The sequence below is a fragment of the Embiotoca jacksoni genome, unplaced genomic scaffold, assembly GCF_022577435.1.
Source record: "Embiotoca jacksoni isolate LCO1_2020_lvr unplaced genomic scaffold, fEmbJac1.0.p SCAF_6, whole genome shotgun sequence".
In the NCBI taxonomy this organism is placed as follows: Eukaryota; Metazoa; Chordata; class Actinopteri; family Embiotocidae; genus Embiotoca; species Embiotoca jacksoni.
In genome coordinates, this window is record NW_027185414.1 from 22,029,062 (window position 1) to 22,172,500 (window position 143,439).

The window sequence follows — 143,439 nt, forward strand, 5'->3', positions numbered from 1 at the left end:
CCATTATCAAGCACTTTCTTATTAGAAAATGTTGCTAACAGGCACAAATTGCATGATACTCGTCTGGCTGCATTCTAACGTCACCCAAACCACAAATCCCAGTTCAGTCTAGACCACACCGGAAACTCTCACAAAGAGCCGTGGCTGCGGTTTGGAGAAGGTGAAAACAAACAAACTTTGCCAAGTGACTGGCTCTTTCTCTCTCATCGGCGTAACAATCCTCTTCCAGCCTGAGGCCAAGATCCTCTTTGTTTATGTAACATCACATGGTGTTCTAGATGACCTTACCTGAAGCTCGGGACTCGGATCTATTTCACAGCTCCAGCTCCACCTCCCTCCCCCTGCCCAGGCCTCAGCTTAGCCACAGACCAGCTATCCCGTTGCTCAGACAAAGGAAGCTTCACTGGGATGTAACTCATGCCTGCACATATAGAAAGTCAGGACAAAGCCTCCTATTCTCCTCCAGCAACAACAACACCTTTTGTCTTCTAATACACTGTGAGCATTGGCCAGCAAGATGCCTCCCAAAATAATCTTCAGTTATTTTGGGTGGCATCTAAAAACAGAGATTAAACTAATTTTGTGCAGTGCGGAAGATACACTCCTCTTCTGTCAGCTGATTTGCATTTTTAATAGAGTAGCACAGAAAAAGAAGTCACTGCTAGAATTATGAAACCAGGATCTTATCTCAGACTTCAGTTTCCAGCCTGCTACTTATCTGATTGCCACGTGAGTGCTAATGTGTGTGAAATGGTATCACACTACATTAATGTTAAGGTCACAGGGAAGCTGGATGATGATAATGTTGTTTTCACAGAAAATATAAGGACTTGGGGCGAAACACAGAAAGATGTTTACAAGTGAACAAACACATTAAAAGAACGATAAGCTGGTTCTGATAAATGAATTGATTTCAGCCGGGACCATCAGTGTGTGTATCAAAAAGGGATTTAACATGAATTTGCAGGTTTTCTATACAAATTAAAACTCGTTCTACATATAGTCAAAGAAATAAAGATTGATGTAGGAAACTACATGAAATTGTAGATGTATTGCCTTGTGTCTGAATGGTGCTATATACACAAACTTGCCTTGATATGTGATGGTACAAAGAAACATCTCCATACTGTCATGACAGTTAAGTAAAATAAGAAATATTAAACACAAACCTGCAACTCACCAAAACGTAATGCCGACACGCTAACACCACTGACATCCTGGGACTGCCACCCACTAAAGATGCTGCTAGTCGACTAAAATCTAGAATTAGTTGTACCTCCACTTCGATACCGGTTCCTTTCGATACCAACTTTACCAAATCTATTTCAATGAAAAGAAAATGACAAATTATTGTACAAAACTTTAGTTTCCTTGCAGTTTAGAGCAAAAATGTATAACAATTTGTAGTTACAATTCACAGATGTCCCCTAAATGCCTGACATGCAAGTTATCGCTAGATGCAACAATTTCTTTACATGCTAATGATATTTGCTGGCTAGCCAGCTGAACACAGGGAAACCTCCATTTACTGCAGTGCACCAAACTCAAAAAGATATGTTGCCAAAAATGAGTTTGAAAAGAGTAAAATAAGGCACTTCAATGTAATACTTACTGAACTAAGTTGAAACTTGAGTGCTTTTTATCTATGTGGGTGGGCCACACAAATAGTAGATGAGATTTATTCCTGCATAATCGTAGCAAAATAAAATGCATTAGTGTATATGTAGCCAAGTGTTCCAGGCAGTGTTGGAGCCTGTCCCTTTAAGGGAGCTGGTCGTGCTGCTCAACATGTGTATGTGATGTGACCCTGTGTGTCACCAAGGGAAGTGTCAGACATGTGAGTGAAGCCAGCGAGGTAACGTTACAGCAGCATAAAGGCCGAGAAGAGTGAATGTATGCCACGGTTAACAGCCATACAGTGCCTGTGTGATCCAAATGTTGTGCACGGTGTAAACGTGGGGTGTCTCTGTATTGTCTCTCAAAGTGCAGACAAGTAGAGCTGGTTAAAAGTTAGTTCACGAGTCAGGTTAAAGGAGGCATATTTAGCTTAAAACCAGAGGTCTCTGGAAAAGTAATACAAGGAACTGAAATGTAGTGCAGAATAAACAGGCAGCTTTTGAGGTTGAGGTCAATTGGGTTGGTGCCACTAAAAGCTGTGAAGTTCAGTAGCGAGCCAGACCCCCATCACACCTGGAGTTTGTGTGATGATCCTGTGTGTCATTAAAGAAAATATCCTGTAGCGTGCAGAAAATATTTGATTTATGGTTGGTACATCAGTCTTTTTACTTCTTGTTACATATAAATTGTCCTCCTGTGCTGACTTGTCTTTTATATTCTACCAGAACTAAAGCCTCCTTTCATTCCTCCCCCATGACTGGATCATCCTCTCCCTCCTTCCCCTTTTTTTTTTATTTTTTTTATTTATTTTTTTATTTTTTATTATTATTTCACAAGGTGAAAGCATCTGCTGTAAATACAAACTTAAGCCAGCAGACATAACCCGCCCTGGCATGGTGACTTGGCATGAATATAAATGCAGAAGAATACCTGGTACTGCTGAAAGAAACACATGGCAGACGCAGCATACACAAATAGGGGGAACTGGGAAGCAGACCGGGGAGCTGCATCACACCGATGTAAGCTTTATTAGCACTGGACTGCTGCTTATGAAGTCAAACCTTTTGGAGGATATCGCTCTCACGGCTACTGGACTCTACCCAACAAGATGGATATGAAGTGGAGGCTTAAAATAGCAAAGCGTTTACAGCACACAGCTTCACCCTGAACATTGCAAACATTGGAAATTACTTGGTTGCAAATCTTTAATTAGAACATGGTGTAGTTGCTGTAATCCACCTGGTACATACATTTTCTGCCAAGTGGCTCTTTACTCGCACATGAAGAATTCCACCAGTGAGTCTAAACGGCATTTTCCAAATAGTGCAAAAGACCAAGTACTTCACATCAAACAAATGAAAAACACGAACATTTTTCCTCTAAATTATTAACTTAAAACACAAAATTAACAAATAACAACAATACATAATCTAAATACTGAGAGATCTGTTTGTTAATACTGAAGTATGACTTTAAAAGGATCATTTTTGGTCTCTTGAAAGACGTAACTGAAGCTGAGCCACGTCCTAGCGCCGACCCTCGGTTTACAAAAATTAGGACAAACCTTCGAGTGACTTTTATTGGTGAACCAAAAGGCAGCGCACAGCTTGTGGACAAACTGTGTAGGGAAGCCCAGGTCGGCCTGTGACAGATGGTCGGAGTGAACAGGTGACTGTTGACAATGTGTGCTGCGTTCGGGAAAGTACATTCAGCACAGTGACACAGAAAGAGACAGAACCTGAAGCTTCTGTTGTGTCACATGAGACACGTATAAACCCTCGCTCACAACGGATGGAGACGCTCACAGTCACACACGAGCGCGATGGGACAGAAAAATACCATGCAATCAGGAAAAGACACGAGACCACAGCAACCGTAACACCCCACACCAGGGCTGGGCAACAGTTTGTTTTCCAGAGGGCGATCCTTAGATAAAGTTGAATGTGACATTTACAGTACAATGTGTTATTTGCCAACCCAGAGGGGTCTGGGTCTTTGTCTTTTTACAGCTGTATGTGTCAATAGTGGTGTCCTCTGAGGTTACAATGAAAAGAGGACTGAAGTTAAATCGCGGTTCAGACCCATTGTAGTTGTTCGCCTCAAGCTTCATTAATGTGATGTTGCCTTTTATTGATTTTTTTTTTAAGGGGTTGTTTCGGGCCGGATCGAGATGGTCAACATACCCTCGGGCCATGTTTTGCCCGTGTGCGCCCTTGACCTTTGACTGACCTCCATTTGAGTTTTTCTACAACTAAGTCTCGCCTGCATTCCCCCTCGCGTCAAAATCCTAACACAAACATTACCCCTCCAATCCCCACGTAAAAGCTCGTTTGCTTTTCTCTTTGTCCTGCGAGCTCTCTGCAATTAAGCAAATGGGTCATTAATTAATCGCTGCAGGCAACAGGACACACGAGGAGTTAATCAGACTGGATGGATGGACTGCTGGGAAAGAGCGTGACATGCAAACACACACACACACACACACACACACACACACACACACACGTACACACGTACACAAACTCACGTACACAAACTCACATACACAAACACACGTACACAAACACACATACACAAACCACTACACATACACAAACCACTACACATACACAAACTCACGCCTGCTTTCACAAACTATTGACATTTCTGAAAAGTGAGCCTCCTGTTAAGATGTGCATGAATACAATTAGAAAAAAATGGCAGGACTTGATGAAAAGCAGCTTGATCATTGATTGGTGTTAGACTTTGCCGAGTGGCAGTTTCTTCTGGGGAGGAAACTTTGGTTGAATCCTTGCCTCTGGCCATCAACATTCAGAGTGAGACAAGAGGATATTTTTTCCAGCGTGTGATGGTACGCGGCTCAGTCGCTCAGGCTAAAGACTGCTGACAAATCATTTTCATGAAGTATATACAAATAGGGCTGTTGACAGGAAAACCACACAGGATTCATATAGGCGGGATTTATACTGAGCAAATTGGTATGATAAGTACAGGACCAGATTCAGACAGGTGCAGGCTCGGTGCTGAGACATCACTTTTGCTGTGGAGACAGCGGCTGCTTTAAATCAGATATGTTTCAGACCTTTTCTGCTTTAAAGACGGGTTTCTCAGAGGCACGTAGAGCATCTCTTTTTATCTGTCTTTCTCTTGCTTGAAACAGAAAATGTTCATTAGTTTTGGTTCAGAAATTGCTCATACAAGGAGTTTCTTGTCTAAATAGTTGCCTAACATTTTTCTCTTCATCAACAACTCAATCAACTAATAGTTTATGCCCTACACACATGATAAGCCACTAATAACTGCTCCTCCAAATCCACATACACAAAAATGCTTGCATTAAGACACCCAGAGATTAAGACTTTCCACAATTTCTCCAGAATCACATGAATGAAGAGGTTTCCCTTGATTTCTCAGTTAGAAAGCATAATTTTGCATTAATATTTCTCCAGCAGGTGGCAGACTTGTAATCTACACCACAATCAGCACCTAAAATGAATGCCAAGTCAAAACTGGTAGGACTGGAGTGATGTAAAAAACAGATCAGACGCACATGTTTTTTTTTTTTTACCTATAACAGTCAGATATGACAGCACTTCCTTCCTTTAAGTCAGAGGGTACAAGGTGTTTCTTCCACAGACGTCTTCTCTTTTTTCCTTTAACCTCATATACCTGTCTTTTTGCTGTCAGCAGGAAACAAAGAGCAAACCAACATGTCAAAGGACAAGACAGGACGGGGAAGTAACAAACAATGACACAGGATGAGATTTGTTTAGTCCAGTACACTCAGCAGTATCTGATCTGCCAGAGGGACAACAAGAGGAAGGAAGGGCTGACATCAAGCAGAAGCTAGGACGCTCACTGGGACGCTCACTGGGACAAACCTGAAATACTCCTGCTGTGCTGGAGACTTTTAGTGTACGCACATGTGAAGGAGACTTTTCCTGATTAGATCATTCTTACAGCAAAAATTGCTGCATTAAAACTACCAAGCCAGACAGGAACCACATGAGCCACCAGTAAAATAACAAAAACTTCCTGATAATGTGAGCATAAACCTGCAGAGAAGAGATGTGACTATTATTCTGTTCTATATATATACACACACACACACACACACACACACACACCATGGCTTGTGATCTAATAGTCCGTGTGAGCAGAAAATAGGAAATGTTTTATGTTGCACTTCCCGACTAAGTGGATTCATTTGTTTCTTACTGCACTTTTGTAATCAAATCTCTCCCCTTTCATTAAAATAATTACTCAGACAGTCTGGGACGAGGGAACCCGAGACAAGAGCAACTACTATAATTTAATTAGAGAGAGTTTCTTCTGCTCTGCTGAAGCTGCACAGCAGAGGGAGAGACGATAGAGACCGACAGATGGACAGACAGGTGTGTGTTCGTGCCTGCTGAAGCTCCAACGCCTCAATAAGGATTTACAAGGGATCAAAGATGAAGGAGACCAGTCGCACTCCTCAACTGGGCCATTAAAGTATAAAGCCAGTGAAGAGCTCTTATTTCATTATGGCAGAATTTATTACTCTGTACTTTGCACTCAAGCAATAAATTGCCCTGAAAACCAAATACTGAAAGGATGGAACAGGCTTACAACCATGCAGTTTTACCTTTGCTGAGATTTCATTCAAATTCATCGCAAGTTATAAACCTCTCCACTAGGTGGTGCTGCAGGACAATCATAAACATTAACATGGAGACACTGAGACACTCGGAAGGAGCGTGGGCCTGAAGACTGAACATAAAACGTAAATAAATAAATAAATTAACCACAAATGAACCCTGACTTTTAATGACTCTCATTCAGTCACAGGATAAGTTTGTTTTCTGCCATAGAAAACATGGGATATTTTCTGGGATGAGACTGTACAGGAGTAGATAAGCTCTCTGGTCACGACAGTAGTTAATTCCACTGTTTGATTCCTATCTGGAACTGAAGGTCAAGTGTGGTATTAGAGTACAGCCACCGACTACTATGCCATTAAATGAAAACCTTCTGACTCAATTTTCTCCTTAACAACTGCAATAAATCAGAGGAGCGACACTGCTGAGCAGAGCGTGCCTCTTACCCAGGGCTTGCCAGTTGTTCCCAGCCTGGCCAGTTAGTTCAGTATTGATTCGCTGTCTTGCTGTTATACCACTATAACCATCTGACCTATGAATGCTGAGCTCACAGCACCGGCCCGAAATCCAGTATACACCGACGTCAGAGGGGGAGAGGGAACACGGTGAGAGGAAAGGTTCGGCTCACGCTACGGGTTTCAGTGAAAACATCTGCCCGTGGCTCATGCCCTGTTAGTCTGGCTGCTTTAGAACCTCCATAACGTTCATAAAACAATCACGCTTTTGGCAACTTTTAGAAATTTTGAGGTTTCCTGCCATTTTATCAAAATAGTAAGATGTTAAAATGAAATGTGTTTTTTTTTAAAACACAGAAGGACCATCAGAGCATGGATTAATCACTCAGCATGCCATTTGGGCTACTGCCTCGAAGCCTCTGATGACAGGAACCTCAAAACAAAGAAAGGCCGACAGGCACAGATTTCAATATTTAAACTGAGAAATTCAAATATTGCATTTGAATTTGAGTAAATAAATGACAGTACATGTGAAGAAAGCAAGCAAAATATAACAGGACAATCTAGAGCAGAGGTTCCCCCTAAATCCATCAGAGTAGAGAAATCATTTTTTGTCTCAACTGCTCACTCAATTCCTGTCCTCACTAAAGCTGTAGTCTGTGCTGAAGGGTCACACATGTAAGCGTTACTTTAATTTAAGAGGTCACAAGCCAGAAAGGTTGAGGAACGCTGCTATACAGCTGAGTTTAGTGCATCAAATCACACATGCTTTAAGTCCTGACTGACTCGCAAAGTACGTTCAATCGCCTCACAAAAAGTCTACAGAAATTCAATTCCATTACAGACTTCACTGTTGGATGTCCTTCGAAAACACAATAGGAGGATAATAAAAAAAAAAATAACACTCCCATTCTGCCATACAGCTGCATATCTGTCTGCTCGGTCAGGCCCTTCTACTTATGTGGTATGATGATTATCCAGCTCAAGCTCAAGGTGTGTACGGATGTGCTCACACCTGTGCAGAGGTAATTACACTTTCACTCCACAGTCATTGGGAGCACGACCATAGCTCTGAAAGTTAGAGGCTTCTACTTAACCATACCGGCAGTAGGCCTGTAAATGTAAAGTAACCCACCCATTCAAATATTTTCCCTACCCGCATGCACACACACACAGACACACAGACAGACACACAGACAGACACACACACACACACACACACACACACACACACACACACACACACACACACACAGAAACACCACTCTTACAAGCAAATATGCTTGTAAAGTTAGCCTCATTTTGAGGGATTTTATTGCATTCTAATAAGCATCAATGTGATTTCATACAGAAAGTAATATTCATTTTTACAGTACAATTTAAGACTCCTGGAATCTGTAAAGTAGTCATGAAAATGATTCAAGATAGAAACAAATATATATTGAATATCATAACCGGCGTATCACCCACCAGCAAACCAAGAAATGAAACAATTCTTTAGCTTTATATCATTCACAGAGGGACACACTTCATCTTGGAAATTGGAAGAATCTTAAACACGTTCCAAAATTTACATGATAGTTCAGAGGTAGACTAAAGGGACTGAAGAAACTCCATTCCAAATAACTCAAAGCCAAAATCTGGAAGACGTATTGAACAATGTGCTTTTAAATGGAAATCAGCTGTTTAGAAATAGAAAGGGCTGCAAATGCTGTACATTATGTATTATCTTTGTATTAACAGGGAGAACTTCATGATTGATTAATCAATTTCACTATATATCATTTCAAAAACAAATGCATATAACCACAACTTCCCCCTATCCAACAGTCACGAAAACATTTCTGGAAGCATTTCATCTACTGTTCCTATGACGTTTGTTTTACTGACACATTATCACGCAACTGCTCTGAGCAACAAATAATAAAGAACTTCAACAATCTGGGTTACAACACGTTTCTGTGGCTCATGTCTCTACAGAGCCTCGGCCCCTCAGGTGATTCTTATTTGCTCATGGTAGTGTAATGCGTGTTATCCTGCATTTCCAGTCAAGGCTGCTTTCATAAGGGTGTGTTCGCCAATCCAGCCTGACAACACCTGAAACAAACATTACTCTGGTTCCAAGAGAACAGAAATACAGCCAAATTATTAAAACTAATTGAACTGAGCGAAATGAAGTGATCACAATTAAAAGGCAATGTTTCATCGTGAGGGACTGCGAGCAATACAAGCTCCCACGGTTTTTGTTAGTTAGAAATTTGGCCCCAATTTCAAACAGATTTTCAGAAGCTCACCTGCACCTCCTCCCTCAGTGTCAGGCTGCTGTGTTGAGTATGCAAAACAGACATTTGACACCGGAGTCACTCCAGGACTGCTCTGTTTTCAGAATCTATTGGAAGGTAACTTAATGAACACACCCAATAATTACAAACTTGCACCAAGACGGACACAAACAAAATGTAATGACGTCCAAGCAAATTACACGAGGCCCACTACCATCTAATTGGTAAAATGGGTAAAAATAGTAAAAAAAAATAAAAATAAAAAAAAAAATCAACAAACAAATTGGATTTGTTTTTGTTTTTTTTAAATCTATCTCAGCATGTCGGCATTGAAAAATGAACTATTGGAAAATTATCATTTGATTCCATTGTGCTGGTTCAGTGTATGCCAGAAAAAAACGTGTATTTCAAACAGGGAATTTGACTGTGTCCTGGTTTGTTGCCGTTTTGTTTCTACTGTTGATGTTCATGCCCGTACAGCCTCCGAGTCTCCCTCGAAGGCCCTGTTGTCGTAGAGATGCTGTTGTCTCTCTGGGTCAGGGCTCGCTGGGTCAGTCAGTGGGACTTCATACAGGGCTTCTCCTCCTGCCACTGTGATCACAGTGACCTCTGCTGGTGAATCAGAGGACATGCTCTCCTTTGTGTCCCCCTCAACCCCCAGGGCCTTGAGGATGTCGCACTTGCACATGGGACAGGTTCTCCTCTCCAGCAGCCACGGCTCGATGCAGGCTTTATGGAAGATGTGGTCACATGTCAGCACTGTCACCACGTCGCCCGCCTTGTAGGACTCAATACACACAGCGCACATATGGGAGTCGGACATGGTTTCCTCGTCCCCTCTTTTGAGCGTGCGTACTTGTAGACGCCTGATCGCCTTCTTGGCTTCAGATTTCAGCTTTCTCTCGGTGCGCCTGTGCATGTTCAGACTGTAGAGACGGTTTGCAGAGATAAACACAAAGTAGGTGATTGAGGCCACCGTCACAATGAAGAAGGCGATGGACAGAAAGTAGAGCCAGTAGGTGTCCATCCAGGGTCCGTGAGGGCTGCCCACTTCAATGACCATCTGAACATCTGTCCCGTTCTTCACCAGCCTCGCCACCTCCTTACCCTGAGTGTTGCCGATCATGATGGCCACAATGTCAGCAGCATCTGAGTGCGCCATGCGAGTGGTGCTGTTTCCACTGCCATCCACATTGTACACGATCACAGCAGCTGCCCCTTGGCGCTTGGCGACGTTGATCTTCTCGCTGAAGGTGCAGTTGCCCCTTTTAACCAGGGCTATCCATTTGGGCGAGGTGGCGTTGCGGGTGTAGACAGAATCTTGGCTGCAGCCTCTCGGGTCTCCCTCGGGAAGCATAACAATGCCCGAGGCTTTGTCCACCGGAGAGTTACGGCCGTACATCCCACACTCACAATATTTGTCCACGGTCTCATTGTTGCTGTTAACGTAGCCGATTTCCACCACGGCTGTCCAAAACACGAAGGCAGCTGAACAGTGAACAAGCCCTGCCACACACAGCAAACGCAGCAGACAGTGTTGTGTCTTCTTACCCATGGCAACGCTCTTCCTAAAACAACAACTGTTCGCTTCTTTAGCTTCTTTAAAAACTCCTTTCTTAGTCCCAGGCCCTGGTATGTTCGAGTCACCGCGATCTGAATCCAGCTACCGTTTCACCCAAGCTGCTGTCGTCGGTAATATGATATGAGCCTCTGGTAACACAACACGAGCTATGCGTCAGCCACTCACCTCTCGTTATCTTCCTGAACCTTGAACACTGAGCAGTCCTCGCAGAGGGCAGGGTGCTGCTATTCAACAAGTTGAAGTGCAATAAACACACACAGACCTGCGCTGTTATGAGAGCCTAGGAACAACAAACGAGAGGCCAAGACGTGATTAGCAAAGCACTATTTCATAGATCAGTAACACGAAGTGATCTCAGCGAAACTATTGAAAGCAGCTGATGTCTCCTTGATGAGTAAAGTGACTCAACCAGTTTTTCGAGTTTGATGTGTTTCCTTCCCCCTTTTAACTGTGGCTCACTGTTGTGAAAAACAAACTGACAAGTGTTACTTCTCTACCTCGTGGGTATTCAGCTTCAACCGCACATCTCAAAAAACATGACGCAAACAAACAGACACATGAATTAGCGTCTTTAAATTTGCACACAGTGATAAAAGGTTTTCCCATTGTTTGGATAACTACAGTCACTTAAAGAGCCTCATCACTCACAGCAAGCATACCAGTGAAAACTGAGATGGAACAGGGCATTGTGAAGTTTCCATTGTATCCTCTTACACACAAGTGAAAGCCCACAAGCGCAAAGACAGAGACAGAGAGGCTTCCAGTCACAAACGAGATGGAGGGGTTTCTTGCTAAGCTGCTGTTTTACCTTCAATACACGCGCGTAAAAACTGCAGTACACAGGTCTCTGAAGAATGTGCTATTTAATAAAGTATATCAGCAGGACAAAAAACTGTAAACAAAAAAGAGGCTGGTATTTATTCTGAGTACACATGCAGCTCACAGGTCTTAAAAAGAAGAACAATGGTGCTTCAATGACCTTTAAATTCCTGAAATCATTAACTACACCCAGCAGTAAGTAAAGCAGAGGGTGAGATACATATTTGTCTCCATAAAAGCATTGTTATCATATTTGTATGAATTTAAGCATCACATGACAAGATATCCTCAGACTTTCTGCTGCAGTAGGGACATCTACTGGTTGGTTAAGAGTCTGTTCAAAGGCAATAACAACCTGGTGCACTGAGCGAAGGTTATCCGAGTCCCACCCAGGAAACTGTGAATCATACCAGCTGATAAAACCTTATGAAACAGGACCTGATATGATTTTATAATAATAATGTTACAATATGAATGTCCATACTTATGTGGTCAGACTTTGAAATAATGAGGAAAAAGTCATTCTTAGGAGAACAAAATCTCAGGCCTCAGACTGCTCTGAAGACTCGAGCTGAGGTCACCCGTCTTAAAGGCATCAAGCACAGACCGACTGTGCATGGAGAGTCTATGAATTGTAGAAATCATGGAAAGTAACTTCAGTGTCATTCTACAATATAAAAAACAAACAAACTGAAAGGTACCATAATAAATCCCCTTAAACCATATGCTATTTTTTTTTTTATTCTAAAAATTACTTGGAATTTTAATAGAATTCCATATTGTAAGTCAGTTTGGAGACAAAATCACACGTAAAAAATAACAAGAGGCTACCATGAAAGAAACTGAAGTTACATCTAATCTAGACCCAACGCTTCACTAAATAAGTAAATAAACATAATTAAAGAAATAATCCACTCAATAAATACAGACAAATATATACAGTATCATAGATACAAAACTGTGAATCGCAATTCTAAAGTGTTTCCTAAACTAAAAAGAGGCATTATGAAAGTGTGTTGGGGGGATATTTCCAAATAGAAATTGAAATGACCTTCAATAAATGAAAGTTTTTCTTCTTTTTTTTTTTAAATGCCATTTTATAAGATTATTTCACAATTGTATTGTTATATTCACACACACACACACACACACACACACACACACACACACACACACACACACACACACACACAGGAGGCCAGTGAACCACAACACCAGTCAACACCACACAGGGGCGCCATTAACACACTGTTGTTTGTTAATTAACAGTAATATAAAACACTGTTTTGACTGACACTGTCATCCATCACAACGAGAGGAGCGCCTGCAGCCTAATTTGATTGGTGTGCTTGTTGATGCAAAGTAAATGCCAAGCAGACAACTAAAGAATGAATCATTTGTCAATCTTAAGAAATGATTTTTGCATTCATAAAACCTTCTACTTGGTTGAGCACGGGCTATTTTCACAGTTTCCACTGGAAAACAATGAAACAAAGCAACTCACCGCTGCAGTGACGGACTGTCCACCGGTTTAACGTCTCGTGAGTATGGAGGTGATTTGATGTGCGCGCAGAGAGCAGACATGGTCACAGGATTTGGAGGAAAGTTGGGGCATGTCCAAACAAGCCCCTCACTCCACCCCCACCCACCCACACACACACACACACCCCTCGCCGTCACGTCAGCCATGTAACCATGTTAGATTTTAAACATCAAAACACTGAAACTGAAGTTACAGTAAAACCTATGTTGTGCCGTTTATTCGGTGGTGACCTCAGAGGGTTCCTTTTGCTGCTGCTTTGTGGGGTTGCTCGACTTAACAGTGACTGTGCTCTCAAATTTGAGGTTTCTCATCAATGTGCCACAGTAACAACCCGACACACGTACACGCGCACGCACACACACACACACACGCACGCACAATATGCAACACAAGACGAGAGATTTGGCTCGAAGGGATACAGATGTAAGCTCCACAAAGCTGCCTGCATAAACACACCTCTGAATATAAATGTTCACACAATTATGCCAGGGACGGGGTTGCGCCATAGACTTTATATAAATATATATTGTGTTGTACACTGGCAGCAGCAGACACAAGATCAGATCACAAACTCATGCTGCCAGTTCAACAACAGTTGACCTAACATTGTCATACTGTTGCATGTGTGCCTCAACCATCAAAATGCATTACATTAATAATAAGCAGCAGAAAGAAGAACACTTACCATTAGACGTCTTCATGACAAAATGCGTCTGTTGTGGTTGAGTGTTGTGGCTTCAGTGGTTTGATTTTTGTCCAGGGTCCTTTATTCCTGCTGCGTCTTTTGGCAACGTTGTATTCTCGCCGTGCGTATTGAGCCAACCAGGTTTAGTTAAAAACGTATCTGCTGACTGTCCATGTCGGGCCATCTCGGGGGTGATTTCTTATATCATGTATGACTATGATAGCATCCAGAGCAGCCATGCCAGCCCCCCTCGCTCTCTCTCTCTCTCTTTCCACCCTTCTGCTTTTTCTTGGCCCTTTTTTTGTTAACATCGCCTGTATGAGGCCCTGATAGGTTCACAATGATTTTCCTTTTCACGTTTTGACTGGGTCTCCACAGATGGGAGTACAAAACTGTGCATTATGGTGCACCCGCGTTCCTAACGCTAAGTTACCCCCCAAAAAAGTTTGCGCTCTGGTTAACAGGAAGTAGAAGTTCAGTCAAAGTTTAAATGCGCATTGCGCCTATTGGCCAAATCTGATCACGTGTTGGCTTTCTGTTTTTAAAATCTAAAAACAATGTTTGTTTTAATAAAACATGTATCAGTTTTTCATAGTATATATTGTAGTAGTCAGACATTGACATTTAAGAATTATAAATGATTCTCAGAAGTGTCCTGGGGGTCTACTTAGGTCGCTCCTGTACCTGTAAGCCGCTCACTGGCGCCACCTACGTGTGACATCAATACGATTCATGAACTCATGATACATCCATTTATAATGGCATTGATTTACAGCTGGATCAATATACAGTCTACGGGGGATGGACCGAAAAGGACCTTTTAGTTGACATTTTTTTGTGGCATTGATGTATTTACTATACAGTGTGAACAAATCATATTGTAGGCGTTGTAATGTTATTTAAAGGAAAACTATTTTTTTAAACAATGAATAAATAAATTTTAAAAAACCGAGTTTTCCACTTGTATGGCTAGGCCAATAGTAGAACCGTGTTATGGTAGGTTTATGTCGAATTACACCCATGTCGAGCCTCAGGCTGGAGTCGGTTCAAGTCGGCTGGAATGACTTGCAACTCGTGATCCCCCATTCTTGGTTAGCAGCAGACTTTAAGAGATATTTTCTCCCCCCAATAATCTCTCTTTGCAGCTTGTAGCCGTAGTGTAGAGCTAGATGCGGCGCTTTCAAAAAGTTTCAGCCCGCATTCAACCTCTGCAAGCTTGTTAGGAGTAAAGAGACATATGACTCCTTGGAATAATTGCTAATTTCACTTTATTTATTTTATTTTGTTTTATTTTATTTTTATTTTATTCACTTCCAGATGACCATGAATAAGTTTGCACCTCAGCAGAAAAAGAAGAGGAAAGATTTTATACCTTACTTTCTTGGATTTGTAATATTTTTATATGGTACTGTCCATATTGTATCATTCACAGCACAAACAACTCAGGAAACGCACTCTGTCAGGGAGCGTCGGGCTCTTGGTAAGCATTGGTGAAAATTATCCGTGTTATTTATTTATTTTTTTTCACTTTGAATTCTGAGGGAGCTTTGTTTCATAGTTGTAATCTATTTAACGCATCGTTACAAATGTCACGGCTCATTTTCGTGTTTTACAAAGTGTGAGTAATCAATTGTGGCTCACCAACTGCGACAATGCTTGCTCTACTAATCCTCATGTCTTATTGGCATGAAATTCCGTGAAATTGACATTTAGACGTTTGTCTGAGCAGCGTGTGTGTGTGTGTGTGTGTGTGTCCTACTGTTGTAGAGAATGAGACACAATGCATCGTACCACAATCCTCTGAGTTTCCTGAAGGCTTCTTCACGGTGCAGGAGAGGAAGGATGGAGGGCTCGTCATTTATTTCATGATTATTTTCTACATGCTTTTGGCTGTTGCAATAGTCTGCGACGATTACTTCCTGCCGTCCTTAGAAGTAATCAGTGAACGTAAGTTGATGAAATAAGCTTTCTTGTTGCTTGTGTGTTCGCTATCCGTGTTCAAAGGGTGTATGGGAAGGGGTCGTTGGATTATTGCATACCCTTTAATACTGTTATTTACTGTAGTAAAATCATTATAATCTGAGATAATTATAGTTTTACAATATATTTGAATTCTTCATTTGCAGTTTGGGAGCCAATGGATTTACTTTTTGGGAATACTTGGAAGGATTACATGTGTTTTAAGAATACATAAATGTGGGCCAGATTGTAAACATGCAAACATATATGTCCATATAGTATTTTTAACTGATTGGACAGTTTTTAAATTCAATTTTAATAAATGAAAATAACCAGCGAGTAAATAATCGCCACATTAATCTGTCTATATTTATTCAATGAATTAATTAAAGAACTGAAACCATCAATATGTTATTGAAATTGCTGCTGATGAGTTTTCAATCAATTGATAGACCAAGAGAATAAACATTTCTGTAAACTTAAAAACGAATGGATAAATATGACGCCTCTATTGGTATCCCATGCATTAGACATGACCCTACAATAGATATTATCATTCGTGGATGTTTTTTGGGGGTGCGGTCTGTGGTATTCTTGTTGAACTGAATTGTGTATGACCAGGTCTTCCTCTTGTTTTGTTTCTGGGGGGGTGGGGGGGGGGGGTTCCTCAGGTCTGGGGCTGTCTCAGGATGTAGCAGGGGCCACATTTATGGCAGCTGGGAGCTCTGCACCTGAACTGGTCACAGCATTTCTGGGTAATCACACAATAATTACAAGCAGCAGTGTTGATCATCATCATCATCATCATCACTGTCACGGTGTCCCTTCCCAACCAGACAAACTGTGACTTCATCACCACATGGGAGCAAAAATGGAAGGTGGCCTTTAATTAGGGCCTTTTCTCTCTCAGTACTTTATTTACTCTAAAGAGGTGTCGTCTTTTATCATTTGTACTTTCACAATGTTCCCGTCTTCAAAGCTAAGATGCGCTCTTTATGTGTGTCATGTGATAGGTGTATTTGTCACAAAGGGGGACATTGGCGTCAGCACCATCGTGGGATCAGCTGTCTACAACCTGCTGGGAATCTGTGCTGCCTGCGGACTCTTGGCCTCTAATGTACTTCCTGACACACTCTCTTAATATTCAAACAAAGATTAGCAATAACAACTCGTACACAGGAGCGGAACCTTTGTCGGGTCAAAACAGAAGAATAATCGTGCTTTTTGTTTCTTTTATCAGGCAGGTCGCCTCACCTGTTGGCCACTGTTCAGGGACTGCCTGGCATACAGTATCAGTGTTGCTGCTGTTATTGGAATCATCTCTGATAGCAAGGTGTACTGGTGAGTGTGTGTGTGTTATTTGTTGTGCACTGACTCACATTATACAGCACACAATCTTCAGACCTTACGCCGCCCACGTGTGAGGCGGTTATTAAAGACCATGTCAAAATATAGCTGTTTATTGGGTCTTGTGACACTGAGAACATTTTTAAATAGATCACAAAACAAACATGTAGTAGAGTGCTATCACTCACTGACCTTTGACGGTAAAGAGCTATATGTAGTCAGAACTGTACGCCATCAAAACCAAATCCAAATGAAAAGTTATCAAAGCACACAGAATAAAAAGTCTGTGAAAAAAATGAAATTCAATAAAAAAAAAAAAAATCTGAAACAACCCAAGAACATCAAAGTTGGGGAAAAGGAAAAGAGACTTAATTCAAAATGAAAAAGGATCATTTGAAATATATTTTTTTTAAAAATCACCTGCTTGAACACAAACCACTTTTTGAGGTTGTTTTCTGTGGTAAAGGTCCATTTGATTAGATACTACCATAGGTTTTTTTTGACCGTATTCCACTGCCCTCTTCAGCAAATACAATTTGCTCAGATGTTATCCGCTTGTCCTGTCCTCAGATGACACGATGACACCTGAGCTAGTTTCACTCGCCGGGGTAGACCTTGGGCTTTTGGTCGAAAGCTCCAGAAACAGCTACGTAAGTGCATCTGAAGTGCTGAATCTAAAGGCTCAAACGCGGGTTGTTTTGTCGACAAGGTACGACGCGGCCTCCCTGCTGCTGGTCTACGGCGTCTACATTGTGGTTCTGTGCTTCGACCTTCGCATCAGTGAGTTCGTCCTGAGGAAGCTGAGCCCCTGCTGCACCTGTCTGGCTTCGGGCTCCGGCGAGAAGGTTGAGACGCAGCCTCTGATGGGCTGGAACGACGAGACCAGCCTGCGAGTCCGCCGTCGCTCCAGGACAGACAGCGGGATCTTCCAGGACGACTCGGGGTACTCTCACCTCTCGCTCAGCCTGCACGGCCTCAACGAGATACCCGAAGGTGAGACGCACTTCTCAAGTCACGCAGGCACAAAGATGTATGGCATTTTCACCGTGACGTGCCCACTTGGGAGTGATTGACTTGCTTGTTGGACCCTGATGATGTGATATAAATCTCCTCCTGACGTTTGTCTGCCTTCATCCCGGCAGGGCATAAAAGTGTGTTCGCCGTGCCGGAGAACGACCTGAAGCGGATCTTCTGGGTGCTTTCTCTGCCCGTCATCACTCTGCTTTTCATGACCATCCCCGACTGCAGGAGAAGGTTCTGGAAGGAGTGGTTCATGATCACTTTCCTCATGTCGGCTATCTGGATCTCAGCTTTCACATACATGTTGGTGTGGATGGTCACCGTTGTCGGTACGAGCATTTGCTTTCACTTGAACATTTCCTCGGCCCTGTTCAGTTTCAGCTGCGGGCGTAAATCCGAGCCGTCGCTCAGCGGGCAACTGAGGATCACAAGTGTTTGAAACCGGTGAGAAAAAAAAAGTCTGATTTGCAGAGTAGAATCACATGTTGGTCTGCTGGCTAATTCCTAAGATGCCATTGTCCTGGAAAGGTTTGAGGGGGGGTCATTGTAGGCCGAGTGTGCAGTGTGCCTCACCAGCCACAGCAGGATTACAGTCAGCTTCACCCCTGAGGAAACAGTCATGTGAGGACTGGGTGTATATACAGAACTTGGCAAAGAACAGCTTCAACCCCCAACTGCAACAGATGTAAACTATAAAACAGACTAATCATGTGACAGTGGTAGGTCTGGTGAAATATATTTGGATTATTATCCCACAGTCGTCAGATAAGACTCACATGGAAGGAGAGTTTAGTCCTATAAGAGAGCAGGCGAGAAACGTAGAGTATGTGATTTAAAGTTTCCCTGCGGCTCTACTCTGTACATTAAAAACTCCACACTTCAGAGGATCCTGCAGTTTACAGGCAGGTTCATAGGGATTGAATTGAATTATTGGTACCCATTAGTGAGTTGTGAAATGGGTTATAGTGTAGCTTTAGGCTTACTGAAAATGATTTTCACACAATGGGCTCCATTTAGGGCAACAGCCCCAACTAAGGATGCTGGGTAGCGGCATGAAGGGGAGTTTACATTTTATAATCACACATGAAATGAGGTCTATTGATGGATTTGGAGCTTGTAACTTGTAAGCGGAAATCAGGGAGAAGGAGCGGATATAATTTTAAGATTTATTAACTGGTGGCAATCTGATTGCGTGCCGTCACTATGTTTACACAGGTGAGACCCTTGGCATCCCTGATACAGTGATGGGACTCACGCTGCTCGCTGCTGGAACCAGTATACCCGACACAGTGGCCAGTGTGATGGTGGCCAGAGAAGGTAAGACAGTCTGAGGCCAGCCATGACACGCACACGCCCATAACTCTGAAAGTGAGAGGCTGCTACTACTTAACAAAAACGCACAGCAGGCCTGTAAATGTAAAGTAACCCACCCATTCATATATTCTCCCTCCACGCAAACACAATCTTAAATCAATTGTCAGCTATTGAGAGCTTCATTCGGAGCACCACTGACTCATTTCCAAAATAAACCTAACGTCGCAGCTGCCCAGAACTGCACCCTTCTAACAGTAGATAGGCACTGAGCTCTCGTTGAAAGACAACTATCGAATACAGTTTCACTTTTCAAACTACTCTTCTAAAAATGTCAAAAACAGCCGTTTCTGTTCTAATTACAAGGTCTAATAGTAAAATTCTGTGACGAGACTGAAAATCTAATATCTAAATATTTTTGATGTTTATCAGGGAAAGCTGACATGGCCATGTCCAACATTGTGGGCTCTAATGTCTTTGACATGCTGTGCCTCGGTCTGCCTTGGTTCATCAAGACTGCATTTGTGGACACCAACAACCCTGTAGAGGTCAGCAGCAGTGGACTGGTCTTCATCTCCATCACACTTCTCCTTTCCATTGTCTTCCTATTTGTATCCGTGCATATCAATGGATGGAGGTTGGACTGGAAGTTGGGACTCATTTGTCTCGTCTGCTACATCCTCTTTGCCACATTGTCCATCCTGTACGAACTGGGGATTATTGGGAATAATCCTATAAAACTCTGCCCGGACCTTCCCAGGATTTAAACCGCATTCTCTGAGACTTTAATAGTCCAAAAACAAAACAAAAATGTTAAGCCTTCAAATCAACAAATGTCAAGACAAGCAGCCATCGCCCCACTCGTACCTTTAAAGATATTATGCCATGGAAGATGTGTGACGGTCACATCTCAGCAAGAGGATGATCCGTTTCAGTAATAGATTTCACCAAAGCTGGATGGGTGTCAAAGATCGTTCTTTTATGTGTGCTAAGATCCAGGCCATAATTGTTATTGCACAACCAAGGCCCATCAGGTTCTGAGATGTCTCCTGACTTACATAAGACCCTCTAAATGGAAAGTGGGCTATCACAGGAGTAACTGCCGAATTCAAATGAATTCAGGGTGAAGAAATAAACATGTCAACACAACTCATTTTGGCCTCGTCCTTCTTTAAATGTGTAAATCAAAAAAAAAAAAAGAGGAATCATCCACACATCTCTGATGAGCTTTTTATGAGCAGGAGTCGTGCTGGAAGGAGCCATAGATAGTAAAACAAACTGTTTTAGGTAACTCCAACTTGTTCAACTTGTTCAACTGTGTTTACAACTACCTGCAATGGACTTTCTTGTTTACATGGACTTTAGACACTGATCTACAATTATAACTACATCTATATAACCAACAGTCCCTCTGAAACATCCACCCATCCGGGAGCTCTGGAAAACTACATAGCTTCCTGTAATAAGCATTGAAGGCCACCTTATGAAATAAATTTTCCACAGATGCCTGCTTTTGTGATTGCTGTGGAATTTGCCCAACTTTTAAGAGACCGATGTACAGCAGTGTTGAGCAATAACGCTTAATAGAGCAACACCTCAGGGAACAGTTTACGAGATGAAGAACAACTTCAAGACTTTGATGAAGTTTACAACCACCAGGTTTAAAAATTAAAAAGTTTATTCGTTCAAATGAACTGCCCAACCAATTAAAAAGGGTTTACAAAACAAAGATAAAATAGCTATGTGGTATATATAAACAAAAACTGAAACCGTGGACACGGAGATATGAAATAATTGTGTTTTTAAAACAAAACAAAAGCTCATTGGCAAGGGGGCTGAATGTGTAAGTGTGTTAGCTTAACTTCTACAGTATAAAAGCTCTAGGCGTTACGATCGATGCGGACGTCCACCTCTCGGCCATTGATCTTGGTTCCATTCATCATCCTGCAGGCCTTCTCGGCGCTCTCAGCGGAATCAAATCTCACTGTGCCACATCCCTTTGACTTTCCATTCTCCATCTTGATTTCTGCGAACATCACCTGACCTGCGCGAGACAAGAATGAGCAACAAACTCAAACCCTTTTCACCTGAAACTCAAAACCTGTCAATTTTGTCTTCAACGGCCATTCATGAAGTGTTCAGGTGGTTAAGCAACAAATCATACTGGACAATTTGCAAAACACGTACCACAGTGGCTGAACTTCTCCTTCAGCTTTTGCCATGTCAGATCATAGGACAGCTGCAACAGCAACGTTCACTTCAGTCAATACACTTGTCGCCATTAATATATTATACAAGCTAAATGACAACATTCAAGCAAATGGAAAAACTGACATCAATAAAGTATGAAGTGCAAATACATCACAAGTGACTGAGAGGTAAAATATGCTAATCATTAAAATGATCATTTATCTAACCCACACTTACATTTCTCACAAAAATCTGGCAGCCTGCTTTGGACCCAGAGCCTCTGTCAGACATGCCTCCACCCATGTGGCCTTGGCCTCCACCTCCGTAGCCACCGAAGCCGCGGTTCATGTCCATTCCGGACATGCCCAAACGGTCAAAGGTGGAGCCCATCCGGTCCATCGACATATTGCCCATTCCACCACCTACAATGAACACACACACACACACACACACACACACACACACAAAGAAACACACCTAACTTGAGAGAGCAAATCAAACCCATGTGAAGTGTGTGCAGCAGGGTAGTATGCACAGGTTCAACCTTTTCACGTGGCTTTTCATCAAGTTAGTTTAATGACATGTAGCTGGAGTTTATATTAACACTGTAGACCTGGATCGTTATTTTTACTCCAAAGCACCAGCGATCACAGACTCCATTGTCACCGTGACACTGTTTAAACAGGAGGTGCAGACTTTTTCAGTTTGTATTCTTGGTCATCAAACAAACTCCACAAGGAGGAGAGTCAATAGATGTTACGTAAATGATCTTGTGGATCCAAAAAATTCGGCAACACTCCATTTCCCGTTTGTTTTTCGTGCACAACCGTACGTGTCCAAGATAAAGGCTTTTCATACATAATGGTGCTGACATCATCATGAGCAAATATCAATGAGGAGCCACTGGAGCACTTTCCAGTAAAACACTGGAAACAACGGATGAAACCCTGATAAGTCAGGAATTGCAGCAATTTTCATTCATGGAGCTACTGGCATTGATGACACCAACATATCAAGTAATATACGCAGGACTGTGATGAAATGGCATTTATCTTTAAAGAATGCCATGTTCACTGTTGACTGAATTCCCCCCCAAAAAAATACAAATAAAGGCAAGACATGCTCATACCATACCAAACATGTATTGCAAGACACACCCAGTGCAAATAAGGGTTCTTCATTCTTGGCAAAAACATTTGGTGGCGAGCCACACACACACGACATTTTTTTTCTTCATAGTTCTACAGCAATTTAGTTTATAATAAACTAGGACATGTAATGGGTTATTTCAGCTAAAACAAAGCGGATTAAAACCTGATCTTTTCTCTACTGTTGTGTCCATTTCTGCCTGCTCTCTGCATTTCGCTGGATGTGCCATTCAAAATGTGATAAATTATGTCTTGCACTGGTATACTGAGCCTCTCCGGGCACTTGGTACATATAAAACATGTCGGTAAATGTAAGTATCCGATCAGACTATCAGCAGTTATCAAACAGAAAAGGATGGGATCGAGGCTAAACAAAAATAACTCGAGTCGGACTGTAATAAACGTTACACGGGAAAGAGTCTTTCTGTTGCCCCTGTGGCCACAATATCATTCACACACACGTCCCAATGTTGTCCGTGTAGCTCAATGTTGATCCGACTGAAGTTTGTTTCATACACCAGTATTTGACTGAGGTCATCTCTCATTAAAAGGACAGTCTCTTCGACCACTAGGCCTCCTCGTGACGCAACAACTTTTCAGCAAGTCATGACACTCAATGACTTACGACATCAAGGTACATTTGTTTTTACTATTACAGGACTGGCTGTATAAAATCTCAAAAGACCATAAAATGATCTAATAAAATTCAAACGTCAACAGTAAAGTCCCTTGGTTGTGATAGTGTACTGTAGTTTACAAGTACCCGCCAATCTAACATGCATATATACACTACAGTAAAAGAACTGATTTAATATGTCCTGTACCTATTCCAGTCCCCATGTGCCCCATGCCACCACTGCCCAAGCCTCCTCCAAAACCTCCACCTAAAAAGGAGAGAATGCAAGTTGGTGTGGATTAGAGAAAAAGGTAATGCAACAATGTCACAACAACAAATACAAACAGTCTCAGGACAGAAAAGCACACTGAGAAAAAAGCATCTCCCATCACAACTCAAAACCAAGCCACACGGAGGAACCTGCATAACACCCACTGTGTCTGGTGTTTAAATATGAAAGGAATTCAGGACTGTCTGAAGTCAGAATATAACTTACCCATTCCTCCAAAAGAGTCCCCAAATCCACGATTCATTGCCATGTCACTGTGGCCAAAGTCCCGATCCATTCCACCCATCCCTGCCCGGTACATATCTCAACACAAAGAAATAAAAGTGACCTTAGACTGAAGTTACCTGGAACACAACGTCGCATTTACAAAATACTGACATGAAACTGAACCTCATCTCTGTCCAGTGTGAGTGACAACACTCCCTTACCACCCATTCTGCCCACTGGTGCCATGTCTCTCCCTCCAAAGCTGCCCATATTGCCCATGTTCTCCATAGCGCCAAAGCCTCCTCCACCACCACCACCACTCATTCCTGTCGGAAGCAGCGCCAAGTTTGAACATCACAGTCCCCTTAGCGATGGCCTTTCATTGGGAAAACGTACCAACGGTAGCAAAAATCTTACCTCCTCCAAGTCTGTTCATCCCACCAAATCCTGAAACATCCATACCTGTGACAGAAGAGGATGGCAATCAGGCTACGTCGAAGCACAACGCAACATGTATGAAAAGCCATCTAGTAGGAGCTGTGTTTCTCTTGTCTCCTTAACGAATATTGAGGCTACGTCGGACTCGAAACACGAGCCACGTAAATGTCAGCCAAAAGAAGATGCTTGAGTGGTTTATACATGAACTGCGTATGCTTTCTTTTCCAGCATAATACAGATGTTGAAAGCTGTGGATTAATACTGCCCCGAGTTGGTCAGCCAAAGGCAGCACTTCCTTGGAGGGACAGACGGTTTTGCAGCACAGTATATAAGCATTCCTATTCGTGAGAGCATTTTCTGCTCAACACCAACCAAAACTATTTCAAAAGGTGACTGACCTCCAGGTCCCATGGAGCCCATGCCGCCGCCCCCTCCTCCTCCACCACCACCACCGCTCATACGGTTGGCATTTATAGGCTGGCCTCCAGGCCCCAGTCCCAGTCCAATACCACCAAGGCCCCCTACACAAACAATACACAGGGGGAAAAGGGGACATTTTAACTAAATTACAAGCACCAATAACAAATCAGGTTATATACCACATCAACATCTGGAGTTGAATTAATAATCAGTCATACTAGTGGCATTGATCACAACAGACGTTGAGAATTTTGTGCACTTAATGCAAAGTTGTCGAGTACAAAACGAAATGTGGCAGGACGTGTCTTGATCTTTTAGTGCATCTGCAATGCACCAAGCCTCAAGAATGAAGCACAGCTCAAAGCATACTAAACACTAAAAGCTACACCGACATTGCTGTTGGGTACAACAGATGTTATTTGTACACCAGTGGTCATATGGTTAAATTTGTGAAATATTTCAGATCTAATTTTAGTCTCAGTTTTTACTTCAGCGCAGACATCACAGCTCAGTCCACTTCACAAATACCAAGTACACCATATGATGGGAAACTGCTGCAACTCTAACTAACTGACAGGTCTTTTAATACAAACACCTTCAGAAAAAGTTAGTAATATATACATATATATGCAAGCAGAGAAACACAATTATTTCCACCTTTTAAAACTGTTCATGTGTTAAAAACACTTAACTGCAGTCTATTTCTTTGATCACGTCTTTGTGTGCAGCAGGATGCAGACCGGAGACAACATCAACATATTTAGACTTCTTTTTTTTAACATCAAAGCAAATATCTATGCAATTTTCTAAACGTGTTCAAATGTGTCATTTATTCCCAGAGGGTATAATCCACTTAAACGGACAATCAGTCCCTCCAGAATTTTACAGAATTTTCTTGTAATTGCTGCATTAAAAAAGTGTTGATTTTTCAGCAGCTTTTCTTAAAAATTGTGATGCCATTTTTTTGTTTTTATTATTATTTTTTCTGCAGTAAAATTGCAAGGATAAAAAGGGTTTTTTCAACTTCAACCAAGTAATGACAGAGTTATATGTAATCGCTGTCTTGGATACATGCACGTAACATAAATAGGTGGAATCATATTTATGTTCCATCTGTTGCACTCTCAACTTAAAAAGAACCATGGGTTTAAAGTTAAAATTGCCGAGTTATTAAAGTGATGTAGCTTTACAAAATAGACAGTCTGTAGTACAGAATATATGAGGTACGTCCTCTGTAAAAATAAGGTCTCTAAATGCTTCTAAAAGAATATTAATTTAACACATCCTAAAGACAAAGTACAAATGAAACTGTCGGGTCATTTAAAATTGAATTTGGTTGTGTAACTATCATGAAACGACCACATTTTCCATTAACCCATCACATCCAGGTTTGCGTTTTTTTTTCCCAGTCAACAGACATGTGGTTTGTTTCGGTGATGGGAGAAGAGATAGAAGAGCATTGCTGACTGATAAGGAGTTCTTTTTCTTGATAAAGCACATTTTGTTTGGATGGCTTACGATGTTCTGTAATGCCCTCAGCAGAGCTTCGTGTACTTTGAATAGAAGGAAATCATTGGAATTTTGTAAATTGCAAGGCCCTGCAATTTCCTGGAGGTACTGAACAATGTGCGAGCTATACTCAATACCAGGAACTTACTACTCAGGTTTTGAGTTTGATATCAACAACTGTACTCACGTGGCAACTGAGATGTTTTTTCGACTTGACGGAAATCATCAGGCGGAAGAGATTTCTCATCCTGCAAGACCACAGAACCAATGTTCATCTTTGTTCATTTTCACATCCTTTGCACAGCTTTAGTTATACAAGAACTAACAATAACATACCATTTTAACATGCATCTGTCTGTCGAAGAGCATCTGTCCATTGAACATGGCTGAGTCCTGAGTCAAGGAGACGGTCACAGTAAAATTGTAAAGCATTCCTCTGTGTGCCTATTTCTGGGGTTTTTTCTTCTTCTTTCTTTTGACTAAATTTACATTTAATTTTGAAGGATACATATGGCCTGCACAGCCTCCAGCGACTGCTCAAAGGTCACCGTTCCCATCCCACGACTCTTGCCATCTTTATCCTCTTTGACATCCGCTCGTTTCACCACACCTGCCATGCAGAACACCTCCTTTAACTTCTTCCAGCCCACCTTGAAATCCAACTGTAGGACAAACCAAACACAACACGCTCACTTTGACATAAATAATCATCACAAGCTACATTTGGAAATGATTTCTTGCTAAGTCCTCACATTCGCCACGAAGACCGTGTTCCCCAGCCGCCCAGCCTGCAGCGCAATGATGACCTCAGGGGGGATGTTCGGATTGTTGGCAATGGAGGGCGGGACGTTCATCCCACCCGGCCCCATGTCCTGCCCACGGCCTCCCTGTTGACCTCCTCCCATGCGCTGCAGCACACGCCGGGCATGTTCCCCATCTGGGTCCTTAAATAAGAAATGGATTACAATTTAATTCAAAAACACTTAAGTGCATAAAATATACAGTTATTTATGACCACTTACAACTCTTTTTTACTTTGTACGAAAAGAGCAACATGGAAAAGAATGTGTCAGTCGGTCTTACAGAGAAGACCAACATGTATATTAAGTATAGGCAAAAAATTATTTATTTACTTCTCAAAGCCAAAATAAGCATTTGTGCCTTAAAAAAAAAACAACAACTTTATAATCAAAAGGGCTCAGATTTGCTCTAATGATTTAAACACAATTTGGTCCTCACCTCCTTGATGTTGAGTGGTCTTCCACTTAGGTCATGCTTATTCATAGTTAACACTGCCTTCTTCACAAATTCCTCATCTTTGAACTCCACCACACTGTTGAATGAGGGCAAATGGAGGCACCAGATGAGTCCATGAACACACAACATAAAAAAAAAAAAAAAAAAAAAGTTCCATACTCCATGAGAAAGTAAGGTAGCTTCTTACCCACAACCCTAACCAGGGGGCGTCATAGGAGTCCAGGTAGCACACATGGAGTGAACAAAATACAATTAAAATCAAGACAAACCACCGGGACATAAAAAAAATCTAATGTATGAACATGCTTGTACTATTTTTCTACAGTGCATGTTGGCCATAATTTACCTGCTGGTTTGAACCAGCAGATTTTAGGTTGTGTGTAAGTCTACAGCAAACAAGATATAAAGTCTACTAAAAGCAATTTAAAAAAAAATGATATACATTATAAACAATGCTGACAATTGATACGTTTCAAATACTACATAAGCAATATTAAATTGCATTTATAAAAGTTCTGGAAAAAATACTTACAGACACCTGTGCATTTAAATTTACCTAAAACATTTTAAGGTTTTGAATTGGACACAATTATCATGGTAGAAGATTTTTCTTTAAATGCCATTACCAATTTATTTAATACAAAGTTTAGGCGTAACCAGTTTTGACTTTAATAAAAGAAAAAAATAGTATGGTTCATCTTTTAAGCCATAATAAGCATTTTTGCCATTTAATTTAAAAACGTAACCGTTCAAAAACACTACAATGTATTTCAAGTCTGTTTTGGTCCACTGTAGAGAAAACTGTGCCATATAACAGAATTGTAATAAGAGATTTTGAGACATGAGGGTCAATCAATGAGACAAATCACACAACCCACATTTCCCTTTGGAAAATGGCTAAACAAACAAACTTTTAAACCAATTGAAATGACAACAACAAAAGCAAAAGTGTACTCTTGGGTAAGTTCATTAGGCTACTTTTCCAAAATCAACAGGACATCTCCCTTTCAAATGAATATCAATCATTAGCCACCTATCAGGCTCTAAACACAACCTACAGTATCTCCAGTTCAGTAGACCCAAAGGATCAGAGCCTAAAAGAACACTTGATTAATAAAAGCCTGCTGAGGGCATTTAAAACCTCGTGCAGCAAGTTGGCCACATCACTTACCCTTGACTTTCCTTCTGCATCCTTAAAGAGCTCCACGTATGTAACCTCACCAACTACATGAGACATACAAAGGAAAAATACCAAAAGAACAAAGGAATTTAAGTCACCAAGTCTTCAAGTCGCTGTTGGCCTTGGCAATGCCGCTACAGATGGAGATGTCCCATTAATGATCAACAGTCAGCCCAGACCAACATCCCACCAGACAACACCATGCCTTTCTGGGCAGTGACCGAGACACCCAAAGGCCAAGGCCAGAGAGAAACACAGCTACATCAAACCTGGGAAATTCAAAAGACTTCAACATGATCAGTTTGTCAACAGATTCCATTCATGGCAGTTGAGTTATAAACTGACCTTTGACCCTTAAAAAGGCCACTTGAGACCCCCATAATTCAGAAGGTAAAACATTGCAATATTGTCATTCATATCATCAAGATTCACCTTCAGCAGATGCAACAAAAACATTCAACAATCAATTCTACTACAGGGTTGAGGTTACATTTTGGAGCTGGCAATGCCATAAAACAAGTGACAATATGACTAAGTTCATCTTCCTTTTCTCAAATACATATCAGCCCAAACTATATTGGTATCCATCCAAATTTGTTTTAATTAAAAACCCCAATAACCTAAAAATCACACTAATGTTGGTGCCTTAGTATCTGCACTAAATACATCCAAAAAAAAAAAAAAAAAAAAAAGCTACAAACGAATTGACTAATACTAGAAGCAGGATGTACCATCTGGTGACAAACAAAAACAAAAAAAGTTCAAGAACTTCTAATCAGCTGAAGAGACAGAGAGAAGTGGGAGACACCGTCCCCATCACTGGGGACATTACCTTTCTCGCGCATGAGATCTTTAATTGCCTGCCACTTCATGTCATAGGGGATATTGCTGATGAACACCCGGTTCCTATGACCACCCTTCTTTTCGCCGCCATGCTTGTCTTTGTAGGGATGGTAGCGGTTTCCTCTTCTGCTCCCAGAGGACTTGTCTTTAGCGTCATACTTTTCGTTGGAAGAAGAATTTTCTTCAGCATCCCTGCAAAAATGCACAGAGCTGCAGGTCAGAGAGCCAGAGAGCCGCCATTTTAACACACTTTTATTCTGGAGGAGGAAAAAAAAAAAAAAAAAGGGGGGGGGGGGGGGAGGGAGGGCTGCAGCTTTGTACAAAAACTCTGCAGCCAGAGTATCAACAAGAACCAACACAAGATCACGTTACTCCAGTTTTGCTGCTTGTAACGCTGAGGATTGAGTCTAAAAACGCTTCTTTTTGTTTTTTACTTGCTTTTAAGGCTCTTAATGGGTTCAGCGCCTTCATACATGTCTTCGTATCCGAGTACGTCCGGAACCACTTCCTCTACTCCTTTACTCCTCTACTCCTCTACTCCTTTAGGTCTAGTCGTGCAGGCTGGTTAAATCTTACAAAAACAATACACAAATCAAAGGGGAGCAATAAGATGTTTGAACTTCTGATCGTGCAAACTTTATAAAAAAATAAAAAAAAAAAAAACTCAGCGACAAGAGTTGTAACCGAACAAGACATTTGATTAAAAAAAAAAGTGTTAATGGTTTAAATTTACCGTTTAAACTCTGAATATTTATAGTCGTGACATTTCAAGACTTAAAAAATGGCGTTAATTCAGCTTCCTGTGCAGCCTCGCGGTCCTTGTTAGCGGCTAACGTCGCGGTATTGTTGGCGCGGGAGAGCGAATCACGCAATCCGAGCCTGAAACGACGTCTACAAACCAAACCCGAGTGGTTTTTAATCACAATAACTCGGAGTATCGGCCGGATTTACGTTGTGAAAGTCTAACGAGCGGTTGAATGTCAAGACTCGTGTTTAGCTTCAGCTAACAGTCGAGCTAAACACAACTGTTGTATTACGAGACTCCCGAGAATATATTGTACAGCTCACTGATGGACTAATGTTAACAGTAAACATAATATCCACCAGGCAGGTAGTTCACGTTGCAGTTTATTTGTTTTTGTTTTTTTTAAGACCACAAAGGGTTATAGGGCTTTTGGCTATTGTTAGCTAGGACTCCATTTTAGCTACGGCAGCTAACGAGCTACACGGGACTGAAAGGACAAAACATCCTTCTTTTTATATTTACGTTTTCACGCCATTGGGTGTTTCTTGAGATGTCTCGTCGGTTTCGGACTTGACAGGTGAAGGTGATTCTTCAAGCTTCGGCTCCTCGTCAAGAGTTACAACATCTGCCATGTCGAGGTTTGTTTGCCCCGCTGTCGCTACGCAGTTCAAAAATGTGCAGTTGAAGACTTAGTGCGGGCAACGCGAGATTTGGGAGCTGTTGCTAGGCAGCCTGGCTGAATAGAATAGAATAGAATAGAATAGAATAGAATAGAATAGAATAGAATAGAATAGAATAGAACAGAATACAATAGAACAGAATAGAATAAAACAGAATAGAATAGAATAGAATAGAACAGAACAGAATACAATAGAACAGAACAGAATAAAACAGAATAGAATAGAATAGAACAGAACAGAACAGAATACAATAGAACAGAATAGAATAAAACAGAATAGAATAGAATAGAATAGAACAGAATAGAATAGAACAGAATAGAATAGAATAGAACAGAATAGAATAAAACAGAACAGAACAGAATAGAACAGAATAGAATATAACAATAGAATAGAATATAACAGAATAGAATAGAACAGAACAGAATAGAATAGAATAGAACAGAACAGAATAGAATATAACAGAATAGAATAGAATAGAACAGAATAGAATATAACAGAATAGAATAGAATATAACAGAATAGAATAGAATATAGCAGAATAGAATAGAGTAGAGTTTGGAGTCATGGGGAGTGTTTAATGAGCACAAATTAAATGGGATATTCAAAAAGATTGTTCATGTCAGTCCTGCTTTGAGAGAAATGTTTGGTGACCCTTTATTTTACAGGTCTTGTAGTTTCCCGTAATTCTCTTGAAATTATTGGAAATATTATAATGAAAATATCTTTTTTTTTTTTTTTTTTTTTAAATCCAATAATTAATCGTGTTTCTTTTGGGTCAGTCCTCTACAGAGCACGTGTACATGAAAAACGTGAAGAATAAATTTCCAGTAATAACTGAATGTATATTTTAAAATGGAGATTTTCTCAGGAGTTAGTGGACAACTACAAGAGATCAAGTGAACTGTAGGAAGTGCTATGTTGTAATGGTTGTGTGTCTGAACAGCACCGAGACTCCAGAAGAACCAGATCAAAACACATGTGCACCGTAGTTTGATCCATGCACATCACAACTTCTTTTTAAAAACAAGTTACAAAGCGCTTTACATTTAAAACACAATATGCAACAGTATAAAATATAATGATAAAACACAACAGAAATAAAACACTATAAAACAGACAGTCAATCAATAAAATAAAATAAAAAGGCAGTCAACAAAAAGCAAGTCTAAAATAGTGCATTTTTAAGAGTGACTTAAAAGAAAACAGTGTGTCAGCATCCCTGATCACCTCTGGCAGGTCGGTCCATAACTGAGGGGCCTGAACAGAAAATGCCTGGTCACCTTTAGTTTTGTGGTTAGTTCGAGGTGCGGTCAGGAACGACCTACCAGAGGCTCGTAGGGGTGACAGGAGGTCCGCTATATATTATAATATAATATATATATAGGGCACCAGCTCCCTGCGAGCCTTATAAGTGAGCGTTACAATTGTAAAATCTATTCTAAAACGGTCAGGGAGCCAATGAAGTGTTTTTAAAAAAGGTGAAATGTGCTCTCTCCTGTTGGACCTGGTTATGAGTACTCTGCAACTGTTGTTATGTTAATGACAGGACTTAATTATGCTAATTAATGTTCTAATTTCAGTCTGTATAATTCATACAGCAGTACCAGGAAGACTTATAAATTACAATATTCCAGGCAGCACACTCACAGCGTCAGACTATACATGTCCCGTCGTATTGATTATAATACAGAGACGAGCCAATTCATCATTCCTGAAACTATTGATTGATGCACTTTTACTCTACCAGAGGAAAAATTTCCATATCTTCATACAATCTGCTCAAACATTTGTAGGGAATCTGCTCAGCAAGTGTGAGACTACACCACCACAGAAACCCCTTTGAAAGTAACGAACAGTTGTACTTCCACAGAAAACTTTGTCCGGTTTGTTAGAGCACCATAACAATTGTGTTCAAGCCGTAGATTTACACTGTACAAGATTGAAAAGAATTCAAGAATTCAAAGCAAGTCTTGCATATTAATATTAAATTTTGACTTCACCTCTAGAGTCAAATTGTTTCAAAATTGTGTTATCATTTAATTTGCTCTGACCAAATCATTAACAGCAAAGCCTGCAAATTCACACTGCAAAGTACAAATAGTTATTTTTATGGGCATCAAACTCTTTAGTAACTACATGAACAGGCAAGTTTCTACAACCCAGATGTTTGCCTTGTTATGTGTCTGACTTCTGTTCGTTTGATTTGGCTGGTGAGGTTTCTGCAGACTGGTCACAAACTTAACTTGTGCAACCTCACAAATGAAAAATAATAATACATTCTTTTTTTCACTTTATTCAGGAGCAGTTAAGCGAGGTGTAATGAAGGAAGGGTTGCAAAACCTTTTGATTACAACCGTGGTTGATCTGTAACACAGCAGACAGGTTAACCTTTAACACAAAGTACAGAACACCCGTTACTCTGTAAATGAAAAATCCGGTCAATAAACTGATAATACATTTCCTTGATGGCAGCAAACATCCGTCATGTGAATGCTGCACAATTCATTCCAAGACTGCTAAAAAAAGAACGTCATAACTTTTCAAGCTAATTTAGTACGAATCATTTAGTTCAATTTGGAGATTTTCTTTTAAATGCCAACAAGATAGAAATAGTGACAAAATGTTGCCACATTTGCAGATTAAAATTTTTGCCAACCACAGTAGGCCTTTGCATCTGATTTCTCACAGTTACTAAACGCTCCTCTTTCTAATGGCTTCCATGAAAGTATGTATATACTAACAATATCTATTATTTTGTCAAAATAACCATTCTTTCAAAGTTAAAATTTTATTTTCAAGGACCATGTAAATGTAATTAAGTTGTGAGGCCCAGGAGAATTAGTAATTGCTGCAGTTAGGCTAATAGGGAGGAATAGTAAAGTATTAAAAATCTATAAGTATTAAAAATGTCACTGCATTTGTCTCTGTACTTTCTTGTCAGACTTCATTATCAAACAAGGGCGTGGCGGTAAATTCATTAAAGTTAAAGGGGATACAGCAGTTCATAGAATCATTGTTTTACAGTTCTCTATCAGTTCCGGTCCTGAACTGTAGTCTGGCTGAGATAAAAGCCGAACAATCTTAAACCGCATGTTCTGTGTGCACTGGATAACATTCTAATATGCTTTATGCAACAGGTTAATGCCTCAACAGTTTCTCTTTGAGAGCCAAAAGAGTCCAAAGCACATCAGCACACCTTCAGATGCAAATAAAGGCAAATGTGCTTGTCCCAATTGTTGACAGATATGATAAAAGCAATTCAGAAGCAAATGTCCTTGTGTAAGTTCATTTCCATGTGAGTGGACTTATGAAATCCTCTCTGACAGAAAATGCACTGCTATGGATCAATAGTAATGACATACAATTCTGGTCTGTACCTTCACCGTTAATAACCATTGCAATGTGACCCAAAAGTTTTCCATTTTAACCTTGTCTTTTAAGTTGGAAGAGGAATGTCTAATGATTTCATTGCCAGCAAAGTGTCACATCTCCTTCTATAATTTCAAAGAACTGTCTGTAAAATAAATGTGTAATAAAAATGTTTTAATGAGAGGTGCCAGACTGCCTTTTCCCACCCAAACACAGCCAAGTATCAACAACAACAGCAATATAAAAATTGCTCCTGACCCAAGAAAAGCACCAGTCAGAAGACATTGCAGAAGGATAAACCTTGACATGAATATTCTCTCAGGGAATTAATCTGCTGTTAACAAATGAAAAAAATAAAATGGCGGTATGAATTATTACACATCACACACCAGTGATAACCATCTCCCTCATGGCATGCCTTGTCCTTAGATGCGAGTCACTGCACCACTGTGACAAAAAAAACACAACTACATTGCTGATATGAATTTGTGCTGCATTACAACGAAACAGATGGCCAGACGCCTCACTGCTGCACTGTGTTACAGTGGGCAATCAGATGACCTGCTGCTGCTTTTTCAATCACCATCAGTCCTAACTGTTTAAACGGAAGTTTTTTCTGCCTCAGCATGTCCACGCAGCTTGCATTCGTAAGCCTTTAAGCAGGGGGGGGGGGGCTAATTTGATTTGACCACAGCAAACTGCACCAATTAAAGACACATCATCAAACCAGGCTTGGAGGATAATGCTGTGCTGTACCAAAAATACCTTTGCAGCAGCATTTACTGGCCAGGAGCGGTGAGAGGCAGCATTTCTCTTGCTGGCAAAAACTATGACATTCCCGTTGGATTTTGGAGGAGACGTTCTGACAAAAAGCCAAATGAGCCAGCGAGGGGAGAATAAAGAGGAGCAACAGAAGAGGAAGATTGCTTGTTGTGCTGCTGCATCCATCCTGGAGTTACTGAGAGGGGGGGGGGGGAAATGTTGTGAATGAGTGAGGCAGTGGAGCAGCTGAGTGAGACTAACAAGTGGTTGCCATGCAGCAGGAGCAAGCGTGCGTGCTCCTGGAGGGAGAGATAGAGAAACAGAATGATAATGAGCAGGAGGCAGCAAGTAAAGGAGCATGAAGACAGGAGCTGTATCTCTCAGAAGAGACACGTATAAACAGCTTGATCCAGCCTCCCCTTTTGCTTCTCTGTGTCTCTCTTTACCGCTAGCTTTTTTTTTTTTTTTTTTTGCTTAGATGAGCGGTTAGCCCAGCACGTCCAGGATGTCAGAAATGGATGGATTAATGGACATATGTCTGAGGGCTTCGAGAAGGAGGAGTTGTTGGCAAGAGACGGCAGCAACAGGTCTGTAAGGATGGCATGATAATGATGGTGAGATGCCTACTTTTTCTTCCCTGAGACATCCTCACTCGAGAATCTGTCAATGCAGTCTCTCTCTTTCACCCTACCTCACTCCCTCCCTCTCTCTTCTCTCTCTCAGCATGCATACTTGTGCGGTGTCCTCCTCATCATTCCACTTCCTTCCTCCTCGTCTGTCTTTCCCAATTCTCTCTGTTCATTTCCCTGTCCCTGTCTCTATGTATCCTCCCTCTCTCATCTAACCCCCCGTCCCCCCTCCCTTCCTCTCACTTCGAGCCACCTGCTGCTTGTGTTCGTATGAAGGATTTGGAAGGAAAAGAATGACAGAGGCAGACTTCCACTTGTGTGACCACACCAATTTTGAGATTATGTCAGGTCAATTGCCATCGCGGTCTCACCGTCTCATGGAATTACACTGTCTGGCAGGCATCTGCTCACACGCAACAGGTAGAGATCCCTTTCTTCCAAACCAAACACACGTAACATCACATCTTCATGAGATGCGATGATTCCATTGGTTCCTCAACACTTTGCCTATGTTTAACAGCTGGCTATGCACTGCGACAGACTGTAATTCCAACCTGACTTAAAGGAATGTAATCATGGTATTGGCTCGCCTTCCTGAATCCATTTTCTGGCAGTCTTTCTCTCACGCCTCAGTTCATGTTTGCTTTTTGTAATTTTCGGCGAAATTCCCAGAGGGGGCATGAGAGAGATTGAAGTCTCCAGACATTTGTTTGATTCAAAAGAGCCTATATATAGATACCTGTAACCTTTAATGTTTTAGTCAGCTCATCATTGAAATGTGGAGTTTCTATATTTCCTCTACCATATCTGCACTCTTCTTCCTCTCAGCCTACGCAGTGCATGCATCAACTGTGATAATACTTCAAAAGGTTGACATAATGGATCCTCTCTGCAGAAAAGACAAGACAACACCAGACTGAAGCCATCGTTTAACCTCTGTCTAGGTAACATGCAGGCTTCTAAACGCCTGACCCTATCAGAGGAGAGATGAGGCACCCAGATGTTGGTTTACCATGAGTAGCGTCCACTACAACCACTCCCTTGCTGCCATGAGCGGAAACGACATGATGGCGCACTCTCTGACTCTGGAGCAGAAGACAGCGTTTGCTTTTGTGGGGATGCTACTGGTGTTCTTGGGGCTGCTGATAGTGAGGTGTTTCAGGATCCTGCTGGACCCTTACAGCAGCATGCCCTCCTCCAACTGGGCCGACGGTATTGAGGGACTGGAGAAAGGGACGTTCGAGTACGCCCTGACTTAACACAGGGACACACACATCCATAGACGTCCTCACAATAAGAAATGTCTATAGAAAAACATATGCATACACACAAACATGCAAACACACACACAAGCCACAACCCTGCACAACCATTGCACCTGATGCTGACACACCATGAAGAAATCTGTCTGTGACGCACCGAACTGAGACCCTGAAGCTGTGTATGTTGTGCAATATGCGTGCGTTGTTAGTTCAGAGCCAGAGTCTCTCTACTGTACGTGACTATATGTTTGTTGTGTGCTTGTGTGACCAAGTGCGAGGCAGATGCTGTGTCATATTCTCTGCTCATCGATTTACACAGAACTTGGCTGAAGCTCCCTTTAACCCATACCTACAAGCTGAATGTCTGTAAGACGATAGGTGGCGATAAGAGGTGGACGTTCGTGGAACACGGTGGGACATTAGGGAGCAGTGGGACTATTCAGATATAGTTTGAAGACTCAGGGACAAGATTCCTTATGTGAACTTAGACTGGAATACGAAGTGATGGCACCTCTGCACAGCAGAACTGTTCTGCACAAGAATGTATAAGGGTGGTTACAGGGTATTATGTCAAACCAGTGCTTTGTGGACAAATCAAATCCAATCTGGTGGTGATACAAAGGGATGCTGCTGCTGCTGCTGCTGCTGCTACTGCTGCTGTGTACAAATTGGTCCTTTCTGTAGTGTCTTGTCTTCTGAAGTCATGCAATGAAAGGCAACTGAACAAACTGTGATTTCCATTATGATGTTACTGTTTCTAAATAATGCAAAATCAACTTTAAGAGTTTGTACTGCTGCTGTTTTTGAGCGATGGTATTCTGTATGTTGCCACAATTACATGTCTGAGTGGAAGAAAAAAAACACTGCTTACTCTGGATGGTATGTCTAAAAAGACATATGATAACGTTGCTTTATGAATTGTCAAATTGTTCCCTCCGACGAGCATTCTGTCTGAAGGTTGGCTGACGACATCAAGCCAAAGAACTTTTAAGGGAAATGAGGATTAAAAACAAGGATGGACTCTATCACTCTCAGCGCTGCTAGTTTTCTAATGACAAGGAGAAACTCTCACTACCTGTCCGCAAAGGAAAAGGTCACATGAAAAAAAAAAAAAAAAAAGGGGTGGGATATGTGTCAGCATTACACATGAACATCTCTTTTTCCTCTCCTCTCAGCCATCCTCAACCTTTCTCGCCTGCTCTCTTCCTTCCAGACTGAGGAAGACAGGACATTTTGAAACAGAGATTCTTTAACACGGCAGACTGTTCAAAAGTCTGGATCGTCCCTTTGCTAATTTTTACGGTCTATGGTTTCTCCTTATTGCTGTGAATCTGCCTTACTGTGACCTTCAATGGGTTTATGTGCCTTCATCTAGAAACATTAGAGCACCTCTGTGTGTGTGTGTGTGTGTGTGTGTGTGTGTGTGTGTGTGTGTGTGTGTGTGTGTGTGTGTGTGTGTGTGTGTGTGCGCGCGCGCGCGCGCGCGTGTCATATCATGATGACAGGCCTGTTGCTTGCTCAGCTGGTGGTAAAGATTTCTCATTGATTTCATTTGACTCAATGATGTGAAATAAATAGAAATTCTTCACTTCAAATATTGTTGGTCAAGTCTTTGCATTTGGGTCTCTTATTTATAATCTGTGGAGCAGCGTAGATCAGTTTTACACGTTAGAACATTACAGGAAATAACACTGGCTCATATTTCCTCATGCCTTTTGTCAGTGGTTGCCCGACATCGCTGCGGCAACAGACAGAGAGGGTGCAAGAGATTGCTTTATTGCAGCACTGGATAAAAAAGAGGTGATCCAATTTTTTTTTCTTTATATAACGCCAGAAGGAGTAGATTGTCATACAGGAGTTTAAGTGTACATACTCTAAAGAGAGAAAGGGGCTAATGCAGCAGCAGAAAGTGATGCACTCTGACATCCATTGACAATCTTGTGGTGATAAGAGAGGTCTTGAGCTTCAGAGCCAACACCTGCTTTTCCTCTTGTGGCCAGTCCACGGAAGGAGGCCACAACACACACCTCTGTCAACACACATCATTCGTCAGGAATGCAATCATTATTGCGCCATTATCTCTGTCACCAATGTGACATCCTTATCTGAAACATATTTTTAGTGGGAAAAAGGTTGTTCTTTTTCTCCTCAGCCTGCAAGCCCACATAGAAGAAGAACTAACCCCACAGGGGTCACCTATAAAATGTTAACAAATGTGTCAGCTTTGCTTTGTATTGTCATATCTCACTGTTAAGTCAGCTTGTTTGCTGTCTGAAGCTTATTTAAGATACCATAAATCACTTTCCCTTCTGTGATTGGAACAAAGGTAGAGACAACTGACCTCGTTTTTGCATGCAAAATGAAGAATTATGATCTCCTTTGATTCTCATGCATGCAACGGCAAATAGATATCACAAATAATCAGAATGATAATATATTTTCTTCTTTTAATGAATTCTTTTCTGTAGGGACACAGGAGTAATAAGGCTGTTATGTGCTTTGCCTGCTGGATTTACAGAAAAAAGGACCTGTGTGTTTTCAGAATCCATAGTACAGGGCCAATGATTAGGGCAAATAATGAACCTTAACTTCCTTGATTAACAATCAACAGTTTATTACTTATGGTCTTCGGACCTCACAAGCTACGTCCTTGATTTATTGTGATAAGACCGGGAGATATAATAGCCCTTTTCTTACGGAAGCTACCCAAAGTGCTTTTAATTCTACTTTTAGTGCAGTAATTTCCCAAAAAAGTTTCAAATGAAGTCAGTGCAGTGGTGAATATTGTAGCCAATATTTTTATTTAATTTTTCAAATGAAATTTTGAAACAGAATTTTTTTTTTTTTTTTTTTTTTTTTTTTAAGTGTTTAAATGAGCTGGAGTCAACGTCACATCTCAAGTCAAAGCAGTTATGTCAAATCTGAAGACTGATCTGAGGCTATGTTGGGTTTCAGACTTGGACTTAACTCCTCTGAACACCTCTCAGCCTGTATGACTGGACACCAATGATTACCTACCATGATATGTATAAGTTTGATGACAGTTATTAATGATTATAGATGTATTAGGTTTAATAATTCACTTTAAATTGTTTCAAAACTGCTCTCAGTTTTGGAAATCATTTTCTTGGTAATTTGCAGTTTACTATTACTTTAAAATAAAAAACAAATCTAAAATACATTTTGACTTGAAAAAAAACCCCATTAAGATTGAAATTAAACGACTCAAAACAGAGTGGGATCCCACTTAGCCAAATGAAAGAAAATGACTTAAGCAGAGTTTTTTTTTTTTTTTTTAAATAGCATTTTAGTATTTATTATCTTTAAAAAAAAGTCCAAAAAACTGCCAAATTTGACCTTCGTTAAACATTACAGGGTCACATATATACATGTGTATGAGTTGTTTTAAATACTGGATTTGAATAGGCTTTAGCAGTGCCTCTGGCAAATCCACATTCCTGCAACTCGGACCCCTGAGAAGTCACTTTAGTTTTGGGTACAGGCTGTGACACAGTTAGCAGAGAGAGGATCTTTACACAATGTTTTACTGTCTTGGTTAGTCATTTAGTCTCACACTTATTTAATTTTGTATTTTAGGATCACTACTTTTAGTCAGAAACCAGTTAATAACCTAACATCCAAAAGTCCTTCTTAGATCTCACTTTTTACTTTAACTCTCTCATTTCTCTTTAATAAGGCATGCAGAGTATGTCGTGTTTGACTGGATGCATTCTATTTTATTTCTGATTGACAAATTAGCAGGCCTGTACTGACTGAAACCATAGCTGAGGTGAGCAATAGGGTTTACCCACCCTTTGATTTATTGGAGCCGTTACGATATCAAGAATCGTGTCTGCTGATATCTGCACTTATTCGTTTAATTACTTTTTCCCCTTTCAAAGAGCAGAGCAAGGTTTGATAAATGCTGTAAAGGGATTTGTTCTGCCTCTTTTATGCCATTTGGACATTAACCAGATTGCAGATTCTCTCGTTTCTCTTGACAAATTGGAGCACATGCACCTGCTGCCATAGGCTCACCATATAGGCTCAACGGCTCCCTAAGGAGCCCTGTATACTCTGAATTTAGCAAAGTAGAACAGAGAGAAAAGTCAAGCAGCCTTTATAATAAAGAGGAATCACCTTAAATTCTCGTCCAGACTGTGGCAGAGTCAGCAGGGCCTGAGGATCACTAATTGCAAAAAAGAAAGCTGTGATGTAATATGAGATAAGACTTTGCACTATTTCACCACAAAACAGAAGGTGGATAGGGAAGAGGAGAGTTGTAGCTACCGCAGTAGTCATTATATTCCATGTGGAAATTTTTCAGTATCATTCTTGCAGTAAATCATAACAGCTTTAAACTAGTGTTTCCTACTACTGTGATAAGCATTGTGCAATTGATTCCCTCCTTTCAATCAGCACATAAAAACACGTGCTGGAGTATTTTTCTCAGCTCACAGTACAGTCAAGGTCAGATTTAAGTCATTACCTGCCTTTCACTCTGTACATAAATCACGGTGGAGTATCAGTAATAAGGAAGTTTACCTGTTAAGAGGTCTTTTAAAGGCACCTCAGAAGTCATGTGGCTTTTGAAAAAGTGCCCCCGGCATGTTCCTGTAATTCATGGTCTTATATTAACTCTCATTTTCCTCATGAATACAGCCATTTCATCTGTGCTTGCCAACCCACTAACTTTCCCTTTTGACAATTTGTGTTGAAGACAATCGTAAGGTGCAACATTTATTAAATCAGTTATATAACTCTTATGGGCCCAATATCCAAGTCACTCTAAAAAGGCTTTTCCTCCCGTTATCACATTGTTTCTATTGATAATTTCCTATCGGAAGTATATCTGTCATGATTTTAGTATTTTTCCATCATCCCACATTAGCCTTATCTTTTTCTGTCACAGTCATACCCATGATCGAGGCTCTGAAACCTTTAAACTTTTTCTGCTTCGTTACATGTTCTCTCTGAGTGGGAACCTCCACATGGATGTTTCCCGGTAATTCATCCAAAGGGCCCAGAGTTCTGAGGAAACACTATTCACAGCCCCCATACACTGCAACATGTAATGTTGCCCCACACTTCAGACAATAATATTAGTCATCAATTCTCCAGGACACAAGCAATGAACGCCTTTATCTCTCGTTTGGCGTTTATAACTTGGTTAATCATTAAGCAATGCCTTTGTGTCTCATATGGAGCAAGGACATATCTGACACCCCTCGTTCAGGTTTCTGAGGGTTGATCCAAAGAGTCAGCCAATGGGTGACAGCCAGTGTCTGACCCTGAGATGCAGGGTATAAAGGTAGGCCACCTGAGACCAACCAAGATCACAGTACAAGAAGCTCGCAGCGGCAAAGGGGAAGTCAAATCCTAGCTGAGTCTATATATCAATAAACAAGGATAACCGCACCGGTTGATGCAGTGTTGCTCTTTAAAAACACTATTAGATGTCTGAAGACGTATGACCTACACAGCTGTTTTATCCTTGACTGTTTGAATCTGAGAATCTCTATCAGAATTCCTGATGGAGAGGTACAATTCTAACGGAGGGGAGCACGTTAACTCCGCTTATGATATCACTCTGGACGAACCTCCGGTCTACCAAGAGCTCACCTTCTCGAACGGGGATCACCGGACTGTCCGGCCCTCGGTGGTCAGCGCCTTTGGTCATGACACTCTCGACCGAGTGCCCAACATTGACTTCTACCGCAATGCAGGTAGTGTTAGTGGTCACCGAGCTGTGCGACCGTCCCTGCAGGAGCTTCACGATGTGTTTCAGAAGGTGAGTGCATGTATGCCTTTGAGTAATGTTGGTATTTATGAATGAAAGAGATCTAAATGACTTGTGTTTTCTTCATGTCTGTATCTTTTCCCTGTAATACATGGTCTGCACCCTGTTTTCTCCTCTCTTACACATGTTTGTCCTTAAAATCACTTTCTGCATGAAGTATCTTACAACAGTTTTTTCTTCCTGAGTGCCAAATCCAGTCCCTGACTCTGTATCTGCAGTCTTTGATTGGCTCCTGAGCTGCACAGTTCACTCACTCAAGGCAAAGACTCAACACAGAGTGAAATGAAATAGTTTAAAGTCATTCTATTTTTTCAAACATCTTCACTGTCCAACAGCTGATCTCATTATCTCTTCACTATCTCTCTAAACACAAGTGAAACTAAAACAGACACCAAAAGTTATTTCTGGAACGGCAAACACACTTGACACTTTTTTTTTTAACTGCGTTTTATTGGGCCGTATTGACAAAGAGATGGGGTTATAGGTCATTTGGGATTATAGGTTGAACTACATAAGCATTTCTGAGCTGATTTTAAAAAAGGAAGACCATTTAGCACTCTTCCCAGCAGAAAATGAGAGAAATTACTACGTGTGCTGCTCCAGTGTACGACAGATTTAATGTGACTATGTGCGGCTATATATCACTCAATCAACAGCATCTTGATAAGGATCTTAAAAACAGTGATTCAAGTAACAATCCTCCTCAAAATAATAAAGTTATGTATTCCAGAGAAGGTAGGAGAAAACACAACATACATCTTGACGTGAAAAAATGTTCACCCCAGAGACTACAACTTTTCTTACAAGAGATAAATTCCAATCAACCTCTAATATCATAAAATCTAGGTTATTGTGAATATGTCTCAGTTATGTCTATTAAGACAAATTTACATGTTTCATTCCCCTAATTTTTTCCTCTGCGTTCCTCCACCAGAATGGAGCGATCTCTGTGCCAGACACTGTGGAGGATGACGGCGAGGGCAGCAACGTGAACCTCAATGAAGATCTGGAGTCCGCCGTTCCCAATGACAACAACAAAGGAGGAGTAAAGTTTGGCTGGATAAGGGGAGTCCTGGTGAGTTCTGTTAGGTCATGGCGAGCTCCCTCTGCTTTATATGCAGGGTCACTCTACATAACCGTGACCTGGCAAGAAGACACTCCATGTGTCTCGATAAACTCAGGACCTGAGTCTGGGAGTCATTCGCATTTGTTCAAGAGCTGCTTTTTGATTATTTGTGCTGCTGGCACAAAGATGAAGAAATACATCAGTATGTTATTTAGTACTTTCTAAAAGTTATTTTTAATTTGAGTGAAAGATTTTTAATTTGTCACTGAGAGGAAAACTGCAAACCTATTAACATTACTGTCACTTGACATAATAATAAATTGTGACCCACAGTGAAGACTTTGAACTTAATTGTTCTTCCTTTTCATAGGTGAGATGCATGCTGAACATCTGGGGTGTCATGTTGTTTATCCGTCTGTCCTGGGTGTTTGGTGAGGCAGGCTGGGGTGAGTGAGACAACGATTCATGTTGGTCCGATGGGACGCGTCCTAAACACATAGCTGTGTTTTGTACAGCATTTCTGTTGACATTTCATTCTTTTTCTGTGTATGTTTTTGTATTTATGGCCCTTTTCTCAAGTTTTTGGGGAGAGTTTTTACTTTTCATTTTACACAGCTCAGTGTAGGTTGGGAACAGTTGCTAATGTAGGCCTTTAAAAATCCCATTAAATGTTTGTGATACAAAATAAACTTGACTTGATTGAATCAACGTGTCACTCCTGGTACTTCCATCAGTGAACCCAGTGATGATTCCCCCCGTTAAACCAGGAATATTTTCAGGATGATAATGTTATCCGTTTCAAATGCAGACAGATCCTGCAAGCCTGTGTTCTGAGGACAAATTAGGGTGCCATTAGACAATTAAAGGATTACCTAGTCCTCTGCTCATTAGCAGGGAATGACTGAATTGGGACAGATTTAATTTAACTAGCCTCTTCTGAGCCCAAAGAATGATCTATACTCAGCGAAGGTCTATTCGAAGTGCCAAATGTCTATGAGCAGTGAAAGAGAGAAGGGGGGAGGGAGGGAGAGAGGTGGAAATTGTGTGAATGGCTTCATGAGTGTGTTCGTTGCTTAAGAGCCTATCGATCAGCAACCGCTTTTGTTCAGGCGGTGTAACTAAATGGTTTTGAGAAGCAGAGAAAGCCGCTGGCAGCAGGCAGAGCAGGTACAGCAGATGACTGTAAGTTATAGCCTCTGGGCTCCTATGGGACTTTAACTCTCAGTGTGTTTAAAGCTAACAGTGGGCAGAAAGCATTCATGTCATGCACATTGTGCTTTATGACCGACCACCTAAATATAATGGCTGAACGGTTGTAGTTCGAAGTAATCCTTTTAAACTGTTACATCTACATTTCAGGTCTGGGAATTGTGGTCATTGCTCTCAGCTGTGTCGTCACCACCATCACTGGCCTCTCCATGTCTGCCATTTGTACTAATGGTGTGGTCAGGGGAGGTAAGTCAATGCATTGTCAATCCATATAAGACGAGTTTATGTTCAGAAAAGTTGAGTGACAATATCATTAAATCCAGCTATTGACTAACCTGTCACGCAGGTCTTTTATTCTTCAGAAGCACGACCAACAGTTAAAACATTATTTATGAATTTATCTTACCTGGGATAACAGACTCAAGACTAGGAGGACAATGTGCAGATAAAGACACAAGGCTCAAAACAGCACCTGAATGTCACCTTTAGAAGCCTTTTCTGTTTTACAGCCTCTACTTAACTTGTCCTGACATTAAATCAATCAATCAGAGATGTGGTGATTAATCATCCACTAAAGTATATCTGCGTGTGCTCCATGTTGTCATTTCAGGAGGAGCCTACTACTTGATATCTCGCAGTTTGGGGCCAGAGTTTGGCGGGTCGATTGGTCTAATTTTTGCCTTTGCCAATGCAGTGGCTGTAGCCATGTATGTGGTGGGATTTGCTGAGACCGTAGTCGACCTGCTGAAGGTGTGTGATGTTATAATGAGTCAGGTGACTTTAGAGGGAATTGTAAATATTCGACTGTAAACTTACCTGTAACTCTTTGTTGTTGCACTCAGGAAAACGATGTCCTCATGGTGGATGTAATAAATGACATCAGAATCGTTGGATGTATCACAGTGGTGCTGCTCTTGGGCATTTCTGTGGCTGGAATGGAATGGGAGGCAAAGGTGAGAGCTGAACATGATGCTGGTTGGTAACCAATCTCTGGCCTTGTTGTGGTAAAGTGTCCCACCATAACTTTAATCAATTTCATTTATTTGTCCCCATAGGCACAGATTATCCTGCTCATTGTCTTGCTGGTGGCCATAGTGAACGTATTTGTGGGAACATTCATTCCAGCAACCGATACCAAAAAATCCCAAGGCTTTTTCAATTACAACTGTAAGAGAGCCTCTCAAAACCAATCGTCAACTCACTCATGACTTTACTCATTCACAAAGAACTTTTAATCAAATTTTCTGCTCTCTCTCATTCTGCAGCGAAAATATTCCTAGAGAATTTTCCTCCGAATTTTAGCGTTGGTGAGAATTTCTTTTCAGTCTTTTCCATCTTTTTCCCTGCGGCAACGGGGATCCTGGCTGGAGCCAACATCTCTGGAGACTTGCGGGTAACTTATTCATACAGAGTTTATGGCATAGCCATGCTTTGGAATTATTATCTGCTATAGAACATAGGCTTCTAAACTGTTTTTTTTGTTTTTATACTGTGAAATATAGATTGGGATTGTATCAGAAACAATTTTGTATTATTTATAAATTTACTGTTATAAAATTGTCTAACACAGATCTATGCTATTTAACAGGATCCCCAAGTCGCCATACCTAAAGGTACCTTGTTGGCCATTGTGATCACTGGTATCACCTACCTGGCCGTGGCCCTTTGTGTCTGTAAGTACAGCAATTCATGAAGTTTAACTCTAGTGAATAAAAGTGTTCATTGGAGTAAAACATATTTGATATATAAACACTACCTTTCTTAAGCATTGCCTTTGGTGGACACAGTTTTACCTGATTTAGAGATATACACGTTCTCTGTTGTACTAGCAAGCGAGCTAGCATTTGCCACAATAACACATGCAAACTTTAAATTAAAAACAGTCCTAACCAATGTATATGTTCTTTTCTTTAATTGGTCAGCTGCTACCGTTGTCCATAACGCCACAGGAAACATAAATGACACCATTTCTGCTCCTGGAATACTATGCAACGGATCAGCAGCAGCTGCATGTGAACTTGGCTGGGATTTCTCTTCCTGCGAAGTGGAAGAATGCAAGTTTGGCTCGCTAAACAACTTCCAGGTACCTATGCTTTCAAACTACTGTACTAAGAGGAGCACTTTTTTCAATGTCTAATGCTCTCCTCTGGTCACCTCTGATTCAGGTGATGACCATGGTGTCTGGATTTGGTCCCCTCATCATTGCTGGGACGTTCTCAGCCACCCTTTCATCAGCCCTGGCTTCTCTCGTCAGTGCACCTAAAGTCTTCCAGGTCAGTAACTCACCACTTTTTTAAAGGAAGTATCCACTATGACACGAACATTGTTGCTCTTAACTTTTGGAAACATGAAATCTGATCTAATCTAAGTTCTGTCCCTCCTCAGGCACTGTGCAAAGACAATATCTATACGGCCCTGCACTTCTTTGCCAAAGGATACGGCAAGAACAACGAGCCTATCCGTGGCTATGTCCTCACATTCATTATTTCTGTGGCCTTCATTGTCATTGGTGAGTTCAACTGTCTATCATAGCGAGACCATAACATCCTAACATTTTTTCAACAACTAATATTTGATCAGAAATTGTATTTTAAGCCTCAAATGAACAAATGGGCTAATGGACTTTTTTTAATGTTAGTTATGTTACCGTGCACACATTACATAGTTATACAAATAACTTTTCTGTTCAGCTACGCTGAAAGACAGCTCAAGTTGATTATATTCATTCATCCAACCAAACTGTAAAATGAACTTTATGTTAAGTTTGACCTTGATTCTATAGCAAACAAAATGTCTTTTTTCCAAGGAGACCAATGAATCTTTCTGTTGCGAAAGCTAGCAAGTAGCTAATGTATTTAAACCAAACTGTGCACACAGTGCCTTCTGGATATATCCCGCTTCACACAATTTAGGTCTTTTTTATGAAACAATACGTTCTATATTTAGGTTTCAACCAAAAACATCAACAGACCATCTTCCTTTAGAGGAAACCAGTTATGCTGGGCATCACAAACATTTATCTGAAATCACTGAAATAAAATTGAACATTCAAAATATGGATTTCACCTCCCTGATCCAGTAGTGTCCATGGAAACTGACCCAATTAAAAATCACTCAAGTGAGCTGCTCTGTATATATTCATAAGCCTGCTCTAAAATCAAATAATCTTGTTTCTACATCTGACATATCACCACTAACAACCAAAACATTATGAACTCCCAAAAGCAACTCAATATTGTGAAAGAATCTGCTTTGACTGGCATTATTTTGTCTTTGTAGGTGATCTCAACGTCATCGCTCCAATCATCTCAAACTTCTTCCTGGCATCTTATGCTCTCATCAATTTCTCCTGTTTCCATGCATCGTACGCCAAGTCTCCAGGTTGGTCTCTATAAAGTAGCTTATAATGGAAAACTCTTTGTCTTTATTCAGGAATTATATACATGACAATGAATATATTCAAACAGAGCCCTATCACAAAAAGCAACTGATTTCTGAGAACAAACTGAGTTATGTTAGATAAATGGATTTTCTTTTGACCAAATTAAGACTCATTAGTACAATCATTAGCTTATTTCCTGTCCACTTTGTTTCCTATCACTTTCCCAATAGTCTCCATTTACTTAATGGTCTGTCTTTTGTCCTACTTTTTTAAACAGGTTGGAGACCGGCTTATAAATACTACAACATGTGGATGTCACTGTTGGGAGCACTGCTCTGCTGTGCTGTTATGTTTGTTATCAACTGGTGGGCTGCTCTGCTCACATATGGCATTGAAATCCTGCTCTACATTTATGTCACAGTCAAGAAGCCAGGTAAGCCAGGTGTTTGCACGCTTGCAGGTGCTTTTGTGATGCCTGGATGGAGAAACTAACCTGTTCCGACTCTTTATTTTATCTCCAGATGTGAACTGGGGTTCATCCACGCAGGCGGTGACGTTTGTGAGTGCAGTCAGCAACGCCCTGTCTCTGTCTGGTGTCGAGGATCATGTGAAGAACTTCAGGTAAGAGATGCATCACGGTGGCCACTCATACTGTAGGTAATTCAAAACAATTCAACTTTACAAAATTGAATATAAAAAAATATACAACAATATCGAAGGACATTTTCAGCATCCTAAAACACAGTGACATTGTAACACCTTATTTCTTCTCCAGGCCTCAGATCTTAGCACTGACAGGCTCAGCCCGGAGCAGGCCAGCTCTCCTGGACCTGGCTCACTCCCTCTCTAAGAACTACGGACTCTGTCTCACCTGTGAAGTGTTTGTGGTAGGTCCTATTGTAATCTCAGTATTTACCAATGCAACGTGATTTCAGCACGTATTCTTTTTCTTCATTTTCTATTCAAATATCAACCTTTTATTAAAATTGAGATTTACACATCCGGCAAATATAATTTTGCAGAGTACAGACTTCACATGCTGTGGAAATTTAATTGAATAGCAAGCATGGATGAGGGAAATGTCAGCTGTCTGAACAGCTGAGGATAAAGGTTAGGGTCAGGTGTGTCCTTTGAATATAAAAGAGGGATCTCTTGCCTTCTCAGACAGACACTGACATACACCTGTGTGTTGTGATCTCTTCAGGGTCCGAGATCGGAGGCCCTTAATGAGATGAATGCTGGAATGGAGAGGAACCAGCTTTGGCTGAGGAAGACCAAACGCAAGGCATTTTACGCTGCTGTGGCCTGTGACGACTTCAGGGATGGAACTGACAGCCTGCTGCAGGTCTGTGTGGTCACAATTTACAAACACACACACACACACACACACACACACACACACACACACACACACACACACACACACACACACACACACACACACACACACACACACACACACAAAGTGGATGACAAAGCCAGAATAATCCATCGACTCAATGTGTAGCCTGCGAGTATGATCAGAGGGAGAAAACGGATTTGCCTAAGCAGGTTTTATTGACCCATTTCTTCCTCACAACATCGAGTATCTATTGCTCTGTTATGACTCTGGTCCACTCCTGTCTTGAGGAATATGGCCTTAACATCAGTGCAGAAGGCAGAAGAAGAGAGAGTTAATGAGGATGAAGAAAACAGTCTTATGGCTCTTGCTATCGCAGTCAAGAGATAAAACCTGTGTTCATTCTCAGAATTGCTTACTTCAAACAGCATGGCAGATTAAAAGCTATAATTGATTAACACTGCATTCGATGAGTCCAGACAGACAAAGTGATATCATAACTTCTGGCAGTAAAATGGCTTCACAGCCTTCTTGTCCAGGACATTTTGATACTTTCTCAAGATTTTTTCTTTTCCTTCTTCAGTTAATGAAGACACCAGGTTTTATAACCCCAGGGTAGCTTGTGTTGCTTCAGTTAGCAGCTCATTCAGATTCTGGGTTTTATCTTTCTGCTATGAGTGTCGTTCTTTTCTTTGCAGTCTTCTGGTCTCGGCCGTATGAAGCCCAACATATTAATGACGGGCTTCAAGAGCAACTGGAGGACTGCGGGCACAGAAGCAGTGCAGACTTATGTGGGAATACTGCAGTAAGTCACACATAAACACACTCATATATAACAATAACACACTCAATAATTATACATATGAATTCCGTTGAACGTGTGTCCTAATTCTCCTTTTGACAGTGATGCGTTTGACTTTGAGTACGGGACGGTGTTGCTGAGGATGAGCGAGGGACTCGATGTGTCGCACATTGTCGAGGCAGAAGGTCAGTATGACATTTTCTTTTGGCTGTGTCATTTAATGTGCAGGATCTCCTGCTTCAAATAAAAGTCATGTTTATAATGTATTTTTCAAGCATTAAAATAGCACAAATGCAGGTTGGTAGGAGGTGAAACGCAATGACAGGAATAATGTATCCTTAAAAAGAAAACGGGCCGTAAATATAGCAGCAAATTGTAGCAGAAAAATACAAAAAGAGATTTATATTCATTCAAGAGTAAGAAAAGAAAATGGATTTCAATATATTAAAATACAGACAGACCTGAGCTTATCTTAAATCAGTCTTGATTGTTTTAAGTTACCAAAACATTTTTGTTTAAGTATGAGTCAGAAACTGCAGACACAGCTCTCACAACAACCCACAGTACCCGATTGTTATAAAATAACTGATAAACCAGGTCACGTTGTTCTTTAGAGTACAAAGTATTTATAACCTTCAGGTAGTTGGTAGATAAAATGCTCAAATAACTACGTTACAGCTGTGCCTCTTGAAATCTTTACAGAACCAAAGAACTAAACCGACTACCTGATGTAGTCTTTGTTTGCCTCATACAACAAAACCTAAATAAAGTTTAACTCATTCAAAATGCCGCAGCCAGACTTATAACCAGGTCTAACAGCAGAGAGCACTTCCCACTGGTTTTAAAATCTCTTCATTGGCTCCCAGTCCACTTTAGAATAGAGTTTAACATTTTAATCACATTTAAGGCTCATTCTCAAAGGTGGCTGAGTCTTTTCTGTTCAAACCTCTCAAGACGAGCCAGAGAACATCCAGGAAGCTAACACATTGCCACTTTGGAAATCCCTCTATTATTAGACTTGACCTTTATTGATTTAACTGTTGATTCTACTGTTTATTTTATTGATTTTACTGTTTGTTTTATTATCTTTTTATTATATTTTATCATAATATTGCAACGGTTGCTTACTGATTTTTAAATGTGTGTAAAGTGCTTTGTACTTTTTCTGCAAAGTGTCATATAAAGGTATTATACGTATAACTGGAAATCTGATTCTGTCTTTCAGACGAGATGCTAAAGGCAGCAAAGGAGCAACAGGAACTGGATAATGATATGATGTCGAATGGAGGGAAATCAAGGGGAATGTTCAGGAAGTCCAGGAAATCCTCTCAGCAAGTGCTTGCGACCAGAGGTATCTGTTCGGAGATTGTTTGTCTCTATGTGACATTCATGAAACACTTGAGTCTAACTATTTAAAGCAAAGTTTGCACTAAAAGATGAGAAGGATCTCATCACGATAAATACGAGGGGGAAAAGGAAGTATCTTTCACCCTCTCCTCTACACACACTCAGAGTTAAAGAATAAAATAACATACATTTAAGAAATGAAACCAATGACACATCTTTTTTCTTTTCACACTCACATTGAGATATAATTGAATCAACCACTCTGACTAAAGAGGTCTCTGAGGGTGTAATCCAATAATATGCCCCCCCTTCGTTCCAGTTTGAAGAGCATTTCTTCAGAGCATTCCTTTAACCCAGACAGCAGAGGGTGCTTACGGCTTCTCACTCGATCTGTCTCTGTCTCCCTGTATCACACACACATAAACACACACTCACCGCTGAGCTGCAGCTTGGCAAGACAGCACTGGTCGTTAGTATACAATCTGCGTCCTACTCATTGGGACATTAGACGTGAGAGAGGGCTGTTCCTGCTGATGTACAGTCAGCTCCTAATGTTGGCCTGCGCCAGTTTTCCCATCCAACTTAACTCTCCGCACTCTGTCAATGAATCACATTCCCTCCCGCTGTTGCTCTCCCTCATCCAGCCCTCATTTCTCTTACCTTTTTTTCTCTCCCTCTCTCTTCCAGTGTCAGTCTGTGGCCCTCCTCCCGCGCAGGTTGCCAAGATGAATGAGAAGCTGGTGGCGGCCAGCGCTCAGTTCAAGAACAAACAGCCAAAAGGCACCATTGATGTGTGGTGGCTGTTTGACGATGGCGGTAAGTGTTGGCTCCCCCAGGCGGCCTTCTCTTATGTACCTTGCCTATAGACTGTAGCAGATATGTACGCAGAAACTCATCACAAATCTTATGAAGACAATAACAAAATAAATGATGGCTGAACAAAAACTAAAAAATGTGATAATTAGAAGTCACTCATGCAAATACAATCAACAGCCCACCTATATTGACAATCTGACTGCACCCGAGGCATGTCAATAAATCCAGACACACCCTCAATTATGCTGTTTTTTTTTTAGGCCTAATATCTAATTAATAATGGAATTATTTTCAGAAGGACCCCAGAGCACTGATCAGAAGGATTGAATTTAGCAAATGACACTAAAATAACATTTGAAAAAAAATTGATTGACTTTGTATTTCATGAGAGAAGTTGAGGCTTTTTGATAATGACAACATATAATCATGACTTTTGAAATTAAGTCTCTTGATGTGTTACTAGACAATACTAATAGTCTAATACAGCAGAAATATTATGGCTAAAATCTGATCAGGCCCAAGCTTCATGTGTCCATCAAATTTATAGAAATGTTTTAATGTTTTTGAGATGTCCTGGTGAAAAACAGATAAAACTGACATGAAAAAACATTCCCACCTTGGATGTGAAATACAAAGACACATATTTTGTATAATAAAATTAAGTTATACAATCTAAAAAAAAAAAAATCCCCTTCTTCCCTCAGGTCTTACCCTGCTTCTCCCCTACATCCTCACCACCAGGAAGAAGTGGAAAGACTGTAAATTAAGGATCTTCATTGCCGGGCAGCCTGGGCGCAGTGAGCTGGATAAGCAGGAGTGAGTAAACAAATTAAAATTTCAATATCAATTATCGCTTAACGTGTGGAAGTAAGAGTGGGTACATTAATTGGCAAAATCAAGATATAAAAATTCATGAGATAACAATATCATGATCATTAGCATGTACCTCAAGTAATTGCCTTCACTTATATGATTATATTATCAATCTGTGATAATTTGACTTGCAGGATGAAGTCTCTGTTGGATAAATTCCGAATTAACTGCAGTGACATCAATGTCATTGAAGACATCCATGTTAAACCCAGCTCGAACAGGTAACTGCACACTCAGCCGTAATAGTAAGCCAGATGGTGCAACAGTAATAACAAAATATAATCAGCTCATAATATCAGCATATTATGTTAAAAAAAATGAATATTTTCCACAGTCAGCTCATGTTCTTATCTGCATTCCTTCAGCTTGAAGACGTTAGACGACATGATTGAGCCTTTCCGACTGCATGAGGGGTTCAAAGACAAAGCTCAGGCTGAAGCCATGCAAAAGGAGCATCCATGGAAAATCAGTGACGAAGAGCTGATGCGTTTTGAAGAGAAGGTAAAATCACTAAAACTAAGTTAGACCCAAATAAAGTAGATCACTTATTATGTATTATCTTGGTTTGGAGGTGATGCAAAATTCGGTTCAAAATTAATTGTTTCTGCTGTTTTACAGACCAACCTCCAGGTACGACTGAATGAGCTTCTCAAGAAAAACTCCAACTCAGCCAATCTGATCATTGTGTAAGTATATCCAGCTGTTGTCTCAATAACATTGACCTACCAGGTTTAATCCAGTATTAAAAGAACCAGTGTTTGACGTACTGTTTGTCTGTACCTTTACCTCCATACAGGAGCATGCCCATTGCTCGTAAGGAGTCAGTCTCGGATTTCCTCTACATGGCCTGGCTAGACATTCTGACAAAGGACCTTCCACCCACCCTGCTCATTAGAGGCAACCACAAGAGTGTGCTTACTTTCTACTCCTGAGCACCTTGCAGGCTAAACATCAGAGTACTATGCAGCTATGGCCAGCAAATCTTTTTAGCATACTATACTGTGTGCCTACCAAAGTAAACCTTTAAATGTTCTGCTGAACCCAAAGTTCTCAGTTAATGCTGTCAGTCAGGGATGAAACAAGTCTATGAGTCGAGAAAACACGTCTGACATGGAATTTGTAAATGTGAATGAGTCCAAATGTGAATTCAGTGAGCGGAGGCAAAGTTTAAGCTTTTCACATTGATGGAAAGGTACAGAAAACATTGTTGTATTTGTAGACCATTTGTAATTAAGCATAGATCACAGCCTAACATGGTCAGATCAGTTCAGTGAACAAAAGCAGGGCCTCAGGCAGATATAAGGCTCCGGCAACGGTTAGTGACAGACTGTGCTTGTAAATAAATGTATATAGTAGATGTCTGAATTCAGTAGGGGATATATGCAAAAACAAAAAAAAACTTCCATAAGTGATCAACGGCATAATATTTCTTTGTACACTGTAGTTTGATTACTTTTTACACATTATTGATATTCACTGAGAGTACACTGCCATGTTTACCTGTTCCACATTTTATTGTATCAATATTTTTAAAGTTACTACCAATATATCAAATATAAAATTGTGATCCACAGAAATGATGAATTAATGAATAATTTAGCCCTTTTAATGGTTGTATCTGTCATTTATAAGGTGAGGAAATGAGATAACGTAAGATGTTGTTTGTTCAGAGAAATGTGTCAGTGGGAATCTGCCTGTTTTAGAACACAAGGTATTTTTTGTAGTTGTTGCCTGCTTCTTACCTGTTCATTTTAATTCAGTTAAACTATAGTTTATATTTTTCCTGTTTGTATGATGGTTGTTATAGTTTGATATACTGGGATTTTACATACAAAAACATGATAAAGTCTGCACACTTTGAAACTGGGCTGCAGGATATTTTATTTAGATCAGCTGCTACAAGTCAAATACTTAAATATTCCCGTGTTTTAAGGCCAAGTAGTCATTTTCACTTTATCAGAAACAAATCTATATTTATTTATGCAAAAGTATTTATAAAATATATTTAGAGTTAGAGTTCATTGGTTAACTTCTTCAATATGATCATTAACTGTGAATCTTAAATAGTCTACATCCTGAATGGCAATGCTGATTTATTCCCATAGGGGGGCAGCAACGGGCTCAATATTTTAAAACTTGGCTTCTGATGATAGAACCTCTTACGGTAAGAGTTGGAGGAAAAAAGTCATCAAAACTTACCGAATTCAAGTTATTAAATTAACTACAGAAAAGCAACCTTACAGAGACTTTAAGTGGCTTATAATGAGCCATGAGAGTGCTCCCCAAAGAGGCCAAGATAATGTAGCGTGAGGGAAATGTTTGCGGCTGCAGGAGTCAACACTTTACAATCTGTGCAACTGAGTCTCATGTATGAATTTATATGTAGGCTAAATGACTGAAACTGAAATGATCTTGGTTTTATCACACTCACACGGTTTAGTACATGCTGCCAATCTCAGCTGTGAAAACACTGGTACAGCTGTCTCTGAGTGGCAGACTAATATATCTTGTTGCTTTTATGTGATTTTTTTTTTGTCTTTTATCTGGACTCTGAGTCTGTAATAAAGTGTTGAATTGAAATTCAGTTTTGTTTTCAGGTGGTGGCTATAATGTAAATGCTTAAAAATAATAAGCAATGTTAAATATTTTCAAGTAACTTTTGACATTTACGATATCCATTATCATTATAAGTACTTACCTTCAAGTATGATCTCACACATTGCAGCTTTTTAGATAGACCTGCAGATATCCTTTATGCCCAGTCAAATTAACCATTTAAAACAGACGCTGCAGAACAGAGTACGATAGCGAGTTAAATCTCGTTCTACGTTCCTAAAATTTTTTTTTTTACTCCAATATTTATTGGAGTAAAAAAAAAAATTTTTTGTTTAACCATTGAAACCATTTAACCGTTTAACCATTAAAAGGAGTGGGAGGAAGCTGCGGAGAGCAGTCAGCTGAGAGGACGTGAGCTGAGCCAGTTGGCTGTTGAGATGACGTCAGCAAACATTGGGACACGAATGCTGCTCAGTCTGAAGGATCTTCAGCGATCCTCGTCGTTTTCTGAGGCTGCTCCACATTTCTTGGGACGTTATTTTTGCACTCAAAATCGCCCAAACAACAAAGGCAAGCAAGAAATGATGATGGAATACGTTACCGTCAGCGACATGCCAAGTGCTTATTCATGTTAGCTTTGTATTTTTTTTTTTTAATTTTGTAACTGACCTCTATTATGTTGCATGCGTTAAGACGTGTCTAGCGTGTACTCACCGCGTTAACAACACTACGTTTGTTTAGTTCTGTGGAAATGTGAACGTGTAGTGAGTCTTAATGCCTTTCAACTGTCTTCTTTTGCTTTTTAAGGCGAATATATTCTTCTATCGGAAAGTAGCATTGTTTATATCAGTACCTCTCGCGAGAACGTGTCGAGTAACGTGACGGGGAAAGGGTTCCCATAGTTACAGGGCATGCTTAGTTTCTTTCCGATTGGGTAATTAAATGCTTTGTCTCCCAACGCGTTTCATGTCCGATACCACTTATCAATTTATGTAAGATGTTGGATTTTATATTTAATGCTGCCACATTTGGCGACATGTATTGACGTATCTTTTTTTTTGTGTGTGTGCATATGATTACGTATTTTTTGAGGAGGCGCTAATTTGACGCAACTTCCTGCGCGGGAAATTCTTTCAAATAACCCAGCAGTGCCGCCAAGAAACTGGAGCAGAACCTTGCAGTGCTGTCTGTTGGTCAGCAAGCCGTTCGTCTTCAGTCGATTTAGTATACTTGTCAGTTTTTAACTGTGCAACCTTTGCCAACATGCCCGTCCTAGAAGTTGCAGGTGCTTCTGCTGCGTCTCCATCAAAGAAGGCACGGACAGGAACGACCCTGCCAGAAGAGAGACCTGTCCTCAGGTTTTCCAAACTGTCTGAACATGCCACGACACCTACCAGAGGCTCAGCTAAAGCAGCAGGATATGATCTCTACAGGTAAACTCATGCTTTACTGTGAGTTCATGTGGCTTTTAATTACTGCGACCACATGGTTTTAAGAAGAAAGACTACTAAGTGCAAATTTGATTTAAACACGTGTCCATGTATAAATGCTCCTGTTGAATTAATACAATGCCGAGTAAACCAGCTAACTGTGCTTCTTTGATTGTAAACAGTGCATATGATTACACCATTGGTTCTATGGATAAGGCCATTGTGAAGACAGACATTCAGATAGCAATTCCTAATGGCTGCTATGGGAGAGTTGGTAAGTGTTTTGATATGCTGATGCAATCCTGGCATTACATCTTTTACCTCCTGTGTCTGCAGACCGTTTTTGCTCAGTGCAAGTTAATATTTTCTCTTGGTGGATGATGTTAACAGAACATAACAGTCTTCTGCCTCTTTCCCCCCTCTCAGCACCGAGATCTGGCCTGGCAGCAAAACACTTCATTGATGTTGGTGGTGAGTCTTTTTCTACCTGACAGAATCACTAACATGTTAACTAACCCCTGTCATGTCATCCATTTTAACTCCTCTGTATGTTCTCCACAGCCGGAGTCATAGATGAGGACTATAGAGGAAATGTTGGTGTTGTGCTGTTCAACTTCAACAAGGTTACATTTGAAGGTAAGTCGTGGCATCGGTAAAATAAAAGTTGTCAGCAATATTTTATGCACAGACCGAAGTCTGGTGTGAAAATGTTCTCATTAGCTAGTGTTAATTCAATCTACCAACGGTGAGTACGTGTCATTCACAGTAAGGATAACTTGGTGTTTAAATCTACTCGATGCGCCCCGTTTTTTTCCCTCTAGAACTTAAATGTTCTTGTCACCTAAGAGTTATTTATGACATTGGCTGCACGTTTGGGGTTGCTTTCAAGCTGCAGAATGAATTTGGAACAAGAACCCTCGTGGCATTGCCTAACGGATATTAATCTAAACCTCTTAAGTGCCTAAAAATGCAGGTTTTAAACATTTCAATCTTCTGTTCCTCTTGTCAGTGAAAAAAGGCGACAGAGTGGCTCAGCTGGTGTGTGAACGAATCTGCTACCCAGACCTGGTGGAGCAAGAGGTAAATTGCAAGTTGACATATTCAGAATGTACATGCATGTACTCTCTGTTGCCAGTTTATTAGGTACAACTAACTCAAAATGAAGGTAACATTCCTGCAATTAATCCAAACTTCAATCAAGGTTGTAATCTTACATTTTTGTTGACACCGTTTTAAAGACATTCAACTCTGATCATTTGGGTCGGCCATGGTGCTGTTGAATTGTCGTGTTGTTCCTATTATATTCACCACATCAGTATCGGTGAGGGAAGGTTGAATAACAAACACCTCTCTGTATTACACAAGGCATTTCAACAGTAACACAAATTAGTCTCAAATGATCATAAAGCCAAATCAATACCTTAAACAGTTTCAATAAAAACTGAAGATTATAACCTTGAAGTCTTGATTTATTGTAGGACTGTTGTATTGAAATAAGTATTGTATAGCTGTAATTTAAATGGGCAGCTGAATGTTCTTCACCTGTTTAAAATACTTGTAAAAATAGTCAATTAGTTTCAATCATTAAATCGAAAATATACTTGGCTGTTCTTTCAGACACTTGACGACACAGAGCGTGGAGCTGGAGGTTTTGGATCCACTGGACACAACTGAAAGCTCCAGATATGAGTTGGATTGTGGTGATGTCCTGTATATGATGAAATTAGGTGCTAATAAACATATTCTTTTTGTACTTTGGAGAGTGGTGTTTTTAGTAGCAGACCCTACGCAAAGTTTTCCAAATGTCCACATGGGGGCAGTGCAGGACAATAATTTAATCTCAGCCTAATTTGTAAACTTCTGCAGTAATACTCATTCCACTAGTGCAGGGGTGTCAAACTCATTTTAGTTAAGTAACACTGCCCACTTTCATCTCAAGTGGGCCAGACCAGTAAATTCATAGCATAATTACGACAATATTTCTCTGTTTAAATCATTGGTGAAGGTTTTTGGATGATAAACCCTATTTTAAGGTCTTTCTACAATAAACTAGAAACATAAAGACCAAAAACTGAGACATCAGCCGACTGTTTATCTGCCTGGGCTCTCCTCTGCAGATTCCCTAGCAGCGAGCGCTGCTGCCTGTGGCAATGAGCGCTTCTGCCTCCGGAGCAGACATCGCATGTACGCTGTTTTTGAAGCAATTACTGGATCGATTAAAAAAAAATTACAAAATGTTTGTACTCATAAACCTCCATATTCTCATAGAAATGCAATTTATGTCTTTCTGTAATTTTCACACTTTGCAAAGTCATCCGGCGGGCTGAGCTGGACCCCCTGGCGGGCCGGATTCGGCCGTATGTTTGACACCCCTGCACTAGTGTAATGCGAGTGTCACTAGCTAATTAAACATTCAAAGATCATGTTGCACTTTACTTGGGTTATCACATGACAGCAGAAGAGGGACGTCTCGCGTGAAACCCTGCGGCTGCCTGTTGAACTTGGTTAATTCAACCTGGATAAAGGGGGAAGCACAGCAGGGAGTACATGTACACCAAAAATATGTTTTTATTGTGAATTTACAACTAAACCCTCACTGATGTGAACAGAGAACACAGACTGGTGTCAGGCTGGTCTGTGGCAATGCAGCACTGATTTTACTTGTGAGAGAATTGTGTGGCCACGAAGACCTCAGTGCATAATCATGAAGGCCCAGGTTTGGCATCATCAATGTGTCGTGTGTGTGTGTGTGCAAGTGTGTGTGTATGTATACACAGTTTACAAAGGAAGTAGTTGGTCATTATAAGCACCATTACAACCCCCTCTATTCCAGGGGCTTCCTCTAGTTTACAAATGCTTCATAGATTAAAAGTGGCATTGATTATTACAGTATAAACACAATTTACATGTAGTATAGAGGAGAGCAGACAGGCTATGAAGCTAGCTGTTAACGGTTGCAAAGACATGAAATCTTCAGAATGGCCCATTGGATTGTATCTTGTTGACTACTGAGTTTTGTATAGTAGTACAGTGCATTCAGAAGTCTATGTGGATGTGTTGCTAGCACCAGTAAATAAAAATGATTCTAGTCAGTAGGAAAGATGGAAAAGCATAGTTTAAATATGCAGTAGGAGTCATTCAAGCTCAGACATGGCTACATCTCTATAGTCCACAGTGGGTTCCTTTCCTCTCCTAACCAATCGTTTTTCATCTCCACTCCATTAAATTAATATCTGGGGAAGGAGAAATGTCTTAACTTCCATGTATCCAGGTTTGTTCAGTCGTTTACCTAAGGGCGGAAATGAATTTGTTTCAGACTATTGGGACTCACCCTTTTTTCCTTCCAGCTAAGCGGAGTTCTAATAAAATAAAAACTCAGTTTAGAGCTTTCTGCAGTCCATATGCCCTTCAAAGTGGCATCTGATTCCACATATCATCATACAACATTAAGCCCTATAATTAAAAACCCTATTCACACCCTCAATAGTGCTTTAAACAGCTGGAGTTGTGTGTCAGGGCAATATGTGTTTCATTTGACTGAAATCTTTCATACTGCCTCATTCATTTTCCACAGAAATTGTATCTATGATATGTAGAATCATCTTTGGTGATCAAACGAAGCAGTCCCTCCCCCCTATCCCCTTCGTGTCTCTTTGGTGGCGAGCCCTTCTCCCAGCTGGAGCGAGTAGAAGTTGCCCCAAACTACTGACCCAGAGTCAGAAATGTTTGGCCTTTTGGGGAGTGTGAGCCTGACACTGGATTAGCAGCTGCTGGCAACATCTGCCTCTCTCAGTCTTGTGATGGTTAATGGAGGATGATCTGTACCCTCATCTTCAGTATGTCTCCCAGCTGTCCTGTGAGGTAGTCTTTATCGTGTCGGTCCTCCAGCTCAGCCAGCTCCTTCTTCCTGAAGAGGGGCATGCTGCTGATCTGAAGGTCGTACGCCCCCGGCAGCAGGGCCTTCTTCTTGCTCAGATGCAGGTAGCTGACGCCCTCTCTCTGGTTGATTTTAAAGTAGCCTTCTTCGTTTCCGTAGTCGATGCTGTAGCGCACATGGTCGCTGAGCGTAGACAAGGCTGGGGTGAACTCGAGGATGTGGTCGCGGTTACTCAGGTCACTGATGTTCAGGTGGAACTGGAGAGTGTCTTCGATGTCCACGCTGGCCAGGCTGACCATCTCATTTTCAGTCAGCTGTGGAGAGAAAATGTTTTCTGTCTGAATTAAGTGGATATCAGACATGTGACCAACAGTAAAGTATGTTTTCTGTCATTAATCAAGAGAGGCAAAATGACAAGATACATTAATACATGATTGCCATGTTGCCCCTACGGACAACATCATTATTATTGAACAGGAACTGTTCAGTTAATTAAGTTATATCATTTTTTTTTTCCCCTAACATGAAGGTCTAAATCCTGTTACAAGGCCTTTCCCAGTTTTTCCAGGAATAAAACTCTGCTGAAGACATGCTAAAGCCTTCATTTATTTACTTTGTAAGCTGTAGGTAAAATATTACTGAATTAGACTATAAAACCAAAACTGTTCAGGTTTTTAATGGTTGCGAAAATGTTCGAGTTCCCCAAAAATGACAGAGGGTATAACCTCTGTCCTCAGTGGCAGCTGCAGCCCTGCATACAGCATATATACCTCCATGTCTTCCAGATGGTCCTCCTGTGTGGAGTTGGTGCTGCGGCGTTTGCGTCCCTTCTTGGGATAGCCGTTGATCTTACATTCATAGCAGGCCTCAGGTGAGAGTGAATTATCATCCACCTCTCCTCCCTGTCCACCAATGGAGACGCCACTTGTAAAGCCCATACCGGTGACACAATGCCTGGAACAAAAACAAAAACATCAGTCTACTCGAAAACACCTACAGCTGGCTTTCATACGAACTCAGTCATTCACGTACCCTTGCCCTGCGCGGAAGTATCCAGGTGGACATCCACAGAGGTAGCCGCCGTCAGTGTTTGAACAGCCGAACTTGCAGGGGTTCTGGGTGGTGGAGCATTCGTTGACGTCAGAGCAGCCTCCGTTGGTCTGCTCGTAGTTGAAGCCGGTGGGGCAGAGGCAGCGGAAACTCCCCAGAGTGTTGTGACATGACGCTCCCCCGCAGATCTGGCTGTTCAGACACTCGTTCTCATCTGAGTCACAGGAAGTTGATGGGAAGTAAACAAACATGGGGTCATTCCAGTTAAAGGACACAAACAGTACTGGGAAAGTCGGCCATGAATGTTGTAAATATGTGAAGAGGTTCAAACTAGAAATGGAGGATTAACGAATTTAAGATTGATATTTTGGGGATACACAAATAGTGCCATTCAATTACTTTGTCTATGACTGGGCCTTCTGTAATTATTTTACGTGCCAAGAGATTATGGTGTTGCAGCATGCTCTTCTTTTCATTTGTACTCATTTCAACAGATTACTTTGTCTGTTTTGAGGGGGATATTTTCCTCTTGACACCCTTTAACATTTTTTAATGAAATATATAATAAACTAAAAGTAGAGTTTGTAGCATTGTAAGTAGGTATTGTGCATTTCCTTTTGTCTTGATTTTACCACAGTAAGGAAAACATTTGGGACATATTTATATTTTGTAAAAGTGGCAGGAAAACGTCCCATATGTTTTGCACTTTTCTGGTGTTTTATTTCCTTTCTTGATATCTATATGAAAATCTTTTGTGGTTTGAAGTACCAGAAAACATCTCAACATAGTTTTACATCTTACGTAAAGCTTTTTTCTGGAGCTCTACCAAGTACAGACTGTTTTGTGTCTGTCTCTTTAAGATGCATTGATACCAACACCATGACTTCTGATTGGCTGATTCTTTTATGAGTGACGGACGCCCAGGACAACCACAGGTTTGGTTATATCATGTAGCTTGATAGCTCCCCGAAGGAATGACTGCTGCTTGTGCTTTCTACCACATGAAAGGTTGAACAGTGGGCCGTGCTGAGGGCAGACATATGACATGAGCGTGAGTTTGTGACATCACAATCTCATGGAAGTCCAAACAACACGGGCTGTGTTCATTTTGGCATTTGATACAGTATGTATATTGCATCTAGACCTTTTTTGTTACCAAAAAATAAATGAATATCTGAATCTATTCAACATGGAACCAAGTCAACAGGATGCCCCGGAAGGAAATAATTTTTATATTTGGGGTTTAAAGGTACACGAATATTGCTCACCAACACACTGGTTCCACTGGTAGTGCTGCAGGTAGCCTTGAGGACAGCTGCACCTGTAACCGCCCACTAAGTTCTGACAGCCATGCTGACACCTGTGGTTCCCATCACACTCATCCATATCTGTCAGGGACAAACAACAAAGTTACTGAGAGTCTCTTTTCTGTTATTGATCAGCTGATACTGTGGTTGGTATGAATTGTTTTCAGACCTTCACACGTTTGTGCGCTGGAATCTAATGAGAATCCCCGCTGGCAGTCGCAATTGAAGCTCCCTGGAGTGTTCTGGCAGGCACCATTGGAGCCGCACAGATTGGGGTCTGATGCACATTCATTATTGTCTGTGGAGAAAGGAGGGAAGGTTCAGACAAGGGTAAAACTGGAAACATGATATAAAGGCTGATTATGACCCTGATTTGGATGTGCTTAAAATCCGTGCAGAGTTATAATTGGCCTCAAACAATAGGGCAGGTTACCACGGGCTGTTGGTACAAATAATCCTACAGTCTGCAGGGGTTTAGGAATAAAAAAAAAACCTCTAACCTACTGATCTAATAACAAATGAGAAGAGGCAATTAAGAAAATTTGAGTGTGAAAGCTCATTTTTAACCTTGGGAATAGTATTTTGACAAAAGTCAACATGAATTTATTGGCTTTTTCCAGAAAAAGGTATTAAAGTGAGCCCCGAGTAAATTATATCGACAAACTTTTTTGAGTGTTGGGACTGGACTCGATGCAAATCTGAACATGATCGTCTTGTTCAAAGCGCAGAGGAATGTTAATCTCTAAATCTCAGCTGTTAAATTCGTGATCCTGGGTCTTTTCACAGTTGGATGAGATTTTAAAAGTCTTCTAACATGTTGCCATATTAGATGTCCATTTGGTGGAATCGTCAACATATGGGACGCGGTGCTCAAAAGCGCAGAGGGAGTGTCTACTTTCTCTAAACAATACCAGGCAATCCAAGACTGGATTTCAGACAAGTATTGCTTTAAGGAAAGAATCATTATAAATCAGTATGACTGGCAACCTAAAACTCAAAACATTATTATACCTGATAAGAACACATTCTTCTTTTCAGCAGCAGCTGTATTGGAATATCTTACATACAGTATTTACAATTTGTCTGGAAGAGTTCAGAGACAATATTTTGTGCCAGAGAAGCTTTTACCCTGAAGGAGCTTGAGGTTCAGACAGTGTCTTAAACTTGTCTTACATAGGCACATCAGCAGTAAGATTTAAACAGGTGTTTTATGTCACATCCATCTATCATCATTACTTGTGGATTAATGACACATCCGCACCTCCTGCATGTCGTTTGACTCGGGTAATTCCTATAGTCAAAACTGAGGGTTCCCTATCCGTGATTTGATGTGAGGTCATGGGAGCTGCTTTATGGTCTGGAAAAAAGCTTGTGGTAGCCATGGCGATCCGCTGCAATGTTCCATAACAAAGCATTGCTAAGCTGCCATGACTACAAACCAGTCCAGCCTAATAAGATCAGTGTGATATCAGCCAGAGTCCATTAACACTGAATGAGTTTGTAAAGGTTAGACAAGAGGGTGCTTCAGGGGTTTATGAGCTGGGCAGGAAGATACTATAAGAAATTATGCCGTGAAAGTAAAAACTGTATGTGCATTGGGCACAGGGTGTATGATATGAGGGTGGAGTCTGAATTAAAGTACCATGGCACCATGTAGTAAGCCCGTCTTTGAAATACACAAACATATGATGAAAGTAAGTACTAATAAAACATCTGGATATGAAGTATATCTGTATTCTACGTGCGTGTATTTACCAATGCAGGCAGTGTGATGCTGAGTGAAGCCAGGAGGACATTTGCAAGTGAAGCCACCGATGGTGTTGACACATAAGAACTGACAGTTGTGCTGTTTGGTCGAACATTCATCCAGATCTGAAAACAAGAAGTTGCACGACATGAAATATAAATTTCACAGGGAAATTAAAACATTTGAGTAGTTTATAGTTAATTTAAGTTACTGTGCTTCGAGTTGTGTCAAACTGCTTTATGTACCACTGTATGGGAGCTGCTCTTGTCTGAGTAAAATTCCAGTCTCTCTACAGTCACTGACCTACAAATGAACTGCAAATGAACCAGACAAAGGAAACACAGAGGGGTACTGTAGAGGGGGAAACTGAAGCTATGGTAAATAAAGATGAAAGAGGCCATAAAAAACTGAACACGATGAGCACACTTGTTTAGCCGTATAAGCAGGTCTGATAAACAGAGACACAGACAGATGCACTCTGTCACAGGCCTTGGAAGCAGGCTACACGTTCATGAACAAACATGTGCACATGCTGCCTGGCTCCATCTGCCTGTTGCTCACAGCCTCAGTTTTCACTGTGATTATACTCTGGAAAACCTGATTGCATGAAAGTACTCTCAGCTACTATGAAGGGCCGATCAATCAGGGAGCAGTGGAGGTGGCTAAGTGTGAAGACGTTGATGTCTAGGATTTGTTTCCAAATGAAGTTTCAACAATTGTGGTGGTGGTGGTAGAGCAAGATGAAGCAATACAAACAGCTGTAACAACGCCAGCAAATATCAAGGAAATGAAGCTGGATAAAGAACAATGGCTAAAAAAAAAAAGGTCTGTCATTGTTTTCTGACATGGTGCTGCACTCTGCTCACCTTGGGGGAAGGTCTCTGTTGGTTGCAGCTTGGTGAGTTTTGGTGCACAAAATACATTACATTACATTACATTTCATTTCGCTGACGCTTTTATCCAAAGCGACTTACAATAAGTGCATTTCAACCATGAGGGTACGAAACCCAGAACAACAGGAATCAAGAAAATACGATTTCTTCAAGAAAGCCAAACTACAAAGTGCTATCAGTAAGTGTCATTTTAAGTGCTACTAAAGTTCTAGAGTTTTGGTGCATAAAATACATCCTTCAGTAATCAATGCCGATTGGTTAAAGCCTGCTCCAGTAGTTTCAGAATTAACCTGAGGTCTATGTCCATTAGGATGCAATGACTGGATGTCCAGAGGAGAATGACCAGACCCTATCTATTCACAAAGTAAATTTGGGTCTGGGCATACTAGGCTTGTGCACATGCACCCTCTATTTTAAATGGAGCACCTTGGTACACTGAGCAGAACACTGGCCTTTCAGCACTACAGCAGCTCTAACCTGGAAAACTAACTCAAGCAAGAAGAGCATGTCGCTGAACTCAGCTGATCTGAGACGCACTGGGCTTAATGTGGGCTACTCTTAAATCTGTAAAGCTTCTGGTTTGCTGTGTGTGTGTCTGTCACCTCTGCAGCTCTTTCCATCTTCCTGCAGGATGTATCCTCGAGGGCAGGAACAGAGGTAGCCTCCCTCTGTGTTTTTACAGATGAAGTTACAAGGCTTTGGTGCCTGTATGCACTCGTCCACATCTAGAGGGAGAGGGTGAGACAGAAAAAGACAGACAGTTTGATCCTGTAGCCAGAAATTCCAAAAGGGGAGATGATGAGATGGACAGACGTGGGCTTGATTTTCAGAGGAGTGTGTGGGCAGTCCACCCGCATAGTTTTGGTTCTTTACTAGACAGCAGGAATGAGAATGGGAGGTAGACTTGGTAGGAAAGGAGTCCATAAAGTCTAAGTGCTGGAGATGAATTCGAGCCTTACCGACACACAGTGTGCCGCTGATGTCAGTGGTGTAGCCGGGTTTGCAGATGCAGTTGTAGGAGCCCAAACTGTTGATACACTGACCATTCTTGCATAAGTTGCCCATCACACGACATTCATCGATATCTGGACGGAAACAAGAAGAGTGAGTCACAGATCAACTCATCATTACGAGTCAATTGCCTGTGGGGGAATAAGAGTCTATGCTCCAAGACTTGGTTCTGTTCACAAAATAATTTTGCCATTAACTAGATGAAAGAAGGTCCACACAACCATATAGAAATATTTTTCTATTCACTTTGTTATGCATCGGCGTTGTCTCACGTAGGAAAATATTGATTTTAACTGGCAATGTAAAAATCAATGCTTTGCAAGTGATTTCAACACAGCCAACAACAACCATCTGTTACATAATTAAACACTCACCACTCATGATTTATAGCACCATATCATATCAGTCGTTTCTTGTGTACACATTGCTGCTGACAAATTTACAAAGGATAACAATCGATGCCCTGCTTTTAAGGCAGCTGCTCATCTGGAAGGTTGCCATTCATTTCAGTATAAAACATAGTAAAAAAGCTAACTCTGAACTTGTGGAGAGAATCGATCCACGTGAACAATTTACTGCTTCATTCTTTGTCAAAGTACCTTATAAAAGCAGGGGAGCTGTGAGCAGGGACCTGTTTTATAATACGGCCTGCTGGGAAATTTTAATACAAAAGCAGATAAAAGTTTAATTTTCTTTTTCACACATTCATGTTTGCGTGCTGTCTTCTGGGTTCAGGCTGGTTCAAACTAATTAATTTGATGTTTTTCCTGCATGTGATTTTTGAACCTTTTACACAAAAGCCTCCACGTAAACTAAGAAATTACTAGTCTTTGTTTCTAAAATGAATAAAAACCAGGGGTTTGAGGAAATCAAGGTGACTAAAAAAGTTAAGTAATTGTGGTGTGTAGTTTTGAATCATGTAAAACTTTTAGAAGTTTAGAAGTTTTACAACTGTAGATTTAATGTGAAGTTTTGACACCCAACCTCATGTTAGCTTTACAAATGAAAAAACATATTAATTTTTAATGGCAAATATTATCAGACAAAGATTCCCCACTCAATAACTGTAGAAAATTAGCTGCAGATTGTTCATATGTTCTCAGTTTTTCACAGTGACAATTCATTTAAACTCAGTATTATACCTCTGCCATCAGTGGTGTAGCCAGGTCCCAGAGGACACATCTTCTTGTACTGGGTGGTCCCTGGCAAGGGGCAGAGCTCACAGTTGGTGCCCCAACCTCTGCCTCCATCACAGCAACACTCGGACTTGGTCACCAGGTTCCTGTTACTAGAAGTCATCTGACACAGAGTGGTCAGAACTTCAGTGAAACAGAAGCCCTCCCGGTTATCTGCAGGGTGAGAGAAACAGGGGAAAGAAACCTGAGTGCCAGACAGAGAGCACACCAAGGAAAGCAAACCAAACCACCCAGACAGGATCTGGGCCTCAAACACCAGACATATATAGATAACCCACACTGCCCTATCACTACTGCCTATAAGGAGGAAGATAGACTTGGAACCAGGATGCTTACAGAGTCCCCCTGGAGTTTTTCTCACTGAGTTCCGCACATCACTGCTATCCAGAAGTATAAATTTAGACAAGGGAGGAAGGCTTTTAAAGCATTTCCATGTCCCTATCTTGATAGTAACAGACACATGTTTTTTTACGAGACTGAACACGTCATGGAAAAAGTTAAATTCCCACCAAGGCAAAAAAACAACACTTTTTTCCTTTATCAGACAAGATTCAATCAAATAAAAAAATAAATAGGATGGCAATAAACCAGATTTTCTTTTTTTTATCCTAAATTAAAAAAGCTTGACTATGTCAAACTCAATATTATTAATATTATTAAACTGCTAAGTATTTTGAGTGATTACTCAATCGATGACCCTTTTTCAGTGTCTGGAACTTTCTTTTCAACCTTTGAACTCCTGAACTGTGTCCCAGTATTATGAATATCCAATATATAATATATATATCCAATTTGAGTCAGAGATGTTATCAGAGATGTACATACAGAAACAAGAAGACATTATTTACAAGTGATTTTTTTGTTTACAGCTTCATTTTCAACAGGCCGACTTCATACAAGAAGCCTGCACTGAACAAATTGCAGTCAACCAAAATAAAGAGGTGGTAAGGACAATACAGATCCTGATAAAAACTCACACTGAACTCAAATGAATACAAAGTTATAACACAGTGAAAATAAAACATGTAAGAGCAGGATGTATAAATTGATAAGAACGTACATACCGATACATTCTGTCTGCGTGGGGTTAGCAACGAATCCATGGTCACATTTGCAGCGGTAGCTTCCAACTGTGTTCTCACAGCGGCCATTCTTACAGATACCTGGTTTGGCTGTACACTCATTCAGGTCTAACACACACACACACACACACACACACACACACACACACACACACACACACACACACACACACACACACACACATAGTGTAAAGTTAAAATGGACATCATTGTTGTACAGGATTTTCCGGTATATGTCAGATTTAGTTAAACGAAGTCGAGGTGTACGTTTATCCACGGGGTCCACACATTATACACCCTCAATATTTGCTTAACATCAGTTTAAAATTGTGCCAAAAATGGGGAGAATTCAGTGTCCAGAAGAGTTTTACTTTTCTGAGTTTGTCAGATGGCTCAAATTCATTGTATGACATTAACAAATGTCCACAAAAAAAATTTAAATGAAAGAAACTCTTAACATATAATGAAATCTAAATTACCCTACTAGATTTGTATTTTTTTTTTTTTTTTTTTTTTAATTAGTAGATGAGGATCAAAGCAGATTTATTTTATGCAAAATAAAGCCAGGATGAGGTTTATAATTCTCTATGGTGAGATAATATGATAATTACCCATGCAACCGTCTCCGCTGGGCTGGCGTGTGTATCCAGGTAAACAGATGCACATGTATGTACCAATCAGGTTCTTGCAGGTCATGCCTCTGCTGGCACAGTCGTCTATACCATCTTCACACTCATTCTGGTCTGGAAGACAAGTGGCATACGGAGATTGAGAGGATGCAGAAATCTGAAGAAGTCTATCTGTGTGTATGCATCTGCAGAAATCACACCAGAGATGTAACACAGACACTCATATACACTGCAGCACTCAAGAGTTTAATCTAAGCACCCAATCTGACAAAGTGCCAACAGGTGTGTAGTGGGAGAGTTGGTGGTCTGTTTGTAGCTCCAATGTAAACTGTGACGCTATAGACACTGACAGGTTCCACCTGTCTCTGTGCTTCCCTCCAAATACAACCGTTGCTATGGTGCCCGAGCTATCTGAGAGAGCAGAGGTGTAAACAGTGACTCAAACAGTTACAGTTTTTAGAGTGTTTTAAGATCATCCCGGACAGAGAGCCTGACAGAGATAGTGTGTTATGTAACTTTATGGATGGGGCCAGCATGTCTCCATGTGGTACTCAGTTTATTGTCTTCCAACACTTTCCAGTAACTTGACCATGTCTGAGAAAGCTGAGTTTATGAAGTAGTAATTTTTGCTGTGGTACCTTTACACATCCTCTTGTCCTCACGCAGAACGTAGCCTGTGGGACATTTACACTCGTAGGAGCCGACCACATTCACACAGCGGAAGGCACACAGCAGAGGGTTCTGGGCGCACTCGTTGATGTCTGGACAAGGAACAGAAAGCGATAAGTTACAAGTAAAGACTGCTTGACAGACATGTGAGTTCAGATATAATTTCACATACCTTCACAGGTCATCATTGACCCAGGCTCGAAGCCCTCATCACACGCACACTCAAACCCGCCGATGACATTAGTGCATGTGCCATTGCCACAGGGATTGCCGATGTCACACTCATTAGTGTCTGAATTGAAGAAAGTTACATAAACCCCCATTAATGTTAAATTAACATTTAACAGTTCAAAAGTTGAAAAAAACAACAACAGATGAAGCAAAACAGAAAATTAACTGACCTTCACATGTGAATCCATTGATGTCCAGGTGGTATCCCATGGGACATTCACAGCGGAAAGAGCCGTCAGTGTTGATGCACTGGCCATTAATGCAGGGATCGTTGAGGCACTCATCAACATCTATGATTAAAAATAACAACACCAAGTAAGATTACATGTCACAACTACCACAGAGATACAGGACAGAGAAGACTCAGTGTTAATGGCATATATACCTTTTGGCTGGTCATCTGGCCCCCGTTGATATCCCTCATTACGACAGAGAAGGGGATACGCCTCTGGAACCAGGAGAAGTGGAAATTCATAAATACCACTGAATATCCGAAATAATTTTTCTCTTAAGCTTGCATGCACTTGACTGTTTTCCTGCATATATATGTTTTCTGTGTCTGATGAGAAGAATACCCACCCTCTCCTTTGCTGGGGCAGATTTCACAGGGGTCTCCCCAGCCTTGACCAGGCATTCCAGTGCAGCAGCACGTCTCCTTGGAAGTGTTCTGAGGCTTCGGAGCCAGGCAGCGCCCATTCTCAAACTTGGTGTAGCAGTAGTTCACGCGGATATCTAAAGGGTTAACAAATAAACAGAGGATAAAAGTAGTGAACAGCAATGGAGGAAGTATCCAGATCCTGATACCATCCCGTCAAAAGACTTCAGCACAAGTCAGTCCTGAAAAATTCCCTTGTAACACCATTAGGTCATTATAACTAATGCATCAGTGTTACCAGCATTTCACTGTTGTAACTGAATGGACTTTATTTTAATGATGACTATTTTCATACCTAATTAACCTAGTGGCTATTGTCTCGATTAATGCATTCACTGTCTGGTTTTTAAAACTTGAGAATATAGAGAAAAATTATCATCCTAATTACCAAGACATCAAAGCGACAGCTTCATCTTTGTTTTGTTCAATCAACAGTCTAATCCTGAAAATATTTCTTTAATTTTTTGGTGCATCTGTAGTGAGGATAGAGGCTGGCTAATTATCTCTCCACTCAGTGATCAATGTTTGTCTTATTCCCCCTGGACTAGGCCAGGCACTTACTTGTAATGAGAAGCATATGTCCGTGCTCTCCTGCTAGCACTGGCCTTCAGTGAACTCAACACAAATAAGCTTTCTGACCACCATAGATCACACACACACACACACATGCACACACACCTGGCTCAAAGGCAAAGATCACATACATGAACACCTGGTGCTGTGTTGAGAATGTCAAAGAGCGTCGTGTTACTTTCCGCCATGAAACCGATTTGTCAGCCTTTCTGCAAAAGAGATTGATGGTGCTCTGCGCGCAACCGTTGAGCAAGTGTGTGTGAGTGCGTGCACATGTGCACCACCATCTGCAAGTGCATATCTCATTCTTCTTTTGTAGCATATGCACTGGATATATGATATTGAAATTGTGCTTTTCTTGATATGCTCATGAATGCCAGGTCATATTTTTCCAAGTCAGAGACAGAATATAAAACAGAAAAGTAACATGAAAGTCTAAAAGATGAATACCTAAGTTTAGAAATAAATCAATAAATCCACTGACAGTGGTGACACAATCTGAAGGTGGTGAGTGCGGTGACAGATATTTAGTGGTCATGATTTTGCAAATTTGCAAAACCACTACATCATTATAATTTAAAACATATCATTAATTAGAGTCCTAGCAGCTGAATGGTTACAACACATACCATATACTGTCATTGCAATATCCCAAGTAAAGCTCCAGCCAAGGACCAATGTTGCATGTCATCCCCCACTTTCTCCCCCCATGTTTCTCCATCTATTACCAGCATAAGCTAAGAAAAAATATATTAATTGGGTTGCCTATATCCTCAGCACATGTGTGTCTCTTTGGTACGTCTGTGTTATTAAAGATTGCCCTCATGACCATATTTGACTTGTTGATAGGTTTGTTGGTTTCTTTACATTTTCCTTGTTTTCCATGTTTCTCTTTAGTGCAAGAGGAGACAAACTGTGGGTGTGGAAGATGTATCTGTTGGACTATAAAGCTTATTACACACTAAATAAGGCATTCTTAATCTTACAAAAGAAAACTCGAATGCATAAACTGTTCAGGAAAAGGTAGCACATCTTTGATGGAAACTGTAGTGTAACTGACTGAATATATTTGCTGACTTCAACACTATCACTATTTGTTTTTCAGGATTTACCAGTATGCCATAATGTAACTTATTGTTAAAAAGATCATTGTTCAACAGAAACAGTAAAATTTTGCTTTAATATAGCATTCATGTAAAGTGAAAAAAAGATCCTAAGACATACTTGTGCATGACAAAATGTGTAGTTAGCACATATTAATAGTTTATTTTGGAAAATTTAAACCTGTTGATCTATTCTATTCTGCACAGCTATGAGGAAAATAATGTATAATGCATATAAATCGTAATTCATAATGTTGTTACTCTCTTTATAGAGAAGGGTTGCTATAGGTTTATGGCTGTAGAAATGATATGTGCACATAAAACCTGGACATGATTTTCATCACGGTTGTCATCATGAATTTCTTCATTGTCTAATTTTTTTTTTTTTTTTAACAAAAACAAGAGTTTTCTCAGTAGGACGGGCTTTGTCCTTGTCAAGAAACCTTGATCTCCTTTACTGCCAATGTTGCTCACTCTCCACCCAGCTACATCTGTTTATCCCCCAACCTTCAGTCGAGCAGCACTTCAGAGACGGCAGAGGAAAGTAAAAATTCAAACTGCAAGCTGCCTCACTGAACTGATGATGTCATCACTTCAGTGTTTGGAGAGGGAACTCCCTAACAGAGGACTCAGCGCGCCCCCACCCAACCCAAAAACACACATATGTACATAAACACACACACACACACACACACACACACACACACACACACACACACACACACACACACACACACACACAAGTGAGGAAATGGAAAAGTGATCTGTTCAGAGCCACCCCTGGCCTTGTTGAGGCAGCAGCAGTTGAACCAGCTGGAACACAGTGTGCTATCATGAAAAAGCAGGAAAAGTCTAACACCACTGACTGCTGCTTAGTCTCTTCTAGTGCTTGCTTTGCACTGTAAAGTTGGTGCGTAACATATTTCATTGCTTCTTTTCCACTCCCTCCACACTGCTCCCCCTACACACACACACACACACACACACACACACACACACACACACACACACACACACACACACACACACACACACACACACACACACACACACAGGATTACCTAAACATCTGCGTCCAGAGGCAGAGAGCTGGAAGCCTTCGGGACACAAGCAGGTGAAGCTTCCTTCAGTGTTGGAGCAGGTTCCAAATGTACAGATCTCAGGCAAGTGGGAGCACTCATCAATATCTGACACACAAAGCGGAACGACATCAATCACCACATTAAATTTACAAATCAAATCCATTAAAACCATTTTACCATTTAAAATTTTTCCTCGAACCACCACAATAGCTGCAGGGATGAAGTCATACTTCTATGTCATTATCTATTCAAATGTGATAAAGCAGAATGTAATCTAACTGATGAATAATTGGATGAAGGCATACTGTATTATCTGTTATAGCCTAAGCGTCACGTGTTCACTAATCACAATGAGCAGCTGCTGCTGATGCTGAGAATTCAGTGCTGTTCCTCGCTGCTTCCAGGAACAGAGCACAAAGCAAGAATGTGTTGAAGTCTGCCGAATATCTCTTCATCAGCCCCACTGTATACACAGTCCAAGTGTTCTGGCTCGGGCCCACTCTCACGTGTGAAAGGGAGAAGAAGGGTGTGTGTGAAGAGATGGAGTAGGCGACAAAGCTGATTCTCTTCTTGTACAGCTCAGCAGAGCTAGTCTGAGCTGTGATTTGTGCATGTATCTTCGTGTGTGTGTCTGCATCGCTTGAGGTGGGATTTGCCCCTGTATGCAGATATTTCATAAATTTTGAAAATTAGTTTGTACTGTACTAATTAGTTTTGACTCATTTTTAATGACTAAAGTGCAGAAAAGACTGGCCTTAAGCTGCTGTACCTTCACAGGTTTCCTCATGAAGATAGTAGCCAGGTGGGCAGATACACCTGTAAGAGCCATCCAGATTCAGACAAGTTCCTGCACCACATGTGCCGGGATTCACTGCACATTCATTAATATCTGAGAAATGAAGGGATATACAATAAAACAAACATGTATTACATCCAGAAAAACATAAAGAAAAATGAGAATGAATGGGGAATGAAAAGTGTCCGTTCTTTACCTGTACAGAATCTGCCGTCTAACGTGAGCTCGTAGCCATCATTGCAAATGCAGTGGAAGTTGCCCACTGTGTTCACACACTGCCCGTTTCGACACAGGCCCCTCTGCGTCGAACACTCATCAACATCTGATTAACACACAGACAACACAATACATCACATAAAGGTTGTAGCTCTCTCGCTTTCTCTCTTTTATTCACTCACGGCCACAGATGCACGCACCTATGCAGTCGCTGTTGTGTGAGTTCTGAAAGCCGGGGTAGCAGAGACAGTTGTAGGAGCCCACCGTGTTCTTACAGGTGCCGTTGCCACACGGTTGTCTCTCACACTCGTCCACGTCTGAAACCAGTTAGCAGCATCACAGTTTCATTTCAGATAGAACTCAGAAGTACTCAGCTAGCAGAGTAACAATGCTGAGAGCACATGTGAGAAGCAAAGAGAGAGCTGATAGGAACCAGCACAGCTTACCAACACACATAGACTGGTCCCGAGTTGTTTTGAAGCCATTGGGGCAGATGCAGCGGTAGCTCCCCAGATTATCAATGCACTGCCCGGGATTGCAAATACCAAGGTTTTCAAGGCACTCATTACGGTCTGAAAGAGGATGAAAATAAACATTACTCTGAGTGAAATGTAAAACTCAATATGACATGTGTAACACATTTGTTGGATCTCTAAATATAAATATTATTATCACTGAGTCTTTGTCGTCACATTCCCTTCTATCACAGGCATTATACTCGGTATTGCATACCACATGCTTACCTATTAATCATGTCAAAATTATACTTATTTTTTCTGCATGAAAATTGCATCTTTTTGTCTCCAGTTCTGTATAGAAAAAAAGCTCTGTAAGTGTGAGCATACATTCTGACCGCCTTGCACTACCAGCCCATAATTTTGCTTCCCCACTGTTGTTAAATCAGATTCTTGCTTCAAATCAAGTGGCAACCTACCGTGATGTTACCCATGTGTGACTGGCCATTTTGAAGCCTCAAGTCTGGCATTTTGACTCCATCTTTGTTTTTTGAAACCAGAACTGACAATATTTGGATTAGTTGGGGGTGGATCTAACTGAGGAGTCGAGGACACTATGCATCGCCTACCCGGCAACCTGAGTGCACCCCAGACATGTCAATCAAACCAGACACACCCCCAAACATACCACTGGGAGGGATCCAAGGACCACCATAACACTGATCAGAGGGAGTGAATTTAGCAAATGACACTATTATGATTTGTGGAAAAATTACGTGCATTAACATGCTGCTAAATCCTATATGCTGCTCTTTTAGTAAATATTTAGTTATTTGTCATAAGCCACAAATAATCACTAATAGGATCCTGTATTTATTGCTTCATAGGAAACTGGCCATGAACTCTGTTGCATGATACCACAATAACTGTATTATGTGATGCCAGTGTAATATGATTAATATTTAATTAAAGCCTGTCATCAATGTAGGTTATTATCTGCAGCCACAGTTTGAGTTTCCTCTCACTGGAATCTGAGCATGTTTTGCTGTTGAGACTTGCATGAAGAGCAGGAAGCAAAACAGGATGTTGATTTAGCATTTACTTATCGGTTAAGACTCTCCAAACTGACAGCAGCAAGTTTCAGATATGTGGGGAGCACATGTTTAACAGCTCAACACATGCTTCACATTCTCTCCTCCTTAATAACAAGCCCACCATGAAGAATCCTTCCTCAGCCCGGGTGTCACTGTGCTGCCTCTGGTGCTTTATCTTTGGCATAGAGATGGCAGACAATGTGTAGTTTAAAGAGTTTCATGATTTTGATACAATAGCTTGGAGATGCAGGAGAGCATCAGGCCACAGAGGGACCCAGAGAAGTCAGCCTCATTCTCATGGAAGGCTGCTACTTCTAATCTTTTCTCCAATTCTATTCCATGTTTCCACCAATTCTTGTAATCCTCACTAAAGTCATTTAAGGAGTTGATTAAACTGATGTAGGCTGAATGAACACTGACAACCATGCATCACATCAGTAAAATGCTGTATAATCTGAGTGCCGCTGACATCTTTTAACCTTTCAGCTCTTTAAAAGGTCATAACTGATCACCAACACAGCCTTACCGAGACACTGTCCAGTGGGCGTCAAGCGATATCCAGGCTTACACTCGCAGCGGTAGCTTCCCGGCATGTTCAGACAGGCTGCGTTCTGCTGGCACACCGGGCCATTCTGACACTCATCGATGTCTGACAACGACAGGGACACAGGTCCTCAGAGACAGACATCTACCAATAACACTTTTACAGAGAGGGTTTAAATACAAAAAGACTGACATTAATGAAATAACCTACGTCTCACCTTCAGTAGAAGCTCACGACTTACCTTCACAAATAAGCAGCTTGTCATTGTAGATGAAGCCAATGGGGCACTCACACCTGAAGCTGCCAATCATGTTGATGCACACTCCATTCTCACACACTCCTGGGATTTCCCTGCACTCATCAATATCTATCACGAGGAAGACATAAAAGGACAAGATAAGAAAATAAACTTTTCTTCTCATTACATAAACCTCTGAATGGGAAAATCTTACCAATGACTCGGCCAGTGGTGATATCGATATAATATCCTGGTCTCTCACTGCCACACAGGATCGCAAACTCATCTGAGTGCACATAAGATATGATGTTATGAGAACTTATTTTTAGTTCCTTTTTCTCCCTACACTAACATGTGCAAGCATACACTGTATATGTACGAGACCTCACCAGTGCTGGGCACAGGGCACCGTTCACAGGGTTTATTCCATGCACGGCCGATGTTGTAGGAGCAGCAGCACATCTTTTTGGTCATGTTGAAGGTCAGCTCCCCGTCACACGTCCCATTGTCAGAGTAAAAGTTCCTGTAGCAGTAGCTCTTCCTCATGTCTGTGTGTGTTTGTAGAAAAGACGGAAAACGTTCAAGCGTCACTGCATGACATTAATGTTTCGCTGATTGATACAGTCACGAAGTTGCAGCAGACGTACCCATGCAGTTGTTCCCTCCATTGACCTGCATGTAGTCCACAGGGCAGATGCAGGTGTAGTTCCCAATGGTGTTGTAGCACTGGCCTGGGCCGCAGATACCTGGTCGCTCACACTCGTTGATATCTGCACACAGAGAAAAGCAGACAAACAGTCTATGATAAATGTTTGATTTACATTCCTTTAGTTAAGGTTCAATACAACTTATTTTCTTAATTAAATCTCAAACTTAGCAATAAATCTTGATGCAAATTTCGTATGTGGAGGAACGGGAGAACTGGTTGCTAAATATCATGATCGCTGTCCTTCACCTTTATTGCTTCCATCATTTCATCACTTAAACATCAAATTTAAAGGGAATGAACATTTTCGACTTAAGTCGCATCTTTTTATTGGACTGTTCTTTCTCTGGGCATGTTTGTATTATACTGTGTCTGCATCGAAGTGCGCAATAATTCACGAATTCACCATCACCTTATGCACCAACTACAAGAGGATACTTGGTAGAATTTGCTTTTCATACCTCTTCATTTCCTATAATTTGTGTTTTGTGAAATAGCTTCCCTTATTCCCCTCCCCTCCCCTCCCCTCCCCTCCTCTCCTCTCCTCTCCTCTCCTCTCCTCTCCTCTCCTCTCCTCTCCTCTCCTCTCCTCTCCTCTCCGTTTCTGTTTCTCTTTTCTAAACACCCATCTCATTCATCTTTTTCCCCCTATCTTTCATTCTTCCGTTTCCCCCTCCTTCTGTCATCTCAGGCCCGTCTACAGGGGACTCAGTGTACTTCCCTGAGGAGAGGGCTGACCACATCAGAGCTACGCTCCTCTGGACACAGTTAAGTGCTCAGCTGTCTCATCATCCTGACTGAGCTCTGCTGGGTTAGCAACAGACGGCAACTAGAGCAGACACATATTGAGCTAGAATGAGCTGCAGTGTTGTCTCTATGGGACAAAATAATCCAATATTTCTCCGTCTTTTTTTGCTTTCAGTGCTTTTTTCCTCTCTCTCTTTCTCTCCGTGTGCCGTTGAATGACGGCCACGGCGGCTGGACTCAATTTCCTTCCCACTGCAACGTCCCGGGGCGAGAGCTGCAGAGTGATAGGTCACCTGTGTGTTCATGTGTTTGCACCGAGATGCACGTGCGTGTTTAATACCTTCACAGACTCTGGTTTCCGTGTTGAGGGCATAGCCTCTTGGACATTCGCACTGGAAACTGCCAAAGGTGTTGATGCACTGTCCTCCCTGGCACAAGCCCGGCAGCTCCTGGCACTCATTGATGTCTGCCAGAGAGAGAAGGGAAACACTCAGTGGTATTGTGTGTGTGTGTGTGTGTGTGTGTGTGTGTGTGTGTGTGTGTGTGTGTGTGTGTGTGTGTGTGTGTGTGTGTGTGTGTGTGTGTGTGTGTGTTAACTGCGAGTGTGAATGGACAGGGGCCACCTCATCCAAACACATAATAGCATGCGGCTGTCTGACCTTCCAAGATGACAGTGATGGGGTTTGGTCTGAAGCCTTCTCCTCCAGGACACAGCGTCTTGTACTCAGCTGTAACACACAACAAAACACCAACTCACATTAAACAGCAAGAACAACACAACCCACAAATCAAGGTTGTTTTATTGCAGGATTTGGTAGCTGACTGATAGTGAGACAAATTAAATCACATGCACGATCACGTAAAGTGCTTTGAAAGAAAATAAATATCTGGTTATCGACTTGTTTCCTTTCACTCTTTGTTGTGCTTTTTCTGCCCAGCCGTCTCAGAGTTATCCACAGAGCCAAATGGACCGGACATGACTGCAGCTATTCAGAATTTCAACGCAAAGAGAAAAAGGTTGTGTTCTTGTCATAGAAGCAAGCATTTCCTTGAGCTGAAAAGGATGACTCATTCCCTGTAATGTTTTGAACCATCTGTTGGCAATTTCCAAGTAAGTTGCATAAAGCTGTCTCATCTTTACCAGCAACAACAATTACACCAAACACACATTGCATGACAAGAGAAGGCAGAATTTCCATGCTTCTATTTTAGCAGAGCAGCTAACTCACACCTTTATTAGGCATGATTTACATTGGTATATTTATACACTTGCATTATGATTGTGATTTTAAATGTTACTGGTAGTTTACATAGAAATAAAACCCTCATCCTCCTTCAGGGAGCTTAAAGGCAAGTGCCAACTGACTGACTGATTTGCTCCGCCTCATGATGATACAAAACAACTAACAGAAGGAGTCGACAGGGTTGCTGATTAAATCCAGTGGTCTTATACTTTGATCTTATACTTTGCCAGGCAGTGACATTGAACATATTTTTTTTAAACCACATTTCAAAACAGAGTCCAAGCCTACCCAACTCCAACACTCACATTTTTTCTTTCAGTGATGGTGGACAGTGTAGAGCTAGAAAATGAAACATTAAGACAACTAAGCCTGCATAAACTGAAAGAATTCAAGACAAAAATATACAAGACAAACTACAAACAATTTTATCATACTAATATTTATTCTCTTGTAAGTAAATAATAATAGCATCTAAATGTAATTACTTATCACTTCTACCCCTGAGAAAATCAGCGAGTAATAGTTGACCAGATGCTACAGTGAGCCAACTATACATATATATTAACACCGTCAGAGTAGTCATGAAAATATCAATAGACAGTTAAGCTGCAGAACTAGGCTGCGTGTTTTGGCTGTACAGTATACTTCTGGCTACAAGTCACAAATCTTTCAATTGAACTTTCATAATGAATGCAAAATCGAAGTAACTAAGTGTTGACTCACTTGAGTTGACAGAGGGGCATGATTCACACGGATTTCCCCAGCCCTGGCCCAGAGAGCAGCAGCAGGACGCCTTGGAAACACCAACGCCGATTTCATTGGAGCAGTCCAAACTCTCTGACGCATCTCCTCGTGAACGAACATCCAGATAGCAGCTTCCAGAGCGAGTGTCTGTATACACACACACGCTTATATATAAACAGGTATTGATACACATGATAAACTAGGACCAAATGTCGACAATGTGTAGTGAGAACTTGGTGAGTCTCACCTACACAGCCCACCCGAGTGGGGTTGAGTTCAAAGTCTGCTGGACAGTTACAGTGGTAGCCTCCAGGGATGTTGACACACATTCCATTGGTACAGATGGTCGGGTCGGCACATTCATTGATATCTGAGAAAGAAAAGACAAAGCAACAGTCAATTAAATGCTTCCATCTCCACAAAACTTCTGGCTGCTCTGCACTGGCTGCCTGTAACACACAGGTTTGACTTTAAGCTCCTCCTTCTCACATACAAAGCTCTTAATGGGGTCGGACCGAGTTACATGGCTAACTCTCTGGTTCACTAAGAACACCGAGATCATCTGCTGCTGGCTTATTGGAGGTTCCCAGCAACAGCCGAAAGAAAATTGAGGATTCAGCTTTTGTCAGCTACGCTCCAAAGCTGTGGAACAAACTACCTGTTAGATATCAGGGAAGCTGCTCAGTTAATACTTTTAAAAGAACAAAACATATCACTTTACATCAGCCTTTAACTAGCTACTCTTGAAACTCTCTTGCACTTGAACTGCCACGCCTTTAAAATGCATATTGCTTATTTTATGTTTGAACTCTCTTTGTGTTTAATTTGATGTATTTTATCTGTTTCTTATGCATTTCATCTGTTCTCATGCATCTCGTTTCTTTTCTATATTTTTAAATGTTCCTTTATATGTTTTAATGTGAAACACTACATGTAATTCTCCTGCTGTAAAGCACTTTGAGCTGCATTTCTTTTATATGTGTTTATATGTGTGGGCTATACAAATAAAGTTTATTATTATTAAAACATATGAAAGTTGTCTTGTTTTTGTCAAGAAATAATTATTTGCCACAACAGCAAAGAAAGGAGCAGTGACTTTCCTTTTTTTTTTTTTTTTATCTCACAGGAGATGAGGGCTGTCCCTCCCTTCCTTTTAGATTCTTTCAAATTTCCTCAGTTCCTTGGGGCATTAACAGAGCAGCTGTGTTGGTGTTGACTGGTCTTACCTGTGCAGTTGCCTCCACTCCTGTCCAGTTCATAACCAATGTTACATTCACATCTAAAAAGTCCTGGGATATTCTGGCAGCGTCCGTTGACACAGATGCCAGCGAAGGTACATTCGTCTATGTCTGTAAAAGAGACGGGAAGAGAGAGAGAGAGAGAGAGAGAGAGAGAGAGAGAGAGAGAGAGAGAGAGAGAGAGAGACCCAGCTGTGAGGGATTAGTGGATCATGGGATCATGGTGGAAAATTGGCAGCCAGCAGTAGGAAGTGAAGGCCGCTCACCTCTGCTACAGAATGACAGTTCTGGGGCAAAAAAATGCCCAGACATATCCAGACAGACTCACACACATACACTCTCAGAGCTGAGGCCAAGGTTACGAAATTGTGCTCTTCCACATCATTAGACTCTGCACAAGTCATTACTGTCCAGTCTTGGCTGAGCTGAGGCAGCAAGGACTGGACAGGTTATTTCAGGCTGTTTGACACATGAGCACAATGAGGTCAGTCTGCTCATTCAATTGAATCCAGCAATGCCTTATCACTGTAAGCAGGAATCCCACTTGTCTGCTACCAATCATAAATGTGTTCATATACGACTCTACAGTAGCAGTTATTCAAGTCTACATCCAAGCTTAATACTTTATTATACAAATATAAATCCAACAAACCAATTAAAGCATCCCTAAAAAGAACTGCTGTCTATGGGATTCCTTAATGTGTCAATCACCCAGGTTAGGAATCTAGATATATCTGAAAGGAACACGCAGCTCATGCATCTCAAACGATGACTTGAAAAGAATAAAAGTTTCCAGTCTTTATCAAGTTCCTCTCTCCAAGTCCATTGTTTTTCTGCATCAGGAAATCTCAAATATTGATCTCTCTTTAACTGTACAACATGGACTCTTGCCCAAGTAATAAATAACCCAAGACAACATTGAAGTGTGTGACCACTCAACCTTGCATAAACATATAATGGCTGTTAGCACACTAGCTAACAAACACATAGGATAGAACAGCTGTGATCAGTCTTCATCTGCAAATGTGACCTCTCACGAAAGCATAATAAAAAGCATTTGTCTGACCAGCTGAAGTCTCTGATAGCTAATAGAAGACAACTTGTGCTGTATTCTGCCTTGTCAGCAATCAAAGAGGTTTCTGTTTTTCAATATTTTTGTCGATAATATTTCTCAAGATCTATTGTTGTTGTCAGTCCCATAGAAATACTTGAAAACTACTTTGATTGTGAGCATATTGTGTCCTTCACTTGTCCAGAATACTTCCATTTGAAGGCAGCATCTGTTTAGATCGGTTGTTTCTCCAAACAGGAAAACAAACAAGTAACACCAGACTTCTCTGAATCGTTCAGCGTAATTTAGGATGTGGGCAGCGATTCAGGCTCTGGAACCAGGAAAGTGTGGAAGAGCAGCGTGGTATTGACTTACCCTCGCAGGCCTTGCCATCAGAAGTGGCGATGAAGCCCATGTCACATTCACAGCGGAAGCCTCCTGGCAGATTCAGACAGTGGCCACTTTCGCAGAGGTTGCCGTTCTCTGCACACTCATCGCTGTCTGCAGTGGCGATCACAAAAACACACACACACACACACACACACACACACACACACACGGTCCGTAAACACAAAATGTATCTTATAAACAGACAAAATGGGTTTTAAGATAGTGGTTTGTATGTGACCTGAGCAGTAGAATCCATCTCCAGAGAATCCATCCTTGCACGCACAGCGATATGAGCCCATGGTGTTGAGACAGTCCGCATTGTTGCTGCACATGTGTGTCCCATTCGAACACTCATCCAGGTCTGAAACACATCAAATGCATTAGTCCATCTGTCAAAACCTTTAGACCATATCTGCCTCATAATCTAAATTTATTAATAGCTGGGCACTATAGTTTTAAATAAACGTTACACAAACAGGAATAAATAGTGGATTTTTGAAGGACTATTATTAGACATGGATTAATACAAATCAGTATTTACAGCACCAGAATTCTGTTTGTGGAACTGACTAAAAAAAAAAAAAACTGTTTATGCATAGATTTTAATGGCGGAACATGTCAGTCAGTGCATCAGTGTACATCATTTATCATTTAAGACTGGAAGCTACATTAATAGTTAGTAGATAGTTAATAGCATCACCTCATTTCAGACTAAATTTTCATTCATTTTTCTAGGTTTTTGAATCACAGACATTCCTGTCCTTACAAGATTTTCTCAACTTAAATTTCTTAGAAACTGACAAAACATTACAGAAGTTCAAACTCCTGCCATTTCTATGCATCACTGTATGAAGGTTGTATATACACTACTGATCACATGTGTGCTATTTCAGTGGACCCATTGAGCGGCAGCGTTTACCTGTGCATTTGAGGCCGTTGCCGATCCACCCTGGAGCACAGTTGCACTTGAAGCTGCCAGCTGTGTTGGTACAGGTTGCATGTCTGTCACAGTTATGGGCTCCAATCTCACACTCGTTGATATCTGACAAAGAGGAGACAAACAGGAAGCTGTATGAAGAAAAGTAAACACTGCTCTGATGGTCTGATGATTTGGGTCTGTCTTCTTCATTCCAGCAGGGATCTCCTGGCACTGTGGAGCGAGTTGATGCTCAGTTTGAATTGTATCGAGACAGCAGCAGGAGACAACAGAACTAAATCTTTCTGGCTTACTGTCTTCATCAATGGAAAGCTGTATTTCAGAGCAGAAGGCACAGAGACATCCTCATGATCTCTGATACCAATAGACTTCCTATTTTTTTTTTAATTTAATGAGCAGAGCCAGTCTCTGGATTTTCATTGTTCAAGAGCTGTAAAAAAAAAAGGCCTAGAGGGAGAATGATATCCTAATGCTAATCGCTAAGGTCTGCACTGTCTGAGCTGTATTTCTGAGGTTATTTTAGGCAAAGATTTCCCTCTTCACCACTAGACCCTCAAACTCTGCACCTCTCGTAAAAGGCTTTTGTAACAGAGACATTACAGACGCTCATGTTCGGTTTTCTCACCACCCCAGATGTCAGGTTTGGAAATCTCATCTTTCCAAAACATAATTTCAATAAAAGCGTGGTAAGGGCGCCAACTCTACAAATAAACATTACCTCCCGGCAAAACCATGACAAATATATTTAGACTCTGCCAGTGGATGAAATATTGAGGTACTTAGTACAATACCTTTACTGCATGTGCTAACCTATTGTATGAGCAACATAAAATTAATGTGAACAATTAGTGGCAAATGTGAAAATGTTCCCTGTCCATTAAGCTGTTTATATTTTGTGGGATCCCTATGAAGCTGCTGGTGGTGATACGATCCTCTAAGCACGGCTGTTGATCTTCAACTCTGCTACATGGTACAATGGAAAAACGCTGCATGGGGCTACAACACAACAATGACCACTGCTAGTCTGAAACAAAACACCCCTGTGACCAACACAATACCTGGCCTTGAGCCTGAGGACTGAGTGTTACAAGCCTTGATAGCAATACTGCAGAAATGTGTGTGTTCATGTGGTGTGTCCCTGCAGATCAAGAGAAGCTATGCAATGAACTCGATCAAGATGTTAGGATTTATCAACCCATGAGACACACTCCTCTCTGTGCGTCTGTCTCTGTGAGGGTAGTAATTCAAAACACTGTCAATTAGAGATTAGCACTGCTGGTTTACAGTCTTCCTGAGGAGAAGGCATGGTATATTTACACTGCATCTGATAACAGGGTTAATGTGAGGCCTGGGAGCAAATGAATCTCTCTGGATTACAGACGGAATTAACGATCATTTCCACTGAGCCTTTGATGACAGAAAGAGCACAACAAACACACACACACACACACACACACACACACACACACACACACACACACACACACACACACACACACACACACACACACACACACACACACACACACACACACACACAGACATATAGAAATTAGAAGTGCAAACAAGGGTTGTTCCATGCGAGAAGCGTGTCAGCGATTATAGCTGGTGTCAAAGAAGACGTTTGATTAAACTGGGATAATGTATGACAGATGAAAAAAAAGGTTTGAAAAGGGATAGTAGACATTTACACATCTGCCTACCTGACTGTCTAGCTGCCTCCCAGTTTGTATAGTTGCCAGATCGAATGTCTGTTTATCTGCTTAACTTTCTGTCTCTCTGTCTGCTTGTGTATCCTGATATATGTCTGACATTCATAAGCCAGCATAGATGTAGTGCTGCTGGAGGACTGGAATCCCTTATTTTTCTCCATATGAGAAAACAATTTGTTCACAGCTCTCGTGACCCAGTTGAAATTCATTTACATGTTTAAATGCTTGAATCATCTATAAAGTGTGTGCCATGCAGGAGAGCCAATAAAAACAAATGGACTGGTCATCGTTGTCATGTTGACTTTAACGTGTTGATACATGCACGGTGTCAACTCAAAGCCTCGTTTTGATCCGCTACCGTTTGCCCTGTTAAAGTTACTGCATTACACCTTAATACAAACTGAGAAATTCCTATATGCGTTCCAAATTAAAAGCCCTCTAATATTTCAGTAGACAGAAACCCGTCATTTCTTAACAAGGCTTTTATTGTGAAACATTTGCAGGAAAGTGTTGCGAACAATCGAGCAATCATACATTAGATGAATAATCCAGAACAACCGATGAAAATAGCATGATTATGATGTTGGCTTTTCAAAATAAAAGCAATGAAAGTATTAATTATTGACTATTATATGTAAATCTGCCACCGCAGGAACAGTAGTTAAGCAACCTTAGAAACTGGCCATAACTTATGTGTGCTCGTCCGCTTCAATACTCCGACAAATAGCACTATACCCTTTAATATCGACCATGTGATCTCTTGAACTGACTCACTTCTCTGCAGTTGAATGGTCCTCACTTCCTTATGTTGCCAATGACATGTTTTGGAAGTATTTTTTCACTGTTTATGTTTTAGACTACATGCTGTCTACTTCTATGTGTGAGTAGAATCATGAGCTGACATTAACCACCATACAGAACAGAATTAAAGCGAGATTATATGGCAATTATAGGACAACGGTAAATATAAAAAATATACTGTTATATCAACGCAAGTAGAGAAGAGTCATTAAGTAAATAAACTGACTCAATAATGTCAGTAACACCGCAATATCAATTTTAAGCTGGCTAATATTAAATATTAGCCAATATAAAATGCTTGTCATACCATGAAGAAGCAGTTAAAGTGAGGCGAGGTGACCACAAGTGTCATTAGAAGGATAGTGTTTAATATTATAATGTAGTATAACAGGAGCCAAAGTGACTCAGTCATGTCACAATATCTATCTCAAGTTTGCTAACATTAGCCACCATAAGGCACTGATCATACTCGGGTTTACTTTACTGCTTTTCACTTCAAACTTCTCATTGTAAACTGAAGATCGTGTAATTTATTGTTTTTAAACTTACAAAGTCTCACTTTAACTCAAATTGTTTGACTGTTTAGTCATTTAGCTTTTAGATGATAACAAAAACATACTTAATCTTTTATTTTGATCCCCCCTTTAAGTCACTCCCATACTCGTAAACTCCACCAATACATCTCCACCCAGTCCGAACTTTCCAACACATGCAAAGACACAAAAGTGCTTAAGTGTACATACAAATACTCACACCCTGCCCATAAGTTCTGAGAAAAAAAATTTGTGTTGTGGAATAAAAACAGAAATAATTCTTGTGGGAGCTTCATCAACAGCTGGATCAGATCTGGATTTGAGAGCACCACTTACTTATTAACACTCACACTCACGCGAGAAGATTTAGTCCACACATACCAACGTGGTCACATAAGTCTATTCAACAATGACAACCAATTTCTTCTGCATTTTTTGGTCTGAATATATTGGAAGGGGATCTGTTCCAAAAAGAGTAGTAGGTTTTGTTCAATTGTCCATAACAAGACATCCTGCCTGCCTGAGAGGAATTAGCGTCTTGATTCCCCGGTCTGGGGCTGAAATTCCAAACCTGTGATTCAGAACCGGCTGCTTTGCTGCAATCCCAGCTTTCTCAAAACAAGAAAAATACTGTATGCACGAGTGTGTGTGTGTGTGTGTGCGTGTGTGTGTGTGTGTGTGTATGTGTGTGTGTGTGTGTGCGTGTGTGTGTGTGTGTGTGTGTGTGTGTGTGTGTGTGTGTGTGTGTGCGTGTGCGTATGCTTCAGAAAAAACAGCATTTTGGGTCTGAAGGAGGACGTGGTGCTGCTGACTGTGTCTGACTCATTTTCGAGACAGGGCCAGATATTACAGATACACTGGCCAAACTCACAGCTAGCCCTCAATCACAAACTATTTAAGTGGCCTTATAAATCAGACTTAATTCTGCCTAGACAAGAAGGGAGTCCAAACTAGCAAGGCACTTTAGCGGCCGGATGGACTTTGTGTATATGTGTTTTGGAGCTGTTACAGGTGATTACGTGCTGCAGAACACTTCCAACCATCACGTAATGTTTAACTGACCACAATGAAAGAGCAACAAAAGAAATAAACAAAAGTGCAATGTGATGCATACATATGACGGAAGATAATGATCTCACTGCTGCTGCTGCTGTTGCTGCTGGTGCTTGTGTCTGTCTGTCTGTGTGTGTGTTAACGTATTTGTGTTTGTGAGCGTGTTTCTCATCAAGTCAGACAGGAGCTCTTGAATGAGGGTGACTCATGTCAGAGCTGCTTCTGGTTAGCCAGACATTCTCCTCGCATCCTCTCATTTCTCACCTCTCCATTCAACTACCTTTCACTAATGCCTTTTAACAACACCCCCCCACCCCACACACACACACACACCCACACACACACACACACCCACACACACACACACACACACACACACACACACACACACACACACACACACACACACACACACCTTCCTCACCACTTAATTAGCAGCAGACCTCGACTGACTCATCCTCCTTTCACTCCCGTCCACTGACATAGCATTTTGTTTGTGGCTCTAAATGCTTGTGTGTGTTTGTTTCGCTCACCTGTGCAGCCTGTGGTTCCCTTGCGCACCGAGTATCCGAGGTCACAGTGGCAGATGAATGATCCTTTAGTGTTCTCACAGTTTCCACTCAGACAGATGTTTGGGTTCAGCTCGCACTCATCAACATCTAGACAGGAAGGGTAGACGAAGACAATCAAGAATGTTAATATATGTAAACACAACTACAAAAAAGAAAGAGTTTATGACGTTTACTAAAACTGAGTTAGCAGTTGTTGATCCGGCCTGCCAAACAGGTTTTAAAAGCTTTTAAAGTGAGTCATAAAAGAATAACTTCATGAACTATATTAAGGCTTTAAAATGTGTTTACTTTGAATAAATACAGCAATAATAGAGTGTGTGTTTGTGCAGACACATTTAGAAGTCCTTATATCACTGATGTCAAGTTTTTGTTTTTTCACTCAGTGGAACCAAACATCTAAATGTCACACATTCCTCCCTGCTTGGCCCAACAACGTTCAACATCTTGTAAATTAACAACAATAGACTCGTAGATTTGATTCATTAAGGCTTGTCTCATGACTCATGTCTTGGGCAACCTTGATGTTGTTTCAGTAAATCTCAGAGAACCCCATGGATCTAATAAGTGCAAAGCTGAAGTGGGGTGTAGCAGCAGCAGTGTTTTATTTTGAACAGAAAATGCACATCTGTTACCTAAGCAGGTCTTCATATCCTCAGATGACATGAAGCCGTCAAAGCACAAACACTGGTAAGTCCCTGGGGTGTTGGTACATTGGCCTCCGTCACAGATGTCCGGGCTTTCCTCACACTCATCAATATCTGAAAATTGGGGACAAGAGACGCAGAAAGGCAAATCAAAAAGGAAATGGGAGTAGGCAAAGTGTAGAGGTCAGGAAAAAGAACATTTTTACACCAAGAAATGTTTCTAAAAGAACATCAAGAACATCAAGAACAACAGGAAACCAAGCTACTTTATGGATGCACACGAGGCAGAATACAGGACTAACTATAGATTCTGGTGTGCATTTACTTTTTCACTCAAAAAAAGTCAGGTTAATTCAAGACAGAGCTTGTGCAATAAACTCAACATTACACTTAAAAATACTCTCAAATTACCGCTGCACTGCCTTCATCTGTGTCTATTTATCTGTCTCTGGTAATTAAAGGAATAAGTCACAAGAGTCAGTCTATGATCAGCTCATGAAACCTGCCGTCATTTTCCAAAATTAACACCGGCGAAGCACGAAATTCTGTTAGACTCTGCCAGCATCCCCAATAAACACCATCTATCACTGTCTGTTAACATTTTGAAGTTAATAATGAATGAACAGTCTTCAGATTAAGTATTTTTCTGTGAGAGTGTATGTTTCCTTTAAACATGTGCCAGCCAAATCACAGCAATGTCTCTCTATTGTATATACAAGGTTTCTCAATGAGCTGCTTTATTCCTGCTCTTAAATCCGGTCTCTCCAAACACAAACTTTGAAGTATTTTTGTACTACATTGTGTGTGATGTTTAAAAAACCTGAATGTCAATGAAAGGCAGTTTGCTTCAGCTACCACGTCTGACGAATAGGGCAAAAGTAAATCTAAAAATGTGCCTACTACGAAACACTCAAAGGACAAAAGATAAAATATGATGGCCACACAGCTACTTACCAGTACAGCTTCTCAGATCAGGCATCAGGGCGTATCCATTGTGGCAGCTGCACTCGTAGCTGCCCTCTGAGTTAGTACAGAAAGTCTCGCAGCCACCATTCTCAATGGTACACTCGTCAATGTCTGAGGGGCAGAAAAAAAAAAAATCCATATATCGATGCTGTAAAGCCTCAATAAAATCAAAAGATATGTATTTGTAAGAAACGTTGTTCGAAACGTACCGACACATTCCAGTCGGTTCTCAGTAGATTTGTATCCAGTGTCGCAGGCACACTGGTAGCGGCCGATCATATTGACACACTGGCCGTTCTTGCACAGCCTGTCACTCAACTCACACTCATTGATATCTGTGAAAGAACAAAACAATTATTACATTCAGACTTTATATTAAAAAAAAAAAAATCAACAAGAATAACCCACATGTTTAAAGCTGAAGATGCTAACAGAATGTCGACATGAAGTTTAAAGACAAGTCAGGATGGAGTAAACAGAAAGAAGTCATGGCTAACACTAAAAAAGATATTCATTATCTAATAAACTATTTTCTTGATTAACTGATAAATCAATAATAAAAAATAAAAAAGACAAGGTGAACAGTTTCAATGATGTTTTATTGTTTTTAGGTAGTGAAAAAGAAAAGAAATTCGCTTAATGGCCTGTGACTGAGCATTCGGCCATGGACTGAAACCTGCATTAGGTCATGAGAATGACACCAAGTGAATAATGCATGATAAAATCAATCCGTGCAATTAACTAATCATGGGACTTGGGAAACTAGACAGCACGGGAAAAGTCATAAAAAAATTCTCCAGTCAATTACCTGCTCAAGTAAACTACACACAAAACTAACTCACCGGAAGAGCCTTCATCAGGAAGGCCCTATGCAGAGCAGGTACAAAACCTACATAACATAACATGATGGCTGAATCTTTGCCAATTATCCGCTGAAAACTCAACACATGCTGCATCCTAAAAGCAGAACTTTCAAAATAAAAGTACATTACACAATAGTAAAAGCTTCTCTACAATCTAAATAGTGAAAAACACAATACAAAATAACGATACCATTTAAGACCTCAATAAATAATAAAAAGCAAGAAATTAAAAGATGTATTTCAATACCCTTTCTTTGTATACAGTACATATGTCAACACACACAGAATGGCCTTCGTTCATATCAGCCATCAAACAATATAAACCCCACACATTAACAGACGTCATTCAAACACGCCCACTCCACATACAGCCCCAGTGAGCCCACACATAAAGGCAGAAACAGGGAGAGCTGGAGGGGGATGAACCAAAGCTCTGTCTGTTCTGTGACAACATCCCCACTCACTAGTAAGAACAGAAATTTCATCCTGCTGCACATTTTACTCAAAGAAGGGAGAAAAAGAAGAAAGAGGAAAAGATTTAGGGAGAACTGTCCCCGTTGATGACATCAGCACTCACCTAAACAGGCCGAGCCATCGGGAGCGATCTCGTGTCCCTCCGGGCAAATGCACTGGAAGCTGCCCTCTGTGTTTATACAGTCACCTCCCCGGCAGAGCAGAGGGTTCCTCTCACACTCATCGATGTCTGACAGTGGAAGAACACACATACACACACACACACACACACACACACACACACACACACAAAAACACAAGCACGCACGCACACACAGTTGTTAGGGTTCAGTCTCACTCAGGCTGGTTTCCAATGAAACCCACTGGACTGATAACTTCACAATTGTGTTTCCAGTTTAAGAGAGATTGTGGGACCAGCAGTCAGGAGGCACTTGTTGCATAATGAAGCAGCAGCTCCATGGGAGCATTGTAATAAAGTGAGTAAAACCGATGTATAATTTGTTTTTAGTAGTTAATTTTGGTTAGCCTCTTAGCCCAGTCAGTACCAACAGCTTATGATTGCAACATTGCCCACATTATTTCCAGTTCCAGCTGCTTTTTTCACCGCAGCGAGCGAGTAAATTTTGTCTTGCCAATTTTGGTCTCAAGGTGGCTTTAAGCCAACAAAAGTATGGAGACTCTCTGTTTTGTGTATGATTTCTCCCAAGAATTTAATCAAATAGCATCAAAGGCAAACCAGAACAGAAATAGAGCATTAAGTCTTTTCACAGATGGGAGAACATTAGGACTTGTGGCTGCATGTAAAAAATCATTTTGGTGGGTAGCTGATTGTGTGTGTCCCTCACATGCGGGTCAGCTATGGTATGTAATAAAGAATAATTATCTTTAAGACTTTATGGACCAGTTTTGCAAAGTGATTGTGACAACACTCAGGCTTCCCAGACGAGGCCCTTTCAACACCCCACTTGGGTATAAATAAAGTCAGTTTAACTCTCCTTCTTTCTCACATAGACACACATGTATATACAAATGCACACAGCCTGCAAATTTCATATTACATCATCCGTCTAAACAGAGAACACCTCATCCAGAGCTTACGGCCCAAGAGGAAGCTCAGATTGTGTGGCAGACCTGTCGTACACTTGGAGCACTTAATTGGCTGGCCGAGTTCTCTGCTCTCAGATAACGCCACTTTAATAGGGTGTGTGAGAGACTTGTTAAGGAGATCGAGTTTCTCACTCATGTTCCTCAAAGACTCACAGTCTCTGAACCAAATCATCTAAAGAAGAGATGATTAAATGGATGCATATTCAGTCTCGTCAGGTGCTGCTGTGTGAGGATTCATGACTCACCCATGCAGTTCTTCATCATCATGAAGCCGCTCTCGTAACCCTCTAAGCACTCGCACTCAAAATCTCCCGCCGTGTTGACGCACCTTCCCTGTCCGCAGAGGTCCGGAGAGATGCGGCACTCATCGATGTCTACGTGGAAGGAAAGCAACAAAACTCAGCCAGTTAAACCTTTCCTTTAAACTGCTTTAAAATCATTTACTGGTTTTAAAATTTAAGGTATGAAGTACCAAATAGGACAAACAAATCATGAAAGCACAAAATATTTGACAAAAGATTACTGCATGAAAGAAAGACTACAATAAGATTAACAGGATTCTTCCATTGACTAAAGGCCTGATCCCTTTTCATTTTAATCCACATTTTGAAACACTTAACTCAAAGACTTTGAGCTGGGATCTCATTTATATGGGGTTAAAAGGTCGCAGATATCATGTACGCACCAGGAGCCTATAAATGATTTCAGAATAAAGAAATGGCACCGGCATTTATACCTAAAGGGATATATGCACATTTAAACAGCGCAGCAATGCAGCTAAGCAGACTACAGGGACCAGCTCCAACAAGTCCAAAGCAGCCGCCAGCCTCGCATTAAACCGAATAAGCTGAATGGAGGCTTTACACCACTCCAGTGTAATTAGTGTTGGCAGAGGGATTCAAAGAGGGGGACTGATGAAGAATGGCGAGACTTGTAGAGACGCAATGGAGCTGCAGTACTGTTATAGCTGATGTTCAGAAAACATTTCAGTTAAAAATAGAAGACACATGTGGGTCAGATCCAACATTATTAGCTAAATGTATTTCATTTCTGATTCATCTTTCAACGACAATGAATCACCTGGGTTCTTTTGCATTTTGTCTAGGAAATGTAAGGAACACTACAAATATTTTTATCGCAATTTCCCAAAAGCCATAGGTGGCTTGAGTCGCTGTTTCACGTTTACCTAGATAAATGACTTAAAAATAAATTATCAAATGGTTGTTGATTGATGTCTTTGTCGACTAACAGACTGAAATCAGCTGATTACTTCTTTACTACTCACCAGTGCAATTCCTCTCATCGGAGTCCAGAGCGTAGCCGTTATCACAGCGACAACGGAAGCTGCCGATGGTGTTCCTGCACCTCCCATTTGAGCACAGGGTGTTTATCATCCTGCACTCGTTTATATCTAAGGTACAGAGCAGAGGGATAAAGGCAGGTGAGCGATGATGAAACAACCCAGGCAGTCCATGCAGTCTGTGAACAGTACAATACCTTTAAGGAAGGGTCTGCCATTGATGAAGTCTCCCCTATGTGAGAAGCCTGGGCCTCGAGGACAGAGCTGGGTGTAGTCTGGAGTGCCCTTCTCTGGACATTCATCACATTCGGGGCCCCAGGCGACACCAACTGAGCAGCAGCAGGCATCCACACGGTGCTTCCCTGGGATCGGAGCCCCGCAGCGCTCATCCTCATGGGTGAGGTAACACTGCTCCGTACGCAGGTCTGGAAGTCAATGACACATATTTTGTGTGTACTTGAATATGAAGTAGTATAAATTATTTAAATGCACATAAGATGACCACTACACTTATGAACACCTACCGATGCACGTCCTGCCGCTGACATCAACAGTCATTCCTGGAGGGCACTGGCAGAAGAAGGAGCCCGGTGTGTTGATGCACTTGCCATTGATGCACACTCCAGGAAACACTTGACACTCATCCACATCTGACAGTGAGCAGAACAAGAACACACCAACATCAACAAACAAAGTTTAGTGTTTCACATTACTGCAATAAAAACACAAGTCCAGGTCATCAAAGCAGTGCTTACCTTCACAGACATTTCCTCGGGCTCTTGCAAAGCCTTTAGTGCAGATACGATCTGAAAAAAAAAGGGGAGGGCACAAAATACATCGTCAGCCAATAAAGTCATTTCACAAAACAAATTAAAAGCATTGCAAGCAAATATTGATCACCTTTTTCACATTTGGCACAAGGGCTGTTCCAGGCTTCTCCCAGTGTGGCGCAGCAGTGGGACTTCAGTGTTGCCCCGTTTATGTTGACCTCACAGCGATTATTGACAATCTTCAACCAGCAGGTGCTCTTAGTAGTCTCTGTTTTACGAAACAAGCCTCATAGTTACTAGACATCCACAAGACACATGTGACTGGTTAGACACAAATATAACAATAAATGATCTCTACTGCTGTCGTAAAATGTTGGAAATAGCTGATTGTCTTTAATGATCAACTTGTCCTGGACATAGAAAAGATTTTCTCCAGACTTCACAAATTTTATCTCTCTGTTTTGTCAAAGTAAGAGCTTATGTCACTCAAATGCTCCAAGTTTTTATGTTTTGCAAAAAAGTAATGGGGGCAATTTAATATAGTTTATCACTCAGCTGCTGCAATGTTAAACTGGAGGCTAGACAGTTTTCATGTTAATAAAAAAAAGTGGAACAAGTGCTTTTCTAAAAAGCCATATTCATCTAATTCCAACACTTGATATTAATAAATGATCTGTATGAATAAATAAAATTATTATCTTCTTTTTTGAATATTTTTGCTGTTTTTACATTGAATAAGTAAACACTATGCCAACTAAAGTGTTGTTTTGGTGAAGATGTCAAACACAAACAACATGATGCTCACTTACCGATACACTCCAACCCAGAGCTGTCCAGCGAACTCCCCGTTGAACACAAACACACATAGGAGCCTTGGCTGTTCATACACTCTCCGTTAACACAGGGGCTAGACTCACACTCATCCACATCTGTGGAGGACAAAAACAAACACCAGATTCATTTTTTAATTTTTTTGTATCTCCTTGATAAAGTGACATTGTTCTTTAAAACAGAATAAACAAGTGCCTGACCTTCACAGACGTCTGTTTCAGGATCAAAGCGAAATCCTTTGGGACACTGACAAGTGAAACTCCCTGGCGTGTTCCTGCACAGACCATTGTCACACAGCAGCCTGTTCATCAGACACTCATCAATATCTGAGGAAAAACACAGACAGAGACACATGAGGACATTCCTGAAACTGGCTTCTGATATCGAGACCATATACTTAAATTTTCCAAGAAGACAGACATTATAGAGCAGTTCACCCACCAATACAGTTTTGGCCTGTCACGTCCACCTCAAAGCCTTCATTGCAGGTGCATTTGTACGTCCTCAGCATATTCTCACACACTCCGTTCTGGCAGATGTCAGGGTCGAGGGCGCATTCGTTAATATCTGAGAAGGCAGAGAATAAGCTGCTGAACATGAGAGGGAGAAAAAAAAACGCAAAGCAATAACTGCCTCGAATTTATGTAGCCCTGTTTGGTTTCTTTGTGGTCAGTGTTTTAAAACCAGTGGAATCCATACAGACGAGCTCGTGTGCATTACCTCTTCCATCGCCGGTTATGCCGATGCTATTGGGGCACAGAGCCAGGAACTCAGCTGCAGCAAAAACACACAAAATAGCACAGTTTGGTTGATAAAAGGAGAAATAACAGCGTTTGGGAAAATATCACATTTGCCAAAATCCAACAAATCTCAGAGCAAGAAACTTAATACCATGTCATTATCCATTTACATGCGTTCTCATTTAGCCTAGATGTGTATAAAAGCGTCTCTTAATGTGGTGCAGCTCTGGCGTCTTTTGATATAGAAACTTTAATTGGTAGGACTAATGAGTAGTGACTGGATGACATGTGTGTGTGTGTGTGTGTGTGTGTGTGTGTGTGTGTGTGTGTGTGTGTGTGTGTGTGTGTGTGTGTGTGTGTGTGTGTGTGTGTGTGTGTGTGTGTGCGGGTGCGGGTGCGGGTGAGTGTGTGTGTGCAATGTGGAGGCTCAGTGATTCCTAACTGGGGGGCGTCTCTGTTAAATAACTTGACTTCATGACCGCCATTCTGTCATTTCTGAAATCCAAGCTGGTATGCAGAGACACAATATTTCATCTGGTTATTGTGACTCTGACAGGTGTGTTTTGAATCAAACACAAGCTGTGTGTGTGTGTGTGTGTGTGTGTGTGTGTGTGTGTGTGTGTGTGTGTGTGTGTGTATGTCCATGTTTGTATGCGCTGGGCAGCAGGAGGGGGATTCCTATGTGTAAAGGGTGGAGTGATTTGAATATCCGTACCAGAGCTTTGCGGTGGGCAGGGTTGGCAGGGCTCCCCGTAGGCGTACTCTGTGCTGGCACAGCAGCACTCCGACTTGGTCACAGCTCCAAATAAAGGCCGAACACACTGCCCTCGCTTGTAGCCACCATAACACGTACTGCGCATATGTGTGTCTGTTCGGGACAAAACAAGATAGACACAATGTGTGTGTGAGAGAGATGAGGAAAGAGATCTGGAAAGAGGCTGCAGACAGACTGGAAGAGAGAGAAAGAGAGGCAGGAGTCACAAGCTTCAATAAACAACAACACTGGCAAATCAAATGGTTGTTCTCTCTCCGTAATATCCAGGGATTTGAGGCATTCTCCTGCACTGATATCATCCTGTCGAACACTCACCGAGACCGAACAACAGCATTTCAACACTTCCCACACAATTTGTAAAGAAATGTCATTTGTAGAGTGTTGAAAATAAAGGAATAAATAGCTCTGTTCCCTGGGTACTACTCCAGGGGACTACAGCACCAGAGGGCAGGGAAACATTTATCAGTAATGATCAACACATGTTTAATGATACTGAGCATGTGGTTGCAGCAGGTTAACAGGATATGCTATTGATGAAGTTTATTGTGATGGGCTTATTTTGTGTTTCATCACATTCAGTTCAGCTTGTTTTTAATCACAGATGTTTAAAATATTTGCGTTGTGGTTATTCTGGTTTACATATGGAGACAATTGTGGGATGAATCCCTCTTAAAAATGTGCTCCTCCGTAGCTTTTATCTGTTCTTGTAAAGTGGAACAAACATTTTGACCATTCACTGGTTAGATAATAAAGGCACATATATGTGCTTGTGGAAAGTGACAAGTTTTTCTGAAAGTAGTCAATGACTTTTTCAAACAAAGGTGCTGTAACTAAAAAACGGATTTTTTTTTTTTATCTTCTATGTGCGGCAACAGAAAACTTTAAAAGAAGTTGCAGCCAGACTGAAACTTTGGAGACACATGCTACGTACAAAAAGAGGGTGTTTGTGTTGCCTTCAATATCTTCTGAAACAAAAATAGATGGCTATCTATCTTCACCTAAAGAGGGGCTGATGTGAGATCACAGTTTTCCCTAATATCCAAAATGAACACATGAAGCGTTCGTGGAAACAAAACTACAGTTACTTACCAACACAGACCCGACCGTCGAGGCCCACTGCCATCCCAGCCATGCACTCACAGCGGAAGGATCCCTCCGTGTTGACGCAGTGGCCGTTCATGCACATGCCTGGAGTCGCACACTCATCTATGTCTATAAACAGGCAAACAAAATCCATTGTTCATAAACAGTTAGACACAAAGAACCTCAAAAATGTTTAAAATACATGTCCTACTAAAGCAGTCTTTATTAAAATCATCAGGTCTTGATTCATTTACTGAATAATAGAGCCAAAACTGCTGCACAGTTTCAGTTTTATAACCTCAACTAAGAACACATTCTTCTCCTTCCTCTTTATTCCCACACCGTATCACAATAATTATGTGAACAGGGATATGGCATAGACGCACAACTGTGTGTTTATGTAGTGTGTGTGTGTGTGTGTGTGTGTGTGTGTGTGTGTGTGTGTGTGTTCTCTTTGGGTGTGTTGGGGGACGGACAGACTGCAGAGAGAGACAATGAGGCCCCAGGGCCCCTTCAGACTACACATTTCATTAATGGCTGCAAACATTAGCACACTTCACCCGACCCTACCCTCCTGTTTATCTATTCTCTCATGACTCAAACAGATCAGTGTCTCTGAGATCAAACGTCTGGATCTGAAATCATGCGGGGCAAAATGGCTGCAGGTCACGCCAACAAAAGACTGTTCTTTCCAGTGCTTTTTTTTTTTTTTTTTTAACTTGTTAGGTAGTAAATATTTTAAACACTTTATTTATTTATTCTAAATTGTTGTTTTTTTGCACCATGTTGTTGCAGCATGTCATTTTCAAGAGAAAAGCCAAACATCTTTTCCCTTGAAAAGACAAGTTTATGGAAGGCTGTCTGCAAGAATCTCAAAATAGGCGGGCCCCAGCTATCCATATGTCCAGCTGGCCGGGACACAGGGATTTTTCCAAGGCTTTTAGGGGGATTTTTGCCCTGAGTGCTGAGACTCACATAACAGAACTACTAACATGCCAGAGAGGTAGCCACCCTCCAAGCATAGCTAAAAATGCAGATCAGAAGAATAACAGACTCAGTATATATTCTGCTGATGTAGCGAGTAAGCATGTCAATGTAGAGATGTGATCTTAAGAATCTGTGGGGTCTCTGACAAACATACCGACACACATGCGTCCACTGGTGTCGAGCAGGAATCCAGGTTTACAGATGCATTTAAAGCTGCCATCTTCATTGATACACAGTCCGTTGAGGCACATGTTCCTGATCAGACACTCGTCCTGGTCTGTGGACGAACACAAATTAAACAATAGATTGATAGCAGTACAGTTGGATCCCTGGTTAAAGGCATTTTTCATGGTTTAGTCCATTAACAACAATTTGAAACATTATGGTTGACCTCTGTCTTGTAATGTGACAATCAGATTGTCACATTGCTTTCATCAAAGTTATACTGAACTGATAAACAATGCAGTAGAAAGCAAAGACTATTTTCAGATCACTTTTTGATGCATTTAAGCACCAGAAGACTGGAAGACAAACACCAAACAAACACGAAAAAAAAAGGATATTGGAGGACAGGTCAAATTTTTAAGTAATATAATTTAACAACAGAAAATATATGGGTTTGAGTATACTGGATCAGAACATGACATGTAGTCCAACCACATAGGGCATCAGAAGTGTTCATAGTTGTTCCAAACAGCCACAGTGGATAGGTTGTCATGAGAAGGAGGAGCGGTAATATTGTTTAAAAATGTATATAACAGCAGTCTTACTGTCTCCTGGAAGGCATTTATTGTGTTGCACTCAGTTGTTCGCATGAAAAGTGACAAATAGTTGAGTCACAAATGAGGTTTGAACCCTGGCTGCTTTTCACACCACCCTAACCTCACTTGGATAGCATAAAGTGGGTGTGAATGTCAGATAACCTGTTTAAGAAATGTACCCCCCACTGACCCAACGTGGGAGAAGTGTGGAGGGACAAGGTTTCCAAAACTATCTCATCATATGTCAAGCATTTCTGACAAAGTGGAGCTACCCCTTAGAGGCAAGAAACATTTCCTGAGATGGACTATCTATCAGGTTTGCAAGACATTTGCAAGTTTCTCAAATGAATGGAAATAAATGGATGTCTGTAAGGTAAAACGCAAATACTAATAAAATCGAGTCCTGCGGAAAAACTTAGTGGTACCATAAAATTTACATATTTTGTAATTAACAATCCGAAACACAAAACCACCAGCATGATCATATAAAATCCCAGCTATTATGGTACATGCTTCCATTGGTATTAAAATACCACCTCCAACAGATCCACGGTCCGTTAAACACAAACATTACACATGCTGTGGTTATTAAAGAAAACCACCCTGTGAATGTGTGACTATGACATAAAGGCAGATGTGAGGACTTGACAGACCTTGACAGTTTTTGCCATCGAGTGAAATTTCAAATCCAGCATTGCAGACACAGTGGAAGCTGCCCTCGGTGTTCACACAGCGGCCGTTGTTGCAGATACGACCGTTGGCAACGCACTCATCCAGATCTGGCAGAGATAAATGGATAGCACAAAAAACACATGAATACTCTTAGTATGTGGGCGGGTTCAGATTAAAATCAGGTTTAGATTAGGGTTAGGGTTAGGCATTGAGTTGTGGTGATCAAGGTTAGGATGACGTGGCAAGTGTGTGTGTGTGTGTGTGTGTGTGTGTGTGTGTGTGTGTGTGTGTGTGTGTGTGTGTGTGTGTGTGTGTGTGCGTACGTGTGCGTGTGGGTGTGGGTGTGTGCGCGTGTTTGTGTGTGTGTGTGTGTGTGTGTGTGTGTGCGTATAACCTCGGCACTCAGTCCTGGTTGCGGTGGTCTGGAATCCAGCAGGACACTGACAAATGTAAGACCCCGGGGTGTTCACACATTCTCCATGTGCACATGGGTTTCTTTCACATTCGTCGTCATCTGGAGAGCAAACGTGAAGCTCAAAAATCTTTCTTCGTGCACATTAAGCCTCGCGTTAAATAAACTCGTCCCTCACTCTGACCAAAACTTACCGATACACTCTCCCCGTACGTCCAACTTGAAGCCCATGTTGCACTCACAGCGATATCCAATGCCCGGCATTGGGAAGCACCTGCCATTCAGGCAGAGGTTGCGGTAGGCCTGGCACATGTTGGTGATATTCTGGGTTTGGATAATTACAGGGCCTGAAAGAAACAGTCAGACAAAAATACCATCAATACATCATAAAAACACATCATAAAAATCCACATCTGCTTTATTCAGTGTCATGCAGACTAAAGGAAATTTAGTTTAACATCTTAATCTGTGAGAAATTCCTTCAACAGAAGATGTAGGTACCATATACAGCGTACTGATAATGTACATGTAGCAGTAAAAGCTAAAGAGCATGAGAAAAACATTGCCAGATCTATCTGTACACTACATTTGCACTGTATTAAGATTTAGGCATGATCCACTTTGACTCTAATTAAGGAAAAAAAAATGTTTTAGTTTTGCTCTGAGAATTTCGTCTTTCTTTAGAAACTCTGCCAAGTTCCCTTGCAAAACAGTTCCGGATGAAATTTTATATTTTGCACATGGTTAATTAAACTCTTGAAATTTCTGGTCTGAACATTTGCAGGAATGGTTTCTTCTGGACAGGACATATTCTGCACGATATGCGAGTGTCTTCACAGCTGCTATGTGGGTTGCAGCTCGTTATTTTAAGGGCGCAGGTTGTTGTTCCTCAAAACTGGGATTTTGATGGCAAGAAAATCAGCAGGAGGTTAAGAATTGCACATCCAATCAGTCAGACCAAAAGTATGAGTTATGAGCTACTTTCCATTTAATATGCGTGAATATGTGAATCACACAAACAAAAAACAGGGGTATGTACCTGGTGGAGGAGGCTGTATAGGTGGTTGTCCTGGAAAGTGTCCTGGGATTTGACCTGGAAAGTGTCCTGGAAACTGTCCTGGTATTTGGCCCGGGATCTGGCCTGGAACCTGAATGGGAAATTGACCAGGAATCACTCCAGGTACCTGGCCAGGAACGTGCCCGGGAGTTTGACCCGGATATGGAACGGGGTAGATGCCGGGCAGGTCGGGGCCTCCTGGAACACGACCAGGTATCAGCCCTCCACCGTTCCCGTCTGGGATCTGGATACACAGTTTCTGGTACTCTTCTAAAATTGAAAAACAATGGGAGGTTAGCTCCGTGTTGTGACATGGAGAAGCACAGATGAGAACAGAAAACGTAAAGCCATGTGACGGTGAGTGACTCCACCTGTTCCACGGATCGGGCACATTTCTGGGGTGGACCCATCAGACCAGCAGCGTCCACTATCACAGCAGCACTGCATTTTGGTCAACAGCTGTGAGTTTTGGTTGGCGCAGCGCCCATTCAGCAGGCTAGCATAGCAGTACCCACCACGAGCATCTGTGGGAAACAACACAGCGTGAATGGAGTTAAACTAACCGTGCTGTATGGAATATGGCATGTGCTGTCTGCACGTTAAGCAAATTGGCACCAGCACAATCAGGAAGCAGTTGTTGTTGCTTCAGAATTTCCATGATTTGGAAGATGGGTGCCACTTTCAATCATATTCACTTCCTATTTGTGAGAACCTTTTCCTTCATCCTGCCGTTTCTGGCACTGTGCAGCAGCATGGCTCCCTATTGCTCGGTTAAGTTCGACAAGATGTCAGGCATGCATAGTCTATAGGTGGCAGGAGGTTGTACAGTTGGGCCCTAAAGGGGACATACTGGTGGTGTTACTGCATGGGAAACAGACTAAAATGTTTGGCGCGATAGTTTTCTGGAACGAAAGACTCAGACATTCTTTCCTCACAAACATGCTCTCTTGGGGGGAGGGATAATGTGAGCGTGTGTTTGTTTGTGTGTGTGTGTGTGTGTGTGTGTGTGTGTGTGTGTGTGTGTGTGTGTGTGTGTGTGTGTGTGTGTGTGTGTGTGTGTGTGTGTGCGCGCGCGTGCATGCATGCGTGCGTATGTGCATGTACATCTCTTGGACTATTCTGACCCAAATTCTTCACTGGTCTGTTTTCGGTGAAACTGAGCTGAACTAGGGAGCTTTACAGGCTTTTCTGGTGATCATGTGGGTGTGCGAATCTGCACACTGTTATCAACCTCCCCGGATGTGGACTGTTGATTGACACACCCGCATGCATTTCGCTGTTCACACAGACTGACCAGACAGACCCACAATAAAGTTCACTTCTTCCCGCCATGATGTCAAAAAAATAAAAAAAAGAGTTCTCTTTACTTCTCTCATCACGTGCACTTCTCAGCTGGAAAGGAATATAGCTCATTGTTGTGGAACTAGAAACAAGCAAGTGACTACTGACCTAAATTCTACCAGCTGGAACGTTGGACAGATTTCAGTTCTGCTGTCAGTGCCAGGCAAAAAGGGAGAAGAACCAAAATGGAGCGGAAAAAGGAAAAAGAGCGAAGCAGCGCCTTTTTAGCTCAACTGCTCTGTCTCAAATTTTGTCTATCGGAGTAACAATGAACCAAAGCAAATCAAATTTAGCTGATTATCCTTTGGAGAGGTCTGGCAGCCGGTACGACAGGGGACTCACCTATACACCTGGAGCCATCCACAGAGGTGTAATATCCCTGGGGACACTTGCAAAAGTAGCTGCCAGCCGTATTAGAGCATTCACCCACACCGCAGAGACCTTGGATGTTTGAACACTCGTCCAGATCTGAGGAGAGGAGAGGAGACCATAGGAGAGTATTGTAATTATAACAGTCGATGAAAGTGAATAAACTGAAAACTTGAAATGTGAACGTCTTCCTGACTAGAACACATGTTGGCAGTGACAATGGAAATCAGGCATTGTCGCAGGATATTAAATCCAGGGCCCTCTGTAGCGGCTCTTCTGTTAGCACCGTTAACCACTGAGTGCACATCATCAGGCACAAAGTCTGTTAAGAAATACACTGTAACTTAGACCCGTTTGAAAATGTCTTTTACACAGTCCAGAAGTTTTCCGGCAATTATTTCTGGGCATAAAATAGCACATATTTTACTCAGCAAACGAGTGCCAGAAAACTTTGCTCGGTCTGTTTCACCAGAGTTAAACTTGGTCTGGAAATTGTCATATTCATGTCTTAATAAGCCAATATTTTTCACAGGGTAACTGTGAGCCTTTATTTATGGGAGAACAGAAGTGATGCAGAGAGGGCTTTTATTAAAGATTCTTTTAGCCAGAAACATTAAACAAACTCTCAGTGGCCACATTTAAGAAAGAAGTTAGAAGAAATTTGGATCTAATATTTCTGAAAGTCAGTCAGAGGCTGCTAATTAGAGTCTCCAGTTGAGAAAGAAGTGTCTGTACAAAACAAAATTTAAACATAATCTTCGCTGACTGTCTTTTGATTTATAGTGTGCATTGATTGGCTGTTTTAAAGTAGGACTATTCAAGTTTTGCTTAACAGCAGCCATGTTGGCTAAAAATGATGGCAACACTATAATCTGAACGACTAATGTTTGTTTAGGTACAGTGCTAAAGCAGTGGAACAGATCTGGCCAAACCAGATCAAGTAAAATAGGAGCAGCAAAATCCTTCGGTTAAACCGTGAGCTCATAACCTTTATATAACAAAAACAGGTTATTTCTTTTTATTTCTTCTTTCTAATGTTACATCAATCTTATTTTAACAAATGTAAAAAGGAAAAGAAACACTTCATTTCACGTCACCATTTCTTTCAAACCTCACAATTAAGTGAGTTACACAGGATTACTGCGAGAAAGCTGAGTGCTGCTTTGGCTTAATTAAACTTATTTCAAGGGAAGGGCAAAAAGTGGCTTATGTGTGGTCTCCCCCCACAAAGTAATAATCAGAATACCATGACTGAGGTGAAGTTAACCACATCTAGACAGATGTGGCTTTTAACTCGCTTAACTTTTTGGAACTTCAAAAATATTTTGTTAGTCTACTCTGTCATTCGAGCGTACACTGAAAGTTAGAAATTTCACAGTTTTACTATGAGGGCTGCTCGCGTGACTCTTACCTTCACATTTCTGTGAGACCTCGTTGAACTTGTGCCCAGCGGGGCATTTACATTCAAAGGATCCCACTGTGTTGATACAGTTTCCTCCCTGACAGATGCCAGGGATGGCCTGGCACTCGTCCACGTCTGTGCATGCAGAGTATACAGTTAATACACACCCCAATACACATGAGGACAGATTCATTTAATGTACGAAACAAGAGAAATGATGCAGAGATGGTCAAATAAACTCCACCAGGGGCAAGAGGGCAACACACTCGCAGACTAATACTAACGTTGATTGAAATAGGGTCAGTTTGAACAGTCTGGCGTTGACCTTCCTGCGATCAGAAGAGTGAAAAGGGAAAGTAGAAAGAGGGATAGGAATGTCTCCTGCAGGAGGAGCAGAGGCTGAAGTTGACCAAAGAAAAGATAGAAACAAAGTTGGAAATACAGAAAGGACCTGTCTACATTGAGACAGAGGGGTACAGCTGCCATCACATGCAAAAATGAATGGACATGAAGATATGCTTTCAAAGACGGGACTCTATGACGTCATTAATAAGTGGATCTAGAGCACCGGGTTTGTCCACGTTTACAATCTGTTACTTGCTGAGTTATGCTGATGACTAAATTAAATTAATTGAATGAATTTGACAGAGTAAAACGCAGGTCCCAGGCTGAAAACCTGCAGGAGGCTGTGACCTGATGCAGTCTCAGAGAACTCCATGTTCCTCTGGGTCCTGGCTCAGGTCCGCCTCCCCCGCAGAGGTTCTGATGTTGTTGGGTCTGGAGAAGGCAGACACAGGGCCGTCTTACCAGAAATGAGCACTCCCACGTGGCACCGCCACTGACCCGTGTTACTGACTCTGACAGTCCCGCCGCAGCGGGTGTCTGCGGGCATTCCATGCACATGTGGGAGGCACTGCCATCCACCCCAATTTAACCCAATTAGAACTAATCCTCTGGAGAGGGGATGGTGGGTAGAGATGAGGGGATGACAGAGGGTGAGGGGTGAAGGCAGACAAGGAGTGAGAAGGAGTTAAAACGGGCAGAAAGGACAGAAGCAGCACTTTACTCAAAGAAGGAGAGGGGCGGGAGAGTGACAGAAAAGAAAAGGTACAAAAACAGAAAAAGAGACTCTGAGGAACAGACTTTACCTTGGCACGCCCCGGTGCGGTGGTTTGGTATGAACCCTCTTCGGCAGGGGTGAGGCTGGGCCGGGCACATCTCACAGGGGTGACCCCACGCCCGTCCCACTGTGGCGCAGCACAAAGTCTTGGTGCAGACAATGCCTGTCAGCTGGCCTTGACACATCTGGTTATTCACCGAGGCAAAGCACGGCCCAGTGCGGTAGTCTGCAAGCATAAAGCAGGAGGTTGTTTTTGTGAAAACTCAACTTTGTCCTTTTATGTCCAGTAAAAACACAATGCAAAAAAAGCAGGTTACAAGATTTGGCAGGCAGTGGGACGTGTAAACAGAAAGAGAAAATGTTAGATATAAAAAATGCAAAGCAGTTCCTCTGTGAAACAGAAAAATCGTCGAACAAATCTCGACGCGAACTCTCCTCAGTGAGCGAGTGAATGTCTGGCATTCACAAACTGAAACGCTCAAACTGAATGTAATTTTGCATGACATCTACAACACACTTACATTATATGTGATGAAAGTTCTGCAGAGCAGATAGTAACACTACATAAATAATGCATTGTTTGTTCCTGGCATTTTAATCGGTCTGGCTCTCAGGTGCATTGTACGGTGTGTGTGTACGTGTGTGTGCGTGCGTGCGTGCGTGTGCGTGTGTGTGTGTGTGTGTGCGTGCGTGCGTGCGTGCGTGTGTGTGTGCGTGCGTGCGTGTGTGTGTGCTAGAAAGAAGCAGAGATAGGGAAGAGGTCTGGAAAACCTTTTAAAGTTGTGTGGGCGGCTGTAGAGAGTAATGGACATAAGCAAGGACACCCAGACAATGAAAAGTCAGTCTGGTGCACCTATTATATGTATCATATGATCATTGGCTGGTTAGTTAGAGGTATTGTGTCTTTAGGGGAAAATGGCACTTTTACCATGTGGTTTGCCGCTCCTTGTTATTTTTCTAGTGATACACAATGTCGGGAATAGGTTATCCTACATGAAGCCTGTCTGGATGGCAGGGTGTGTCGATGGAACACAGTAGGTGATTTCCACACCAACTCAAGCAGCCTAGAGTTTAAACTAATGCTTTTAATAATTATGAGCGTGTGAAGAAAGTCCCTCCATCAGAATTCTTCGATTCTCCTCCCCTTTAAAACAAATTTAAGCTTCATTCCCTTGAACCAACAGCTTCCATGCATTGATACCCGCACTTCATTCTCTCTCCAAACATCACTCCTTAGCTGTAAACTCCCCACATATTCAACGAAATCATTGAATCTTATCAGGTGAAGGACTGAAAGATAGAGAATCCGAGATAGAGAAGGAAAAGCAGGAAAAACGCATCACTCCCAAAAGAACCTGGACACGATCCAAAGGCAAAAATCATTTCCACATTTCACAGCAGACAACAGACAGCAAGAGGAAAGAAGGAGACCAGGTCCAACAGCGCAGTCGTTTAAAACAAACGAGACATTGTGCGTTTCCCGTGTGGACCAGGGCCCAGCCCAGACCCGTCACGTGCACCATAGCCTCCACAGTCTCTCTGCCTCTGGCACCAGCGCAGTGTGAAACAGAACTGGGTCATCTCTCTTTCTTTTCCTCACTCCCTCCTGCTCCAGCTCTACTGGAGACCAAATGCTTTTGATTCTTTGTCTACTTCTGCTTCCAACAAGAGCTGGAAAGTAACTAAGTACATTTACTCGTAAAGTTTCAAGGCACTTGTACTTTACTTGATTATTTCCATTTTGGGCAAAGGGGGGACATTTCAGAGTGAAATATTATACCTCTTAGCTGAAAGCTACCAGAAAGTTAAGACTTAACAGAGCAGGTCGTGTGATAAACACATGATAAATTCAGATCATATAAGACTTTCAAAAACAACTTCCATAACTTGTTCTTTACTAGCTTCTTTACAAGCTTTACAAGCTGGACCACCAATAATATTTAATGAAGAACGTGGGAAATGCACTTATTCACCTTCTGACAACGAGTTAGATGAGAAGTGAGGGGCAGAACCCTGAGACATGCCCCAAAACATACCGCTTTTTGAGGCCTAATATTTAATTAATTATGGAATTATTTTCAGACAGACCACAACAACACTCATCAGACAGAGTGAATTTAGCAAATGACAGCACAATGACTTTTGGAAAAAATATATTGACTTTGTATTTTATGAAAAAAGTTGATGTTTTTTGAATGGGAGTCGATTGGAGCCAGAGGTTTTTGGAGCCAGCCCCTAGTGGGCGTTAGTAGTATTGCACCTTCACGTACATCCATTTTTATATCCAGTCAATGGTCTGTTGTAAATGTTCCTGCACATACCGTAACACTGTGTAAAACCAGCACCTGTTGTCTTAACACTTCATTTCATAACTGCAAATTAGTGAGGTTTTGTTACTTTTAGACAGAGCCAGGAGAGCCGCTGTTCTCCTATTTTACTTTAAAGGAAACTGTCTAATGGCTCCAGCTTCTTGTAAAGTCAATTTAAAAATTATTTATGGAGTACATTTAAAAATAACAAAAGCTGACCAAAGTAGTTTAGAGAGATGAAATGGAATCATCACATAAAACCACAGACATAAATAAGAATATTTTAGTAAATGATGAAAGCATAGAATATCTGGGTGAAATTATCAACTTAACCTAAGATGCACAGAGATCAAGAAAAAAAAAAAAAAAAAAAATATATATATATATATAGTGTAACCAGTGATGACATCACAATGACTTTTGAAAGGTTTAAAAAAAAAAAAAAGGTGTTTGTTTAAACAGGTTTTAAAGATATTGATGGCACGGAAAGGTCTAATAGTGAGATGCAGCTATTCTACAACTCAGGGCCAACAATAAGAAATGCTCGATCATCTTTAAAGAGGCTGTCTGGACTGGAGAGCAGTGATAACTTACTGCTTTAAAATGAATTAAAAAGAACCCGTACGTCACAGGTAACCAGTGAAGAGAGGCCAGCACAGGGAAGATATAGTGTCTCTTCTTGGTACCAGGCTGCTGCACGTTAAACCAGCTGCAGGAGATAAGGCTGACTGACTACTACACACGGAGAATTGCAATAATCGAGGCGAGAGGGGAAAAAAGCAAATCTCCAAATCTTTAACAGACAGGAGTGGTTTTAATTTTGCAAGTGATCTAAGATGAACGAATCCTTGTGCTGACAAGAGTGTTATCATTCTTCTTATCTAAATCCAAGCAAAGGAGATAGAGACTATATTTCTTCAAAAGAAATTTCCACTGGGGCATTCTCAGCAAAGTCTTATATAGTTTTACTCTAGTTTTCTGAATGCAGGACTTTGCTTGTGATTAAATATTTAAACATTGCTGTATTTTAACTTTCATTTAAGTGATCTGAAAAGGTTTATCTACCATTCTCTTCAACATTGTTCAGCTTAACAAACCAGTTGCCAGCTACATTGTGTATCAACTAAAAGCCTACATTTCGTGCCTTACCTACAACAACAAAGCAACAGACATGCATGAGTGGCTCTTATTACTGTCAGGATGCCACACATGCACCATCTGACACCATACCTGTTTATTACGGCTCTTAGTGGAGGAGACCGAGAATTAAAACAAAGATCTAAGCATGAAATAAAGTAAATACACGACTTAAATAGTCAGCTGAGGTAAACAGGGAGAGGCAGACAGCTGTAGGGTGAAAATGGTGTCATTTCATCCGTCATCTCTCTCTCTCTGTGAACTGCATACAGCTGGGGGATCCACCCATGTCCTGTACATCTGGGAGTAATCGCACGTGTTCACACACAAAAGGCCCTCAAACACACACATACACACACACACACACACACACACACACACACAATCTCTCAGCCCATATCCCAGCCCCTCATCCGCAGTCTAGCCAGCGATGATCTCAAAACGCACCAAAACTCATAAATGTTGCTCTTGTTTTTGCTCTACTTTTGGAGAACATGTCGGAAACACGGCTGCTTCAGGAAACTTGTATCAGGAGTTCGTGTTGACGCTCATTAGTAAGCGATTTCATGATTGTATGCACAATCGGAGCACAATAGAAACGCCGGCTTCCTCAATGACCTGTGAGTTTAGGCACAACAACAGCTCAGTGCGAATGGGAGGGAAGCCCGCCGGGAAGTGGGTCAAAAGAGTTTCCTGGATTAACTCCAAAAATGTTTGTACACACACACACACACACACACACACACACACACACACACACACACACACACACACACACACACACACACAATAATCTGTCCTCCTTTTCCATATCCACCCTTCCTCAATCTTCTCCGTGCAGATGGTGCTCACTACATATACCTCACATGCCTCGACATACACGTAATGTGCATGCATGTGTCCGTGTGTGAATTTGTTTGTGTGATTTCGGTGTTTCCGTGCATGTGTTATAGGGTCTTATATGGGTGGGGTCATCCCTGTTGGCCCGTCTGCAGATTTCTCCATCCTCCCAGGACTAACAAGTTGAGCACGCACTCAAACACACACAGAGACACGCACACATTTGGTTATCTATCCATGGAGATTTGCAATGGGATAGAAAAGCGCTTGATAGGGGAAAGTCAGTGAGGCATTAAGAGACAAAAGAGCCCCTCAGCTGACTGACCGACTTCCCTGTTGTGCTCTGGCTGCTGACTTTTTGACTGTGTACCTCACGTGTTGCCACGTTTCAGACCAGTCTCTCACCACCATCCCAAGTGAGCTCCATGGCGTCATACTGAAAGCTCAACTTTATTACTCCGTAGCTAAATGACTCTGCAGCAGGAGCAAAGAGCCCTGCAAGCAATCAGCAGCACTGTGGCTCGATCTCACCACTTCCACATTCCATCTCTAAATCACATTTGTAACCAACAATGAACACGTTGAAGCTGCATTTCCCCTGCAGTCAGCTGTGCCTGGTGGTGGGACCACCGGTCAGCAGATCACTAGTCACTTTGGCAGCACATAGCTCAAAGTCACACAGCTCTGCAGCAGGGATGAGCCCTGATGGCACCAGGATATTTTCACATCCAAGAGAACCTGAGTGCGGCTACCTCTGCTGTTCAGATCACATGTTTGTGGAAACCTCGTGGTCTTGCTAATGGGACAAGATCGAACCATAATGGGACATGGTTCTGTAAATTGTATTAAAAACCGTGTGGGGTGTTTGTACACATGTACATTAAGCATGTGCTTGTGTTTATGTGAGAGCACAATGACTTTTCCCCCGGGAGGTGATGGATCCGAGCCAAGGAAATTCCAGTGAAAGTAACTTCACTCAAAACGCCACTCTATCCATCGGCCTACATTCTCTACCGTTCTTGGTGTAACCAAACGCAACAAGAAGGACTTGTGATGCCAAGTCGTTTTTTTCACTCAGAGTCTAGCATGATTCGGCATCTTCAGACAGCTTGTTTTTACCAACCAACAGTTCAAAACTCAAATTATTTCATTCCTAATTTTGCAGTGAAACAAAACAGAAAAAACAGCTATTTAGAGGAGCCTCTGAGAAGCTGGAACCAGAGAATATTTGGTATTTTCGCTAAATAAATGATCTATGATCAAAACCTGTTGTTGATTATATCAGTTAAGCACTATATAATACTACATATATTCAGCACTATAAACTAGCACCCTGCACTGGCCAGTTTATTCATATCAGAATTTTAGATTTTATGGAAACATGAACACACAATGAAACAAACATATACCTCATCTCAATTCAGCACAATATACAGTGTTTAGATGAATGACTGAAGATGGAAAGTGGTCCTCAGACACACACGCATGCATGCACGCACACACACACACACACACACACACACACACACACACACACACACACACACGCACACACACACACACATTTGTCTGTTTCACAGACACAATCTCACACAAAGAAACATTTCACAAGAGCAGACAAAAAAAAATAACATTCAGGAGGAAGAGTGTTCTCATCATCTGACATTGCAAATCAAAGTTTAAAAACCAGATGTGGTCGTATTCTTTTCCATACATAATATCTTCATCAAAAATCCATTTACAAGAAACAACATCAGAAGGTTTCTGAGATTTTTTTGTGTTCAGTGTAAAGTATGAATATCTACAGGATAATGCGTGCCGAAAAAAATGCTCAATTTGAATTCCTTTACAGTCTCACAAACCCTCTGGCCAAACTTGTCACAGGAGAGAGTTGAATCCAAAGTTACAACATGTAGATGTGTGCCTCAGCAGATAAGACCTGGCGCTGAACCACCAGGCTGCCAGATAGTTCTTATTAGTGCAAGTTATGAAGAAAACACTAAAGTAAACCAAAGGACAAAGCCTCGGCCGGGCCTGGCTGACAGGACGTGTTAAAGAGGACGTTACTAATTAAGGGCTCTGCTGTCAATCCAAATATTAGTTTTACGAGGTCGGCACTTTGACCTCGAATGGTCACCACTGTCACTGACCGTCAGTGCATACACAAAACACACACGCCGGCCTATACACAGTTCGCTCAAACACAGCACAGGCTGCCCTCAGTTTGCGTGTGCCTGTATACTTCGGAGATTTTGCTCACATGTGCCAGGGAGCAACCACAGGAGGTTGGGAGGTCTTCGGTTAACAAACAGCGCCCATTTAGAAAGACATTACATTCCCCTGAGCATCGTTTCAGAGCAGATGTGGAAAATAATGGTCATTTCTGAACTCAAGCTTGACATGCAAATGTTCCACAACAAACCACATTCCTGGAGCCGGTGGCATGACTAAGCAGGGAATCGTCCTCAGTCACTAAAAACAACCACCATTCAACACGGTGTCACGTTTTTACTAAAGCAACACGTGCGGGTTTGAAAAGCACTCCAGCAGGAGTGCGTAGTGAATGTGGACCGCAGACAGTGTGATGTAAGACGAGCGAGGGAAACGCTCAGTGTGCGGCGCTCATTACCTCTCTCGCACTGAGCCCCGGTGAAGCCGTAGGTGCACACACATCTGTTGGGAGCCACGCACCTTCCTCCATTCAGACAACCATTTTCACAAACCGCTGGAGAACAAAAGAGAGAAATAACAAAACAATGACACAACGTGAGGACGGTTCGGTGCGCTGCAAGGAGTTTCAAGTTGTTTTCTGGTTCGGGGTCTTGTGTTTTTAGTTATGGTCATCATTTGTATTGGCTATGAAAACATGCTAATTGTTGGGCTTTGGGAACATGATGACATCGTTAAATAAAGGACAGATGAGGCAAGAAGTTAGCAGACCAGCCGCAGAAAAACTAACAGTTTAAGAACATGAATTAAACCACTTTATTTTTAGGCAAAACCAAAAGTGAAATCACCGAAAACACTGTAAAAGGTCTTTCAGTACACAAGTTTCCGATCATGTGATTGATAATTGAATTAATAGTCCCAGAGGGAGACTTTGACACTGCTCTTGTTTCTTTCTCTGTTGCGTTTTTTTTTTATCAACAGGAGGGATGGCCAAAAAGGCGGCAGCCATGATAACGGCTCTATGCTGAATTTGGGCACAGCAGGGCTTTGTGCTAAATGCTAACTCTAACAGGGCAACATGCTCACGATAATAATAATAATTAGATTATTAATATATAATAATAATATTCATAAAATAATGATATTAATAATTATAATGATTAACCGGTATAAGCCTGACTATGTTTACCATCTTAAGTTTACTGGTTTTTGTCAACTTTAGTGGGCTAATTGGCACCAAAAATGTGCTTAAATGTTACAGAGGTTATTTAGCATATCTTTTGTCTTTGAGAAATTCCAAATTATGTTAAAATTTGCTGATACTGTTGAATTTTGTCACTGTGACTTACGTTGACCACAGTGGTTTCCCACGTAGCCTTTCTGACACTGGCAGTTGTCCTCAGCACACGTCCCGCCGTTCATACACCGAATGTTACAGTGCTGGACTGTGGGCAGAACAACACAAAGCACAGACACGGACACACACAGACCAATATTGGGGTTGAATTCGCAGTACCAAAACATACAGTGCAGATTATATTTACAACATTAACAAAATTCACTCTGAACCATGTTTCTTAAGTGCTCGGATATAATTTCCTAGAAATTTATGGTGCGCAAACAGATGAGCGCACTGGGTTGAAGTGCACTGAGCTGAAAGAGAGCAACATGGAGGAGATGTTGACTGTGGACATCTTCCAAAGCACACACACACACCAAGTCCACATACGCACACGCACACACGCACACGCACACGCACACGCAAGATTGGCCCCGCTATTTGCAAGAATGTGATTGCAACATATATCTATTGCTACAATCTTGGGGCAGTTTCAAGGGATGTTTTTAAGAGTTTCTTTGGCGAATTATCTCATATTTTTGTACCATAGTTAGTGCTCATTACTCATGATGAGAAGAAAACTTTAGAAAAAAAGATGCAGATGGCACAGCGCCTTCTAAAGCTCAAAAATCAGATCCAATTATGATTTTTATCCTATTGAGAAAATGATGACAAGACTGTGTACTTTCTGTCATCTATCATCTGTCATTGCTCGTCTTTATTGTTACTAAAATATTTTTCCGAAGATTACAGCCCCTTTATAAAAAAAAAGAAATGCAAAGACTGGGGTGTGGCCGAGGCTTTGCATTCCAAAAAACATTCAGCTTCAACCCCTATTTACATAAATCATACCATTATTATGTTTATCTATTAGCCAAGTAGCAGTTCACCACCTTCCCCCCACTGCTACCTATGTACACTATATAATAACAACTCCACCAAGCTTTATACGAGATGGGAAAGCGGAGGTGCTGAGCGACCTGATTTGGATCCACAGGATGGGGCGATCTGGCCGTTGGGGCAGGTGCACATGTTGGGCCTGGAGCAGAAACCATCTCCACATGAACTCCGGCAGATTGCTGTGAACAAGAACATGACACTCAGTCAAACAACATAAAAACGTCCTCTGCCAGGTGCAAGACAAAATAAAGCTGCAATGCTCACATTGTGGCACCGGGATTTGGCTTTATTTTGTGTGAGAGAAAAATCACGTTATGCATCTGCTGCTTGTCAGCCTGACCGATGCAGGTTTTGAATTTCAGGCTAGAATTTAATTTAGTGTAACTTCGGCCATGATCTAAACCTCATACCGAACTCTCATCTATAATATTTAAAAACAAACTCAAACAGACCACAGTCCAAAGAGGGCCAAATCCTCCTTTTAACCTTCATCATGGTTAAGTTACAGAAGCCCTCTTGGCAACGATGAAGAGCTATTTTCTTCTTGAATTTTGTTGCCATAAATGTGGACTAGTGTGTGTTTTCAGTTGGCGCTGTCTGTTTTTGCTCAGTTGTTCACTTTCCCACAGACTGGTGTTGGCATGGTCCACTGCCCCCAGCTCCCATCAGGTAGAATCCAGCCACTGACCCCTACTCCCTGAACCCCACTGCTTAACAATGTCATTAGCCAGCCGACCGGCCAGACTGCAATCACACAACTCTACAGCTTCTCAGACCTTCCTGCTACTGAGGTAGAGCTCTAGAGAGAGAGTTGGGGGTTGTGAATACAAAGAATAAGAAATTAAACCTGAAAAGGAACTACTGCCAGAATACCAAAATAATTGGACCAAATTATTCACCAATTCCCAGTTGTTCTTGGTCGTGATGTTGGCTTAACACAACCATTAACTAAACACCTTTAACAAGTTAGGGGTAATATTTAGTTTGTATAAAGTCCCATTAATGAGTCCCATTAGGCAAATATCAGTTATCAAAATTTAAAAAAATGTATGCACCTCTTTATTTACAATAAATCAAGAAGAAGCAGAATTACTGCCTCATGATTGTCTGCCTGCGCCAAAAAGTCATTTTATAGTTTACATCCATGTTTGTGCAGACTAATTTAATAAATGTGGAGAAAACTTATAAATATAAGGCGGATTCTGATAGAACGCACGTTGTAGCCATGACATTAGACAATGCTTCAAATACGGATGTTGCTGCAAGGAAGCTACGAATTCTACAATGTGGATGCTTCACACACACATCTTCAATCTGACAGCACAAAAGCTCTTTACAAGCTCACTACAGTTTCAAGGTGGACAACCCATGACTAGTGTCACCAATTCAGTATCAGACTGAAAGACATATGGTTACAATCTCCCCTTCTGTTCCAGAAATATGGTGTTCAATAAAGGCCAGAAAAGTGTTTTTGACAGAACATTACGATGTGTTGACCTTTGACCTGTTGGATTATTTTATTTTATTGAAAATTTGTGTGAAACTTTGTCACAATTATGGTATAGATTCTTGAGTTTTGGCCACAAACATGTTTTTTGAGGTCACAGTGACCTTTGACCGCCAAATTTAAATCAGTTCATCCTTGAGTCAAAGTGGATGTTGGTGCCAAGTTTGAAGAAATGTCCTTAAAACCTTCCTGAGACAACAAGTCCACAAGAATGGGGTGGACGGGACAGAAATTAGGTCACAGTAACCTTGACCTTTGACTACCAAAATCGAATCAGCTCATCCTTGAGGTCAAGTGGACATTTGTACCAAATTTGAAGGAAGTCCTTCAGGGCTTTCCTGAAATACGGTGTTCACAAGAATGGGACAATGTGCAGTCACAGTGACCTTGACCTTCAGCCCCCCACCAAAGTCTACACAGTTTATCCTTGGAAGGAAGTGAAGATTTGTGCCAAATTTGAAGAAAATCTCACAAGGTGTTCCTGAGATATCCCAAGCATGGGACGGCTTATCATACAACCATACAGACAGATGGATGGGCGGACAACCTGAAAACAATCGGACTGACAATCTTTTTGAACAATCTGAATGCAACAAGACTACTAAAAGTGTTGGCCAGTTATGTCATTACTAATCATTTCTTGACTGAAAACTCCAGTCCTTTGCTGGTTGGCACTGTACGTTTCGCATTGGCATTCACTGACTTGTTGTTGATGTGCTGCAAATGAATAAATGTTGTTTATAGAAGTTGCATTCTTCTGGATTTTCTTCCCAAAAAAGTGTAAAAATTCAAGTAACATGGATTGACCCTGTGACTGAATGGCCTTGACGAAAAAGCAGGGCGCTGGACTCAAAGTTCTACCAGTCCTGAATTTCTGATTTCATAAAGAGTGGTAGAATATTAACAGGGGTGATACTCACGAACAATGCACTGGTTTCCTCCAGTCAGAGTCTTCCAGCCGGGGCAGCAGTAGGCGTTGTTCCGTGAGCCGCACACATTTGGTCTGTGGAAGATGTAGCATCGAAAGGTCATGATCTATGTCACACAGTTCAAATCACTCTCCAGTCAAGTCCATTTTTATTTATATACTCCACAGATTTGCCTTAAATGGCTTTGCAGGCTCTACAGAAACAACGCCCTCTATTCTTACACCCTCAATTGCTCTCTGCTGATTACTGGTCCACATATTCTTGGAAGAACTCTCCGGTTTCTTGTCCTACTCAGCACAAGATTTCATCATAGGCAGCAGGAATAATGGCAACTTGCTGGAGGACACTCCTCATCAGAATGGCAATTTTCAGCATGGCCCAGTTGTAAGTCAAAATCCAGTGACGTTTGTTGGATTAGTATACGCAAACAACTTCCCAAAATACTAAAATTATGTTTTCACAAGTACAAGTACAACTTTTCTAAAAACATCCTGTGTAATAAACTACAGTGGACCTTTTCCATTGACTATACAAGAAGTTCCCAAGCTCTTTTGCTTATGACCACATCATGTGAAGCAAAACCTACTTATGACCCATGATCATAGGAGTCATGAGAAGTGCAACTAGACTGATTTTCACTTCTTTTAGAGTCCTGAATAGGTAAAAACTGTAAAAACTGTTGTATTTTACAAGAAGAATGTATAAAGTGAAACTGTAGTGTATTATTTCTGAGGACTGTGAGTTGCTCATGAACATTAGTCGTCTTATGACCCAGTGTGGAACCATGTTGGGAACATGCCGGCTGCTTGCACAGATCTTGTCAGGTGCAGCCTGGCATTCACTTCCCACATGTTTAAATCAAATTTGATGCAGCTGTAATAAATATTTCATCTGACATAAAAAGTGAACACCTGGGCCATCCTGCCCCCTACAGGTCGGAAACAGGCCTGCATATGTGAACTTGTAATCACCTACTGAGCATACATTGACCCCGGGATCGATGTATATACTGTTCAGTGTAATGCAAAGCAGAACCATGAGGTGAATAATGAAGTTACTTGGATGTTTGAAACAGTGGTAAGTCAGCCAGACACAGTATGCCGCCTGTACGCACTTCCTGCCTCTGAAACCAGATGTTCTGATAGATTAACTTAAAGCATGTCAAATAAAAATGCCTGTGGAGAACGCTCATTGAGCTGTCTACTGTGTGACCTTCATCAGCTGTTTGCTGTCATCACTGGACACAGACGTTCTTTCTTTTCTTTATTGCTTTCCTTCTGTCTGTCTTTCCTTTTTTGCTCTCTTTTCTCTTTCCCTCTCTAAAACACACACACACACACACACACACACACACACACACACACACACACACACACACACACACACACACAACCTCTCCAGCAGTGACCCACTGTGTACAGCTGCAGATGTGATTTATCCAGAGCTGGGGTGTGGTGTTTTTGGCTAGAAAGAGGATTAGGCTGTTAGTCTCTTTCTCTCTCTCTCTCCCTCTGTCTGCTCCAGCCACACACGACCAATGGCCTCCTTTGTTTGGATGTAATTTATTATTGCAGTCAGCAGGAATGTGATATTCTTGCCAGTATTTAATTACTAAACTTTGCTTCAAACTTCCCATCACAGACAATGTCACTCATGGGTCTCGGTCTGCCTTATTATAAAACACACACACACACAGACACACAAAATTGTTTTGTGACCTTCAGTGTTCCTGAAGGACCAGCAAGTTATTTGTGAGGAAGAACAGACACCTGCTACAAGCTAAAAATAAAACACACCAGAAAGATGCTCATTTATAATGGAAAAAAAAAAAAGTGGGGGGATCTGATATGAGGTACAAGAGTGAAAAGAAAAAAAAAGAAAAGATTTTTTTTTTTTTTTTTTTTTTTTTTTTTTTCCCGAATAGTGTCAGCAGGGACGATCACAGCCACTTTACCCTCTGAGGACGTCCGTCCCTCCCCTCCTCTTGGCCCTGCTGGCTCTGGTGTCGGTCTGTTTGGTCACCATCTCGCTGTCCCCTGTGTCCACCACCTCTACAGCGTCTCCAAGCCGGGCACCAAGCGACAGCAAGGCCACCAGAGCCACGGCCAACTGCAGCAGCCGTCCTCCACGCGTACTGTCCGGCATATCCACTCTCAAGTGTGCAACAAGAATAAAAAAAAATCTCCTTAACTAGTTTCCCAGCCCTGTCGACCTCTGCAGTCTGGAGTCAAAGCTGCAAAACAATAATATTGGAGAAAAAAAAAAAAACTTTTGGAAAAGACGCAGAGGAGGGTGCAAGAAATGTTGCGCACAAAACCAAAACAACTCTGCTGCACTCACTTCAGTTGGTTTGTCTTCTGCCACTATTAAGCTAGAAATCATTCAGCTTACAGTCGTAAAAGTATGCAGTGTAAATATGATCATGCGCAAATTAAATGAGTCGTTACTTTACCTTGTCTCCCGAACAGGAGATTCGCCTGGGACCAGACAGAGGACTGCCTCACTTTTACTTGCAGGTACTGCTGAATAAACGTTAAGAAGAAAACTGCGGAGAAGAAGAAAAGTCTCTCAAACCTTTCGCTGAGCTGCTATAAATATATGCGCATTGTAACTTTTGGAGTCTGCTCGTGCGCATCCAGTCGTGTGTTTGATTTTGCACAGATAAGTTAGAGGAGCTGATGCATTCCAGAGGATGAGAATGGCAAGACTTACTGTGTCCCTCCTTCCCAGCAGAGAGCTCTTTCCTCATCCCTGCTCAGATCAACTTTCCCCAAAACCTTTTTTTTTTTTTTTTTTTTTTCGTGTCCTGCTCTCGCGATACAACAGCTTGAGTTCAGAAACGCACTTAAAGCTCAGGAACTGCAACTTGGACTTTTAACTTTTCACATTAGTCTATCCAAAAAGGCTTGAAGGATGAAGAAATCTATTTCAAAGTTTGATCATGAATATATCATATCTTTTTGCATCTTTAAAAACAATGCACTTGTTCAATCTTTATTATAAATTGTGTTAATAGTAATATGTCATGCTTAGGAGATTAATATCAAATATAATTAATGGCATTTTTTTAAAAATCAATATATTAATACTTTTTAGATCAGTTGTAATCACTGCTTTAGGTGCAAACAATAACTGCCTGCAGTCCCTTTATTCATATATTGGCATGACTATCAGTTGGTATCAGCAAATCACTAAATATTACATTCTTAAGTTCTAGAGAGGATAAAAGATACTACAAGGCATTACTAATTTTAAAACATAAATGTATTTATTCAAAGGAACAACCAGTTCAGTTATTAGAGTAAAGGGAAGAGGACTGTGTTTCAATTTGCATACTTTAGTTAGTACATGGGTATTGCATGAATTTCAACATGGTTGATGTCTCAAATCGCACACTGCCCACTGTTTGTTAATGTTTGTGTTCTCTTCGTGCCATTTTGGAACCAGGCCCACATTATTGTAATGTTAATTTAACGTACTTGGACTAGCCACCCATAGAGAAAAGCAGGCAGGTTAGGTGAAAACAGGTGAGTGTCATGCAGTGTCTATTGGGTAATGTAGTTTATTGTATATATAGTTTATTATATAATGTAATATGAATTGCCCAGATAATGTTATATGAAAAAGGTAGAAAAAAAGTGTCCATAGATTGTGAGAAGTGCCATAGATAGTTACTTTATTAATCCCACAAGGGGAAATAAAAACAATTTAAAAAAAATTATAAGACCATGTGGGCTACCAAGTTTTGAAAAATCCTTTTACCTGGTATTTATTCTTTGTATTTAGCAAGAATGAGTCATAAATTATGATTTTCTTCCTCCTGCATTAAAAAGGTCTTCAGGTCTAGATTCACTTATGCACAGTCTTTCCCCTAGAAGGCATCTCTTCCAGATGAAAAAACTGAAAAGACAAAAGACATATTACTGGAGAAGAATAAACACTAAAAGGAATTCTTTATAATCTGAGAATCAAAAGATCATTTAAACCGTTATTATTACAATTTATAAAACATTTTAAAAGGGTCCTTTGGTAAAGAAAGTGGCACAAAAATGTAGTTTAAAGCAGTTAGTCCTGGTCAAAAAGTTCCCTTAGCTGCAGACTGATGCTAGCTGATGTGAATAAAGATTAGAGCTCCAAGGGGTTCTTCAGAATTTTTCAGTCAATGACTTCTAAATAGACAAACTTTAGTTTAAAAGATCCCAGTTTTGTCCCAGTGAATAAAGAATAAAAACAGTTTTATTCCTCTTGATGTATGTGTCATGTAAATATTTACACTGTGCATAGTGTATGATTTGAGGAATTTTGTCCAGGGCAGCGATAGATTTCACACACACTGCTTCATGTCTGCAGCCACACCCTGCAAATATAGAGTCAGCCTGGTTCCTCTCTCAAGTTTGCTAAAACCAAGAGGCACCTCTAACTGTATGTTCCGCTACACTGATTGTTACTATCAGTTTTTCTCCTTGTCTCTTGGCCACATTCTCCTCTCACACATGGGGCTGAACAAAACCCCAAACAACCACTCATCCAGAAGATTATCTGATGATTTCGTATGCTAGATTTAATAGTTTTGATTAAGATGATGCCAATGCTAGGTTAAGACAAAATATAAAATGTTCCATTTTTGTTCATCCACACCATTATGCAGCATGCACTATCAGGTTATTTTCACTTCTTCTGGAAAAGAAAAATGGTGATCTGCCTCAGCTGCTCCAACAGGCGTCCCGCCTTATGCTGTATTTCATGTGGCGTACAGGATAGTACTGTATATACACCATTAATTCAACTTCCCCGACTTTTCTTTTCCATCTTCTCACACTCAGGTTGAGGCACGCATCTCCACCAGCCTTGCTGACATCCCCTGTTGGATGTCTGCCCACCACCTCAAACTTAGTCTCAACAATACCGCACTGCTCTTTCTTTAGCCTTGAAAGTCCTGCCCTCTGCAAGGCCTCTCCATCACTGCTGACAAGACCACGTTTACTCCCGAACAGACTGCCAAGAATCCTCGGCAGCCTCAAGACAACCAACTGTCAGGCAGCACCAAGAGTGCAACCTCTGTGCAATCCTGCAGGTTTGCTCCTAATAACCTCATTTTAATTCAACTTTTTCTAATCAGTGTCCTTACAAAGTGACTGCAGCTCTCTCATAGATGGCCTTCCTAAATACACCCTGTGAACCCCCAAAGCACACCATCAAAATACTGGATACTGGAGGCCGACCCATCTTCAGTTTCATAAGTTTCACCATTTCACTCCCTTTGTAAACACCAATTTCCTGCCTGCCCCTGACCTTTTGCATGTAATTTCAAATGCTGAAGCTTTTGTTTCAGCTTTAAAGAGATCTGTTTCCATACCTCCCCATTGTAGTCCGGACTGGCGGTTTGCTGGCTCTTGTTCTGCAGTTCAAGTCCCAACTCATCTTTCTACTGGCTGCATGGTGGAGGAAACAAACACTGTACAGATTCAACTAGCACCTCACTTTTCAATGTAAATATCATGTCGATTTTTATATGCTGATGATGCAGTACTATACTAATAAGATGAAAATCACCTCATTATTATTGTGAAAAACAAGAAAACAAACAAATTTAGCTTCTTTTCTTTGTCTATATCATGCCTCATTAACTGTTTAATCAGGTACCATCTGTTACTGAAATTCAGATTGTCAAGACACTCAATTAAAAATTATAAGTCCAGCAGATGACAATATATTGTCCATATAATTTTACACTCAGGGTTGATGTCAAAACTGAAATCCATACCAATGTACTGCAAATTAGCTGGTCATCAAGTTTTCCTTTGAGCTTTAAAAGAGTCTCTTTCATCATCAAGGTAAGACTCGATCCTGTTTCACACAATTTCAGATTTTTATCTTAAGTCCATGTTAACATGGCTTAGACTAAATAATCATAGTTACCATCACATCACCTCCACACCTCTCTTCTGTACTTAAATTTGTCCTCCCTGCTTTTTGAACTGTCAGAGTTTGTTGTAAAAACTATTCAATCTCTTGTGCTGTCTTACATTACTGTGATCTTGTCACTGAAATATTATTAAGGCCCACATTCCTGCGCCCTTATAATGGAAGTAATACGGTAAGTATGTTTAGTAAATGTGAACGTAAATAAGACCCAAACTTATCTTAATACTGTACTCCTTGAGAGATAACAACAGCTCAGTTATTGTAAATGGTATGTATGAGAAGAGGGGGATGTTGGCAGAAGAGACAAAGGTCTAAAAGATGTAAGGTCTTAGGTTAAGGAATGAGAGATTCTGGGGGAGAGGCTGAGGGCAGAAGTGGCCACTGTTGATTGGAGAGGTTGTTTTGACAGTAAGACGGCCTCTCCCTGGTTGTCTTGGAGCCTCCAATCTCTCTCTCTCCGAGCATAGCTGAGATCAACCTCTGCAACATAAGTGTGACCTGGATGGGAGCGAAGATGAGTGTGAAATGTTGAGTGCCGGAGCGTGCAGTGGTTCGAAGTGTGTCGGAGGGAGTTAGAGACACCTCGATGGCTTTGACACCAAGAAACTCTTGACATCAGGCATCAACAGGTCTCTGTTGCAGCCTTTGTCAGCTGTGGAGAAAAGCTAAAAGGAGCTTCACCTAAATACTGTACATTTGGGAAGATATTTACTTTCTTTCTGTGAGATAAGTGAAAAATCATTCTTGTGTCTGAATGGTAAATATGGAGCTCCAACCAATACAGAAAATAACACAAAATACAGCCTAAAAAAAAATATAAATTCTGTTGAATAAACACTAGCGATTATAGGCTAATATTTATTGTAATGAAAATTCTATATTTTCAACTTTAAAAAATGTAGTATTTATTTCACGTTATTTATGGGTTCAGTATGCAGGGCATTAAATCATAACTAGGTTTCATTAAAGGAATACTTTGGGTTTTTTGGGGGGACAAAATTTGATCCGGTTTCAAGAGAGGGAGGGCCCATATTTATGACACTGTTGCAAATGTAATACAGATGGAGAACTTTACTTACAAAAAAAATGTTGAGAATATAAAAAATTCAGTAGGCGAGCCATGGAGAAAAGAGTTCAAAGTTCAGGCAAAGTACAAAGCAGAGCAGATATTGACCAAGAAACAGAACACGAGGAAAAGCGCGGCTTAAGCTCCAACGCAACAAAAACCTGTGATCCAGCAGATTGTGGCAGACTGTAGATATACTGAGTGGCTGGTTACAGAGTGGCTGCAGGTGGGGCTGATTGGGGAGCAGGTGAGGTGGGCGTGGCCAACAGGAGGCTGTACAGAGAGAGAGACTGGGGACCTCCGGTGGATGAAGGGAGGGAAACAGGGAATGAACTGAAAGGTGGAAAGACCAAAACTGTGACAAAAACCCTTAAGATAAGAAGATCAATATCATACTCACATCTGTCTATTAAATATGAAGCTCCAGCCAGGAGACAGTTAACATATTTAACCCTTACACAAACCAAAGTATAAAACATCATGACTCGGTTTTACAAGGTTTTTTTTGTACAGATTAAATTATCAATAATTTATCAACTGGTGGGATTGGTGATGCTGGATTTTTTTTTAAATTTTTTATACCCGATCCAGGCTGTCTGTTTCCTTTTGTTTCCCATCTTTGAGCTGAACTAATCATCAACCTTCTACTTGAGTCTTCTCATCCAATTCTTTTTTGTGTATTTCCCACAAAAGTTACTTATTTCTTTAAGCTTTTAATTATTTCTTTGCTACATATTCCCCTATTACATATTTCAGAGGTAAATTTTTACTATTTTACATTTATCTGACAACTTTATGTACCCTGTAAACATGATAATGTTATAAATCCCAAAAGATCAAACTTTATAAAAATGTTCGCCCAGATCACTGCCATTGTATTAAAATTTGTTTTTCAGACAAAGTCCAAACTGGGATTACTCATGTATGCCACTTCAGTAATTATCTCTTACTCACTATTTCCCCCTCAGTTGTTATAGATTTTGTACAACTGTTATTCCCCAGGAGTTTTACGGGGATCATAATTGGTTTGATGAATCATTAAAATAACCAAATAATGTGAGGATGATGATGCAGAGACCATTAAATATTGATTTACAGATAAATGAATACTCAAACACAACACTGACTCACACACTACTCTGCTGGAGCGATAGCAGTGATGTCAGAGCTCCGTCCACTGCAGGATGGTTTCTTTAGCAGTCGTGGTTTCCATCAACGAAAGACAGTGTGGGAGAAAAGCTAATGCCAAGCAGAGCGGGGTTACCCTCCGCTCGTCCTCGACACAGAGGAGGAGTCATTTACAGTAAGACGCCACCTCTACCTCCTCCCTCCTTACCTCCCTCCCCCCACCAACCTCTGTGTCTCACCTCGCCCGTTTCTAGGTTAATCTTGCTCACTGTTAAGGAGCTGAGCGTGGGTTTCATTTTAGGGAATGTTTACTCCTCTGGCCTGAAATGGCTGAACGAAAAAGCCTGAAATAGCAAGACTGAAGCAGCAGTTAGATAAACATTTTTCAAGTGTAGCCTGATTTGTTTTTGTGAACAATTTCCTTACCAAATTTATTCCTCAGACAACCAAGTTACTTAAATTATTTAATAATAACACACTCATCTTTTATAATTTCCTTGTTTCCTGCTTTAATGCGGCAGAAGCCAGTTTTTCTCCAGCTGTATCACAAACATCCTCTCACCAACTCATCCTCTTGCCTATGTGCTTCATATATCCCAAGGCAGTTTTTAATAGCTTAGATTGAGGTTGTCTCTCACTGTGCCGTGAGCAGTAACTATAGCGAGTCTTTCTCACACTGTGTGTTGTCTTTGGCTCCGGCAGCCACGGTTCATTTCCTTTTGTCTTCTGCAGCACAACCGCTGCCAATATTCATGTGAAATATTTCAAGAAAATGAACTGCAGCAGAAATAAGTCTCCCCTCCTCCTCTCTCTCACTCTTTCTCTCACACACATGCGCACACACACACACACACACACACACACACACACACACACACACACACACACACACACACACACACACACACACACACACTCTCTCTCTCTCTCTCTCTCTCTCTCTCTCTAGTTTCATGTGATTCAGGACTTTGGCCTCTGGTGCTTTTTTTTTTTTGACATGAGAATAATGTAATGACAGATTTCTATCAACTGTTCAGGCTTGGCCATCTATTATCACATGTGGTCTACTTCATTGACACACACTGTACATATACAGTGCACTGCCGCAGCACAAACTCCAACATAACCACAAACTAACTCAGAGGAATCCCTTTTCGTCTCCAAATGGATCATTTTCGTTGTGTGTACCTAGGCGCTGCATGAACTCATTTCCCTTCAAAAAAAATTCCCCAGAAGAGCAAAATAGAATTTTTGGGGTCATCAAAAGTTGTAATTGGTCACTTTCATGGTGAGGATGCTTCTTTCAAGCAGCAGCTATGAGGAGGAGGAGGAGGAGAGGAGGAACTACGAGGATGACAGGATGAGTCATCTCGGAGTGTCCTGGAGCAGAGTTTAATAGCTGGTGTACTCAAACTGGATGCTTTCTGACCACACTCTTGTCTCTGGCGTCACTCTTGAATGAGAAAAGAGGACATAAAAATCAGAACACCCCCATAGATGGAGACAAATAGTGAGAAGCCCCTCCACTGTAGATTCTCAATGTAATCCCTGTGAAGAGCTTATCTTAATCGGACCAACAAACACTCTTGAATCTGCCTATAACCACAATAAGAAATGTATGCACACAAAGTGGGTGCATAGAAAGTTTCATACACATAAGTAGGCGTGTACAAATAGGAGGGACTTGTTGAGAGGTAGATGAGAACATTGATATCACTTTCATATCTGTCTGATAAACAGCCAGCAGTTAGTCCATATTTTATTTTTTAGTCACTTTAATTCTCAACTCTCTGTGATACTGATTTATGTCTCACCCTGAGTTAAGAGAACAATTCTTACGTAATCACATTCCTTTAATATCTGTATTACATAAACTTAAAACATCTTGTAATATTTAGTGTTAACAAAACAAGAGCCCGTTGTGCTTTTATGTTGGCTGGTATTAACCGCAACCCCTAAAAAATAAAACAAGCATGAACAGCCCTAATCCCATATTGATTGACTTGGACAACTGGACATATTTCTTACTGACGTAAGAAAGTAGAAATGTCTGCATTAATGTCCGCCATTTTGTCTGCAGCTTGGTACTCTTGTACAGTGTTTGGATTGTCCACCGTATAGTGAACAAGTGGACTGTACAAACACAGAGTCTGCCCGTGGCAATTTTCACGCATACTTTGCAAAAATTGGGTAGGAATACATAGTGTTTCCAAGTATTCATTTGCACATATGTACAGAACAGATTAGGTTATCAGCTGTGGAGCTTATGCCCTATACTCTAATCACACAAATCTAACCTTAGCTGTAAAGCTAGTAGGGTGTTTTTTTTTTTTTAACCTTTTGAAAGGCTAGTTGTTCACCACTCTTTCCAGTCTTTAAGCTAAGCTGTGCTAACCATCCTTTGGCTGTAACTCTACATTTAACAGAGTGGTATCAGCTTTTTAATTTTCCAAGATGCTAAACTGTTGTTTAATAAAGAATCTCTTGAGGTATTGTCATGTTGAGATACAACTTCCCAGCAGTAAATAATATCTTTTATAGTTGATAACATATTCTCGTGTGTATGGCATTGATTCAACTGTATGAGATATTGAACTGTATAATACATCAGATGTTCATGACATGCTGCCCACACTCAGATTTATTCGGGGTCTGTCCACTGTGGGACACACTGGACAGTATCCAGGCTGGTGTAGCTGCCTACTTATCTCCCTTCCACGTGTGATTTATGCAGAGTCGGTGTCCCCCCCACACAAATCTGACCATCTTAGGGATGGAAAACATTCCCTGTTGAGTTTTCCCGCCGCTGGTTCGCCGCCACCATCTGTGAGACACGCAGATGTACTGTAGAGAGCCATAAACACTCTCCATGCAAATAGACACAAGGAGAGAAATACAACAACATACACACCACTCTGGTTTTAATGGGATTCCTTTATGCAAGCGCATCAATTTTAAGAACACTGACAAACACAGAGGACAGAAGAAGAGGTGCGGAGGATGACAGAGAAAAGGGATGATAATAAAGATGAAAAGATAGCAGTGAAAACAAAGAGCTTAAGTCTCGACTTTTGTTGACACTGGCGTTGCTTCCAAAGCATTGACCCCACTTCTGTATGTGTGAAAACAAGAATAAAACTTCGCAGCCGTGCTACCAGCTTTGAGCAGATGCATTCAAGTACACGGGTGTTTTGGGCACCAGCAGCACACTAATGTTGTTACAAGGGCAATACTAACATGCTTCTATACGGATAGCATGTGCACTATCATAGTGTGTCATAATGCTAACATTAGCTTAGCTTTTTAATGGCTTTTTTTCAAATATGTCCCTGGACCAACTGAGCTTGTTGATGGCGTAAGAGGGTGAAGGTCGTGCAATCCATCTCGAAGAGAACATGAATATCTTGTGCAAACTTGGTGAGACTCCATCTAGAAGTGAAGACATCATGAAAGTCAGCAAGATTTATATTCCGGGAAAACAATGTTTTTTCCAAATTGAATGGCAATCTGTCAAATAGTTGTTGAGTCTGGACCGATGTGGTGGACCAACTGACAGTCTGACATTGCCATCTCGTGAACAGAATGGCTTCAAATAAGAGTAATAATTTATGATTTCTTTAAATACTTTTTTTCTGACCCAGTTTGTTGAAAAGTTTTGAAGCTCATTACTAAACCCAGCATGCACACCCAATAAAGGTGACAAAATACAGAAATGAACACATTACACCAAATAAGGATATGGCTTTTTTTTTTTTAGTTTTTTAATGTTATATGATCTGTGCATAAACAAATATGTATTGAATTTGTTTGCCAAAAATGCATTCACACATACTATCCCGTATAGTGCTGTTTGGGGTCATTTACGAGCAATAAAACGCCAGTAACATTTGTGAGTGGTAGTGCTGCATATAAAATCATGTCAACACCAGTCACAGACAGACAACAAATTAAAATACGTTGTATTGCGACTCTGCAGAGAAATAGTGCTTCTGTAGCCTCTGAAATATGCCATGAGCTCAAAATCAGTAATCAAGTATCCTAAATTTTTTTAAAAAAAGGCATAAAGTCAGTGATAAAATAATATTAAGAGTATTTGAGCTGCAAAAGAGGCCATTGGGTCTCCAGAACCACAAACAGAAAATCCAGCATGACAAAGATTCAGTGAAACATCCAAGAATCCCAGCCTCTGCTTAAAATCCAAGGGAGAAGTGTGAGCTGCTGGCCAAAGCATGAGGGAACTGCAGAGGAATGGAGAGCAAAGAGAGACCAACGCTGGAGGAAAAGTCGCCTTTTGAAGTTGGCCAACAAAACAGTTTTGATTCAAGTCTCCCACATCTGTCTGCTGCCTCGTGCAAGAATCCTGGAATCCCCCACCCCCTCATCATCACTGTGTCACACGTGCACACGCACACACACACATACACATATACAAACACGCACACAGGCAGACTCGATTCAAATCCACCGGCAGGAGCATGAAAACAAACATTTTCAAGGAAGTTCTTAAGCCAAGTGGCAGATAAGCATGGCTGCTAACTGAACAGGATCATGCACGCGCACACACACACACACACACACACACACACACACACACACACACACACACACACACACACACACACACACACACACACACACACACACACACAGAAGTGGACCAGAAGCTAATGACATGAACTGACATTGACCTAGTTTCCAACGGGCAATGATAAAGAGAGAGTGGAAAAATGAAGATTTGCAAGGGGTAAAGAAACTCCAGGGCATGATGAAGACGAAGTGTGTTGTGCGTGTGTGTGTGTGTGTGTGTGTGTGTGTGTGTGTGTGTGTGTGTGTGTGTGTGTGTGTGTGTGTGTTTGTGCTGAGGAAGGCCTGCCAACAGTCTACACAACTATCATAGCTTCAGAGACGAGCTGTCATGTGAAGTCGGGGTAGAGGGCTGAGGCCTGAGAGCAGAAGGAGGTAAAAGCTCAAGTCGAGCACTACTGAGGAGTGAGGCGATCACTGTGGGGGTTACACACACACACACACACACACACACACACACACACATCTATTCTGCACTGACTCTGGCCAACAGCAACTCACTGTATACTCATTTAACAGAGACTCTTGGCTCGCTGCTCCGCTGCACGCCCTCACTGGTTCCTGACTTGTGGAAACAGGAAACAGAACCAGGCACAAAAACCCGTTGGTCTCTTTGTTTGTGTGCATTTGTTTGCGAACCTCACATAACTCACATGTCTCCTCCTCTAGGCTGTCTCTGGAGGACCATACATGTAGATTTAGGCATGGCAGTAACTGCTGCAACATGGCCCAGTCAGTGGCCAAGTCTTGCTTTGTTTCCTTCCAGATCTGAACTCTGTGTGACTCTGATAACATTGAAAAGAGGAACAATTTCATGCTTTCATACTTTAAGCACTTTTTATGACTTTAATTGTTCCATTAAGGCGCTTCAGGGTCTGGGAATGCTTTGTCATATGCGCAGTGTATGAGAGTGAGAGTGTGTGTGTTTAAAGTTAATGCCCTCAGGCTCATCAGCACTCAAGTTTATTCTGCAAAGGAATTCAAAGAGTTCAAGTTTTTTAATGCTCTGGATCTGAACCAAAGCCACAGAACCTGGAGATTATACTGAATGTTTATCATTTCCTGTTTTTGAGGCTGTCATGTCACTGGCTGGGTTCAAAGAATTCACACACACATTCACGAACAAATACACAGACTACACACGGATGCATAAATTAAGGTGAAGTTCTTACTGTATTTTCAGCTGCAGACTTTTATCTTCTTCTCTAATACCTAACCCTCTGATAAAAAAAATAAAATAAACATTAGGACCTTTCAGTGTCTTACCATGAAGGTGGGATAATGCCTGCATCTATTACTGAAAACTGTGTTGATTTTTTTAGAAGCTACTTCATTAAGTTTATTCATTACTTTAAATGATTTGGTTTGCTTATATAACAGGTTTTTGGACTTAATTGGAATGATATAAATTAACTTATTGGAATAATAAACCAAATTGTTTTCTCAGAAAAGTATTTTTGTGTCTGAGATGTCAGAAAATTTAAAAAAAGATTGTGTCACAAGATTCCTCAACCAGTTGATATCTTCAATTGCTTGATCTGCCTGAAAAAGTCCAAAAACTACAATAATACAGAACTAAAAGAGAAATAGGACAAACCAATTCAATTTTTTTTGCATGTTTGCTTCAAAAAGTACCTCAGTGTTTAATTGGCAGGTGCTCAATAGTCAAAATATCTCCTGATATATTTTGTGTCACTAAATCAATTATTTGTTTCTGCTTTAATTGTTAAAAACTTAAGAACAATTTCAATAAAGCACAGGTATGGCCTACATAATTGTCCCAAATAAACCAAATTCAAATAGGTGATATCCTTTAAATATCCATCATCCACGTTATTCTTTACAGGATATAGAGGTTATAGAGGGTCATGGAGGAATGGAGCCAATCCCAGGTGACGGGTGAAGGCAGGGTTCGACACAGCCGACTGACAAGTTCCAAACCAAAGCTACTGTAAGGCAACAGTGCTAAATGCTGCACCAGCATGCCACCCACCTTAAATTATAAAAGTTTAGATACATTTGGAAACTAAAAAATGTCTTGTTTACTGTAGGCAACTAAAAGACCCTTTGGCACTGTGCATTAATGGGAATATCTGGCTGATTTCTTTTTCCACGACAGTCTCTCAAAAACTGACTTAGCTCATGTTCCTCCTTGATATGGTTACATGCAGTAATACCACACAGGTTGCCAGCTGCTGCTTTGACTTTAATGAGAGGTCAGGGGTCAAACGGTGACCTCACAGGTTTGACAACATGTGACCATCAGCAGTCCTCACACGTCTGACAGAATGGCATCACACACACTAGATCATTGTTGTTCTTGGTGAGTCGTTGTGGGTGAGGTCGGTGTGACTCAGAGAAGGTCCACAAGGACGTAATAGAAGCAGGAAAACCACTTCACTTGGATGAAAAATCACTCAATTTCACACATATGAAAGCTTTCATACAAACAGATGATAGTTTTATCCGATTTTTAGTTTGGGCAGAGACACTTTAAGACTCTGTTTATTGACTGAATCAAATGATGCAGATATTGGTATCACATTTAACTTGTGGATAAAGTTATGCGGGAAAGAGCAGAAGTCGGATTTCAAGCATGTTCCTGTTATGTTGGACACACCAAGAAATGTAGGAAGTCAAGCCTTTACGTTCTGTGATAACATCTGACAGAATTATCTGCATAGAAAGCCTTCAAGTGTTTTTGTTTTTTCTTTCGATACCCTATCAGTGTTTATCTTTTTCTTCTATCCGTCCCGAGCCGAGACGCTTCTCTCCCCCATCAGCTGCCAGTTGTTCCCCCGAATCTCAGCCGTACAAGCGCTCTGAGGGTGATTAATGTGGGCGAGACCCTCCGAGCCTCTCTCAGAGGACAACGAGGGCCACAGCCCGAGAAACAGTCAGCTGCATACTTTCAGCGCAGAGTCATCTTTTACTTCTCCCAAATCTACAAGTGACAGACTGCTGAAGTGTTGGAGCAGATATTACAGGCCGTTTACTACCAGACATTTTCACTGTTCATTTGACAGTTTCAAACAACCATCGAAAAATACAAATTATTTGTGTTTAAGTCTGTGCTTTTAACCTGTCTATTCACCACATTTCATCATGAACATGTTATAAATGAGATTATGGAGAAATGTGGTTTTAAAAAATCTAACCAGATGGTGGTTGATCAATCATTAAAACTTATTTTGGTAAATACTGGAGTTTCCCCTCTTGCTCTTGTAAAGACTGATAGCACCATCTTGTGGTTTGAAAAAGATATTTATCTTCATCTGACTAAGAAGGATCCATTCACGTTTGTCTATTACTGGCTTCTTCAGCCACCTTATGGTTTCAATATTTTCAACGTTTTCTTTAATTAATATATTTTGTTTTTGTCTGTTGTATGTCTTTACATGTCCTTATTGATCACTGTGTTTCAATTTTTGTATTATCTTTCATCATTCCCCTGTAGTTATGTTGCTATTGTAAATGTTGGGACCCTCTTGAAAACGAGATGATACATCCCAAAGGGTTTATCCAAATAAATACATGTGAACATGATGTGACTGGAGTGAGTCTTTGGATGTTTTATTTAATTTTGTTTTTATTGGTTCTTTCCTCTTATGTTCAAGTCTCTCTGATTGTTTTAATTCTGTTTGATTATGTGCAGCACTTTGTGCTTAAATGTGCTAAATAAATAGATCTGACTTGACTTGGATGTGACTTCACGTTGATGTGTACATACAGGAAATAAATGACAAAGTCCAGGAAGCCAGTCTGTGAAAGAACTGAAGATGAATTTGTTTCCACTCTATGGGGAACAAATACTGCAGTATTTGTGTTTTTATCAACTTATCTGTGGCAAACTGCAAATCTGTTCTATTAGATTTCGGTAACAAAGAGCTTTTGATTCCCATAATCAGAACATATCAATGATGAACAGTTATTTTATCAAAAGTCAAGCTTGGGAAATGGGGACACAAAACATTAAAAAAAATACAATAAATAAAAGCAAATGACACATTGTGCTTAGACTTCAGCAAATTCATCCAGAGAGAGAAACAGCATGTCCTTCCTGCTGGCCAGCGGCTGTTCTCAACACAACCGAGAAACAGTGTGCATGGGGGGGGACTTGACAATTTACTCATGTTAGAAAAATCAACCGGACACCAAATTATTACAAACAATACGATATTGTCACAACAAGTTGATGCAGTGCAGACAAATTACAACAGCTCACAGTAAATGATGCCTAATGTGTTGACAGGACTCATCTGTTTTAATGTTTTCAGGCAGCTAAAAGAGTGTTGAAAGCTTTTCTCTCTTTTTTTTTCCTCAAAAACTGCTTCTCAGGTCTAATGTGTACGTATGACAGTCTAAAAGCTGTGTGTGTTACTGTGTTTGGAGGATTGGCTGCTTCAAACACAGCTCGCTGCTTCCAGAAATTATGGGCATTTGGTTCTCCATGTGGAAACGCACCAGGTGGCCAACACTGAGGAACACCTGGTCACGGGTCCGCACCTGACCACAAGACAACAACGCAGACAACAGGTTTAAATATTAAGGTCATTCTCCTCTCCTCGTGCAGGTGTATTTGAAATCCAACAACACAGCTTTTACCTGTCCATGTGGATCAACTAGCAGCAGGTGCCGCACGGTGGCTCCCTCCATACCGCTGAGTACATACTGACCAGAGGCGGAGCTGCTCTCTCTGACCAGGAAGTCCCCGCTACAGGTGAGAAGTGACTCCGCCTGCTCTCTTCCTAACCTGGGATGAAGAACACAAAGTTACTGAGAAGGGAAGAGGGGCATATACTGTACATGAGCATATACAAAGACATAATAGTTGGTCAGACACTCATAGGAAAAGCTACAGAGATGTTGTTTACCCACCTGCCGTGGAACCATCCCTCTTCCTGGATCAGGTCCTGGACCCGGGTCTCAGAGAGAGGAGTGCATTGATCTGCAGTGTGATGGAGATAAAGAAAAAAAAAAAAAAGAATAATATAGCAGTACACAAGGGGGAGTTTCTCAAACTACAATTAACCACCATTATATGCTCTTTTTTTTTCATTTAAATATTAAATATTGTAAAAAGGTCTAATTCTGGACCTCAGATCTTAGTTATATCACAGTGTAGAAATACTCTCTTACAAGTAAAAGTCCTGCAATCAAAAGTAAACTTAGGCAGAAGCGCATACAAGTATTAGCATAAAAATACATAAAGTACCATAAGTAAAAGTACTTGCTACGCAGATTATCCCATTTTAGAATAATGAATATTATATTATTTGATTATAATTATTGATGCATTCATATATACATTATTTTAATGTTAAGTTGCTGGTTAATTGCCTGTACTTCTACTGTTGAGTAGTTTGTGGATTTCACCCCCACTGATCAATAAATACTTATCTCTTACCCACAAATTACAATTTATTTGTTGATTTGTATGTTGTATTATTAATCTAAATCAGCAATGTAACTACTAGTACTAACCCTTTTAAGTAAATGTAGTGAAGGAAAAAGTACATTTCCCTCTGAATTGCAGTAGAGCAGAAATATCTGAAATATCATTAAAAATACTGAAGTAAAGTACAAGTACTTGAAAAGTACAGTACTTCAGTAAATGTACTTAGTCACTTTCCGCCACAGAGAAAAACATGCAACAGTGTTGTTACATACATGCATGGAGAAAACAGCGTAGACGTATTTCAACTTTTGACTGGGAGACTGTTGATGATTTTCACCTGCAGGTGGAGCTGGAGTTTCTTCTGTGATGGAGCAGTTCTCATACATCGAAACAGGCTGAGACAAACCGACCTGCAACAGCACAAGATGAGATGAGTCATACACACAAGAAATATATCTTCACTCGCGAGTGTGTGTGTGTGTGTGTGTGTGTGTGTGTGTGTGTGTGTGTGTGTGTGTGTGTGTGTGTGTGTGTGTGTGTGTGTGTGTGTGTGTGTGTGTGTGTGTGTGTGTGTGTGTGTGTGTGCATGCGTGCATCAGAGGGCAGTGATGGCCTAAAGGTTCGACATGTGTGTGTTCATGACAGGAAAGTTGCCGACTCTGATTCCAGGATGAGCACAATAGTTCTGGGAAGTGAATGAGAAGTGCAGCGGTGCATCCCTTATTACTACCACTGAGGGACCCTTGAGCAAGGCACTTAAAGCTCTACTGCTTCTCCACAGTGACACACGAAATTACACTCTACACGGGCGTAAGGTGTAATTGTGTGAACATTCCACGAAGTCATTCCGGAAACACTAAAAAACACTGATGTGCGATGTGTGTCTGTATCATATTTGATCACAATAATATGTCTATTTTTTTGTTTTTTAAACATGTAAAATTGCTGTTTTGAAAAAAAAACTTGCATCTTCTGGGTCTCATTTAAAAATCAGCTTACTTCAAAGTACGTAGTCCACTGCTGAAATATATAAAACACATTCTGGCATGTTAATATAATTAGGTTAACTTTGATGTGAAAACAACTAAAACATCTCCATGACAACGAAGGAACTTAATATGCTGAGGAAGGCCACGAGATGTGGTTCAAGGCTTCGTAAAAAAAAACCTATTTGGACTTTGTGGTGAGTTTTCTGGTCAAACTACTGTTTCTGAGGTCTAAACAGATATCCAAGCTCACCTGACTAAATATCGTTTGTGTTTTGGAATTACACTGAATTCTTACCCCCTGTATGTCAGCATCCTGTTTGTACTCCTCCCTTGTGATCCGCTGGTCCTCTACACCACCAGCTGGTGGCATCTTTCCTGGGATAACATTGTAATAGTCGCACTGTTTGCTGACTTCACCTTCCGACTTTTGGTCTGTTGTTGTCTCCTCTGGGCAACATTTGTGACAGATTCTCACTGCTGACCTGAAAAGATAAATTTACATGATGTTCAGGTGTTGATGAATTGTGTGGTAATTTAGTGGGTTGTGTAATTTGGTAATTTACAGAAGGACCACCTGGGGCTGGTAGAGAGGAGGGGTGGTGTTTGGCTGAGAAGTTGGCGGAAGCGAGTCTCGAAGGCCTGTCCGATACTGTTGATAACTTCACCGGCCCGACCCTGAGAACACTCCAGGATGTGACAGGCTAACACACAGAGAGGACATTTTTAGTGTTTACACAACGAAGCAAGACCTTTCAGTGGAAACCCAGCCCAGCTTATTGTAGTGATAAATTTGAAGCACAAAACTGTCCCTTACCTCTCTGATTGATGAGGTCCTTGGCAACATAAGCAATGTAATCTGCCATGTCCTGTAAACAAATTGAGAGACACATAACTAAAGGCATGACTTAAAAATCCAATAATTTAACTATGTAGTTTAAAACACTCTTTTGGGGTGTTAATGTTTTGTCAAAGATGTCTACGTTCTGTGTTGCAGAGACATCTACTGAATTTAACCTGCTAGCCTCGACTCTTTCTCTCTTGTAATACCACGTTGTACCACAAGAGGTGATAGTGAGTCACTGTAGCATCTGTGGGGCGGTAGACCGTCAAAAAAAAAAAAAAATCCATAAAACAATTACCAACGCTGTCTATCTCTTTACCGGTTTCTCTCTGTGTGCCTGTCATTCAGGGTGCGCACGAGAACAGGAAGTCTGCCGTCAGTTCGGTGTTCCACTGAAATCTGTCCCCCCATTAGATTCTGTAACACCTCCTGATGTTCTTGCCCTCACCCCTCATGCCTCAACCTGACCAACCCAATCAACGCTCACAGAATCTGATGGATCACAGATTTCAGAGAACTGAAGGCAGACTTGCTGCATGCTACAGTGACTCCCCGTCGCCCCTTAAAGTACAAAGTGGTGTTACAAGATGGAATTTGATTCTCACAAATTATACCTTTAAAGCGAGACGATTTCACTTTTGCTAAACAGTGGTTTAAATGTGAGCAGTCTCTGTTGAAAGTTTGCTAATATTTACCATGATAATCTACTGGTCATAACAAACCAATTGAGGATTTTATTGAATTGAGTAAGGGTGGGATTTTTTTTCTATGGTTTAATTTACATGGAAATGGAAATACGAATAATTCTTCTTTAAAAACTTATTGAGACGTTTGCTGTGTGTGTTTACATGGTCATGAATAAACCTTCTGACAGTGCTGTTTCAGTTTATACCTGCACTTGTGGTGAATTTACAGTCTGTAATCAGCCTTTCGATTAATAATTTTGCCTGATAACAGTTTATTTAATCACTTAAAACACAGCAGACATTTTAAGTTACTTGTCATCCATGCATTTTTGTCTACTTGATTAATTCTCTCCTCATCAGTCTGAAACTAATACAAGAACGGAGTCAGCTGAATATGTCACCATAAAGCTCCTTTGACAGATTGATTTTAATTCCCTGAGCTATCTTCCATGTGTCCAAGCCAACTGAGCAGAGGCTTAGGGCACACGACAAGATTATTTTAGCTAATTAATTAAACAGCGAGCTATAATCCCATCCATAGCTTCACTCTCTCTAATCTTTGCTTGGTGCAGCTGGGCAGTATTATGATGGCAGTGAAATATTACAGTGTGTACACAGAATTTGTATTTAGCCTTTGTTTGAACTGAAAGAGAGAGTTCAGAGATGGCAAACCAGATACAGTTTTTGTTTATCCAGCAGTTAGCAGGGTTTGACCTACACTGACATGTCCTGCTGGCTGTTCATAAGATAACAGCGCTGCATTGATTTTTATATGCATTATCGGCATTCAGGCTGCAGGAAATTTACACCGAGCATGAATAACCCAAATTCTGTCAAATGGATATAATGTGGACACAGACAGGGAAAATAGATACGAGCAATTACTTTGAAACACATTTGGTGAGGTGTAGAGACGATGAAAGCACACACCAGCTTTGAGGGATGCGTAAAGTCATAGGAAGAGGTCTCGTGATTTATTGCTTCTAATAATGAAACATTCTAAGAATTACATTTAAGACTTTTAAAAAGAGCCAAATTGGGAATATAAAACTTATTTACTGAGTTTAAAGAATAACACACATACAGAAGTGGCTTACCCCTGAGTGGAAGAGTAACCTTTCAAAAGCAACTCTCAAGTGGTCACATGAATAATCACAGGTTTGCTCATAGCAGGAATCGCCTATCAGAGATAACAATACATCTGCCACCTACATTTTACCCAAATGATACACTTTCGAAACATGTATCCTTTTTTAAAACTTTTTTTTTGGTGCAATCCTTAAAACCCTTTCCAAGTTGGTATTATCTGTTATCTGTTCATAACATACAATAATGGGAAAATGTCTGAAATAAAAAAAAAAAACCCACAAGTAAACACACTGCAACAGAGTGCAAATTCCTCTGCTGTGTCTGGTAGAGGAAGTACAATAGAGGAGTATGATAATAAAGGCAATGTAGTACCACGTTGCTGAGTGCAGACAATGAAGATTAATGAAAAGTGATTGCAGATAAACTCTGTAACAGCTTAATCTCTCGGCTATTTTTTGAAATGTCCTCAAAAAACACCCAAATTCAATCAGTGACAGCTCAACAACTAACTCTGAACAACCTCCGGCTCTAGAGATAAAAGACATTTGGGAGAATTTTGATTTACAATCGGTCTCTCTGTCTCCATAACCAGGCCAAGAAAAATCCAAATGTTTTATTCTCCTTAATAAAATTTAAATAACAACATTTTAACCATTTTAACCAAACACTGACGCTCTTGAACCTGTTCCAAAAACTCTCTACTGCAACTAACGAAACACAACGATGCAACATTCAGTTCTGTGTGCTACAGTCAGAAACCTTCTTGTAATGGAAGCATTTTAATAGCAGACGCAGCTTGGTCCCCGTACAAGGACTGTCAGGATGAAGAGGGTTTATGCTTGTTTCTTTGCTGTCCTCATAAATGCAAATGATAAAAGAAAAAACAAGTGGTGTAACAGCCAATCAAATGTTCAAATCTAACAGACAAAAGCTATTCTGAATTATATATATTGCTTGAGATAACTTATTAGAATCGCAAGCAGTGAAATGTTTTACTCTTAAGACACTTTTGATGTTCTTTAAGGGAATTTTTAACTCACAGGGAGATTTGATAAATATCTTTAATTCTCAGAGTGAGAGTCAGAGTAAAAGAAGGGATTTTCATATTTCACTTAAGTCTAAAGTTTACTCTTCACGGTTTAATAATTGTAGACCCTCACCTTGGATTGCCAATTGAAAGTACAGATTGATGAAGAGTTGGAGCAGGAAATAATTCAATCCCCTTTGAATTGCAGAAAATCAACCAGTAATCAAACGAAATCAAATTACTCACTGTGTGTGTGTCTGTGAACATGCTACCCTGTTTGTGTCCCTACCTGACCATGAACGTGTTTGTACACGTGAAACCTTCGAGAGTATGAACTTACTGGGTCTCCTCCAGAGGCAAATGAAATGGCCTGCATGGGGTGGTGGGCAATCTTCTGTAGGAGAGAAAAGAGGGAAAAATACAGAATCAGGGAAGGTTTTTTTCTCAGTAATCCAGATGTGTGGCCGATATGATGTGGTCAGACGTGTTGAGGCTGTCACCTGTAAGGAGGAGGCGGCAATCAGAGTCATACTGTCTGTGGAGACAGTGAGGATGATCCTGCTCCCAGAAAACTGCAGGTTGATTTGACCAAGAACAGCAGACAGTCCTTTGCATGCGGCCTGATGATGACAAAAAACACTGTTATTCCAGTTATGCCTTTGTTGACTGCATCTGTGTGTGTGTGTGTGTGTGTGTGTGTGTGTGTGTGTGTGTGTGTGTGTGTGTGTGTGTGTGTGTGTGTGTGTGTGTGTGTGTGTGTGTGTGTGCGTGTCTTACCCTTTTAGTTTTCACTGTTGTTTTACCTGATGTCCTCTCACAGAGTCTACTGATTGCCTCTCTGGAAACACATGCATACACACACATACGCAGATTATGAGCATGTACACATTCAGACACACAAGCACACACACACACGCACACGCACACACACACACACACACACACACACACACACACACACACACACACACACACACACACTCACATCAAGCACAGAGATACCTTTGTAAATTTGTGCCCTGCTAACATGTGACTTGCATGTGATAATATGAGAAGAAGGAAACTATCTTACAAGTATGGCCTTTACTTTGAAAAGTAGCATAATATGCAGAGGGAGAATGTAAATAAATACATAAGTACAAAACTTAAGTACATTTCTGAGGTATTTGTACCTTACTTTATGCTTGAAAGAAATATCACACTTTTTAACTCCAATACAAATATTTGACAGCTTTACTGACTGAATTGGGTGTAACATTGTGAATGTTTTACTTTTACATTGTGGTACTTGTACAACTGATTAAAAGTATGGACATGAACTTTCTTACATCAAGACTACATCAGTCACAGAACTACAATTGTCAAAGACAAACTGACTTCAGAATAAAGCTAAAAGCAATCTGCACCATTAAAGAGGTCACACTTCCACATACTCCTGGTAAAACTTGTTTAGCTATGCAGTCGCTTGTCTTCAGAGAGCTGACTTTCTGGTCAAAGAGGTCAAAGCATACAAACACCACCCCACATAAAAGTAACATCCCACTTTCTAGGAAGCGAGGCTGTTTACCAGGAGGAGCTCTCCAGCTCCTTGAAAACAAATCGTATGTAACGGATTGAGGTCTCTCTCCCCCTCTCTCTTTTAATAAGACTATGAGAGATCATTAGGAGGAAATTCATCTAATTGGATTTTCTGCTCCATCATTCAACAGTGTTGTTGTGAACAGAGGTTGCTGTGTTTTGGCATCCTGCACTAGAATGTTAATATCAAATGATGAGGAGAAAGCCCCGGGATTATGAAAAATTATACATTTAATTTAATTTCCCTCTTTTAAAAATTTTTGGGAATTAGCTACATATGTCTGTTTTGGAAAATATATGTTGAATGGATTTGCGGTAAAGCAGTTTTCTTTGACTTCCTCTGTGCATATATAATCAGTTTATCCATACTTAGTTACCGTACATACATATGTGTACAGTATATTCGTGTGTGTGTGTGTGTGTGTGTGTGTGTGTGTGTGTGTGTGTGTGTGTGTGTGTGTGTGTGTGTGTGTGTGTGTGTGTATTAACACAGAGAGGTCCTCTTACCGTGTGACTTGCATTCTGGTATCAAAGTCGAGGGTTCTCATGGACTGGGTCACCTCCACACTGCCCATGTACTGAGAATACACAACAAAACAACAGTTACTGGCTGATCACAGTGTAAAATAATACATGAAGAAACTACCATAGTAAAAGTATTAGGTGGACTCAAACAGGGGCCGATGAAGGCAACGTTTCCGTCCTATTCCTCCAATTTAAGTGC

The 143,439-nt window shown here is 41.0% G+C and overlaps 8 protein-coding genes and 1 long non-coding RNA gene across 16 annotated transcripts in view; 4 read left to right on the forward strand and 5 right to left on the reverse strand.

Moving 5' to 3' along the window:
* Positions 1–7,990: 7,990 nt before the first annotated feature.
* rnf128a (ring finger protein 128a) lies at positions 7,991–10,929 on the reverse strand. The gene has a single exon (XM_069173494.1). The coding sequence runs from the start codon at positions 10,547–10,549 to the stop codon at positions 9,461–9,463; it is 1,089 nt and encodes a 362-aa protein (XP_069029595.1). The 5' UTR covers positions 10,550–10,929; the 3' UTR covers positions 7,991–9,460.
* A 3,844-nt stretch (positions 10,930–14,773) lies between these two features.
* On the forward strand, positions 14,774–20,399 carry slc24a5 (solute carrier family 24 member 5). Of its 2 annotated transcripts, XM_069173492.1 has the most exons (9): positions 14,774–15,103; positions 15,391–15,570; positions 16,254–16,337; positions 16,596–16,699; positions 16,823–16,923; positions 17,639–17,922; positions 18,072–18,278; positions 19,165–19,266; positions 19,693–20,399. In XM_069173492.1, exons 1-9 carry the CDS (start codon positions 14,941–14,943, stop codon positions 20,025–20,027), a joined length of 1,560 nt encoding a protein of 519 aa, XP_069029593.1. In that variant the 5' UTR covers positions 14,774–14,940; the 3' UTR covers positions 20,028–20,399. The 2 variants fall into 2 exon arrangements, with proteins under 2 accessions (XP_069029593.1, XP_069029594.1); XM_069173493.1 differs by lacking the exon at positions 15,391–15,570.
* Positions 20,400–20,920: 521 nt separating this feature from the next.
* On the reverse strand, positions 20,921–30,794 carry myef2 (myelin expression factor 2). Its single transcript, XM_069173495.1, has 17 exons — positions 30,625–30,794; positions 29,347–29,549; positions 28,506–28,558; positions 27,522–27,529; positions 27,317–27,410; positions 26,830–27,021; positions 26,586–26,739; positions 26,414–26,463; positions 26,265–26,325; positions 24,547–24,669; positions 24,128–24,172; positions 23,932–24,036; positions 23,711–23,806; positions 23,423–23,482; positions 21,688–21,872; positions 21,448–21,499; positions 20,921–21,304 (listed from the first exon to the last, which is right to left on the reverse strand). Exons 1-17 carry the CDS (start codon positions 30,732–30,734, stop codon positions 21,141–21,143), a joined length of 1,755 nt encoding a protein of 584 aa, XP_069029596.1. The 5' UTR covers positions 30,735–30,794; the 3' UTR covers positions 20,921–21,140.
* A 4,302-nt stretch (positions 30,795–35,096) lies between these two features.
* On the forward strand, positions 35,097–38,383 carry ctxn2 (cortexin 2). 3 transcript variants are annotated; one of them, XM_069173824.1, is made up of 3 exons: positions 35,097–35,527; positions 35,637–35,962; positions 36,487–38,383. In XM_069173824.1, exon 3 carries the CDS (start codon positions 36,556–36,558, stop codon positions 36,799–36,801), a length of 246 nt encoding a protein of 81 aa, XP_069029925.1. In that variant the 5' UTR covers positions 35,097–35,527; positions 35,637–35,962; positions 36,487–36,555; the 3' UTR covers positions 36,802–38,383. The 3 variants fall into 3 exon arrangements, with proteins under 3 accessions (XP_069029925.1, XP_069029924.1, XP_069029926.1); XM_069173823.1 differs by lacking the exon at positions 35,637–35,962; XM_069173825.1 differs by lacking the exon at positions 35,637–35,962 and having other exon boundaries at positions 35,097–35,500.
* A 3,889-nt stretch (positions 38,384–42,272) lies between these two features.
* slc12a1 (solute carrier family 12 member 1) lies at positions 42,273–55,370 on the forward strand. 3 transcript variants are annotated; one of them, XM_069173969.1, is made up of 26 exons: positions 42,273–42,601; positions 43,539–43,679; positions 44,041–44,116; positions 45,030–45,125; positions 45,490–45,629; positions 45,722–45,832; positions 45,935–46,046; positions 46,145–46,272; positions 46,468–46,552; positions 46,802–46,962; positions 47,045–47,152; positions 47,265–47,388; positions 48,159–48,260; positions 48,539–48,694; positions 48,783–48,882; positions 49,037–49,148; positions 49,466–49,606; positions 50,299–50,405; positions 50,505–50,587; positions 51,628–51,753; positions 52,437–52,565; positions 53,270–53,381; positions 53,573–53,659; positions 53,804–53,939; positions 54,057–54,124; positions 54,235–55,370. In XM_069173969.1, exons 1-26 carry the CDS (start codon positions 42,338–42,340, stop codon positions 54,368–54,370), a joined length of 3,141 nt encoding a protein of 1,046 aa, XP_069030070.1. In that variant the 5' UTR covers positions 42,273–42,337; the 3' UTR covers positions 54,371–55,370. The 3 variants fall into 3 exon arrangements, with proteins under 3 accessions (XP_069030070.1, XP_069030071.1, XP_069030072.1); XM_069173970.1 differs by having other exon boundaries at positions 42,273–42,595; XM_069173971.1 differs by having other exon boundaries at positions 42,273–42,595; positions 52,443–52,565.
* Positions 45,645–56,801, reverse strand: LOC138213102 (uncharacterized). The gene is made up of 5 exons (XR_011179511.1): positions 56,709–56,801; positions 53,277–53,367; positions 52,410–52,616; positions 48,755–48,912; positions 45,645–45,809 (listed from the first exon to the last, which is right to left on the reverse strand). It is a non-coding gene; the product is annotated as an uncharacterized lncRNA (long non-coding RNA).
* On the forward strand, positions 56,411–59,177 carry dut (deoxyuridine triphosphatase). 2 transcript variants are annotated; one of them, XM_069173973.1, is made up of 7 exons: positions 56,411–56,564; positions 57,271–57,427; positions 57,607–57,698; positions 57,851–57,895; positions 57,986–58,060; positions 58,434–58,504; positions 59,042–59,177. In XM_069173973.1, exons 1-7 carry the CDS (start codon positions 56,432–56,434, stop codon positions 59,096–59,098), a joined length of 630 nt encoding a protein of 209 aa, XP_069030074.1. In that variant the 5' UTR covers positions 56,411–56,431; the 3' UTR covers positions 59,099–59,177. The 2 variants fall into 2 exon arrangements, with proteins under 2 accessions (XP_069030074.1, XP_069030075.1); XM_069173974.1 differs by having other exon boundaries at positions 56,478–57,427.
* A 791-nt stretch (positions 59,178–59,968) lies between these two features.
* fbn1 (fibrillin 1) lies at positions 59,969–121,174 on the reverse strand. Of its 2 annotated transcripts, XM_069173700.1 has the most exons (67): positions 121,117–121,174; positions 120,857–120,949; positions 120,359–120,637; positions 118,396–118,478; positions 116,049–116,147; positions 115,079–115,174; positions 114,190–114,285; positions 107,303–107,500; positions 106,164–106,289; positions 104,726–104,851; positions 103,414–103,566; positions 103,025–103,312; positions 102,180–102,332; positions 101,968–102,087; positions 101,555–101,680; positions 100,295–100,417; positions 99,160–99,282; positions 98,011–98,163; positions 97,276–97,329; positions 96,997–97,122; positions 96,756–96,881; positions 96,534–96,653; positions 95,855–95,992; positions 95,710–95,760; positions 95,479–95,604; positions 95,152–95,379; positions 94,940–95,065; positions 93,900–94,028; positions 92,651–92,776; positions 91,420–91,545; positions 91,199–91,321; positions 90,233–90,358; positions 89,562–89,687; positions 84,912–85,034; positions 84,231–84,353; positions 83,978–84,103; positions 82,540–82,662; positions 81,561–81,683; positions 81,293–81,460; positions 79,985–80,053; positions 79,666–79,791; positions 78,520–78,642; positions 78,262–78,420; positions 78,087–78,158; positions 77,876–78,001; positions 77,617–77,739; positions 75,988–76,113; positions 75,742–75,858; positions 75,522–75,647; positions 75,299–75,418; positions 74,509–74,634; positions 71,696–71,848; positions 71,502–71,564; positions 71,287–71,406; positions 71,058–71,177; positions 70,855–70,977; positions 70,199–70,330; positions 69,570–69,695; positions 68,452–68,658; positions 67,258–67,383; positions 66,901–67,023; positions 65,414–65,530; positions 63,828–63,956; positions 63,620–63,739; positions 62,334–62,565; positions 62,072–62,255; positions 59,969–61,615 (listed from the first exon to the last, which is right to left on the reverse strand). In XM_069173700.1, the coding sequence occupies exons 3-67, from the start codon at positions 120,547–120,549 to the stop codon at positions 61,229–61,231; spliced, it is 8,766 nt and encodes a 2,921-aa protein (XP_069029801.1). In that variant the 5' UTR covers positions 120,550–120,637; positions 120,857–120,949; positions 121,117–121,174; the 3' UTR covers positions 59,969–61,228. The 2 variants fall into 2 exon arrangements, with proteins under 2 accessions (XP_069029801.1, XP_069029803.1); XM_069173702.1 differs by lacking the exon at positions 121,117–121,174 and having other exon boundaries at positions 120,857–121,098.
* A 12,036-nt stretch (positions 121,175–133,210) lies between these two features.
* LOC138212790 (SHC-transforming protein 1-like) overlaps positions 133,211–143,439 on the reverse strand; it is a 13,494-nt gene continuing 3,265 nt past the window's right edge. The window contains exons 4-14 of the mRNA XM_069173350.1: positions 143,223–143,293; positions 141,915–141,975; positions 141,638–141,757; positions 141,478–141,531; positions 138,309–138,360; positions 138,069–138,195; positions 137,790–137,976; positions 136,843–136,915; positions 135,986–136,055; positions 135,713–135,860; positions 133,211–135,613 (exon numbers count right to left, since the gene is read on the reverse strand). Coding sequence (XP_069029451.1) covers positions 135,485–135,613; positions 135,713–135,860; positions 135,986–136,055; positions 136,843–136,915; positions 137,790–137,976; positions 138,069–138,195; positions 138,309–138,360; positions 141,478–141,531; positions 141,638–141,757; positions 141,915–141,975; positions 143,223–143,293 — 1,092 coding nt within the window. The 3' untranslated portion in view covers positions 133,211–135,484. The remainder of the gene's footprint in view (positions 135,614–135,712; positions 135,861–135,985; positions 136,056–136,842; positions 136,916–137,789; positions 137,977–138,068; positions 138,196–138,308; positions 138,361–141,477; positions 141,532–141,637; positions 141,758–141,914; positions 141,976–143,222; positions 143,294–143,439) is intronic.

Excerpts from the sequence above, each read along its gene's own strand:
- rnf128a (XM_069173494.1), bottom strand. The coding sequence starts at position 10,549 with ATGGGTAAGAAGACACAACACTGTCTGCTGCGTTTGCTGTGTGTGGCA.
- slc24a5 (XM_069173492.1), top strand. The coding sequence starts at position 14,941 with ATGACCATGAATAAGTTTGCACCTCAGCAGAAAAAGAAGAGGAAAGAT. Across the intron at positions 16,338-16,595 it reads ACTGGTCACAGCATTTCTGG|GTGTATTTGTCACAAAGGGG; the intron begins GTAATCACACAA and ends GTCATGTGATAG. Across the intron at positions 18,279-19,164 it reads GTGGATGGTCACCGTTGTCG|GTGAGACCCTTGGCATCCCT; the intron begins GTACGAGCATTT and ends ATGTTTACACAG.
- myef2 (XM_069173495.1), bottom strand. The coding sequence starts at position 30,734 with ATGGCAGATGTTGTAACTCTTGACGAGGAGCCGAAGCTTGAAGAATCA. Across the intron at positions 29,550-30,624 it reads ACACCCAATGGCGTGAAAAC|GGATGCTGAAGAAAATTCTT; the intron begins GTAAATATAAAA and ends GCATTTTTGCAG. Across the intron at positions 24,037-24,127 it reads GATGAACAGACTTGGAGGAG|GAATGAGTGGTGGTGGTGGT; the intron begins GTAAGATTTTTG and ends TGCTTCCGACAG.
- ctxn2 (XM_069173824.1), top strand. The coding sequence starts at position 36,556 with ATGAGTAGCGTCCACTACAACCACTCCCTTGCTGCCATGAGCGGAAAC.
- slc12a1 (XM_069173969.1), top strand. The coding sequence starts at position 42,338 with ATGGAGAGGTACAATTCTAACGGAGGGGAGCACGTTAACTCCGCTTAT. Across the intron at positions 49,149-49,465 it reads TCACCTGTGAAGTGTTTGTG|GGTCCGAGATCGGAGGCCCT; the intron begins GTAGGTCCTATT and ends TGATCTCTTCAG. Across the intron at positions 53,660-53,803 it reads GTTAAACCCAGCTCGAACAG|CTTGAAGACGTTAGACGACA; the intron begins GTAACTGCACAC and ends GCATTCCTTCAG.
- dut (XM_069173973.1), top strand. The coding sequence starts at position 56,432 with ATGACGTCAGCAAACATTGGGACACGAATGCTGCTCAGTCTGAAGGAT. Across the intron at positions 57,428-57,606 it reads GCAGGATATGATCTCTACAG|TGCATATGATTACACCATTG; the intron begins GTAAACTCATGC and ends GATTGTAAACAG. Across the intron at positions 57,896-57,985 it reads ACACTTCATTGATGTTGGTG|CCGGAGTCATAGATGAGGAC; the intron begins GTGAGTCTTTTT and ends TGTTCTCCACAG.
- fbn1 (XM_069173700.1), bottom strand. The coding sequence starts at position 120,549 with ATGCCGGACAGTACGCGTGGAGGACGGCTGCTGCAGTTGGCCGTGGCT. Across the intron at positions 103,567-104,725 it reads GGATGGCTCCAGGTGTATAG|ATGCTCGTGGTGGGTACTGC; the intron begins GTGAGTCCCCTG and ends TGTTTCCCACAG. Across the intron at positions 76,114-77,616 it reads GCCCACTGGACAGTGTCTCG|ACCGTAATGAGTGCCTTGAA; the intron begins GTAAGGCTGTGT and ends ATCCTCTTTCAG.